Source organism: Mobula birostris, chromosome 14 (genome assembly GCF_030028105.1).
Source record: "Mobula birostris isolate sMobBir1 chromosome 14, sMobBir1.hap1, whole genome shotgun sequence".
Taxonomy (NCBI): Eukaryota; Metazoa; Chordata; class Chondrichthyes; order Myliobatiformes; family Myliobatidae; genus Mobula; species Mobula birostris.
The window spans coordinates 97,485,263-97,609,709 of record NC_092383.1 but is presented as its reverse complement, the minus strand read 5'-3'; the positions used below and the strand labels follow the sequence as shown (position 1 = coordinate 97,609,709).

At 45.1% G+C, this 124,447-nt stretch overlaps 1 protein-coding gene, 1 long non-coding RNA gene and 1 pseudogene across 2 annotated transcripts; 2 read left to right on the top strand and 1 right to left on the bottom strand.

Moving 5' to 3' along the window:
• Positions 1 to 9,002: 9,002 nt before the first annotated feature.
• On the bottom strand, positions 9,003 to 55,565 carry LOC140210142 (T-lymphocyte surface antigen Ly-9-like). Its single transcript, XM_072279020.1, has 6 exons — positions 55,177 to 55,565; positions 32,612 to 32,932; positions 25,245 to 25,547; positions 20,393 to 20,695; positions 11,049 to 11,201; positions 9,003 to 9,199 (listed from the first exon to the last, which is right to left on the bottom strand). Exons 1-6 carry the CDS (start codon positions 55,220 to 55,222, stop codon positions 9,189 to 9,191), a joined length of 1,137 nt encoding a protein of 378 aa, XP_072135121.1. The 5' UTR covers positions 55,223 to 55,565; the 3' UTR covers positions 9,003 to 9,188.
• A 1,538-nt stretch (positions 55,566 to 57,103) lies between these two features.
• On the top strand, positions 57,104 to 63,688 carry LOC140210140 (AP-1 complex subunit beta-1-like; annotated as a pseudogene).
• A 22,433-nt stretch (positions 63,689 to 86,121) lies between these two features.
• LOC140209578 (uncharacterized) lies at positions 86,122 to 108,295 on the top strand. The gene is made up of 3 exons (XR_011889023.1): positions 86,122 to 86,750; positions 100,340 to 100,473; positions 107,964 to 108,295. It is a non-coding gene; the product is annotated as an uncharacterized lncRNA (long non-coding RNA).
• Positions 108,296 to 124,447: the final 16,152 nt, after the last annotated feature.

The following is a 124,447-nucleotide window of genomic DNA, read 5'->3' as shown; positions in this document are numbered from 1 at the left end:
ATGCAGTCTTCTTTTATTGTCATTTAGTAATTCATGCATTAAGAAATGATACAATATTCCTCCGGTGTGATATCGCAGAAACACAGGACAGACCAAGACTGAAAAACTAAGAAAAACCACATAATTATAACATACAGTTACAACAGTGCAAGAGTACCATAACTTAATGAAGAAGAGGCCATGGCACAGTAAAAAAGTTCAAAGTCTCTTGAATGTCCCAAATCTCATGCAGACGGGAGAAGGAAGAAAACTCTCCCGACCACAGTCCAACTCTGAGTCGTCCGAAAACTGCGAGCTCTGATCAGCCCTCCGACACTGAGTACCGAGAACCATCTCTGCCAAACGGTTCGACCTCAGCCTCGGCCGCCAGCAGCAGGCAAAGCCGGGGATTTTGGGGCCTTCCCTCTGGAGATTCTCGATCACACAGTAGCAGCGGCAGCAAACCGGGCATTTCAGAAATTTCTCCAGATGTTCCTCTGCTTCTCACGTCTGCCTCCATCAAATCAGAATTGTGCACGGCATCCTACTTACAGATACGATATCATTTCACCGGAGAGCTGCGTGCGCTGCGTTGTGCTGACATCTTCTCCTCCCATACTCTTGAGGAGAGGAGAAGCTGGTTCGAGGTAGCTCACAGCGGCCACTCCAGTGGTGATGTCTGTTATTTTTCAAGTAGGGTGCCGTGCACAATCTTGATTTGATGGAGACGGACATGAGAGCATGGAGGAACATCTGGTGAAACTTCTGAAATGCCTGCTTCGCTATTGCTGCTACTATGTGGTCCGAGATCTCCGGAGGGGAAGGCCTTGAGTCCTCGGCTTTGCTTGTTGCTCGGCGGCCGCGGCAGGGTCAAAGCGATCAGCAGAGGATGGTGCTCGGTGCTCGGTGTTGAAGGGCTGGTTGGAGGCTCGAAGTTTTCGGACGGACTCAGAGTCCGCTGCGATCGGGTGCTTCCAATGGTGCTGCATCTGCAAGTTTGCGGCGCTTGGAGGTTCATGGCAGGGAGAGTTTCTCCCTTCTGCCGTCTGCGTGCGATAATGAGGCTATCGGGAGTTTGAGACTTTTTTTTATCATGCCCATGGTCTGCTCTTATCAAATTATGGTATTGCTTTGCACTGTTGTAACTGTATGTTTCATTATGTGGTTTTGTCAGTTTTAGTCTTGGTTTGTCCTGTATTTCTTGTGACATCATTCTGGAGGAACATTGTATCACTTTTTTATGCATGCATTTCTAAATGACAATAAACGAGGACTGAGTGTCCTCATAATCGAAAAAAAAATTGAAAGAGGAAAGCATCAGGTTGGATAAGTCACCGGGACTGGATGGGATGTACCCTAGGCTACTGTGGGAAGTGAGGGAGGAGATTGCTGAGCCTCTGGCAAATATCTTCGCATCATCAATGAGGACAGGACAGGTTCTGGAAGATTGGAGGTTTGCGGATGTTGTTCCCTTATTCAAGAAAGGGAGTAGAGGTAGCCCAGGAAATTATAAGCAAGTGAGTCTAACTTCAGTGGTTGGTAAGTTGATGGAAAAGATACTGAGAGGCAGGATTTATGAACATTTAGAGAGGCATATTATGATTAGGAATAGTCAGCATGGCTTTGTCAAAGGCAGGTCGTCCCTTACGAGCCTGATTGAATTTTTTGAGGATGTGACTAACCACATTGATGAAGGTATAGCCGTAGATGTAGTGTATATGGATTTCAACAAGGCGTTTGATAAGGTACCCTATGCAAGGCTTATTGAGAAAGTAAGGAGGCATGGGATACAAGGGGACATTGCTTTGTGGATCCAGAACTGGCTTGACCACAGAAGGCAAAGAGTGGTTGTAGATGTGTCATACCTGCATGGAGGCCGATGACCAGTGGTGTGCCTCAAGGATCTGTTCTGGGACGCCTATTCTTGTTGATTTTTATAAGTGACCTGGATGAGGAAGTGAAGGGATGGGTTAGTAAATTTGCTAATGACACAAATGTTGGGGGTGTTGTGGAGGGCTGTCAGAGGTTACAACGGGACATTGATAGGATGCAAAACTGGGCTGAGAAGTGGCAGATGGAGTTCAACCCAGATGTGTGAGGTGGTTCATTTTGGTAGGTCAAATATGATGACAGAATATAGCATTAATGGTAAGACTCCTGGCAGTGTGGAGCATCAGAGGGCTTTTGCGGTCCGAGTCCATAGGACACTCAAAGCTGATGTGCAGGTTGACTCTGTGGTTAAGAAGTCATATGGTGCATTGGCCTTCATCAATTGTGGGATTGAGTTTAAAAGCTGAGAGGTAATGTTGCAGCTATATAAGACCCTGGTCTACCCCACTTGGAGTACTGTGCTCAATTCTGGTCGCCTCACTACAGGAAGGACCTGGAAACCAAAGAAAAGGTGCAGAGGAGACTTACAAGGATGTTGACTGTATTCGGGAGCATGCCTTATCAGAATAGGTTGAGTGAACTCGGCCTCTTCTCCTTCGAGCGATAGAGTATGAGAGGTGACCTGATAGAGATAATGAGATGCGTTGATCGTGTGAATAGTCAGAGGCTTTTCCCCAGGGCTGAAATGGCTAGCGTGAGAGGGCATAGTTTTAAGGTGCTTGGAAGGAGGTGCAGAGGAGATGTCAGGGGTAAGTTTTTTATGCAGAGAGTGGTGAGTGCGTGGAATGGGCTGCTGGCAATGGTGGTGGAGGCAGAAACGAAAGGGTCTTTTCAGAGATTCCTGGATGAATACATGGGAGCTTAGAAAAATAGAGGGATATGGGTTAAGCCTAGGTAGTTCTAAGGTAGGGACATGTTCGGCATAGCTTTGTGTTTGAAGGGCTTATATTGTGCTGTATGCTTTCTATGTTTCTATTAAACAGTTAGCTTCTGTGACTGTATGATTCTTTCGAAAAAAGAAATGCGTCAACCCACCATGAAAAAGCACTCAGAATGACCAATACGTATGTATATCCTTCACGCGTAGGTAATTCTGCAGTATTCATCTGTAAATGCACGAACAATCCATTGGAGGGTGGTGTATGAGATCCTCCCACCTTCACTGGTTTTTCTAGATTTTGTAAAGTACATTTCAAACATTTAAAACCTGATTTACTGTTTGTGATAAACCAGGGACATATCATGTTTGATTGACACAATCCATCAAACTCCTCTTCAACCTGGGGGAAAGACTTCCAGCCGAGTCATGGCTCTCTGATATACGCACATTATGTCCCTCGGGAGTGCAGGTAATTGTAGCTCTCATTTTACATAATAAATCTCGTCCATGTAGGTTTATGTCAGTTTCTGAATAGCTTTTTCTAAATGGTATCTGGGCCAAGCAGTTCTTATATCATGCCCCGTAATTTCCTTTCCATCCAAGATCGTCATACTTCACTTGGTTCCTTATCTGCTTGTCTTTCTGCAGGTTTCCATATACCGTACTCAAGGTCCACCACCACAATGTTGCACCAACACTATTAGCAAAGCACTCGGTAAAATTTTGTTCCAGACAATAGAATACCATTTTGTTACTACAAGTATATTTCCATAGTGCAATATTTATAAGCATACCTCTTTTGAATTACTCTCACTGCAACCTGCAGCATGCAATTTACCTTTAAGCAATGTAATTTTAGATTGGATTTAATGAACTACAGATTTCACAACCTTCTAAAGGACTTGGAGACTTAACTCTCAAGCTGGCAGGTGTGGAACCATTAAGTGGGTGAAGGTTAATTTCAGTGGCTGGAAGCTAGGCAGGTGGGTGGCACTCCAAGCCAGGCTGAAACACAAAGGAATGAGACCCCCATAAAATGCTGGAAGAACTCGGCAGGCCAGGCTGCATCTATGGAAAAGAGTACAGTCAACATTTCGAGCTGAAACCCTTCAGCAAGATTGTGTGAAGGGTCTCAGCCCAAAACGTCGACAACTCTTTTCCACAGGTGCTGCCTGGCCTGCTGAGTTCCTCCAGCATTTTGTGTGTGTGTTACTTGCATTTCCAGTATCTGCAGATTTTCTCTTCTTTGGGAATGAGACTCCCTTGACCCAGCATCTTGTTAGTAAATCTCTAGTTGCTGGAGAACAAAATTGAGTAGCTGAGGGCTGTATTCTGTATTGGAGGTAAATGTGAGATTGTGGTGTTCTATGCTCACAACCCTGATAGGAAACATCCACTTCACATCCACTCTATCCACACCTTTCAATATTTGATTAATTTCAATGAGATCCCCCTGCATTCTTCTAAACTGCAGCCAGTACAAGCACACACTCATCATATATTAACCCTTTCAACCTTCAGATCATTCTCGTGCACTGTCACTGGGCTGTTGCCACAATCTATGGACCCACTTTTAAGACTCTTCATCTCATGTTCTCAATATTTATTGCTTATTTATTTATTTTTCCTTTGGTATTTGTATAATTTGATGTCCTTTGCACATTGGTATTTGTCCTTCCTGTTGGGTGCTATCTTTTATTGATTCTATCGTGTTTTTTGGATTTATTGTGAACACCCACAAGAAAATCAATCTCAGGTTTGTATATGGTGACAGCTATGTACTTTGATAACAAATTTACTTTAAACTTTGGAAGAGAATCCAATGATCCAAGTATCTGAATTCCTCCTGCTGCACCATCTCTTTAGCCACATTGTCCTCCTAGTTCTGGCCTCACCAGCATGTGGCAAGAGTCCTTTAACGTAGCACTTCACTCCCTGAATGCACTTTACAGGAGTTCATCACCCTTCCTGCCTCTGTGACTGGTACTGATGTGGACCCTGACTTCTGGCTCCTCACCTTTCCTGTTAAGAATGCAACGGACTCAGTGATGTCTCTGACCCTGGCACCTGGAAGGCAACATAACATCTGTTAGACATGTTTTCATCCACAGAATCTCTTCTGTCCCTTTAACCAGTGAATCCTCTATCACCACTGTTCACCTCTTCTCCCACCTTCTCTCCGGAGCCACAGAAGTAGACGTTGCCAGAGACCAGACTGCTGTGGCTTTCCTCTATAACAGAGTCCAATAGTATCCAGAACAGTATGCGTTTCATTGACAGGAACACCCACAATGATTATTCATGCAGTCATAGAAAAGTACAGCACAGAACACCCCTTTGGCCCAAGTCGTCCATGCAAAAAGCAGTTAAACCGCCTATTCCCACTGACCTATCCCACAACCCAACTTAGTTAGACTCCACTTGGAGGACTGTGTCTTATCCCTGGTCACCTCACTACAGGAAAAGTGTGGATATTTATAGAGAGTGCGGAGGAGATTTACAAGGATGTTGACTGGATTGGAGAGCATGCCTTATGAGAATAGTTTCAGCGAACTTGGCCTTTTCTCCTTGTAGCGACGGAGGAGAGGTGACCTGATAGATGATGAGAGGCAATGATTGCCGGGATATCCAGAGGCTTTTTCCCAGGGCCGAAATGCCTAACAAAAAGGAGCATAGCTTTAAGTTGCATGGAAGTAGGTGCAAGGGGGATGTCAGAAGTAACCACATAGAGAGTGGTGGGTGCGTGGAATGCACTGCCAGTGATGGTGGTTGAGGTGGATAGAATAGGGTCTTTTGAGAAACTCTTAGATAGGTACCCTGAGTTGAGAAAAATAGAGGGTTATTCAGCAAGGAAATTCTAGGCAGTTTCTAGTGTAGGTTACATGATCAGCACAACATTGTGGGCAGAAAGTCATATGATGTGCTATCGATGTCTATGTTTGATGGGACCATAGTCCTCCATATGTCTACCTATGTGTCAATTCAAACTTCACAGTAACAGTGAAATCAAGCTCATATGCACCACTTGTGCTTCCACACTCTCACAACCCTCTGAGTGAAAAGGTTTCCCCTCATGTTCCTGTTAAACCTTTCACCTTTAACCTATGACCTCCGGTTGTAGTCCCACCCAATCTCACTATAGGGAGCCTGCTTACATTTACTCTATCCATACTCCTCATCATTTTGTATACCTGTATCAAATCTCCTCTCAATCTTCTACATACCAGTGAATAAAGTCCTAACCTATTCAATCTTTCCTTATAATTCAGATCATCCACACCTGGCAACATCCTTGTAATATTTTTCTGTACTCTTTCAACCTCAGTTACATCTTTCCTGTAGGTAGGCCTCACCAATGTCTTCTTCAACTTCAACATAACATTCGATCACTGGTCCTCAATATTTTTCCCTTTCACTCTCCTGACGGTCACCCAGTTACGTGCATCTGGCAACATAGGTAAGACTGCCTCCCTGTAATGCTTAATCAAGCAACTTCTCTGTCTCCCGAATGATCCGCAGCTCATCCAGTTCCAGCTCCATTTCCCTAACGTAGTCTGTAAGAAGCTGCACCCAAGTGCACTTCTTGCAAATGTGATCATTAGGGACACTGGAGCTTAGCCTGACTTCCCACATTGTACAGGAGGGGCAAGCCACTTCCTTGGGTTCCATTCTCACTGATCTGCCTGTGCAATAATAAAGAAAGAGATCTCCATAGAAACCGTGAGCTGCCTCTATCTCGGTATCAAAGTCTTTTTTCGGTGGGTTGTCGTTTGGGATGAGGGTGTTGTCATTTTCAACTAACTAAACAACGTTCTGGATGAGGACAACACTCTAGAGAGGTTTCAGAGCAAACCACTGGGTGGAGACAGCCCTCACCAAAATTGTCTGTGACCTTCGGCTCAGCACTGATGCTGACAGGGTCTTAGTTCTTATTCTCCTCAATCTACTTTCAGTGCTGCCTTCAACCCAATTGATCATAACATTCTCTGAGATCACCTTGAGAACTGGGTTCACCTCACTGGTGTTGCCCTTAATGTATCTCAGAAAGAAAATTAATTGTCTGTCTTTGAGACCATTTCTCTAAGAGATACGATGTAGCTTTTGGTGCTCAGGGAAGCCGCCTTGGTCCCCTACTCTTCTCCTTGTACATCCTCCCCTCAGGCGACATCATCAGAGAGCGTAAACTTGATTTCCACAATTGTCTCTCTCAGTCGAGCCTGACGATAACACCCTATCTTTGACTTCTGATACAGCTTCAATAAACAAAAGTATGAGCAATAATTTCCTGAAACTAAATGAAGATAAAACTGAAATATTTCTGGTTGGTCCCAGAGCCAAAAGAGATAAACTTCTTCATAAACTTGGGAACTTGGCTCCCCTTGTAAAATCAGAAGTAACAAATCTGGGAGTCTTCCTTGATTCAGATTTGCAGATTCAATCCCGCATAAAGAAAATGACCAGAGCAGCATTTCTACACTTGGAAACATTGCAAAGGAACATCCATTTCTGTATCGTAATGATGCTGGAAAACTAATTCACACCCTTACATTAAATAGACTAGATTACAGCAATACAATTTTTACTGGCCATCCAATGCTATCTATTGATAAACTTCAACTTATTTAGAACACCACTGCTAGACTTTCAACTAAAACCAGGGTGAGAGAGCATATCACTCCCATCCTAATTATTTTGCATTGGCTCTTGTATCTTTTAGAATTGATTTTAAAATTGTTTTTAAAGCTCTCAATGGTCTGGGACCAGAGGATGCCAGAATTGCTTTTGTTTTATAATTCTGCTTGAGCTCTCAGGTCTTCTTCAGCTGGTGTCTTGAATTTCAATGAAAACTGGTAGGTCATCTTTTTTAAAGTACATTGCCTATCTGTGGAACTCAGTACCTACAATGAAAAGGGATGCAGACTCGCTGACACTTTCAAACCTATTTATTCAACCTCACTTTTAACTAACATCTTCTTGTCTTTTATTTTTATGTTTGCACTTGTAAAACACTTTGAACTACATTGTCTGCACAAAGAGTGCTGTATAAATAAAAGTTATTGTGGGGTTGAAGTGTTGCTTGGATGAGGAATATTGTTGTCTGTGTGCAGATTTTTTTTCGCCAGAGGTGTTCATGTCATTGTGATTGGATGTTGATTGATCTTGAGTGTGGTTTTTTTCAGTGAGATTGTCATTTCGGGGTCGAGATATTTTTTATATATTGGTTTATATTTACAGTAGGGTTACTGATTGAAGTGCAGTATTGTTTGGGGATCAGGAGTTGTTGGGAGCCAGGGGTTGTTTGAGAGTGGGACTGGGGTGTCTTTATTGTGCAATGAGGGTCAATGGAGGTCAGAAGTGGGGATGTTCACTGGTGACTGCACAATGTTCAGTTCCATTCACACGTCAGCAGGTGAAGCAGCCCGTCTGCATGCAGTAAGCCCCGGACAACAGTCAGACACAGGCTGAGAAGTGACAGGTAACATTCACACTACACATGTACCAGGCAGTGACCATCTCCAACAAGAGAGAGTCTGACCACCTCCCTCTGACATCCCCATTGTCCAGTTCCCACCATGAACACACTGGGGTCAGCACTGAAACTGACCAGAAACTCACGGGACCAGTCACATCAACATCATGGGGTCACCACTGATCAGAAACTCACGGGACCAGTCACATCAACACACCGGGGTCACCGCTGAACAGAACCTCAACTGGACCAGTCACATCAACACCATGTCTACAGCAGCAGGTCAGAGACTGGGGATCCTGTGGGAGTGACTCATCTCTTCACACCCCAACACCTTTCCCCCATCAACAAGTCAGGAGTGTGATGGAACACTCTCCACTTACCTGGGTGAGGTCAGCTCCAGCAACACTCTAAGGACTGAATCATCCTCCCTATCTTTGTAACCCTCTCTGGCCCCTGGGCCCCTACCCCACTCTGTAATCCCTTACAGCTTCATGAATGTCCAACAACAGAATAATATTTTAGGTTACAATAGGTACATTTAATGTCAGAGAAATGTATAAAATATACATCCTGAAATTCTTTTTCTTTGCAAACATCCACGAAAAGATTGCCCCAAAGAATGAATGACAGTTAAATGTTAGAACTCCAACACCCCCTGCATCTCCCCCCATGCATAAGCAGCAGCAAGGCAATGATCACATTGGCACCCCCCACCGAGCACTCAAGCGTGCAGCAAAGCATCAATAAAGACACAGACAAGCAGTACCCCAAAGACTGGTTTTAGAATGGTTCTTTAATGTTATTGTATATTTACATATTTCGAGCAGAGAGTGAAAATCTGAAGCAACAGTTGGAAACGATGGAAGCCCTGGGAAGGTGAGGCAGTATCTAGCACACACTGTTCCGATGGAGTGGGTGTCTATGAGCTGTGTTCTCCACCAGATCGACTGTTCAAAGGCCGTGTCACTATCGGATCTCTGAGACAGAGAGCAGAGGTGAGGAGGCCCCATCAGTGCCTTTCCTGATTGATATACATTCCTCCAATCCACTGCCTCAGCCCCTCCACTCCTCCTCCCTGCTCCCCCAGACCCTCCCCTCTTCCTCCCTACTCCCCAGACCCTCCCCTCCTCCTCCCTGCTCCCCAGACCCTCCCCTCCTCCTCCCTACTCCCCAGACCCTCCCCTCCTCCTCCCTGCTCCCCAGACCCTCCCCTCCTCCTCCCTGCTCCCCCAGACCCTCCCCTCCTCCTTCCTACTCCCCAGACACTCCCCTCCTCCTTCCTACTCCCCAGACACTCCCCTCCTCCTCCCCCACACTCCCCTCCTCCTCCCTACTCCCCCAGACCATCCCCTCCTCCTCCCTACTCCCCAGACACTACCCTCCTCCTCCCCCACACTCCCCTCATCCTCCCTACTCCCAGAACCTCCCCTCCTCCACCTTCCTCTCACAGAACCTCCCCTCCTCCTCCCTACTCCCCCAGACCCTCCCCTCCTCCTCCCTGCTCTCCCAGACCCTCCCCTCCTCCTTCCTATTCACACAGACCGTCCCCTCCACCTCCCTACTCCCCCAGACCCTTCCCTCCTCCTCTACTCCCCAGACACTCCCCTCCTCCTCCCTCAGACACTCCCTTCCTCCTCCCTACTCCTAGACACTCCCTTCCTCCTCCCTACTCCCCCACTCTCCTTCTCCTCCCTACTCCTCAGATCCTTCCCTCCTCCTCCCTACTCCCTAGACCCTCCCCTCCTCCTCCTCAGACCCTCCCCTACTCCCCCAGACCCTCCCCTCCTTCTCCATACTCTCCCAGACCCTCTTCCTCCTCTCTATTCCCCCAGACCCTTTCCTCCTCCTCACTACTCTCCCAGACCCTCCCCTCCTCCTCCCTACTCCCCCAGAAACTCCCCTCCTCCTCCCTACTCCCCAGACCCTCCCCTCCACTTCCCTTCTCCCCAGACCCCCCCTCCTCCTCCCCAGACTCTCCCCTGCTCCTCCCTACTCCCCAGACCTTCCCCTCCTCCTCCCTACTCCCCAGACCTTCCCCTCCTCCTCCCTACTCCCCAGACCATCCCCTCCTCTTCCCCAGACCCTCCCCTCCTCTTCCCTACTCCCCCAGACCCTCCCCTCCTCCTCACTACTCTCCCAGACCCTCCCCTCCTCCTCCCTGCTCCCCCAGAAACTCCCCTCCTCATCCCTGCTCCTAGACCCTCCCCTCCTCCTCCCTATTCCCCAGACCCTCCCCTCCTCCTCCCCTCTCCCCAGACCCACCCCTCCTCCTCCCCCCCAGATTCTCCCCTGCTCCTCCCTACTCACCCAGAATGGCCTCTCCTCCTCCCTACTCACCCAGACCCTCCCCTCCTCCTCCCTACTGCCCCAGACACTCCCCTCCTCCTCCCTACTCTCCCAGACCCTCCCCTCCTCCTCCCTACTCCCCCAGACCCTCTCCTCCTCCTCCTCCCATTCCCAAAGCCCCTCCCCACTCCCCAGACACCCCTCCTCCTCCCTACTCCCCAGACCCTCCCCTCCTCCTCCCTACTCCCCAGACCCTCCTCTCCTCCTCCTTTTCCCCCCATTCCCAAAGCCCCTCCCTCTCCTCCGCCCCATCATCACATGTATCCTTCTTGATGCCTTTCCCATCGGGGTGGACTTGCATGAGTGACAATGATGCCAGAGTTTACAGAGCAAAGATGACCCCGGATTATATACAGTACGGCACACGCAATGATCAAACTGAGTATCACAATGGGAATTATACAACCAGTGTGTGACGATCTGTAATCTGGCACTGGTCGTGTGTGGGTGGGGGGGGGGGGGGGGGGGGGAGACACCTACCGTCAGATGTTCCGGATTTCTTTCCCATACATTTGTCCCAGTGTGAGTGAAGATACTCCCTCTTTCTATATATACAGCAACACACAAGTAACAGAATGAGTATCACAACGAGGGGAATGATCCAAGCACCGTGTGACGATCTGTCAGCAGGATCTGGGGAGGAGAAAAGATTCTGTAATTAATCCTATCCTCATACTCCCAGTGACAAGGAATTGATGGATCCACTCCCTCTCACCACAGGCCAGATAAAACTCCCCATCATAAAGGGGGAGGGGGATGGAGAGAAAGGATTACAGAATTAATCCCATTCCCACACTTCCAGTTCCAATCATCCTCACATCACTCCCCTTAAATCACAGCCAACAATGTCACCAGCTGTATCTCCACTGATGTTAAACAAGTTCCTTCACACTGTCACTTGGTAACCACACTCCCACAGTGCCCTGTATCGCTGACTGTTATCTCAATTGATGTTAATCCAACTCCCTCACACCTTCCCACAGAAACCCCTCTCCCCATCACCCTGTATCCCTGACTCTATCCCCAATTAAAGTTCAAAGTACAAAGTACAGTTTATCAAAATGTGCATACATTATAGAACCTCCAGATTCATCTCCTGACAGGCAGCCACGAGACAAAGAAACACAAAAACAAACACACCAATATGAAAAAAGACCGTAGAATACTCAATGTGCAATAGAAACAATCCATCATGTAAACAGTAACTGCAAGCCAGTCGTGTTTTTGAACTGAGGTCTGCAAGAGAGTCCCATACTTTAGTGTAGAGCCATGTAAACATTGTGGAGCAGCGATCTTAATCAGCCCGAACCTCACCTCGGTCCCCGTCACCCAGACCTTTCTGACACCCTGACGTTTCCAATCTGGCTCGGAGCGTAACTCTCCATCCCAACATCGGGTTCTGCCGCTTTGAGCAGCGATCTGAGGCAGCCCAAGCCTTGCCTCCGGCCTCAACAACCTGACCTTTTCTATCTGGCCCAGTGGTTAAATCTCCATCCGAACAACAGGCTCGTCTCTTGGATACGCTGGACTTCACCACTTCAATTCTCCATCCAAAGATCATGCTTAGTTGTGTCTGGTGCCTGACCCCATGGCATTGATTCGGTCTGTAAATCTCCATCCGTAGATTGTGCTCAGTCACGTCTGGTGCTTGGACCACGCAGTTTCGATTCCGCCTGTGCCTGATCTTTCTTGATTTCCCACGCTGTCGGCAACGGGTCCGCCGCCTCGCCTTGCCTCACCTCCCCCACCTCGCCTCGGCTCTGCCACCTCGCCTCGCCTCGGTTCCGCCACATCGAATTGCCTCGCCTCCGCCACATCGAATTGCCTCGCCTCCGCCACATTGAATTGCCTCACCTCCCCCACCTCGCCTCGGTTCTGCCACCTCGCCTCGGTTCTGCCACCTCGCCTTGCCTCGGTTCCGCCACATCGAATTGCCTCACCTCCCCCACCTCGCCTCGGCTCTGCCACCTCGCCTCGCCTCGGCTCCGCCACCTCGCCTCGCCTCGGCTCCGCCACCTCGCCTCGCCTCGGCTCCGCCACATCGCCTCGCCTCGGCTCCGCCACCTCGCCTCGCCTCGGTTCCGCCACCTCGCCTCGCCTCGGTTCCGCCACCTCGCCTCGGTTCTGCCACATCGCCTCGCCTCGGTTCTGCCACCTCGCCTCGCCTCGGTTCTGCCACCTCGCCTCGCCTCGGTTCTGCCACCTCGCCTCGCCTCGGTTCTGCCACATCGAATTGCCTCGGTTCTGCCACATCGCCTTGCCTCGGTTCTGCCACATCGCCTTGCCTCGGTTCTGCCACATCGCCTTGCCTCGGTTCTGCCACATCGAATTGCCTCGGTTCTGCCACATCGAATTGCCTCGGTTCTGCCACATCGAATTGCCTCGGTTCCGCCACATCGAATTGCCTCGGTTCTGCCACATCGCCTTGCCTCGGTTCTGCCACATCGAATTGCCTCCAACCCCGAAGGAAAATTACAGACTATTGTGATGATTGTTTGCCAGAAGTTTGGTTAACAAATATTTAGTTGATGTCCTTGTTTCATTAACTGCCAGCCAGAGATCACAGAGGTTCAGCAGCACCCTCTTAACGAGAAGAAGTTACGAGTAAAACACAGATCCTTGTTCATTCTGCACTGTCCCACACACTCCTGAGATCGGACACAGAGAGGAGCTGTCTTGTTGAGCTGGGAGTATGGGAGGAGAAGTCAAAAAGAACAGCTGAAGGCAACACTGGAAAATGGGTGAGAGGAAATTTTGAGGGTTAATGAAAATGTATGACCACTGAATGTTCTGGTAGAAGGGAACAGAAAATGTTGAAAAGATAAAAGGGAGTGTGGAAAACCACAAGTATTATTAAAGCATAACAGCAAGATGCTGAGCTAATTGCTAACCACCCTCCTCCAGCTGCAGGGCTTGTTGTGAAAAGGTACTTCCATTCAGTCTCACAAATGCTTGGATTACATCTACTTACATTATCAGGAAACCTTGACTTGAAGTCTGTAGCTGTCTGAAAAGGAAGAATTATGAATTATATACACGTTTCCCCCGCCATCCGAAGGTAGAGCGTTCCTATGAAACGGTTCATAAGCCGAAATGTCGTGAAATGAAGAAGCAATTACCATTTATTCATATGGGAAAATTTTGTGAGTGTTCGCAGACCCAAAAATAACCTACCAAATCATGCCAAATAACACATAAAACCTAAAATATCAGTAACATATAGTAAAAGCAGGAATGATATGATAAATACACAGCCTATATAAAGTAGAAATACTTCTCTACAACGATTGCCTGCACAGATCTCCATAGCGAAAATCTCACGCAAGCGCTGTTGGCATAAATGCGCTCTCCAGTAACCTTTAAACTATGAAGCTGCCAAATCTACCAAATAACACGTAAAAATACGCAGCCTATATAAAGTAGAAATAATGTATGTACAGTGTAGTATCACTTACCGGAATTGGGAAAACAGCGCTGAGCACACTGATGATGGTGTGTTAGACTGAGTTGTCGCAGGCTGGGTGTTACAGTGGCCCCCACCCCAATACATTGCCGCGAAGAATGCAGCAGTAGGCTGGAGGCACACAGCACATCTTTAAGAAAAAAGCCGAAATAAACATGCTAATTAATTAGGTGCTGCCCGGCACGTAAGTGTCGGCGCAGATCAGAGGCGACAATTACGTGCTAGGCGGCACCTAATTAATTAGCATGTTTATTTCGGCTTTTTTCTTAAAGATGTGCTGTATGCCTCCTGGCTACCGCTGCGTTCTTCGCAAATCGGTACAGTATCTGTCCGGGACCCAGGTGTTGGGGTGGTGGAACATCTCATCTCATCTCATTGTCAATCAAGGCAGGCAGCTCACCTTCTCCTATGGCTGCCCACCTCAATGTTCGTCGTCTGCTGTGGCTGATGTGGAAGGCTTGCTTGACTGCTCAGCCTCGCGCATTTTTCTATCATACAGTTGTTTGTAAGCACTCAAACCATCCTGCAAATATCCCCTAAACCTGCGTACCCTTTCAAAATTAAAGTCGTACTTTATCATTGCAGCGAAAATCTCACGCAGTTGCTTCACTTTCTGCCTTCGGTTGCATTCGGTTTCGATTGTTATCCTTTCCTCTTCCAATTGCATCAGCTCTTCATCTATCAGTTCTTGGTCATGGGATGCCAAAACCTCTTCAACATCATCTTCGTCAACTTCCACAAGCTTTGTCCTTGCTTCATCCACCACGATCGAAATGCTTAATTATGTCTAGTTTTACGCTGTGTAACACCCTTACTCTTTCAGGCTTTTCCGACACCTTTGAAATCATCTTGCTAACGGCTGCTCAATGCAACGTGTTAAAGCAATGCCGTTCCGAATCCGAGGGAGAGCGGCTGCTCGGCGCGCGCGCTGCCTTTTATCGCGCACTGATTTTTTCACGCGCTGCCTTTCCTCATAACAGTGAAAACACCTTCTGAAAGCGAAAACAGGGTATTAATGTAGGTTTTTCGTCACAGTGAGGTTTCGTAAAGTGAACATTCGAAAAGCGGAGGACACCTGTAGTCTTACTGTTTGAGAGACGATTCTCACATGGCCACGGAAATAAGGAACAGTTGAATATCTGGGTCCAACTGTTCTTTTGAATTCCCCGATAATATCAATATTTCAGTCCGAATGTTACTTGATATGCCCAGACAATATCGGTGACGAGATGGGATCCCTTTAAAAGGGATATGGTGAACCTATGATGGAGAAATTGGCCCCTTGGAAGGGAAATAGGCTGCCCACGAGTTTGCCCTGGAAGACGGGCTTCAAGACCAGGGACCTGGGATGGTGTCAGACAAGGCTGCACATGAGATTGCCCTGAAATAAGGGATTCAAGACTGGGGACCAGGACTGTGTTAGACAACGTTGTCCCTTACCGGTGGTGACCAGTGTTCCTGAGTTCGAGTAAGAACAGGACAGAAACTGGGAGAAGGGACAGGGAACACTGAAATTTTAAATTGCATTAGAATAAAACTGATCTTTTTTGGACCCAGATGTTCATCGTCATAATCAGTTGATTATACAAGCCAATAGCTGGGGCGTGGGAATATATTAACACCCGTTAAGTAAGGTTTAAGACTTGAAAAGATGGGTAACCGTCCTGGTAGGTTAGCTGCCCTTTCTAAAGGTAAACCGTCGAGAACAGTGCCTCAGAAGTGATGCCTGAGTGGTCCTAAAATGAAAATACCAGTAAATGACACCACAATGAAGAAAATCGAAAAGTACAAGAAGACAAAGAAATTGCTGGGTGACTGCTGGTTCCCCCTGGGATCACCCGCAGATAAGGTTTTTTTGGAAACAGTGGACAGCAGGGACTCGGTTACATTTTCTAGTGATTTGTACGGTTGGAATAAAGGGGATTGGCCTTATGGAGGTTCTTTTTACCAGAAAAAGATAAAATATTGGAAGGAGACGACTGATTCAGCTAGCGCAGATCCTACATGGTACCTCGATTATGTGATGTGGTGTCTTAATAAATGGGAACAAGTGGCCAAACAGCACCAACAACCTAAGACAAAACGTAAGAAAGAAACTACTTCTAACAAAAAACCCAGGACACCGATGGCCGCGGCTCCAGGACCCGCCAACAGTCTGCACCCACAGTTACCGGCTGCTTCTGCTTCTCCCCCTCCTCCGTGTGATCCACCTCAGGACCTCTCAGGTCATTGAAGTAGCCGCAACCACCCACCTATTCTGCGTTGCCTATTGTTTGCACATCGAGGGTCCGGAACAGAATGGTTCCCCGAATTAACACCTTTTCGAAGGCAACAGACAACAAAATCAAAGGGAATAAGAGCTGAGGCAACAGGTAGCTCTACTAGGAAGATATCGGTCCATTTCCCCGAACAATGGTGAGAGAAACCCCAATTCTAAAGCCCTGGACCTCAGCTGAGGTACGGAATATGGTTTGTGCTGACTCTGACCCGCTAACAAAACCAGTGGCGTTCCATAATTGGCTCACACGGTCTTGCCAAATTTTCCAGCCCCCGGCAATCCATTGATATCTGTCTCTGAAGCTGATGTCAGAACATCTTTGCTGTACCTGGTAGGGCACCCAAAATCTGTGTCAACCAACAGGTGGGAGTGTCAAGGACATCTTCAATCTCTCACTGCTGTAACCAGAGGTTCCCAACCGCTTCAAAAAGGCCTCATTCATACTGGTGCCCAAAAATAAAAGAATGAGCCGCCTCAACGACCATCACTCACTTTCACTCACATCTACTCTGGTGAATAGCTTGGAACGGTTAATGACGACTAGAATTGACTCCTGCCTCAGCAAAGACCTGGTCCTGCTGCAATTTGCCCACAGATGTATAGCAGATGCTATGTCACTGGCTCTCCAGTCAGGATCGGACCACCTGGACATCAGCGATACCCATGTCAGGTTGTCTATTGATTACAGCCCCATCATCCCCTCAGAACTAACCAACAAACTCCAAACCCTGGACCTCTGCAACCAGATCCTGGAGTTCTTCATCAGGAGATCACAGTGAGTGCGGAAAAAAATGATCATCTCCTCTTTGTTCACAAGCAACACTGGTGCACCTCAAAATTGTGTGCTTAGCCCATTGTTCTACTTTCTCTAACCCTAACTGTAAACCTAACCCATGATTGTATGGTTGGTAACAACTCAACTGCAATCTAAAATTTCACCAATGATACAAATCTCAGACAGTGATGAGGTGGTGTACAGGAGTGGAGTGAGATAGATCAGCTGGTTGAATGGTGTTGTAACAACAACTTTGCAGTCAACGTCAGTAAGACCACAGAATTGATTGTGGATTTCAAGAAGGGAAATTCAAGGGAAGACACCCCAGTCGTCATTGAGGGATCAACAATATAAAGGAGTGAGGAGTTTCAATTTCCTGAGCATCAACATCTTTGAAGATCTATCCTGGGCCCAACTGTAAATTTCAAAGAGGGCATGTAAGTGGCTCAATTTCATTGGGAGTTTGACAAAATTTGGTATGTCACCAAAAACTCAAGCAGGTTTCTACAGATGAACTGTGGAGGGCATGATCAGTTGTATCATTGTCTGAGATGAAGTGTAAAAACATGCCGAAGAATCTGCTGCGCATTGGAAACTCGGCCAGTTCCATCATGTGCACGAGCCTCCCAAGCAATAACGACATCAAAAGAACCTGCCTCAAAAAGGCAGCGTCCTTCATTCAGGATCCCAGCCACCCAGCACATGCCCTCATCTCATTACTACCAACAAAGAGGTGGTACCGGAGCCTGAAGACACATACTCAATGTCTTAGGAACAGCTTTCCCCCCACCTTCAAATTTCTAAACAAATCATGAACTCTGAATTTTGCGGATGTGACCAAACACATTGATGAAGGTAGAGCAGTAGGTGTAGTGTATATGGATTTCAGCAAGGCATTTGATAAGGTACCCTATGCCAGGCTTACTGAGAAAGTAAGGAGGCATGGGATCCAAGGGGACCTTGCTTTGTGGATCCAGAATTGGCTTGCCCACAGAAGGCAAAGAGTGGTTGTAGATGGGTCATACTCTGCATGGAGGTCTGTGACCAGTGGTGTGCTTCAGGGATCTGTTCTGGGACCCCTTCTCTTTGTGATTTTTATAAATGACTTGGATGTGGAGTGGAGGGATGGGTTAGTAAATTTGCTGATGTCACAAAGGTTGGGGGTGTTGTGGATAGTGTGGATGGCTGTCAGAGGTTACAGCGGGACATCGATAGGATGCAAAACTGGGCTGAGAAATGGCAGATGGAGTTCAAACCAGAAAAGTGTGAGGTGGCTCATTTTGCTAGGTCAAATATGATGACAGAATACAGTATTAGTGGTAAGACTCTTGGCAGTGTGGAGGATCAGAGGAATCTTGGGGTCCGAGTACATAGGACACTCAAAGCAGCTGCGCAGGTTGACTCTGTGGTTAAGAAAGCATATGGTGTATTGGCCTTCATCAACCATACGATTGAGCTTAAGAGCCAAGAGGTAATGTTACAGCTTTATAGGACCATGGTCAGATCCCACTTGAAGTGCTGTGCTCAGTTCTGGTCACCTCCCTACAGGATGTAGAAACTATAGAAAGGGTGCAGAGGAGATTTACAAGGATGCTGCCTGGATTGGGGAGATTGCCTTATGAGAATAGGTTGAGTGAACTCGGCCTTTTCTCCTTGGAGTGACGGAAGATGAGAGGTGACCTGATAGAGGTGTACAAGATGATGAGAGGCATTGATCGTGTGGATAGTCAAGAAGCTTTTTCCCAGGGCTGAAATGACTAACACAAGAGGACACATTTTTAAGGTGCTTGGAAGTAGGTACAGAGAAGTCAGGGGTAAGTTTTTTTTAATACAGAGAGTGGTGAGTATGTGGAATGGGCTGCCGGCAATGGTGGTGGAGGCGGATAATGATAGGGTCTTTTCAGAGACTCCTGGATAGGTACATGGAGCTTAGAAAAATAGAGGGCTATGCTTCTAAAGTAAGTACATATTCGGCACAGCATTGGGGGCTGAAGGGCGTGTATTGAGCTGTAGGTTTTCTATGTTAACTCATAGAGTCAGTCGCCTTTCCAATCACCTCTCAAACACACCCATTACTGTCAGTCCCCTTTCTAAACCTCCCACACAAACCCATTATCGTCAGTCCCCCTTCCAATCACCTCTCAGACACACCAATTACCATCAGTTCCCTCTCACACACTCCCATTACTGTCAGTCTCTTTGCAATAACCTCTCACACATGTCCATTAACGTCAGTCCCCGTTCCGAGTATTTCTTTTAAGCCCGAGTTCTACTCTCTATATCCCTGGTTTATTACAGACTGGGAGCTCTGTACACAGATCTTGTCTTCATATCCCTGTGAGACCACGCTGGGAGCACTGTGCACTGATCTGGTCTCCATATCTCTGGACTGGACCTCACTGGGAAAACGACACAGTTCTGGCCCATGTAACACTGACAGCACCAAATACGTTTTGATGAAGGATGCAGAGGGACCTACTGGGAGCCGCCCAAGGAATTCTAAAAATGGTGAGGTGCCGACCTGGTGAAGCTGTAACCAGGATAAAGTGTAAGTTCAACAGCAAAGCCGGAGGAAACTGAGCTGAGGGATCCCACACCCCACAGATCAGATCAAAGCTCCACAGTCCCCTTACATCTGGTCATGGACAACAGCTGATGGGAGGTGGAGTCTCTATAAACATCCCCTCCCTCACTGACGGTGCGACCCAGCGTGTGAGTGCCAGAGATAAGGCTGATCATTCACATCCATGTTCAGACAGAAGTGCTGAGTGGACAATCTCCCTCAGCTTCCTCCTGAGATCCCCCATCACAAAATCCAGTCTCCAGACAATTCAGTTCATTCCCTGTGACATCAGATTACTGGATACAGCAACAACTATGGGACCAGACTACACCCAGGTGTGGTACTGAAGACCTGTGCTACAGAACTAGGTGGATCTCTGTCCCAGGATCAAACCCCTCTGTGGATCAGGGTGATGCAAACATGATTCATTTGAGAGGTGTCCATTCTTTAGAGTTCCACCGACAATGGCAATTATCTTATCGTCTGGGGGAACTTCAGCTCCACCACTGGGGTACACAGTGGCCGCTGTGTGTACCTGTCAATGTCACTGCAGATACTCAGACAGGCTACTCCAACCAACCCTCCCAAACTCTCCACCTCTACCCCCAAGAATGAATATCTTAGACATGGACAATCAGGCAGTGGGGTTCAGTAAAGAGTGGAATGGCCAGGATCTCCCGTCACCCATTAATTAGGGTGTTTCAGGAACTGGTAAAACCCAGGCCCCTCGCCGTGTCTCACTCACCGTTCACTTCCAGTCGCACTCTCGCCTTAAGTTCAGCTCCAGAACCCACAGCAATTTCCACCTCATAATCACCGGCATCCTCTCTCTGTAGATCACGGATTTCCAGACTGAAGTCCCCGGGATGAAGAGTTATCCGTTGCTTGTACTCCTCAGTACCGAAGTAGGAAATGGTGCCATTTGTGTATTCTGCTATTCTGGTTCCGTTTGATCTCCACACCACCTGATAAACATCCCGCCAAGGTGTGATCCCAGCACGTAAGGAGACTGTCTGTCCCGAAGCTCCTTTCACAGTCCCCATCCAGTCTGAGGAGACAAGAGGAGGCAGTCAGCAGGTGAGCTTAGAGACTGGAGCAGGAATCAGAGTGAGGTGGGTTCTGAATGAGGGCACAGTTTCAAAATAAGGGACTACCATTTCAGAGAGAGATGATCCCCTTGCCAAAGGTCTGGAATCAATGCAATTTTCTCCCAAAAAGAGCTGTGGAGGCTGAGTCCCTGTGTTCAGGACTGAGACAGAGTTTTGATGTGGAAAGGAGTTGGGGAAGGCGTGGGAACAGGCAGGAAAGCAGAGCTAAGATCAAGATCAGCCCAACCCTGATCTCAGTGAGCAGGAAGCAGGGTTGTGAGCCTTTAAGGCCTCTAACTGTTCTTTGGATAGAAATGTAGACGGGAAGGTTAGCATGTTTATAGATGAGATAAAGATTGGTGGTGTTGTGCATTGTAGAGAGAAGTGCCAATAGGTGCAATTGGATATGGCTCAGATGCAGACAATAGCAGGGAAATGTGGCTGCATATTGATAGGGTGGTAAAATAAGGTACTGGCTTAGTTGAGGCAATGAGTTCATAAATTAGGAAGTTATACTGTATCCTTAAAATCCCTAGTTTGGAGATCTGAAGTATTGCTTTCTGTTCCAGTCATTTCATTATATGAAGAATGTGAAGGCTTTGGATAGGGAGCAGACATTTCTTTTTGGGAGAAAATTGCATTGATTCCAGACCTTTGGCGAGGGGATCATCTCTGTCTGAAATGGTGGTCCCTTATTTTGAAACTGTGCCCTCATTCAGAACCCACCTCACTCTGATTCCTGCTCCAGTCTCTAAGCTCACCTGCTGACTGCCTCCTCTTGTCTCCTCAGACTGGATGGGGACTGTGAAAGGAGCTTCGGGACAGACAGTCTCCTAACGTGCTGGGATCATACCTTGGCGGTGAGTGCCTAGATTAAAAAGCACGTGCTATAAGGAATTTCTGGACAAACTTGGAATGTTTCCTCTGAGTGTCAGAGGTTAAAGATAGACCTGACATAAGTTTATAAATTTTGAAGGACACAGATAAAGTAGTTAGCCTGTATTTTTCTCCAGGGTCAAAAATGTTGGACAAACTTAGGTTATTTCCTCTGGAGTGGCAGAAGCTAAGGGAAGATCTGATAGAGGTTTATCAGATTATGCGAGGCATAGATAGAGTAGACAGACAGGGTTGGAATGTTTAATAGCAGAGTACATGCATTTAAGATGACAGGGGTTAAGTTGGAAGGAGATGTGAAGCAAGTATTTTTACACAGAGGGTGGGTGGTGGGTGCCTGGAACGTGCTGCCCGTGATGGTGGTGGTGGAGGCGTTTAGATAGGCACACAAACATGCTGGAACTGGAAGCGTATGGGCAATGTGTAAGCAGAAGGGATTAGTTTAGTTGGGCATTTGATTACTAATTTAGTTAGTTAGGCATAACATTATGGGACAAAGGGCCTGTCCCTGCGCTGTACCGTTTGATGTTCTAAAATGTCTTAGACGACAAGGCAACAAGGTAACTGAAGGCCAGGAGCAACTGGTTGAGGCTGGTGGGCATGATGAATGAACAAGGGCTGTGGATGAGAGCTTGGTTTAAAATAGGCTGCAAGTGAAGAATTGGGAACCAGTGTCAGGTGATTCCTGTTAGCTGGGTGGAGACAGGAAGGTGATGCCTGCTGCCTCTCACACACGCCCATTACCGTCAGTTCCCTTCCCAAACCTCTCACACACACCCATTACCATCAGTCCCCTTTCCAATCACCTCTCACACACACCCATTACCGTCAGTCCCCTTTTTAATCACCTCTCACACCCCCAAATTCTGGTCTCCATATCCCTGGATTGGACCTCACTGGGAGCACCATGCACAGTTCTGGTCTCCACAACAATAAGAGCACCAAGCACGTTTTCATAAGGGGTGCAGACGAAGCTATTGGGACCAGAACCACCTTAGGAACATCCAGTCTGGCTGAGATCCCACCAGGCAAAGAGACCATATGTCCCTAAACTCCTTTCGCAGTCTCCACCCAGTCTGTGGAGACAAGAGGAGGCAGTCAGCAGGTAAGCTCAGTGACTGGAGGAATCAAGAGTGAGGTGGGTTCTGGGGAGGTGTTCATCTTTGTGTGGGGTGTAGAACAAGGCACAGTTTCAGAATAAAGCACCATTTCAGACAGAGATGAGGAATGATGTCTCCTCTCCAAGGGTCAGGAATCTCCCCATTTTTTTCCCCCAGAGAGCAGTGGAGTCACTGTATTCAAGGCTGAGAGAGATCTGATCTGGAGGAGTCGCTTAAGGCATGGGAACAAGCTGGAAAGTGGAGCCGAGTTCAAGGTCAAACCAGCCCTGATCTCAGTGAATGGATTTTAGGATTCAGGAGCCGAAGGACAGAAATGTAGATGGGAGGGTTAGCACATTTGTAGATGAGATAAAGATTGGTGGTGTTGTGGATGGTGCAGGGGAGCGCCAATATGTGCAACTGGACATGGATCAGATGCAGACATGGGTGGGGAAGCGTGGCTGCATGTTGATCAGGGGGGTAAAGAAGGGACTTTACATGCTTGTCCTCATCAGTCGAGGCACTGAGTTCAACAGTCAGGAACTTATGCTACATCTTTTAAATTCTGGTTTGGCCACATCTAAGGTATTGCATTCACTTCCAGCCACCCAATTAAAGGTAGGATGGGGAGGCTTTGGAGAGGGTACAGATATTTACCATGATACTGCTTAGATTATAGGGCAGGTGCTGGAAGAAAAACAATTGGACAGATTTGGGTTGTTTCCTCTGAGTGTCTGAGGTTGAGGATAGACCTGATACAAGTTTATAACATTTTTAAGAACACAGATAAAGTAGAAGCTACACACATAAAAGTTGCTGGTGAACGCAGCAGGCCAGGCAGCATCTCTAGGAAGAGGTGCAGTCGACGTTTCAGGCCGAGATCCTTCGTCAGGACTAACTGAAGGAAGAGTGAGTAAGGGATTTGAAAGTTGGAGGGGGAGGGGGAGATCCAAAATCAACTTTCAAATCCCTTACTCACTCTTCCTTCAGTTAGTCCTGACGAAGGATCTCGGCCTGAAACGTCGACTGCACCTCTTCCTAGAGATGCTGCCTGGCCTGCTGCGTTCACCAGCAACTTTGATGTGTGTTGCTTGAATTTCCAGCGTCTGCAGAATTCCTGTTGTTTGCGTTTAAAGTAGAAGCTAATCACTTCCAACTGGTACTGTAAAGCCAGGATTTTTCCGCCCAAGGGTTGTACTATAGCGTAGTGGTTAGCACAACGCTTTACAGTACCAGTGAACCAGGTTGAATTCCCGCTGCCCATAAGGAGTTTGTACATTCTCCCCGTGTCCACGTGGGATTCCTCTGCGTGCTCTGGTTTTCCCCCACAGTCCAAACACGTACCGATTGGATGGTTAATCAGTCATTATAAATTGTCCTGTGATTAGGCTGGGTTACAATCAGGGGATTGCTGGGCAGTGTGGTTCAAATCCCGGAAGGGACTATTCCCTGGTGTATCTCAAAAAAATTTTAAAAAATCAAATAAAAAGTGTCTAATACCGGAGATGGTGCACTTACAGTGACAGGGGTAAATTCAAAGGAGATGTGCAGGGCAAGTTTTTCTTCACACAGAGAGTGGGGGTGGGAGCCTGAAATGGGCTGTCTGGAGTGGTGGTAGAGGCAAAGGCCAGAGAGACTTTTGAGAGGCTGTCACATACACACATGAATGTCTAGAGAATAAAGGCATATGGAACACGAACAGTCAGAAGGGATTAGCTTAACTGGGTTCCATTAGCAATGAGTTTGGCAGCACATCATGAGCTGAGGAGCTGTTCCTGTGATGTTCCATTCCCCACGTTCTGACATTCTCCCCCCTCCAATGGGACCCGTTAAACCTGGGGTGGAGGAGATTTCTCAGACAAACGTTGCTGAGTGAGATTACTGTGAATGTGATATTACTGTTTGAGTGAGTCAGGAACCATATTGCTGTGTGTGTGTGCTGTTGTGTCCGTGTACTGTGTCATTCACTGGGACATTATATTCAGTGTAATGAATACACAGGGTCTCACTCAGCACAGCACAGCATGAAGGCTGAGGAATAAACACCTTGCTGAGCTCAGACCTCAGTCTGGAGAAGTCACAAGCAGTGCCCTCGGAAAATGGGATCCCTGAACATGAAAGACCAGGACTTTGACCTGGGGATACAGAGGGATCTGTTGAACTGACCCACAGATATAGACTGTTTGGCCCAACCACCAGCCCCCCTCACACCATCCGCCCATCTCCCAATCCCCCACACCATCTGTTCATCCCCTCCAGCCTTGGAGCCACAAGGATCCCCATTGAAAGTTCAATGCTTCATAGTTTCTAGTCCAGCCTCTGGGGATGTGGTGAGTGTGTCCTCCAGACTCACACTGACTCAATCCCACTACACTGGAACCGTGAGCCCAGCTCTGGACACGGACAGTCAGTGGGGTTTAGAAAACAGGGGAACACATAGGATCTGCCTTCACCCATTAATTGGAAGTGTTAGAGGAATCAAAGAAACCTGGGCCCTCTGCAACGCTTCACTCACCCTTTACCTCCAGTCGCATTTCCGCCTGAATCTGTCCTCCTCTACTTGGTGTAACAGTCACCTCATAATCACCAGTATCCTCTCTCTTAAGATCACGGATTTTCAGACTGAAGTTCCCGGGATGAAGAGTTATCCGTCGCTTGTACTCCTCAGGACCGAAGTAAGAAATGACTCCATTTGCATATTCTGCTATTGTGGTTCCGTCTCTTCTCCACACCACCTGAGAAACGTCCAGCCCGCCTGTGATCCCAGCAGGTAAGGAGACCCACTGTCCCCAAAGTCCTTTCACGGTCTCCATCCATTCTGAGGAGACAAGAGGAGGCAGTCAGCTGGTGAGTTCAGTGACTGGAGCAGGAATCGGGGTGAGGTGGGTGTTGGGAGGATGTTTCCCCCTCCTGTATGATCTAAAACAAGGGCACAGTTTCAGAATAAGGGACCATAATTTCAGACAGATATGAGGAAGGATTTCTCCTCTCTAAGGTTCAGGAATCGATGGAATTTTCTTCCCCAGAGAGTTGTGGAGGCTGAGTCACTGTATTCAAGGTTCAGTCAGAGTTTTGATCTGGAGAGGATTTGGGGAGAGGGTGGAAACAGGCAGGAAAGTAGAGCTGAGATCAGGGTCAGACCAACCCCGATTTTAGTGAGTGGGGAATAGGCTCTAGGTCGGCCAAAGGCCTCCAACAGACTGTCGGTGTTGTGGATGGTGCAGGGGAGTGCCAATAGATGCAATTGGACATGGATCAGATGCAGACGTGGGTGGGGATACGTGGCTGCATGTTGATTGGGGGGTAAAGAAGGGATTTTAGAATCCTTTCCTTGTCTTGAAATCTTCAGAATTTTATTAAAATTGCTAGTGGATATTGGTCATCTTGTGGTTTTGGTCTTAGAGCTCTATGTGCCCGCTCAATTTCAATTGATTGGTCCTCCTCTTTCATTTGCAAAGGATTCCACAGGCAGCTGCCCAAGCTGCCAAGAATAGAAAAGGGCCATTGATGGTTCAAGGGAATAAAATTTTTTTCTACCCTGACATAAGTTATGAACTTTTGAAGAGAAGGAAGAAATTTAATCCAGTGAAAAAAATCCTATGGGATCATGGTTATCAATTTATATTGCGTTATCCTGCAACCTTGAAGATTTTTTTGGCTGGTGGAGAAAAAAGATTTTTACCGGATGATTACCAGAAAGCGGAGCAGTTTGTGCAAGATTCTCTGAATATTCACCAGATACAAGAACAAAACCAGGGGAGCGAGATGGATTGAAGAAGAAGACTGGGTCAAAGAATGGACTTGTTGGATTTTTGAAGGCGGATGAATATATAAATATATTACGAATTATATGAGGGAGGGGAAGTAAGGTTAAAATTTGAGGTATACTAGTTGGGAATAGTAACATTAATTTTTTTTAATCTATATATAATTTTTTTGTTACGGGGGAGCTGGAAGAAGCACTGACCAATTGCTACGTTAATCATGTGTGCAAGCGTGGCTTTAGCCACAACCCGCAAAATGGAGTGGGGTAGTGTTGTGTATCCTTTCATTCACAACATTAGTGGGGGGGGTATTCTGTTTTTTTCTTTTTTTATATCTCATCTATCTTTTTTTTTTCTTTTTGCCTGGATTATTGGGAGGGAAACACATAGCAACTTGGTGAAGTTCTAAGAGATTCCCCAAGGAACTATGAGAGTTGAGAAGCTAAGTAATGTTTTAGATTGGAGTAACTTTGTTAAAAATAATGACTAATTTATTGAATTTTTTGAGCTTTAATCTTAATGGGCTTAATGGACCAGTGAAAAGAAAAAGAATCTTAACACATATTAAGAAAATGAAGATAGATTTAGCCTTTTTACAGGAAATGCATTTAACAGAAACAGAACATCAAAAATTAAAGAGAGATTGGGTGGGTAGTGTTGTTGCAGCTTCATTTAATTCAAAAGCGAGGAGAGTAGCAATTTTGATCAATAAAATGTTACCAATTAGAATACAAAATGTAATAACCGATTCTGCAGGGAGATATGTGATTATATATTGTCAACTTTTCTCTGAATCATGGACTTTTATGAATATTTATGCACCAAATGAAAATGATGCAAAATTCATACAAGAAGCTTTTTTGAATTTGGCTGATGCACATGAAAAAATATTAATAGGAGGAGATTTTAATTTTTGCTTAGACCCAGTCTGAGATAGATCAACTAAGGCTGTTACAAAATCGAAAGTAGTAAATCCAACTCTATCATTGATGAAAGATTTAAATTTGATTGATATATGGAGAAGAATCAATCCTAAAGAAAGAGACTATTCGTTCTATTCTCATAGACATAAAACATATTCAAGGATAGATTTTTTCCTATTATCAATGCATATTCAACACAGAGTGAAAAATATGGAATATAAAGCAAGAATATTGTCAGATCATTCTCCTTTATTAATGACAATAATAATGACTGGTAAGGAAGAAGTGGCTTATAGATGGAGATTTAATTCAACATTATTAAAATGTCAAGATTTTTGTGATTTTATGAAAAAGCAGATCCAATTTTTTTTGGATACAAATTTTCATTCAGTGGATGATAAATTTATATTATGGGATGCGATGAAAGCATATTTGAGGGGCCAGATAATAAGTTACACATCTAAAATCAAGAAAGAATATATGGCAGAACTAGATCAATTAGAAAAAGAGATTACAAAATTAGAAAAAGAATCTCAAAGATATATGTTGGAAGAAAAACGAAGGCAACTTGTCAATAAGAAGTTACAATATAATACGCTTCAGACATATAGAATGGAAAAAGCAATCATAAGAACTAAGCAAAGGTATTATGAGTTAGGTGAGAGAGCACATAAAATTCTTGCTTGGCAGTTGAAAACGGAACAAGCTTCCAAAACAATAAATGCAATTAGAACAAGTGCAAATAAAATAACTTATAAACCTTTTGAAATAAATGAAACCTTTAAAAGTTTCTATTCTGAATTATATCAATCAGAATCACAAAATGATGTTAATGAGATAGAAAGGTTTTTATCACAAGTAACTCTTCCAAAATTGAATTCGGAAGAACAGAAGGGATTAGATACGCCTTTTACATTAAAAGAGGTTGAAGAAGCTTTAGGATCACCCCAAAGTAATAAATCTCCAGGAGAAGATGGTTTTCCACCTGAATTTTATAAAAAGTTTAAAGATTTATTATTTCCTCCCTTTATCGAGCTAATACGTCAAGCAGAAAAAATACATAAACTCCCAGAATCTTTTTCAACAGCGATTGTAATAGTACTGCCAAAAAAAGACAGAGATCCAATGAAACCAACATCATACAGGCCTATTTCTTTATTGAATACGGATTATAAAATAATAGCAAAAATTCTATCGAATAGATTATCTAAATATTTACCAAAATTAATACATATGGATCAAACAGGATTTATTAAAAATAGACAATTGGCAGATAATGTAACTCGGTTACTCAGTATAATTCATTTGGCACAAAAAAGGGAGGAGAAGAATATAGTAGTAGCCTTGGATGCAGAAAAAGCATTTGATAGATTGGAATGGGATTTTTTTATTTAAAGTATTAGAAAAATATGGGTTAGGAACATCTTTTATAAATTGGATTAAAACTTTAAATACTAACCCTAATGCTAAAGTAGTGACAAACTCTCAAATTTCAACACCATTCCAGTTAAAAAGGTCAACTAGACAAGGTTGTCCATTATCACCTGCTTTATTTATACTGGTGATAGAGCCATTAGCAGAACTAATCAGAATTGATCCAGATATTATGGGTTTTAGAGTTAATCAGGAAGAATATAAAATTAATCTTTTTGCTGATGGTGTTTTGATTTACTTAACAAACCCACAACATTCGCTACATAAATTATCTTTTAGATTGGAGGAATATGGGAAGGTATCAGGTTATAAAATAAATTGGGATAAAAGTGAAATTTTACCTCTTACTAAAGGAGACTATAGCCAATGTTGATCAGCAACACAATTTAGATGGCCAGTAAATGGTATAAAGTATTTAGGTATAAGACTTGATAATGATGTAAAGAATTTATATAAATTTAATTATGTACCACTATTGAAAAAAATTCAAGAAGATCTTCACAAATGGATGATACTACCAATAACATTAGCAGGCAGAGTCGATGTTGTAAAAATGAATATATTTCCCAGATTACAATATTTGTTTCAAACATTACCAATACAATTGCCACAGAATTTTTTTTCCAAGAGTTAAATAAATGTGTGAGAAAATTTCTTTGGAAAGGTAAGATGTCAAGAATATCATTGGAAAAATTGACATGTAAATTTGAGTTAGGAGGGTTACAACTTCCAAACTTTAAGAATTATTATAAAGCAAATCAACTTAGATTCATTGCATCTTTCTTCGATGATCAAAAACCAGCATGGATTAAAATAGAATTAGACAAGATAGGAGAAAATAGACCTGAAGATTTTATATATAAATGGGAATCTAAATGGATATGGGAAAAGAAAGAATCTCCTATATTAATACATTTGATTGATCTATGGAATAAGGTAAATGTTGATAATGAAATACAGAAATCTTTATTAGCAAGGAGACCTTTGTTTCAAAACAGGCTTATTCCTTTTACAATGGACAATCAACTTTTATATAATTGGTACCAAAAAGGGATTAGATTTATAGGAGACTGTTATGAACGAGGTATATTGATGTCATTTGAACAACTAAAGGATAAATATAAAATATCAAATAACACTTTCTTTTGTTACCTTCAATTAAGGGCTTATTTAAAAGGCAAGCTGGGTCAAACAATGTTTTTGCCAAAGCCTAATGAAATTGAAATTTTAATTCAAAAAGGGAAAATTAAAAAATTTATTTCTTGTATGTATAATTTGATTCAAAAACAGACAATTAAACAAGGAATCCATAAGTCAAAACAAAAATGGGAAACAGATCTGAATATCAATATTGATGAAACAAATTGGTCAAGACTGTGCCTTGACAGTATGACAAATACAATAAATGTTCGACTTAGATTAGTACAATATAACTTTTTACACCAATAATATTACACCACAAAAAATAAATAGATTAAATTCAAATCTATCCGATAAATGCTTTCAGTGTAATCAAGGAATTGGTACTTTTTTACATTCTACTTGGTCTTGTTTTAAAATTCAACCCTTTTGGATAAATTTAAGAGTCTTATTGGAACAAATTACTGGAACTCAACTTCCACATAACCCTGTATTATTTCTACTAGGTGATATTGAAGGGATAAAGCCAAAACTTAAATTGAATAAGTATCAGAAAAAATTTATAAAAATTGCATTGGCAGTAGCTAAGAAGACTATAGCTGTGACTTGGAAATTTGATTCGTATTTAAGTATGAATCGTTGGAACAATTAAATGGCTAGTTCTATTCCACTCGAAAAAATTACTTATAATTTAAGAGATAAATATGAAACATTTTTGAATATCTGGCGCCCTTATTTACAAAAGGTAGGATGGCATATTTAATTGCTCCGATAAAGATCTTGGTCCCTTGGGGAAACTAACGAATAAGTATACTAAATTTATTTTAAATCCCATGGAGCATGTGGAAACCTCCCAATACCCAGGCGGTTCTTTTTTTCTCTTTCTTTTCTTTTTAGGTAGGACTACATACGGGGGGGAGGGGGGAAGGGTTAAGGGGAGGAGGTAGGGTAGATATTATCTTTCCATGTATTCATTTTGAAAATTTAATAAAAATTATATTAAAAAAAAGAAGGGATTTTACATGCTTGTCCTCATCAGTCGAGGCACTGAGTTCAAAAGGCAAGAAGTTATGCTACATCTTTGAAAATTCTAATTAGGCCACATCTGGAGTATTGCATTCATTTCCAGCCACCCCATTAAAGGAAGAATGTGAAGGCTTTGGAGAGGGAACAGACATTTACCATCTCGGTGCCCGGATTACAGGGCATGTGCTGGAAGAAAAGTTTGGACATATTTGGGTTGTTTCCTCTGAGTGCCGGAGGTTGAGGATTGACCTGATACAAGTTTATAACATTTTTAAGGACACAGATGATAGACAGACAGGATTTTTTCCCAGGGGTGGCATGATAGCTTAGTGGTTAGCACAACGCTTTACAATACCAGTGAACCAGGTTGAATTCCCACTGCCCGTAAGGAGTTTGTACATTCTCCCCATGTCCACGTGGGATTCCTCTGCGTTCTCTGGTTTCCTCCCACAGTCCAATAATGTACCGATTGGATGGTTAATTGGTCATTATAAATTGCCCTGTGATTAGGCTGGGTTACAATTGGGGGAATCGCTGGGCTGCGAGTCTCAAAGTCCCGGAAGGGCCTATTGCCCGCAGTATCTCGATAAAATTTTTAAAAATCATTTAAAAAGTGGCTAATGCCAGAGATTGTGCATTTACAGTGACAGGGGTGAATTCAAAGGAGATGTGCAGGGCAAGTTTTTCTTTACACAGAGAGTGGTGGGAGCCTGAAATGGGCTGCCGGGAGTTGTGATAGAGGCAAAGGCCAAAGAGATTTTTGAGAGGCTGTACATACACACATGAATGTGTAGAGAATAAAGGCATATGGAGCACGAACAGTCAGAAGGGATTAGCTTAACTGGATTCCATTAGCAATGAGTTTGGCAGCACATCATGAGGCTGAGGAGCTGTTCCTGTGATGTTCTATTCCCCATGTTCTGACATTCTCCTCCCTCCAATGGAACCCGTTAAACCTGGGGTGGAGGAGATTTCTCAGACAGACGTTGCTGAGTGAGATAATTGTGAATGTTATATTACTGTTAGGGTGAGTCAGGAACCATACTGGTGTGTGTGAGTGTGCTGTTGTGTCCGTGTACTGTGTCACTCACTGGGACACTACATTCAGTGTAATGAATACACAGGCTCTCACTCAGCACAGCACGAAGGCTGAGGAATAAACACCTTGCTGAGCTCAGACCTCAGGCTAGGGAATTAACAAGCAGTATCCTGGGAAAATGGGATCCCTGAACATGACAGACCAGGCCTTTGACAGGATACAGTGGGATCCAATCATCCGTCCCTCCCACCAGATCGGCCTTTCTCCTGTTCCCCCTTCTCAATCTGCTCATCCCCTCCAGCATCGGAGTCACAAGGCTCCCCATTGACAGTTCGATGCTTCAGTCTCTGGTCCAGTCTCCGCAGATGTGGTGAGTGTGTCCTCCAGCCTCACACTGACTCAGCCACACTACACTGGGACCATGAGCCCAGCTCTGGATGCAGACAGACAGTAGGATTCAGAAAACAGGGGAGCACACAGGATCACCCCTCGCCCATTAACTAGGGACATTTCAGGAACTGATGAAACCCAGGCCCCTCCACGGCATCTCACTCACCGCACGCCTTCAGTCGCATTTTGTTCTGAGTCTGTGCTCCTGAACTTGCTGTAACAGTCACCTCATAATCACCAATGTCCTCTATCTGTAGATCACGGATTTCCAGACTGAAGTTCCCGGGATGAAAAGTTATCCGTCGCTTGTACTCCTCAGGACCGTAATAGTCACTGATCTTGTTTGAATATGTCACTATCTTCTTTCTGGGTGTTAACAGTCTCCACACAACCTCAGCAACGTCCGGTCCGACTGGGAGTCCAGGAGGTAAGAAGACCGACTGTCCCCAAGTTCCATTCACAGTGGTAGGGGAAGCCCCAGTCCCAGCTGAGGAGACAAGAGGAGACAGTCAGCAGGTGAACTCAGTGACTTTAGGATGAATCAGAGCCCAGAGGACCACAGATACAGGAGCAGGCCCTTCATCTGGCTTCTGACCCTGAGTGTCCCAGCACATAGTTCCTGCATCACACAGTGAGCCCATGGGGGAACAGAGTGAAGACTCTCCGCACCCGCCCCTGAGGAAGGGAATTGCAGCCTGCAGCCAGATATCAATGGTCATGACAGCAGAGCACAGACATGGCAAATGGGATCCAGTCTGGAGAAAAGGTGGTTATGGTGTTTGGAGAGAGTGAACACAATGAGGGAATGCAGGAACCACCATCTACACTGTCCCTTCACCCACTCCCAGTGCACAGGTCATGTACAGAATGAAGCTCGTCCACCCTGTCCTTCTGCAGAGGTCGACCGTGGCACCAGTCCTCTTGGCTGACCCTGACCACTGGTTCTTCACAGTGACATTGTTGGATTCGTGTCTAAATTTGTTTTTTTTTAATTGCGCTTTTCCTTGAACTTTCAGCTTTATGTTCGAATAATCACCTCTTTTTTAACTTTTAGAAACTTGCAGTATGTTTGGTATTAGCTTTCTGTAGCTTTTTGTCTACAGAGCTGAATCGTGATTCAGGCAGTACTCTGCTGTTTCTCTGTCAGCCAGTATCTGCTCACAGGTTTCTGATGGAAAACCCATCCCACCGGCTTTGCAGTATAAAAGAGGAGTTTGTGGTCACGTTCCTTTGCAACACACACAAAATGTGAGAGGAACTCAGCAAGTCAGACAGCATCTACAGAAATGAATAAAAAGTCAGTATTTTGAGCTCTCTTCGTCTCAGAAGGAAGGAGAAACATATCTGAATAAAAAGAATAAAAAGGTGGGGGAGGGGATGGAGAAATAGCTTGAAGATGATAGATGAAGACAGTGGGTGGGGAAAGGAAAAGGGCTGGTGAAGGAGTCTGATAGGAGAGCACAGAGGACAATGGGAGAAATGGAATAAGGAGGGGTATTTCTGTTCTGAAGGGACATCATTGTGTTTTGAGGCTGTGTCCTCTGGTCAAAGAGTCTCCCTGCTATATGGAAACATTCTCTCCATGTCCATTTATATGGGTCTTTCAATATTCAATAGGTTTTCAATGAGATTCCACCAACTCCCCCCCCCCCCCCACCACACACATCATTCTCAAAATGTACAGGCCCAAAGCCATCGAACATTAACCCTTTCATCTTCTTTGACCCTTAGCTCCAGGTAGAGCAGAGGCCATTGATGACCCACACCCACCATCTCCATCATCCTTCTTTCTGAAGCAGTTTCTCGAGGATGGACCAACAGTGTCCACATCATCTAATCTTGGCCTCAACTTCTCTCCTCTACATGTTAATATCATCAAGCGTCCAAAGAAAGGTGAGGTATGAGAAAATGAAAACTACAGAGGTATATCCTTAATATCTGTGGTCAGAAAGGTACTAAACAGAATTATTCTGCAACACCTTCAACAAACTGTTGACACAATATTAAGGGACCAGCAAGCAGGCTTTAGGAAAAATCACTCCTACACAGACCAGACAGCTACCTTAAGAATAATGATAGAACAGCCAATCGAATGGAATACTTCTCTTGACATCAACTTTGACAAAACCTTCAATACTTAACATGGAAACTGATGAAACACTATGGAATACTGCAGAAATTTGTCAATATCTTTAGGAACTCCTACAACATGTCATGCAAAGTCATACATGTGGGAAAACTGGCAGAAAGCTTCAATGTCAACACTGGGGTGAAGCTGGAATGTTTGGGTCCTTTCCTGTTCCTGTTGGCAATAAGCAGGATTATGAAACAGACAACAGGTGAAAAATAAAATGGAATCCAGTGCACTATGTGGCAACTTGATGACTGAGTTTGCAGATAACATCACCCTACTGTCTTACTCTAACCAACAGATATAAGAGAGATCAGCACTCTTGACCACTAATTCCACCATGCTGGGTCTAAGACCAAACGTAGATAAAATGGAAGAGATGAGGATAAACTGCACCAGCAATAGACCTATAGTGATGAGAGATACAACCCTGGAAGAACTTTCATTCCTGAGATAATTCTCACGAACTTCCTCTGGACCCTCTCCAATGCCAGCACATCTTTTATTTGATCAGGGGACCAAAACCCCTCACAGTACAGCAAGTGTGGTCTGACCAGTGACTTCTAAAGCCTCAGCTTTACATTCTTGATTTTATATTCTGGTTCTCACAAAATGATTGCAAACATTGCATTTGTCATCCTTACCAGCAAATCAACCTGAAAATTAAACAACTGATTTTATCTTCTCCCTCACAAACTACAGGGTATGTACTATCAGATCGGAATCAGAATTGGGTTTAATATCACCAGAATATGTCGTGAAATTAGTTAACTCTGAGGCAGCAGGACATTGCGATACATGTTAATAGAGAGAAAAAAACTGAAATATATACACACACACTATATATATATATTTTTATATATATATACCACAAGGATTAAGCTAAATAAGTAGTGCAAAAAAACAAATAGTCAGGTAGTGTTCATGGATTCAATGTCTATTCAGAAATCTGACTGCTGAGGGGAAGTAGCTGTTCCTGAATGGTTGAAGGTGTGCCTTTAGGCTTCTGTACCTCCTTCCTCATGGTAACAATGAGAACAGGGCATGTCCTGGGTAATGGGGACATTTCAAAATGGACACCAACTTTTTGAGGCATTGCTCATTAAGATCTTCTGGATGCTATATACCGTATAACATCCTAGGATGTTACCAGGGCCGGAGTGCTCGAGTTATAATGAAAGACAAAACAACCTGTCTTTTTTTTTACCCTGCTGGAGGAGAGGAGTCTGAAGGTTGACATTATAGATATACTGTACGTGTATTTGAACGCACACAAGATCAATTAGTTTACAGTGCAGATCAAAGCTGGTGGGTACAATGTCATGAACATCACAGTAACATGACTGAGAGAGGATCAGAGGTGGGAGCAGAACATCTCAGGATATGCATCTCATTGAAAAGCCAGGCATATAGGTGGCGGGGGGGGGGGGGGGGGTGGACCTGTTAGTTGAAATTGAATTTAAAGCAATCGTAAGAAACAATATAGGATTGGAGGATGTAGAATCCTTGTGGTTAGAGTTGAGGAACTACAAAGGTAAAAACCGACGGAAGTTGTGCACAAGCCTCTGAGTAGTAGTCTGGATGTGGTGTATAATACACCAGGACATAAGGCAACATTACAGTGATCACGGGAGACAGAGGAAACCAAATTCCGCCATGACATTAATGTCCTAATTCTACTTTGAAATGGTATGGAAAAATCTTGAGGAACACAGGATGAATAATCACATACTTTTCCCCAGGGTAGGGGAGTAAAAATCTAGAGGGCAGAGGTTTAAGGTGAAAGGAGGATTATTCAGAGGCAGGTTTTTCAAACCATGAGTGACGGATACATGGAATGAACTGTCAGAGAAAGCGGAAAAGGTGGGTACAGTTACAACATTTAAAAACCATTTGGACAGGTACACGGATAGCAAGGGTTCAGAGGGATTTGGGCCAAATACAATGAACTCAGGGAGGAAGCAGAATTACAATGGACATGTTGGGCTGTTTCCATGCAGTAAAGCTCCACGACTCATATCGCCAGTGTTTGGCCCGTGAGAAAGCACTCATAGCAGTCCATCCAGCACCCACACTGAGTGGTGACTTCTATCTCCTGGCAATTTGCTGGTTGGGCTGCCTCAGCTGGATTCAGGAAGACCCCCAGATAAAGGAGATGGCTGAAAAGGCCTCCGGGCACTTGTGCATTCAACCTCTATCAAAGGAGTCTCAGATCACATGGAGTCTGTCGTCAGTATAAGCAGAAAGGACCACCTCCACAATCGGCCTATGTAAGCGAGTGAAGGAGTTTCATTCTGGGTCTCCCTGTGCTATCTTTATTAGCAAAAATAATAATTACTTATCTAAGGAGCACTTTCACACAGACAACATTGTTCAAAGTGCTCTACAATGGGATAAACTGTGAACATGAATATAACATAAAATTAAAATTAAAAATAACTAAGTAAATTAACCATGAAGATAAAAAACAATAGACAATAGGTGCAGAAGTAGACCATTTGGCCTTCTGAGCCTGCACCGCTATTCTGAGATCATGGCTGATCATCTACTATCAATACCTGGTTCCTGCCTTGTCCCCATAACCCTTGATTCCCCTAGCCATAAGATACCTATCTAGCTCCTTCTTGAAAGCATCCAGAGAATTGGCCTCCACTGCCTTCTGAGGCAGCGCGTTCCACACCTCCACAACTCTCTGGGAGAAGTAGTTCCTCCTCAGCTCTGTCCTAAATGACCTATCCCTTATTCTTAAACCATGCCCTCTGGTACTGGACTCTCCCAGCATCTGGATCATATTTCCTGCCTCTATCTTGTCCAATCCCTTCATAATCTTATATATCTCAATCAGATCCCCCCTCAATCTCCTTAATTCCAGCGTGTACAAGAAGATGTTAGTTGAAAGCAAGGTTCAATAACTAGGTTTTGAGCTGGCATTTAAAAGTGTCAACTGAGTCTGCATCCCTTATTGTTTTTAGGTATTAAATTCTACAGTTTCCGAGCGCAGTTCAAAATATAGGAGATAAAGTAGGTTTACGAAGTTTAATGCATTAAGTTCAAAGTAAATTTGTTATCAAAGTACATATATGTCACCATATACTATCTTGCAGGCATACTCAACAAATCCATAATAGAATCTATGAAAGGCAGCACCAACTTGGACATTCAACCAAGTCACCAAGCCATGCAAATACAAAAATAAATTAATAATAACAATAATAATAAACAATAAATATCAAGAATGTGCAATGAAAAATCCTTGAAAGTGAGTCCATTGATTGTGGGAGTGAAGCAGGGGTGAGTGAAGCAGGGCAGACATTCTTCTTGGACAGAACCCTAGACTGCCGACTTCCAAGACCTTGAATTCACGCCAGGAGCAAACCAATGAGGAGATACCTCAAATGACTAGCCTCCCTTCACACTCTGTGCCCAAATATCTGGAATTGAGGCTGAACTGTGACTGGACCTTGAGGAGCAGCCCCAGTAAATAAACAAATGGGGCTGTAGCCTCTCGCTCTCCACATCGGTACGAAGCATGGACACTTGAAAGTTGCAAAGACAACCCACAGCTGATGAGTCACAACATCAACTGCAGAGTTCTACAGAGGACCAGCGGAAAACATTCTGCCTGGTTACATCATCCTCTGGTATAGAAGGTCAATTGTGCAGGATCAAAAGAATCTGCAGAGGACTGTAGACACAACAGCTCCATTATGGACACAACCTTCCCCATCATTGAGAACAGACAGTGGGAACCATCATTAAGGACCCTCACCATCTGGAACACGATCCCTTTGTGTTACTACCTGAACACACCCAATCTTTGTTTCAGGAACAGTTTCTTCCTTTCCACCATCAGATTTCTGCAGCATTCATGAACCCAGTAACAATACCTTACTATTCCTCTTTGGCACAGTTTACTATTTGTAATTTAGCGTAGTTGGCAGGAGGCCACGCGTGCGCAGCCCTCCGGTGAAAATGATATCGTACCCGTTAAATAGGGGCCGTGGACAATTCTGATTTGATGGAGACAGACGTGAAAGCACAGAGGAACATCTGGAGAAATTTCTGAAACGCCCGTTTGCTGCTGTCGTTACTGCGCGATCGTGAAACTTCCAGAGGGAAGGCCTCAAAATCCCCGGCTTTGCCTGCTGTTGGTGACCGAGATTGAGGTCGAATTGCTCGGATAGAGATGGTGCTCGGTACTCGGTGTCAGACAACTGATCAGAGGCTCGAAGTTTTTGGGCGACTCAGAGTTGGACTGTGGTCGGGCATGGCAGGGAGAGTTTTTCTTCCTTCTCCCATCTGCGTGAGATGTGGGACATTTGAGAGACTTTGAACTTTACTGTGCTCATGGACTGTTCTTCATCAAGTTATGGTATTGTTGCACTGTTGTAACTATATGCTACAATTACGTGGTTTTGTTAAGTTTTTTCAGTCTTGGTCTGTACTGTGTTTTGTGATATCACACCAGAGGAAATATTGTATCATTGCTTAATGCATGCATTACTAAATGACAATAAAAGAGGACTGCATGTCTTCATAATCTAAAAAAATTGTTGTATCATGGCAGCAGTACACGCCTTGCACAATACCGCTACCACTAAACAATAGATTTCACAACATTTGTCAATGATAATAAACCTAATTGGTGGCGGATGGTTGTATGAGCAGCTGCTGTATATCACAAGTCGTACTTTTGTGACCACTGACTCCAGGCATACAATCTCTGATGAGTATTGACAATAGCTGGGTTCACCCAACTTGTGAAGACACTGCACAGCAGACAGCAATGACAAACCGCTTCAGTAGAAAAATTTACCGAGAAAAATCATGTTCTTTGACCATGAGCGCCATGCCCATGATATGAGACAGCACATAATGAATGAACCATAGCTGTAGAAAAGCACGAAACAGAAACAGGTTCTTCACCTGCCTAGCCTGTGCCAAAACATTTAAACTGCTTACTCCCATCAGCCTGCACTAGGACCCTAGCCCTCAATACCCCCACCATCCATGTAGCTATCTCTTAAATGTTGAAAATGAGCTTGTATTCGCCACTTGTGCTAGCAGCCCGTTCCACTCTCTAAAACCCTCTGAATGAAGAAGTTTCCCCTCATGTTCCTCTTAAACTTTTCAATTTTTACCCTGAACCCATGACTTCTGGTTGTAGTCCCTCCCAAACTCAGTGGAAAAAGACTGCTTACATTTACCCTCTCTACACCCTTCATAATTTTGTATACCTTTATCAAGTCCCTTCTTAATCTTCTACATTCCAAGGAGTAAAGCCTTAACCTATGCAATCTTTCCTTATAACTCAGGTCCTCCAGTACGAGCAACATCCTTGTAAATTTTCTCTGTAGTCTTTCAACCTTATTTACATCTTTGCTGTAGGAGGGTGACCAAAGCTACACACAATACTCCACTTAACCTCACCAATGTCTTTTACAACTTCAGCATAACATCTCATCTCCTGCACTCAATCCTTTGATTTATGAAGGCCAATGTGCCAGAAGATTTCTTTACAACCCTATCTAACTGTGCCGCCACTCTCAATGAATTATGGACCTGTATTCCCAGATCCCTTTGTTCTACCACACTCCTCAGTGCCCTACCATTCACTGTGTAGACCTACTCTGGTTGGTCCTCCGAAAGTGCAATGCAATAACACCATAAGGCATAGGAGTAGAATTTAGGCATTTGGCCTAACAAAATCTTCTCTGGCATTTCGTCATGGCTGATCCAATTTTCCTCTCAGCCCCAATCTCCTGCCTTCTCCCCATATCCCTTCACGGCCTGACTAATCAAGTATCTATCAACCTCTGTCTCAAATATACATAAGACTTGGCCTCCACAGCTGCCCGTGGCAAAGAATTCTACAGATTCACTACTCTCCGGCTAAAGAAATTCCTCCTCATCTCCGACAACAATCTGGCCCTTAACACCCAGAAGACCAAGGAGATAATTGTGTACTTCAGGCATGCCAGGAGTCACACTCACATCCCCATCTACATCAACGGTGTGTATCAAGCTTCAAATTCCTTGGTGTCCACATTTCCGAGGATCTCACCTGGTCCCTGAACTCCTCAATCCTGATCAAAAAGGCGCAACAGCGCCTTTATTTCCTGCTGAGCATGAAGAAAGCTCACCTCTTTCCCAGGATACTGACAGACTTTTACCGCTGTACCATTGAGAGCATACTCACCAAATGCATCTCAGTGTGGTATGGCAATTGTCCCATATCCGACCGCAAAGCACTCCAGCGTGTGGTGAAAACTGCGCAGTGGATTATCACCACCCAACTGCCCACCGTTGAGAACATGTACCATAAATGCTGCCTGCGCAGGGCGAAAAACATTATCAGGGATGCATCTCATCCTAACCATGGACTTTTTACTCTCCTCCCATCTGGTAGGCGCTACAGGAGCCTCCGCTCCCGTACCAGCAGGCACAGGAAGAGCTTCTTTCCTGAGGCTGTGACACTGCTGAACCTCTCATCACAGTGCTAAGCAGTATTGCATCCATATTGTACTGTCTCAGTACTTTTATATTTGTGTGCTGTAGCACTTCTTTTATTCGCAGTTATTTTGTAAACAACACTATTCTTTGCATTTCTGGTCAGATGCTAAATGCATTTCAATGCATATCTGTACTCGGCACAATGACAATAAAGTTGAATCTAATCTAATCTAATTATAAAAGGATGCCTCTCTATTCTGTGGCTGAATCCTCTGGTCTTGGACTCTCCCATCATAGGAAACATTCTCTCCATGTTCACTCTATCAAGGCCTTTCACCATTTGATAGGTTTCAATGAGGTCACCCCTCATTCTTCTAAATTCCAGTGAATACAGGCCCAGAGCCACCAAATGCTCTTCATATGACAAACAGTCCAATACCAGAATCATTTTCATAAACCACTTGTAAACCCTCTCCAGTATCAGCACATCCTTTCTAAGATAAAGGGCCCAGAACTGCTCCCAATACTCCAGGTGAGGCCTCACCAGTGCTTTAATGAAGTCTCAACATTACATCCTTGCTTGTATATTCTAGTCCCCTTGAAATGAATGCTAACATCACATTTGCCTTCCTCACCACAGTCCAAACCTGCAAATTAATGCACAAGGATTTCCAAGTCCCTTTGCACCTCACTATTCTGTATTTTCTCTCCATTTAGAAAAGTCATCCCTTTCATTTCTTCTACCAAAGTACATGACCATACACTTCCCGACACTATTCTATCTGCCATTTCTTAGCCCATTCTCCTAATCTTAGTCCTTCTGCAGCCACTCTACTTCATTACAGCTACCCGCACCTCCACCTATTTTCATATCGTCTGCAAACTTTGCAAAAAAAGCCATCACTTCCATCATCCAAATCACTGACATATAATCAAAAAAGAATCTGTCCCAACCCCATGGAACACTAGTCACTGACAGCTAAAAAGAAAAGGTTCCCCTTATTCTTACTCCTTGCCTACTGTCAATCAGCCACTGCATGGTAGAATCTTTTCTGTATTACCATGGGCTCATAGCTTGTTAAGCAGCCTCATATGTGGCACCTTGTCAAAGGCTTTCTGAAAATCCAAGTATACAACATTCTCCTTTATCTATCCTGCTTGTTACTTCTTCAAAGAATTCCAACAGGTCTGTCAGGCAAGATTTTCCCCTGAGGAAACAATGCTATGGCCTACCTTATCATGTGCCCATAATTTCACTTCCTCTGCCTCTCTCCCTTCTTGAAGAGTGGAGTTACATTTGCAATTTTTCAGTCCTCTGGAACCATTCCAGAATCCAGTGATTCTTGAAAGCTCAGAATTAATGCCTCCACAATTCTTCAGTCACCACTTTCAGATCACTGGAGTGTACACCATCTGGTTCAGTTGACTTATCTACAGTTTCCCAAGAACCTTCTCTCTAGTAATAGTAACTTTACCCAATTCATGATCTCTGACACCTGGAACTTCCACCATACTGCTAGTGTCTTTCACAGTGAAAACAGATGCAAAATACTTATTCAGTTTGTCCATTATTTCCTTGTCCACCATTACTACCTCTCCAGCAGTTTACCAGCAGTCCGATATCCACTCTCACTTCTCTTTCACACTTTATGAATCTGAAGAAACTTTTGGTATCCTCTCTAATATTATTACCTAGCTTATTTTTCTATTTCATCTTTACCTTCTTAATGACATTTTTAGTTGTCTTCTGTTGGGTTTTTAAAAGCTTCCCAATCCTCCAACTTCCTACTAATCTTTGCTCTATTATATGCCTTCTCTTTGGCTTTTATGTTGGCTTTGACTTCCCTTGTTAACCACAATTGTATCATCTTGCCTTTAGAATACTTATTCCTCTTTGGGATGTATACGTCCTGTGTCTTCTGAGTTGCTCCAGAAATTCCAGCTATTGCCGCTCTGCCAGTGTTCTTTTCCAATCAATTCTGGACAACTCCTCTCTCATGCCTCTGTAAATCAATTTACTCCACTGTAAAACTGATATATCTGACTTTAGTTTCTCCTTCTCAAGGTTCAGGGTGAATTCAATCACTTGCTCCAAAGGGCTCTTTTACCTTAAACTCTCCTTTCAATTCCAGTTCATTACACAACACCTCACACTTATCTGCATTAAATTCCATCTGCCATTTTTCAGCCCAGTTTTCCAGCTGGTCCAAATCCCACTGCAAACCACGATAGCCTTCCTCGCTGTCCATACACATCCAATCTTGATGTCATCCATAAATTTGCTGATCCAGTTTAGATACAACACTGAGTCATGTCTTCTGCAGAAATTCTCTGATGACTCAGCAATAGTTGGGTGTATAAAGGAAGGATGGGAGGATGAATAGAAGGCCCTGATGGAGGACTTTGTCAAACGGTGCAAACTGAATCATCTGCAGCTCAACATCAGTAAAACAAAGGACATGGCGATGGACTTTAGGAAGAGTAAGCCTCCATTCTTCCCTGTTACTATTGATGGTGAGGACTTACAAGTACCTGGGGGTGCCCCTGGATGACAGACCTGAGTGTAGCACCAACACAGAGGCTATGTACAAGAAGGGCCAGAGTCGCCTCTACTTCCTGAGCAGGCCTCTCCATCACATGTTCTACCAGTCTGTGGTCACTAGTACAATCTTCAATGCAGTGATGTGCTGGGGCAATGGCATCAACAGGAGTGATGCCAACAGGCACAATAAACTGATTAGAAATACTGGCTCTGTTATTGGAATCTAACTGGACACCCTACAGGCTGGAATATAACAAAGGACCCTATGGAAAATCCTGGAAATTCTAGACAATATTTTTCACCCTCTGCATGCTGCCTTGGCTGAACAGAGTAATAGACTAAGACAACTGTGCAGCTCCAAAGAATGTTATATGAAGTCATTCTTACCCTTGGCCATTAGGCCCAATAATGAATCAATCTACAGCAGGGGAAGTGATGATTCCCCTCCTGTTAATCTGTTGAGGTAACTTATTTTTTATTCTTTCTTACTTCTCTTCTAATATTTGTATATCTGTGCACTTGTAATGCTACTGCAATTTCCTTTGGGTTCGATAAAGTATCTATCTAACCACTTTATCGTTCAGATTGTTGATACAGGTGACAAACAACAAAGGGCCTAGCACCGATCCCTGTGGCACTCCACAAGTTACAAGTCTCCAGTCAGAGAGGCAACCATCTACTACCACACTCTGGCTTCTCCCACAAAGCCAATGTCTTAAACAATTTACTACCTCAGCTTGAATGCCAAACGACTGAACCAACTTCTTGACCAGCCTCCATTGTGAGACCTTGTCAAATGAGTAACCCTGAATTTGATTCTGATCGCTCTGATCAACAGACTCCACCCTAGGTCCCTGCACAGAGAACTTCACTGGGAATCTCCCCTCCTGCCAGATGGCACAACAGATCACTGGGGCACATATCATTGGCAGACAAGGATAAGGAAGCGTAGAGTGCAGGAGCAGGCCATATAAGAACTGCTTCCACACACCACAGAATGGTGAAGAGGGTACCTCCAAGGAACGGCTCACATTGTGTGGGATCGGTTCCTCTTTCAATATTTTTATTAATATTATATAAATTGCATGAATACAAATACAAAATTCATAAGGATACAAGTAATACAAATTACATTACATTTAAATCACAGTATCCCATATTCCAAGTCAATCATGTAAAAAAAAAATTGAATTATAGAAACATAGAAAATAGGTGCAGGAGTAGGCCATTCGGCCCTTCGAGCCTGCACCGCCATTCAGTATGATCATGGCTGATCATCCAACTCAGAACCCTGAACCAGCCTTCCCTCCATACCCCCTGATCCTTTTAACCACAAGGGCCATATCTAACTTCCTCTTAAATATGGCCAATGAACTGGCCTCAACTGTTTCCTGTGGCAGAGAATTCCACAGATTCACCACTCTCTGTGTGAAGAAGTTTTTCCTAATCTCGGTCCTAAAAGGCTTCCCCTTTATCCTCAAACTGTGACCCCTCGTTCTGGACTTCCCCAACATCGGGAACAATCTTCCTGCATCTAGCTTATCCAATCCCTTTAGGATTTTATACGTTTCAATCAGATCTCCCCTCAATCTTCTAAATTCCAACGAGTATAAGCCTAGTTCATCCAGTCTTTCATCATATGAAAGTCCTGCCATCCCAGGAATCAATCTGGTGAACCTTCTTTGTACTCCCTCTATGGTAAGGATGTCTTTCCTCAGATTAGGGGACCAAAACTGCACACAATACTCCAGGTGTGGTCTCACCAAGGCCTTGTACAACTGCAGTAGTACCTCCCTGCTCTTGTACTCAAATCCTCTTGCTATAAATGCCAGCATACCATTCGCCTTTTTCACTGCCTGCTGTACCTGCATGCCCACTTTCAATGACTGGTGTATAATGACACCCAGGTCTCGTTGCCCCTCCCCTTTTCCTAATCGGCCACCATTCAGATAATAATCTGTTTTCCTGTTTTTGCCACCAAAGTGGATAACTTCACATTAAATGAAATAGAATAGAATAATTGTATTTTATTAAAAAAAAAGTCTACCTCGTCTACCAAAATGAGCTGGTTGGTAAAAAAAAAAAGAGAAGAAAAAAAAAAATACCTTACCATATAACAATAATAATGGCTCATATCCATACTTTAATAACAGTTCAAAGATCATGAAAATAACTCAGAAAGGGTCCCCATAACATTAGAAAATCATGTTTAGAATCAGAAATCAAACAAAGAATCTTCTCTAGATCAAGGCATAACATAATGTCAGATAGCCATTGAACATGAGTGGGCGGGGTGGCCTCCTTCCACTTGAGCAAGATCACCCTCCTGGCCATAACAGACATAAAGGCCAATACCCGCAAATTAGATTGCTTCAGTTTTGTAACCCTCAACAATACCAAACATGGCAGTCACAAGGGATCGGGCTTAAAACTAACATTGAAAAGTACAGAAAAAGTTTGAAATACATCTTTCCAAATTTTTTCAAGGCTCATACATGTCTAAAACATATGAATTAGTGTGGCCACTCCATTAGTACATCTATCACAGTAGGGAGAAATATCCACATAGAAACGAGAGACACATGAACTTTATGTACCACTTTGAATTGTAATAAAGAATGAGGAGCACATAATGAGAAGAATTAATCAATTTTAAAATAATCTTCCAGCTCTCTTCAGATATGAAAATCTGTAAATCCTTATCCTAGTCTCCTTTAATTTTACCTACAGGCCTTTTTCAATCCCAACAGCAAACCGCAAGTGTAAGATATTGAACCGTTGTCAAAGGGTTTCAGATTAAAAATAGTATCTATTATATTCTTATCTGGACTTGTAGGAAATGTATGTAATTGAGATCTTAAAAAATCACTAATCTGTAAGTATCGAAAAAAGTGGGTATTGGAAAGGTTTAAATTTCGTTGAAAGTTGCACAAAAGAAGAGAGATTCCCTCCGTCAAACAAATCCTGAAATCAATTAATACCCAATCTATCCCATTCTTTAAAAGATAGGTCAATTAAAGATGGTTTAAAAAAGCAATCAGAAAAGATGGAACTCGAGAGGGAGAATCTCAATAAACCAAAATGTTTTCTAAACTGTAAGAAAATCCTCAAAGTATGTTTGACCACCACATTGTCAGTTGGTTTATTTAAAGATAAAGGAAGCGAGGATCTAAGTAAAGAAATAATGGAAAATTTCATAACAGAGTTGACTTCCAAAGAAACTCATATAGGGCAATTCTCATCGTTAATGTAATATATCCAGAACATAATATTTCGCATATTAACTGCCAATAATATAAGCTAAAGTTGGGTAAGGCAAAGCCTCCATTCTGTTTGGTTTTTTGAAGGTGAGCTTTGTTTATTTGAGGTTTTTTATTCTTCCATATATAGGAAGAAAGAATTGAATCCAAAGAGTCAAAAAAAGATTTAGGAATACAAACAGGCACAGCTTGAAAAAGGTATATAAATTTAGGTAAGATATTCATTTTACTAGAATTAATTCAGCCAATTAGTGATAATGAGAAAGGCAACCAATTAGAAAATGTTTTTTTAACGTAATTCATTAAAGTCAAAAAATTTCCTTAAATAAATCTTCATAATTCTTAGTAATTGTTACTCCTAAATACGTAAATTGTTTTCTTAAAATTTTAAAAGGAAGGTTGATATCAGTTGGTATTAAATTGTTTAAAGGAAACAGTTCACTCATGTAAATTTAATTTATATCCTGAGAACTGACTAAAATTAGTCAGTAAATGGAACACAAATGGTAAAGAGGTTGTAACATTAGATATAAAAAGCAATAAATCATCAGCATAGAGCGACACTTTATGAATAGTACCTCTCCTTAAAATACCTGTAATTTCTTTAGACTCTGGAAAAGCAATTGCGAAGGGTTCTAATACCAAAAAGCAGAGGGCTCAAAGGACAACCTTGTCTAGTTCCACGCTGGAGTTTGAAGGGTTTAGAATTTTGAAGATTAGTAAGAACCCAAGCGGAGGAAAATAAATAAAGTAGTTTAATCCAATGAATAAAATTAAGTCCAAAATTAAATTTTTCTAAGGATGTGAAAAGATAATTCCATTCAACTCTGTCAAAGGTCTTTTCCGCATCCAAAGGTATCACACATCGATATTTCCTTAGATGGAGAATACATAACATTTAACAAACACCGTAAATTGAAATGGGAATATCGATTTTTAATAAAACCTGCCTGATCATCCGAAACTATAGAAGATATAATATTTTCAAGTCTGTGAGCCAACACTTCAGATAAAATTTTAGTATCAAAATTGAGTAAAGAAATAGGTCTATACGAAGAGCATTCAGTAGGATTCTTATTCTTTTTGAGAATAAGCCAAACGGAAGCTTCGTAAAAAGACTTCGGTAATCTTCCTACCTTGAAGGAATCTGTAAGGGTAGAACATAAGTGTGGTATAAGCAAGGAGGAAAAAGCCTTATAAAACTCTCCGGAGAATCCATCGGGTCCTGGGGATTTCCCAGAATGCAATTCTCGAATAGCCTGAGCAATTTTCTCCTGGGAAATGGGTTGATCCATTGGCTACGATCATCTATCGAAAAACTGCGAATATTTAATTGATCTAAAAAATTATTCATTGCAGTACTATCATTAACAGAGTCAGAACTATACAATTAGTAATAAAATTCCCTAAAAGCATCATTAATTTCAAAGTGATCAGTTGTCATATCCCCATTGGTTTTTTCGTATTTCTTTAATTTGCTGCTTGGCTATAAATGGCTTCAATTGATTAGCCAGTAGCTTGCCACTTTTATCTCCATGAATATAAAATTGACTTCTATCTTTTAAAAGCTGGCTTTCAACTGGATACGTTAAAAAAAGATCATATTTAGTTTTGGTTTCAATACATCTCTGATATGTTTCAGCATCAGGGTGAGAAGATGGTGGCGTGACAACAGCGCGCGCGGCCACTTCGGTGATGAATATCTTTTATCTGTCAAGTAGGGGACCGTGCACAATTCTGATTTGATAGAGACAGACGTGAGAGCACAGCGGAACATCTGGAGAACTTCTGAAATGCCCGCTTCGCTGCCGCTGCTATTGTGCGGTAACCGGAATCTCCGGAGCTGAAGGCCCCGAAATCCCCGGCTTTGCGTGTTTCAGCAGCCGGGGAGAGGTCGAAGGCGCTTGGCAGAGGATGGCGCTCCGGAGGCTGCTCGGAAGCTCGGAGTTTTCGGACAGATGGACTCAGCGTAGGCTGGGGTCAGCTGCTTCCAAGGTATCGGCAAGTTGACAGCGCCTGGAGGTTTATGGCAGGGAGTTTCTCCCTTTTGCCGCCTGCTATTGGGGACTCGGGAGTCAATCGACTCGGGGACTTTGAGACTTTTTTTACTGTGCCCATGGTCTGTTCTTTATCAAATTATGGTATTGCTTTGCACTGCTGTAACTATATGTTATAATTATGTGGTTCTGTCAGTGTTAGTCTTTGGTCTGTCCTGTTTCTGTCCTGTTTTCTGTGATATCACTCCGGAGAAACATTGTATCATTTCTTAATGCCTGTATGCATTTCTAAGTGACAACAAAAGAGGACTGAGTGCTCTCATAACCTAATCTAATACCGAAGCATATTTATGATCCAGTTATTTTAACTGATTAGCTAGTTCAGTTCTCTCTTCGTTAGCTTTCTTAATGATGTTTGCAGTATAAGAAATAATTTGACCCTGGATGTATGCTTTAAAAGTATCCCATATAATGAGACTTGATATCTCTTCCAATATAAGGACCGGTTTATTATTGACAATATTCTTGTAGACCAGCCGATCCCGGGGCGGGGGGATGTAGGGTTGCCAACAGACAAGAGTAGCAGTCAAATATGTTGTGTTTACCAAGACTACCATGACCATAAGCCTTGCATGGGCACCTGTGCACATGTGTGACTTGCGCATGCATGTACGTGCCTATTTTTTTCTACAAATTGTTTTTGGCGATTCTGTTCGGTGGGGGGGGTGTTAATCACGGCTAGAATATAGGTGATAAATGGCTAATACACTCAAATTCGTTTCTAAAATGGTTTATCTAACGAATTTAATATTAAACATACAGCGCATATTTTCCTTGCATGAATATAGTGATAAGTCAATTATCAGGGGAGGACAGGGGAGTTTGAAGTAAGTGTTGAACGAAGTTCCAGTAAAAGTGGTAGAGGCAGGTTCGATTATTATCATTTAAGAAAAATTGGATAGGTAAATGGACAGGAAAGGAATGGACGGTTATGGGCTGAGTGCAGGTCGGTGGGACTAGGTGAGACCAGCGTTCGGCACAGACTAGCAGGGCAGAGATGGCCTATTTCTGTGCTGTAATTGTTATATGGTTATATAAGTCACTTATAAGTCAATAGCATCATAACATTTTAAGTAACGTTTGGATATTAAACACACAGCACATATTTTCCCCATATGAACATATAAAATCATTGCAACACACCATATCGCTGAATCAGTGGGAGCCCTGGGCTTGTTTTCTTGCAACAAGACGGTCCTATCGAGGGGTGATGGGAGACATCGATACACGAAAGGGGTTCCTTCTGTCCAGTCTATTCTGCAATTTAGTTTTCGTTGCATTCATTGCAGAGATATGTTGGAAATTGAAGCAACATTTTCAGTGCTTTCGTGGCTATCTCAGGATATTTAGCCTTGACTTTGATTCAGGATGCCGGCAGAGGTGTTATGTCAAACATACTTTTCAGCCCGCCGTCATTTGCAAGCTCGAGGAGTTGATCTCCTTCCAGCGCTGACTTGGTGATGCGCGGGTAATGACCTCGAGTGCGTTCAAGTTCAACAGTGGGCGTGACAGGGAATGAGGAAAGGTGCAGCTCACTCCTATCGTTTCATATCGCCAAATCATATCGTTGCCTCGCGGCCCGGAGCACATGCTTTGTGGCTTGGTGGTTGGGGACTGCTGATCTATATATTTCTTCAGAAGGCTTTACTGGACACACTCAACTAATTCCATCCCATTCAATACCCTGGTACTGTGGCAGTCGCAGTCTCCATCAGGGACCTGTAACAATCCTATTATTCCTACAGCTATCTGTAACTTCTCTAATTCCCACTGATTACTGGGACCTACAGCACAGTACATCCCTCAAAGTGATCATCCCTTATAAGCTGTACATGTATAGCCTCACTGGATGACCCTCCAGAAATAGACTCTCCAAGTATTAGCATGATCAAAACTGGTGGGTACGAGCTTGTGGACACTATGGAGATGTGGCTGAAAGAGGGTCAGAGCTGGGGTCTAAACATCTAATGATATACATCCCATCAAAAAGGTAGGTGGCAAGGCAGAGGGGAGGAGTGGCACTGTCGGTAAAAAAGATGAAATTAAACCCATAGCACTGAGTGATGATAGGATCAGAAGATGTAGAATCTTTGTGGGTAGAGTTGAGAAACTTCAAAGGTTACAAGACCCTGAAGGGACTTAAGTACAGGGCGTATAATAGCAATCAGCATGAGGGTACAAAAGGCATGTGAGAAACACTGCCCTTCTCATGTGCTTTTTCTCCCAGAAGATAGAAAAGGAACATGAGAAAGGCAATGTTACAATGATCGTGGAAGACTTCCACAAGAGTAGACTGGGTAAAATCAGGCTGGCAGAAGACTCCAGGAAAACAAATTTCTGGCTTTCCACAGCGACATAAGGTAGATTGCACAAGGGAAAAGGTATGTCTAGGTCAGGATATTGCGTAAAGAGGTAGACTATCAGGGAGCTAAAGGAGATAGAACCCTTAGTAGGCAGTGATCACAATCTGATAGACTTCACCATGCAGCTTCAGGGAAACTGAAATCTAATGTAATGGTATTAGTTATCGAGTCATTCAGCACAGATGGGGGCACTTTGATCCAACTGGTTCAAGCCAACCAAAATGCCTCATCCCAACTGTCATGTTTGGCCCTTAACCTTTTAAACCTTTCTAATCCATGTACCTGTCCAACTAACTTTTAAAAGTTGCTATTTTATCTGCCTCAATCACTTTCTCTGGCAGCTGATTCCACATCAATACTTCGCATCGTGTATATAAATTGCCCCTTGAGTGTCTCTTCAATCACTCCCCTCACCATTTAAACTTATGCCTCGAGTTCTTGATTCTCCTGAAGTGAGAAAAAAAGACAATGTATTCACCCTATCAATGCCCCTCATGATTTCATACACCTCTATGAAATCTCTCTGTCTCCTATGCACTAAGTAAAGTTCTAACCTGTCCAACATCTCCTTGTGATGAACAAGGATAACCACAGATGCATGAGAAAGTAGTGGCCAGAGTTGACTGGAAGGGGTCCCAGTACGGAAGAGAGTGCAGCAGCAATGGCAAGGGTTTCTGGGAGAAAGCAGAATTTCATCCCAAGGAAGAAGGACACCAAGGGGAGGATGAGGAAATGGTCGCTGACAAGGGAGTGTCACCGGCAGAATAAAAACAAAAGAGAAGGCATACAATATGACAAAGATTTCTGGGAAGCCAGAGGTTTGGGAAAAGGGTAAAAACCTAACTGAGGACAACCTAAGTAGCTGTAAGATGAAATACCACAGTAGACAATAAAATAAGATTCCAAAAGGTTATTTTTTGGGGGGGTATATAAAGGTTAAGAAAGAGGCAAGAGAGGACACTGGATTACACCCTATCCTAGTCATATGCGGGGGATATGTTTCTCGCAGTCAACGCATAATGTGAAATCGCATAATATGAATAATTATTTAAATGGAGAAAATAGGGATGCGTTCCAGAGGGCTTCCTAAATATGTTTTATGTGAAATTTATTCACATTTTCATACCAACACGACACAAAAGCAGTACCACAAGACAACATTTGTATTATATTTCATCAATTTAAGGTAATATTCAATGTAATAAATCATAGAAAGTTAACATCCTAGGGTGTACAGTACTCACCAAAGGTGGCAGTTGAGTTCGCTCTGGGAGATGAGTGGTTGTTGTGGTGTCAGGCAGCTTTACATGGATAAGGTGGATGGTTGTGGTCATCAGGATCATATCAAGCACAGCAACGTGTGAAGGAAGACTCACAGAACTCTTAGAACTGCCGGCAGCAGGAAATGACACCGATTTGAAGAAAGTGGTGAGGGTTGTATGCTTGGCAGCATTTCATTTTTCAGCATAAATTTGCTTGTAGGGAAGAAGGGTTGACGGCAGGCACCTCCAGTCTCCCAGATAAACGCATCTGCACCAGGTGTACCAACTGCAGGTCTTGAACGTATTAAGGAATTGGAACTGCAGCTCAATGACCTTCGACTCATCCAGGAGAATGAGGAGGTGATGAACAGGAGTGACAGGGAGGTAGTCACCTCTAGGTTGCAAGAGACAGGTAACAGGGCGACTGTCAGCAGAAGAAGCCAAAGTGAACACAGTGCAGAGGACACCTGTGGCCGTTCTGCTCAATATTAAGTATCTAACTTTAGATACTCTTAAGGAGAATGGACGACTAGGCAGAAACCACTGGGTGTCGGTGTCTAGCACTGAATCTGGTGCTTTGGTTCAGAAGAGCAGAGAGGTGAAAAGGACTGCCTTTTGCTGATTGGTCACCTCTCAACTCAGAGAAACTGTCACAAAACTCTGCCTTTGAAATCTCGATCGCCGCCCTGATTACAAAGTAGCTCTTTTCACGCACCCTTGGTGTGGATTGTCTAACTCAGAGAGATTTGGCTTGAAGCTCTGCTTTTTAAATCTCGAACGCAGACCTGACTGAAAGGTAGCTCTTTTTCTGCAATGCCTCTTGCTGACTGGTTGCTCCTGAAATCAGAGAAACTGCTGCGAAACTCTGCATTTGAAATTTCAGTTGTCACCCTGAGTAGCTCCTTTTCATGCACCCCTGGTGCATTTCTGCAATTGCTTCAGACAGATGGTGGTAAATCTGTGGAGGTCTTTGGTGTTATTTAAGTAAGAGATCTTGATTGGCAAGGGGTTACGAATTGCAGTGTGAAGTCAGGAGAAACGTAACTGAATGACAAAGCAAACTCGACAGATCAAATGGCCTAATTCTGCTCCTGAAGCTTATGTATTTTTGTGATGTTCTCCCTAATCGATATTACATCTCTTGTTCCTCTCTTACCTCTACCATGATCATACCCGTAGCATCTGTACCCTGGAACACTGAGCTGCCAGTCAGCCAGGTAACCGTAATATCACAATCCTGTGCAGTGTGCACCATCTGCAAAATCTACTGTAGTCACTCACCCAAGCTACTGTGACAGGACCTTGCAAACCTGTCACCTCTCCCACCAGGAAGGATACAGGAGAACACCCTCCACATCCCACAGCCTCCCTGGCCAAACCATCTCCTTCTCCCTGCTGTGTGGAGTTCTCCCCCTCACTGCAGTCTACAGAAACAATTCTTGCACCACCTACAGGGCTGCTTCACCCTGTCCCCTCATTTGACTCCTCATCCAGTAAAGACGCCTACCTCCCTTTGCAACTCGATCTTTAACCTCCTGACTAGCAGACCACAATCAGTAAGGAAAGTATCTATCTATCGAAAGCCAGTGACATCCACAGCACAATTATTCTCTGAATGTTTGCACCATCTGCAACACTTCTCTCCAACCCTACAGTTAGATGTAAATTATTTCTGTCATCATTAGATTACTCATGGAGGAAGAGAGAGTGAAAGGGAAAAGAGGAGGATAGAGATTGAGTTTATGGAGAGAAACACAGAGCTCTCTGAACACTTCAGAGAGGGGTGAGTCTGATAATCCAAGGCTTCTCAGCAAAAGTGAGGTGGTGGGGAGGGGATGCTTTGCGTCTGCTTCTAGTAGTGGTCTGGCAGACCCAGAGAATGAGGCGGGGTGGGGGGGGGGGAAGGGGAGGATGCTTTGAGTCTCATAGTCATACTTTATTGATCCTGGGGGAAATTGGTTTTTGTTACAGTTGCACCATAAATAATAAATAGCAATAGAACCATAAATAGTTAAATAGTAATAAGTAAATCATGCCAGTAAATTATGAAATAAGTCCAGGACCAGCCTATTGGCTCAGGGTGTCTGACCCACCAAGGAAGGAGTTGTAAAGTTTGATGGCCACAGGCAGGAATGACTTCCTATGACGCTCTGTGTTGCATCTCGGTGGGCTGAGTCTCTGGCTGAATGTACTCCTGTGCCCACCCAGTACATTATATAGTGGATGGGAAACATTGACCAAGATGGCATGCAACTTGGACAGCATCCTCTTTTCAGACACCACCGTCAGAGAGTCCAGTTCCATCCCCACAACATCACTGGCCTTATGAATGAGTCTGTTTGTCGTAGTGGTCTAGCAGACCCAGAGAATGCCACGACGGGCAGAAAGGTCTTCCGCCTGCAGTGAACACCCGACGCACTGACTGCTCCACAAGCAGAGCCCATCACCGAAACTAAACCTCGGAAATGGTGGCGAGAAAATGAGCCTGAGATTGTCGGAGCTCGGGCTGCGGTTGGGGCTGAGGAAGGAAAGGTGAAGGGAGGCCGAGGTCAATCACTCCTCTTTCGGATCACACACAGCGCGTTGAAAGGCTCACCGCGGTCACTCCCTCCCTCACCGCTGTACAACCTGCTCTCTAACCACTACAGTACCGGTGACCTTACCCACACAGGCGACCCAGACGGCCACAGAGAGCAGGGACGAGACCATCCTGGGGAGAGAGAGCGCCGCACCTGCCGGCCTTCGGGCGATCCAGATTCTCGGAGGCTGTCGAGAGAAAACGACGGGAAGGGTTTCCGGTTATGGGTTACAGCCGGCGAGCGCTTTCGGAAAGGCAGGAATTTAGTGAGCCCGCAGCCCGGCCTTATTGTTCACCCGGTCTCTTCCCTCATGCTGGAGTGTGGCTTGGCACTTGTTGACGGAGAGAGCGTGGGGAAGGTTCGGGAATTGCGCCCGGTAATGGCGGACAAGATGATGGGGCGGGGTTGAGGAAAAGAGAGTGGGGAAGGTTCTGGAATTGCTGTGGGGGGGGTCGCGCGGGTCCGGTAATGGCGGACAAGGTGATTGGGGGGGGTGTTGACGGCAAGAGAGTGGGGAAGGTTCGGGAATTGCTGTGGGGGGGGGGTCGCGCGGGTCCGGTAATGGCGGACAAGATGATGGGGGGGGGTGTTGAGGAAAAGAGAGTGGGGAAGGTTCGGGAATTGCGCCCGGTAATGGCGGACAAGGTGATGGTGGGGGGGGTGTTGACGGCAAGAGAGTGGGGAAGGTTCGGGAATTGCGCCCGGTAATGGCGGACAACGGGGGGGTGTTGAGGAAAAGAGAGTGGGGAAGGTTCTGGAGTTGCTGGGGGGGGGATCGCGCGGGTCCGGTAATGGCGGACAACGGGGGGGTGTTGACGGCAAGAGAGTGGGGAAGGTTCGGGAATTGCGCCCGGTAATGGCGGACAACGGGGGGGGGGTGTTGAGGAAAAGAGAGTGGGGAAGGTTCTGGAGTTGCTGGGGGGGGGGGATCGCGCGGGTCCGGTAATGGCGGACAACGGGGGGGTGTTGAGGAAAAGAGAGTGGGGAAGGTTCGGGAATTGCGCCCGGTAATGGCGGACAACGAGGGGGGGGGGTGTTGAGGAAAAGAGAGTGGGGAAGGTTCTGGAATTGCTGTGGGGGGGGGGGTCGCGCGGGTCCGGTAATGGCGGACAAGGTGATGGGGGGGTGTTGAGGAAAAGAGCGTGGGGAAGGTTCGGGAATTGCGCCCGGTAATGGCGGACAACGGGGGGGGGGGGGTGTTGAGGAAAAGAGAGTGGGGAAGGTTCTGGAGTTGCTGGGGGGGGGTAGCGCGGGTCCGGTAATGGCGGACAAGATGATGGGGGGTGTTGAGGAAAAGAGAGTGGGGAAGGTTCTGGAGTTGCTGGGGGGGGGGGTCGCGCGGGTCCGGTAATGGCGGACAAGATGATGGGGGGGTGTTGAGGAAAAGAGCGTGGGGAAGGTTCGGGAATTGCGCCCGGTAATGGCGGACAACGGGGGGGGGGGGGGGGTGTTGAGGAAAAGAGAGTGGGGAAGGTTCTGGAGTTGCTGGGGGGGGGGTAGCGCGGGTCCGGTAATGGCGGACAAGATGATGGGGGGTGTTGAGGAAAAGAGAGTGGGGAAGGTTCTGGAGTTGCTGGGGGGGGGTCGCGCGGGTCCGGTAATGGCGGACAAGATGATGGGGGGGTGTTGAGGAAAAGAGCGTGGGGAAGGTTCGGGAATTGCGCCCGGTAATGGCGGACAACGGGGGGGGGGTTGAGGAAAAGAGAGTGGGGAAGGTTCGGGAATTGCGCCCGGTAATGGCGGACAACGGGGGGGTGTTGAGGAAAAGAGAGTGGGGAAGGTTCGGGAATTGCGCCCGGTAATGGCGGACAACGGGGGGGGGGGGTTGAGGAAAAGAGAGTGGGGAAGGTTTGGGAATTGCGCCCGGTAATGGCGGACAACGGGGGGGTGTTGAGGAAAAGAGAGTGGGGAAGGTTCGGGAGTTGCTGGGGGGGGTAGCGCGGGTCCGGTAATGGCGGACAAGGCGATTGGGGGGAGGGAGATAGTGGGGAAGGAGCGGGATAGGGATTTGGGATCGGGGTAGGCAGCTGGGGAGAAATAAAAGTAAATGAGATAGTGAGGGGACGGATGGATGAAAACCGAGACAAAGGGAATAAAAGAATAAGAAATGACAGTGGAGAGAGCTCTGAAAGTGAGGAAGATGAAGAAGTTCAGAGAGAAGGTAAACACGAGGAATTCTGCAGATGCTGGAAATTCAAGCAACACACATCAAAGTTGCTGGAGAACGCAGCAGGCCAGGCAGCATCTCTAGGGAGAGGTACAGTCGACGTTTCGGGACGAGACCCTTCGTCAGGACTAACTGAGTTAGCTCTAGCTAGTCCTTAATGACTAGCAACATCCTTAAGGATGTTGGGGAAGTAAGATGTGATTCTTGGACTGTTGTAAATAATGGGTTAAAAAACTTAAGTGCCTCCCTACGTGTCTTAGTGAACAAATTCTGTTGCTTTCGCTGAAGAATATGCCCGCAGTTTGTTTAGATTAATAGCTTGCTTGATTAATAGCCTGTAGCTGCCTTTTCAAGTGACATGTTCATGCCACCAGGTTGGAGGCTACCCAGACGGAATATAAGGTGTTGTTCCTCCAACCTGAGTGTGGCTTCATCTTTACAGTAGAGGAGGCCATGGATAGACATATCAGAATGGGAATGGGATGTGGAATTAAAATGTGTGGCCACTGAGAGATACTGCTTTCTCTGGCCGACAGAGCGTAGGTGTTCAGCAAAATGACCTCCCAGCCTGTGTCGGGTCACACCAATATTTAGAAAGCCGCATCGGGAGCACCGGACACAGTATATGACCCCAGCCGACTCACAGGTGAGGTATCACCTCACCTGGAAGGACTGTCTGGAGCCCTGAATGGCAGTGAGGGAGAAGGTGTAAGGGCATGTCTAGCACTTGTTCCAGTTACAAGGATAAGTGCCAGGAGGGAGACCAGTGGGGAGGGATGGGGGGGAATGAATGGACCAGGGAGTTGTGAGGGGAGCGATCCCTGCAGAAAGCATGGGGAGGGGAGGGAAAGATGTGCTTAGTGGTGGGATCCCGTTGGAGGTGGCAGAAGTTATGGAGAATTATATGTTGGACCCGGAGGCTGGTGGGGTTGTAGTTGAGGACAAGGGGAACCCTATTCCTAGTGGGGTGGCGGGAGGATGGAGTGATAGCAGATGTGTGTGAAATGGGGGAGATGCGTTTGAGAACAGAGTTGATGGTGGAGGAAAGGAAGCCCCTTTCTTTCAAAAAGGAGGACATCTCCTTCGTCCTGGAATGAAAAGCCTCATCCTGAGAGCAGATGCGGCGTAGACGGAGGAATTGCGAGAAGGGGATGGCATTTTTGCAAGAGACAGGGTGAGAAGAGGAGTAGTTCAGATAGCTGAGAGAGTCAGTAGGCTTATAGTAGACATCAGTAGATAAGCTGTCTCCAGAGATGCACACAGAAGGATGTAGAAAGGGGAGGGAGGTGTCAGAAATGGACCAGGTAAACTTGAGGGCAGGGTGAAAGTTGGAGGCAAAGTTAATGAAGTCAACAAGCTCAGCATGCATGCAGGAAGCAGCACCAATATAGTCGTCGATGTAGCAAAGGAAAAGTGTCCCCCAGATACCAGAATCGGTTTTGGGTTCCAGACCTAACCAGTTCCCCTCTACCACCACTCTGCTCCGTCTAGCGGAATTTGTCCTTACTCTTAATAATTTCTCCTTTGGCTCCTCCCACTTCCTCCAAACTAAAGGTGTAGCCATGGGCACCCGTATGGGTCCCAGCTATGCCTGACTTTTTGTTGGCTTTGTGGAACAATCTATGTTACAAACCTATTCTGGTATCTGTCCCCCACTTTTCCTTTGCTACATCAACGACTACATTGGCGTTGCTTCCTGCACGCATGCTGAGCTCGTTGACTTCATTAACCTTGCCTCCAACTTTCACCCTGCCCTCAAGTTTACCTGGTCCATTTCCGACACCTCCCTCCCCTTTCTAGATCTTTTTGTCTCTATGTCTGGAGACAGCTTATCTACTGATGTCTACTATAAGCCTACTGACTCTCACAGCTATCTGGACTATTCCTCTTCCCACCCTGTCTCTTGCAAAAATGCCATCCCCTTCTCGCAATTCTTCCATCTCTGCCGCATCTGCTCTCAAAATGAGGCTTTTCATTCCAGGACGAAGGAGATGTCCTCCTTTTTTAAAGAAAGGGGCTTCCGTTCCTCCACCATCAACTCTGCTCTCAAACGCATCTCCCCCATTTCACGCACATCTGCTCTCACTCCATCCACCCGCCACCCCACTAGGAATAGGGTTCCCCTGGCCCTCACCTACCACCCCACCAGCCTGCGGGTCCAACATATTATTCTCCGTAACTTCCGCCACCTCCAATGGGATCCCACCACTAAGCACATCTTTCCCTCTCCCACTCTCTGCTTTCTGCAGGGATTGCTCCCTTCGTGACTCCCTGGTCCATTCGTTCCCCCCCCCCATCCCTCCCCACTGATCTCTCTCCTAGCACTTATCCTTGTAAGCGGAACAAGTGCTGCATATGCCCTGACACTTCCTCCCTCACTACCATTCAGGGCCCCAGACAGTCCTTTAAGGTGAGGCGACACTTCACCTGTGAGTCGGCTAGGGTGATATACTGCGTCCGGTGCTCCCGATGCTGCCTTCTATATATTGGCGAGAGCTGACACAGACTGGGAGATCACTTCGCTGAACACCTACGCTCTGTCGGCCAGAGAAAGCAGGATCTCCCAGTGGCCACACATTTTAATTCCACGTCCCATTCCCATTCTGATATGTCTGTCCACGGCCTCCTCTACTGTAAAGATTAAGCCACACTCAGGTTGGAAGAACAACACCTTATATTCTGTCTGGGTAGCCTCCAACCTGGTGGCATGAACATTGACTAATCAAACTTCCACTAATGCCCCACTTCCCCCTCATACCCCATCCGTCATTTATTTATTTATATACACCCATTCTTTTTCTCTCTCTTTTCTCCCTCTGACCCTCTCAGTATACCCCTTGCCCATCCTCAGGGCTTCCCCCCACTTTCTTTTTCCCTAGGCCTCCTGTCCCATGATCCTCTCATATCCCTTTTGCCAATCAACTGTCCAGCTCTTGACTCCATCCCTCCCCCTCTTGTCTTCTCCTATCATTTCGGATCTCACCCTCCCCCTCCCGCTTTCAAATCTCTTACTAGCTCTTCTGTAAGTTAGTCCTGACGAAGGGTCTCGGCCTGAAACGTCGACTGTACTTCTTCCCAGAGATGCTGCCTGACCTGCTTTTATGTGTGTTGCTGAGAAGGGGATGCCTTGTGTGTCTGGAACTACCCCCTTGCCTGGTGGACCTCTTTCTTGTTTACAACTTGATTTTATAGAATTACCTAGAGTGCATTGTTATAAGTATTGCTTAGTGATAGTAGATGTACTTGGCAGATGGATTGAAGCTGTTCCTACAACTAATAATGCCGCCTGGACTGTTGTGAAAATATTGCTAAAAGAAATAATTCCTCGCTATGGACTTCCGGAAATGATAAGCTCGGACAATAGACCGTATCTTGTTGCCAAAATAAATGAGGAAATTTGCAAGGAGTTAGCTATAAAACAACAGTTCCACTGCACCCATCATCCGAAAGCAGCCGGCATAGTGGAGTGAGCCAATGGTACCTTGAAAGATAAGTTGGCCAAACTTACACAAGAAACTGGATTTACCTGGTTGAAGGTTTTACCCTTAGCCCTATTCCATATGAGAATCATGCCATCAAGTAAGACGGGGTTATCACCTGCAGAAATTATCTACGGGAAGCCTATGAGAACCCCATGGGACCCCGACCTTGTTTGCTGCTCCTCCCTGAGAGCTTACTTGCAACATTGGATATGCATACCTTGGCGGAGGAGATGGGAAAATATTTATGCAAATTACTAAAACTTTCTAAAGCTTGCATTTACAGGTACGACAGGCCTATCGGGAAGACGAAACCCAGCCGAAAGGTGACTACCCCATGAGTGAGCCTGGAGATTTTGTCCTGGTCAAGAATTAGGATCCAGGGAAACTCGGACTTCGGTGGAGAGGACCACACTCGCCATGACTGATTCTAAATATCTCGCAACAACCAATAAAGGAGAAATCTTCGAAGTCAAAGCAGAATTCAATAGTGACAAGCAGGAGAAAAAGAAAGAAGCAGTGAAGAAAGTGAGTACGTCAATGACTGGTGGCAAAGATGTCAGTGCCCTCTTTCCTGATGTCATAAACTAAATGCAGACAGATGATTTGGAGTTGAAGAAGCTGGTGTACCTCTATCTAATGAACTATGCAAAGAGCCAACCAGATATGGCAATTGTGGCTGTCAACACTTTTGTTAAGGACTATGAAGATCCCAGTCCATTTATCAGAGTGTTAGCTGTGAGAACAATAGGCTGCATCCATGTGGATAAAATTACTGAGTATTTGTGTGAGCCCCTGCGGAAAATGTCTAAAGGATGAAGACCCTTATGTACGAAAAACCTGCTGCTGTCTGTGTAGCCAAGCTACATGACATCAATTCACAGCTGGTAGAAGATCAGGGATTTCTGGACATTCTAAAGGATCTGATACCTGACTCTAATCCAATGGTCATTGCGAATGCTGTGGCTGCTCTGTCGGAGATCGCAGAACCTCATCCAAACAGCAACTTGTTAGACTTCAATTTTCAGACAATCGACAAGCTTTTAACAGCCTTAAATGAATGTACTGAATAGGGCCAGATATTTATCCTTGATTGTTTGGCCACTTATAGCCCAAGGGATGACTGAGAAGCTCAAAGCATCTGTGAGCATGTGACGCCACATCTATCTCACGCCAACTCAGTTGTTGTCCTGTTGGCTGTAAAGGTTCTGATGAAATTCATGGAAATGCTTTCAAAGGACTTGGAATTACTATGGCACTTTGTTGAAGAAACTGGCTCCCCCACTGGTAACGCTATTGTCTGCAGAACCAGAACTCCAATATATTGCCCTCCAGAACATCAACCTCATTGTACAAAAAAGTTCTGAGATTTTTAAGCACAAAACAAAGGTTTTCTTTGTAAAGATATATGTGAAACTGGAAAAACTGGGTATTGTGATTTGATTGGCTTCTCAAGCCAACATTGCGCAGGTTTTGGCAGAATTGAAGGAGTATGCCACTGAAGTAGATGTTGACTTTGTATGAAAAGCTGTGCGTGCAATTGGATGATGTGCAATTAAAGATGAGCAATCAGCAGAATGCTGCATGAGTACGCTACTTGACTTCATTCAGACAAAAGCAAACTACGTCGTCCAAGAAGCTATTGTAGTAATAATGGACATTTTCCGTAAATACCCAAACAAGTATAAAAGTGTTATCGCAACACTTTGTGAATATCTGGATTCATTGGATGAACCAGAAACAAGAGTAGCGATGATATGGATAGTATGCCGAAAGAACTGACAATGCTGATGAGCTATGAGAGCGCTTCCTGGAAGGATTCCATGATGAGAGCATACAGGTTCAACTGCAACTTTTGACTACTATTGTAAAACTATTATAAAAAAAACGACTTGAGATACAAGAGCTGGTGCAGCAAGTTCTAAGCTTGGCGACACAGGACTCTGACAACCTTGACTTGAAAGACCGCGGCTATATATACTGGCGTCTACATTCCACAGATCCAGTGGCAGCAAAAGAAGTTGTATTGGCAGAAAAACCTCTAATTGCAGAAGAAACTGACCTTATTGAGCCAATGCTCCTGGATGAATTAATCTGCCATATTCGAACACTGGCCCCTGTGTACCATAAGCTACCCAGTGCATTTGTGGAGGGGCACTCTCGGAGGATACATTGAACAGACTGCAAACGTCACTGAAGGAACTGAGTAGAAGGACTCCCTTGGATTAAGGAAAATGGTATTAACTTTGATTGTTATCTGTACCCTACGGTGCTTGTGGCTATGTATTGTATCATGTTGTAGAAGTGACAATCTGTTCTGAAAGTTATCATGTGATGATAAAAAGGAGAGAATAATAAAGTTTAAGGATGTTGGGGAAGTAAGACATGATTCTTGGACTCTTGTAAATAATGGGTTAAAAAAACTTAAGTGCCACCCTATGTGTGTTAGTGAACAAACTCTGTTGCTTTCACTGAAGAATATGCCTACAGTTTGTTTAGATTAATTGCTTGCTTGATTAATAGCCTGTAGCTGCCTTTTTCAAGGTGACATGAGGGCTGGAATTACTCAGAGCTCACATAGGTCATACCTTATTGTTTTGCTCCACTGACTTAAGTCTTTTCTTTGGAGAGGGTCAATGATAAAGCCATCTGTCTGTAATTAAGTCAGGGGCCTAGCGACAGGAATGACTGATATGGGGTGGACAATGTATCTATTTGTAATTAAACTCGGATTTAGTGGACTCTTATCAAAGTAACTGGGTTTCGCTCTAACGGACTTGGTATATCATTGTAACTGAGTGTTCTTTGCTCATTCTATAAATTGTAGTATTTCTGTTTTTTAAATCAGAAGCTCATTGAGCTGCCAGAGGGACAGAGAGATAAACTCTGTCTCTTTCATGTCCAGCTTCAATTTTTTCACACCGGCTGAGCTTGAACAATAAACTGGTGAAGAGGTTAAAGTTAGTAACTGTGTGGTGTGATTATTGGTCCGGCAACCTTTTTAAGTTAACAATAATGGCAACCTTTTGGTAAGATGTGCGAATGAGGAACAACTTGAGAAAGCACTCAAGCGAAAAGAGATAAGCAAATGCAAAGTGGAAGACACAGGGAGGGTGGGAGCACAAAATGGCGGTGGTTGTAAAGGAGTGATCGTGGGGATAACAATGAGTATAAATATGGAGGAGTTAGAGGAATATTAAAGGAGGAAAAGTAATGAATGTTCAAAGACTGAAAACAACAAAGGAGGGAGTGAAAAAGAAAAGTGGAACAGTATTGATTGAATCTGAAGAAGAAAGAGTGCCGAGGAAGGTGTTCCTGGTTTTCATGAGTTACCCAGTAAGGGTGTATGTGCCAAAGCCATTGAGGTGCTATAATTGTCAAAGGTTTGGACACATAGCTAAAAACTGTAAAAGGCAGAGGAGATGTGCTAGATGTGGGGGTGATCATGAAAATGGAAAGTGCGGAATAGGAGTGCAACCAAAATGCTGCAATTGTAGAGATATTGTGACGTGTAGCGGGTGTGAGGTTATGAGATGGGAGAATAAAATTCAAGAAATAAGAGTGAAAAGAAAGATCACTTATGCAGAAGCTGTAAGAATGTCAAGAGAACAGAATAATGCTCCTAATGAACAGGGAGCAATAGGAACGCAAGAGATGCAACAAAGAACAAATGACAGGATTTATGTAGACAAAAATGCTCTATTAACATTCATTGCAGGAGTGATTAATAGTACGGCTGAGGTAAAGTCAAAAAGTGACAAAATCCAGCTGGTGGTCAAAGCAGCAGTGAACCACTTAGGGTTAGTAGTAGGACTGACATGGGAAGAAGTGAGGGAGAACCTCACTAATCAGTCAAGCCAGGAAGTGTCATAGGTTGGTTAATACTAATTATGGTGATTCTTTTGCAATGGAATGCAAGGAGCTTACTGGCCAATAGCCAGGAGTTCAAGCTCTTTATTAAAGAAATGGTTGTAAAACTGGATGCAGTGTGTATTCAGGAAACCTGGTTGAAACCAACTTTAGACTTTGTGGTATATGGGTATACAATGATAAGGAAAGATAGAAATCTAGGGGGATGAAGGGATTGTGCTATGCTAACCAAGCAAGGTATACCATATAGGGTACTGGAAAAAGGAGAAGATCAGGAATACATAGTGGCGGAAGTGTGAGAGAGAGGGGAGGAAGTGGTTATAATTACCTACTACAATCCATGTAAAAGGTTGGACTTGGACAGCCTATTAAGAATACAAGGACAAAACAGACATAAAGTAGTGTGGTGTGCAGATTTCAATGCTCACAGCACAATATGGGGGGATCGGATTACAGATTCAAAAGGAAAGGTAATTGAAGATTTGATGGAAGAGTGGGATTTGGTGTGTATGAATGATGGTAGAGAAACACGGATATACATAACAACAGGAATGGAGTCAGTATTAGATATACATCAGTGTCTAATACCTTGGCTGGAGTTAGTAACTGGGGTGTTTGGACTGCTTCAGCAGTAGGCAGTGATCACTACTCAGTTTTATGTTCAGTGGGTGAAAGAGTTGAAGTAAGACCAGGTGGTGGAATCCCAAAGTGGGTGTTTGGAAAAGCAGACTGGGGTAAGTTCCAGAAGTTGAGTGAAGAAGCATTGACAAGGATTGACATTTCTGGAAATATAGATGAATTAAACAGTCAGGTGACTTCAGCAATTATGGCCGCAGAAGGATCTATACCCATGAGTAAAAATAGGAAGAATAGAAAACTGGTACCGTGGTGGACAGAGGAATGTTGTCAGGCTGTAAAAAAAAAACAGAAATAGAGCATTCAGGCTAGTTAAAAGAACCCATCATATGCAGCATTTGATTCAATATAAGAAGGCACAGGCAGTGGTGAGAAGAACTATACGTCAAGCTAAAAGGGCAAGTTGGAGGAGTTTTTGCAACAAAATAGGAAGAACAACACCTGTGGGAGAGGTATGGAGAATGATTAAGAGAATGGGAGGAGATGGAAGGGAATGGGAATATCCAGCAATGATACCTGAGGAGGAAACCACAGTCTCCTGTAGGGATAGGGCTGAGATCATCCCAAGTTGTTCGTACAGATACACAGTTCAGAAAATTTGTCTGAAGAAGGGAGAAGGAGAAGGGAAAGAACAATGAGTCAACACCCAGGTGTGTTAAACAGGAGGGAAGAAACTGATGATATAATTGATGATCCATTTACGTTGGCAGAAATGGTGAGAGCACGAAAGAGATTGAAACCAACCTCCCCAGGGAAAGATCTGATATGCTACAAAATCTAGTAGAAGGAGTGCTCTTGAAGTTGCTGCATTTTTATAACAGAGTGTGGGAGGAGGGAAGATTACCAAGTGCATGGAAAGAAGCAGTAGTAATTCCAATAAGGAAACCTGGCGAGGATCCGTCAAAACCCACTAGCTATAGACCAATAGCATTAACATCAAATATATGTAAGATAATGGAAAGGATGATAGCAGAAGGTTATTGTATGAGCTTGAGAAGAGGGGAATGCTGGCAAGTTATCAGAGTGGTTTTAGGAAGGGAAGGAATTCCATGGACTCAGTGATAAGGTTAGAGACTGAAATAAGAAAGGTCCAGGCAAATAAAGAGTCAGTAGTTGCAGTGTTTTTTGACATAGAAAAAGCCTATGATATGATGTGGAAGGAATGATTGTTAATCAAACTGCACAAGATGGGGGTTGGTGGGAAGTTTTTAATTGGATTAAAGATTTTTGTTTGGTAGAAAAATTCAAGTTCGGATTGGATCAGAATTATCAAAACAGTACATAGTGGGAAATGGCACACAAGATAGTGTGATTAGCCCGTTACTTTTCATCATTATGATCAATGATGTCTTCACAAAGGTATCAGTGGATATAGGTAGGTCACTTTGCGGATGATGGGGCCTTGTGGAAAAGAGGCAGGAACATGGAGCATGTAATCAGGAAACTACAAGGAGCAATTGATGAATTGGTGGAGTGGGGTTATGATTGGGGATGTAGATTTTCTGTAGAAAAAACTCAAACTGTATTTTTTACCAGGAAACAAATTGAGGTAGGGAAGAAGTTAAGGATGTATGGGATTGAATTAGAAAGGGTTGAATCATTTCAATTTCTGGGAGTTATATTTGATTCACAATTAACATTGGCAGACCATATCAGGAAAGTTGAGGAGAAATGTAAAAAAGTAATAAATGTGATGAGATATTTGACTGGTAGGGAATGGGGAGCAAGTTGTTCAGCGTTGGAGAGAATGTATGTGGTTTTAGTAAGATCTGTGTTGGACTATGGAAATATAGTATAGGGATCAGCAGCTAGGTCTCTTATAAGGAAACTGGATGTGATTCAGGCTTTGAGATTGTGCAGTGGGGCTTTCAAAACATCACCAGTATCAGCCCTAGAGGTAGAAGTGGGAGTAATTCATTTGGAACTAAAAAGGATGCAATTGATGGGCTAATTTGCAGGGGCACAATGATTCTCTTGGATGATCTTAAAGGGAGACTCACTTACTGCAGGGAGATGCAGAACTGCTGTGTATTCTGTTTCACTGAGACCTGGCTCTCCCCTGGCACTCCTGACTGTTCCATCCGACCAGAGGGATTTTTCGACCCATCGCATGGACCGCACGGTGTCTTCAGGCAAAACGAGGGGAGCTAGTGTCTACCTACTGATCAACACTGCATGGTGCTTGGACACAGTGGCACTGACAATTTCCTCCAGCCCAGACCTGGAACACCTGTTGGTGAAGTGTCGTCCCTACTCTCTGCCACGGGAATTCACCTCCGTCATACTGACAGCAGTCTACGTTCCCCCCCAGGCAGGCGTGGAGTGCGCTCTGAATATACTGTATACCAACATCAGTGAACTTGAGACCAGGTATCCGGAGGCTTTACTCATTACAGCCAGGGACTTTAACCAGGCCAACCTCAGAAAGGCGCTGCCAAAGTTATACCAACATGTCTCCTGCCCCACTAGAGGCCCGAATATACTTGACCACTGCTACACAGCAGTCAAGGGTGCCTAAGGTTCCGTCCCACGACCTCACTTCGGAAAATCGGACCATCAGGCCGTACTCCTCCTCCCAGCTTACAAACAGAAACTGAAGCAGGAGGTCACGGTGTCAAAAGTAGTATCACATTGGATGGAGGAAATGGATGAGGTCCTCCATGACTGCTTTGAATCAGTGGACTGGTTAGTATTTAAGGACTCAATGAGTATGCCTCAGCTGTCACGGACTTTATTTGGAAATCCACGAAGGACTGTGTGTCTCACAAGACGATCCGGGTATGCCCTAACCAGAAACCTTGGATGAATTATGAGGTCAAGTCCCTTTTAAAGACTAGAGCTGCGGCTTTTAGGTCTGGGGATACCAGTCACGACACGGAATCCAGGCATGAACTCCAGAAAGCTATTAAGGGTGCCAAGAGGCAATATTGAGCCAAGTTGGAAGCCCAGGCTAACCAGGGGGATGCCAGTAGACTATGGCAGGGTCTAAATGAGATCACTGGGCGCAAAGAAAAGGCTGGAAATATCAATAACTGTGGCGCTTCTCTTCCTGACAAACTTAACATATTCTACGCAAGATTCCAACAGAAGAGGAGCATCCCACTCCCTCCAGATGAACCGGACCTGGTGGCATCAAGATTTATCGTCACCGAGGAGGACGTTAGAAGGGCCTTCCTGAAGATAAATCCAAGGAAGGCGACAGGCCCAGACGGCATCCCAGGATGGGTTCTCCAGGCCTGTGCAAGCGAGCTAGCTGGAGTGTTTGCTGACATCTTCAACTGCTCCTTGCTTCAGTCTAAGATCCCCTCGTGTTTTAAGAAGGCAACGATAATCCCAGTGCCAAAGAAGAGCAAGGTGGTATGCCTGAATGATTATCGACCTGTGGCTCTGACATCAATTGCTAGGAAGTGCTTCGAGAGATTGGTTATGGCACACATCAACCACAGCCTTCCTGTCAACGGCAGATGCCATCTCTCTGGCCCTATATTCCTCCTTAGAACACCTGGAGAATAAAGGCGCATGCGTAAGGCTCCTTTTCATTGACTATGGCCTTTACTACCATCATTCCAAATAATCTGATTCCTAAGCTCCGGAACCTGGGCCTTAGCACTCAGATCTGCAGCTGGATCTTCAACTTCCTCACAGACAGGACCCAAGCTGTAAAAATAGGGGACAAGCTCTCCCCTACAATCACTCTGAGCACCGGTGCCCCACAAGACTGTGTACTCAGCCCCCTGCTGTACTCACTGTACACCAATGATTGTGTCGCCAAGTTTCCATTGAACTCAATATATAAGTTTGCTGATGACACAACAATTGTAGGCCGTATCTCGGGTAATGATGAGTTTGAGTACAGAGAGGAAATTAAGAACCTGGTGGCATGGTGCGAAGACAATAACCTATCCCTCAACATCAGCAAGACAAAGGAATTGGTTGTTGACTTCAGAAGGAGTAGCAGACCGTGCGACTCAATTTACATTGGTGGTGCGCAAGTGGAACAGGTCAAAAGCTTTTAAGTTCCTCGGGGTCAATATCACAAATGACCTGACTTCGTCCAACCATGCAGAGTTCACTGCCAAGAAGGCCCGCCAGTGCCTTTACTTCCTGAGAAAACTAAAGAAATTTGGCCTGCCCCCTAAAACCCTCACTAACTTTTATAGATACACTGTAGAAAGCATTCTTCTAGGGTGCATCACAACCTGGTATGGAAGTTGTCCTGTCCAAGACCGAAAGAAACTGCAGAAGATCGTGAACACGGCACAGCACATCACACAAACCAATCTTCTGTCCTTGGATTCCCTTTACACCGCACGCTGTCGGAGCAGTGCTGCCAGGATAATCAAGGACACAACCCACCCAGCCAACACACCTTTCATCCCTCTTCCATCCGGGGGAAGGCTCTGGAGCTTGAAGACTCGTACGGCCAGATTTGGGAACAGCTTTCCAACTGTGATAAGACTGCTGAACGGATCTTGACCCGGATCTGGACTGTACCGTCGAAATATCTGGGCCTGCCTCTCGGTTTTTTTGCACTACCTTACTTTCCATTTTTCTATTTTCTGTTTATGATTTATAATTTAAATTTTTAATATTTACTAGTTTTTACTATTAATATTTTTAATATTTAATATTTGTAATCCAGGGAGCAGGAAGCACAGAATCAAATATCGCTGTGATGATTGTACGTTCTAGTATCAATTGTTTGGCGACAATGAAGTACAAAGTATAAAGTATTCTCACCCTACAAAACGAGTGTTGCAGGAGTGCTGGGAAACTGGGAGGTTTCAGAGGGACAACTTTAGATGGGTAGGGAATGATATTGCTAAAGAATGTGAAGTGTTTGATCTAAGGATAAGTCCTTCAGTAGTTTATCCGGTTGTAACTCCATGGAAGCTTGTATGGCCTGTCATAGACTGGCATTTGTTAGAGGTAAGAAGGAAAGGAAAATATAAAACTGATTTGGTAAGTGCATTTAACTGTCATGTGATGGAAAAGTATAGTGATTATACTCAGATTTATACGGATGGTGCTAAGGAACCTGAAACAGGAGTGACAGGGTTTGGAGTGGCTATACGAACAAAAGAAATTGGAATCAGAAGAACATCTAATAAATTAGGGGTGCATACAGGGGAGATGCTGGCAGTGTTGGTTGTGTTGTGATGGGTGGAGAAAGCTAGACAAGTCAAAGCATTGATATGCTCAGATTCATCCTCAGTTCTAACAAGTTTTAGGTCTTTTCACTTAAACAGTCGGCAAGATGTACTTTATGAAGTCCTTCAGTCAGTCACAAGAATTGCAAATCAGGGAGGTCAGATAAAATTTCTATGGGTTCCAGCACATGTAGGGGTGAAGGGAAATGAGAGGGTGGATGAATTGGCAAAGAGGGCGTTAAAGAAAGAAAATATCGAAATGCACATTAGTATCAGTAAAGCAGAGGTTAAGTGTGTAATCTGGGAAAAAAATCAACCAATTGTGACAAGAAAAATGGGACAGGGAGGGGAAAGGGAGGCACTTATATCAAATACAAAAGAGTGTTGCAGGTACTAGGGTAGGTAGTGGATGCAGAAGAGAGGAAACTGTGTGGACTCGGTTAAGGCTAGGGCACTGTGCATTAAACAAAACATTGAACATGATAGGGAAACACCAGGATTGTGTGAGGAATGTCAGGAAGAGGAGTCAGTAGAACATATAGTTCTGAGTTGCAAGAAGTATGGGATACAGAGACAGATGATGAGAGTTAATCTAAGGGAATTAGGAGTGCAGGAATTCCTTATCTTGGCCTTTTTTAGTGACAATGGTGGATGATTTGAAGCAGGAGGGCACTCTAGTTCTGGTCGCCTCACTATAGGAAGGATGTGGAAGCATTGGAAAGGGTACAGAGGAGATTTACCAGGATGCTGCCTGGTTTAGAGAGTATGCATTATGATCAGAGATTAATGGGGGCTAGGGCTTTACTCTTTGGAGAGAAGGAGGATGAGAGGAGACGTGATAAAGGTGTACAAGATAATAAGAGGAATAGATAGAGTGGATAGCCAGCGCCTCTTCCCCAGAGCACCACTGCTCAATACAAGAGGACATGGCTTTAAGGTAAGGGGTGGGAAGTTCAAGGGGGATATTAGAGGAAGGTTTTTTACTCAGAGAGTGGTTGGTGCGTGGAATGCACTGCCTGTGTCAGTGGTGGAGGCAGATACACTAGTGAAGTTTAAGAGACTACTAGACAGGTATATGGAGGAATTTAAGGTGGGGGCTTATATAGGAGGCAGGGTTTGATGGTCAGGACAACATTGTGGGCCAAAGGGCCTGTACTGTGCTGTACTATTCTATGTTCTATGTACACTGGGAGAGGGACAGATTAAAAATGTTGGTAAACACACCTACCAGATGTGCTGTACACATTCTGAATATTTGCCCTGGGATGCCGTCCGGTCCCGCAACCTTCTGACTAGCCACTCATTGGAAACATCTGCGTACCACAGCTTCAGAGATGACCAGTTTGTAGCGGTGACTCAGTTAGCGACATCAAACCGAGCGTAAAGGCGATTTCCTACACACCTAATGACACCTCACAGAGCTCATCCTGAGGCCGCTGGAGGCTGCTTGTGGTGGGGTGAGAGTGAGTTAGTGGAAGATTGAGCGGTGTGGGGGGCATGAAGGAACAACTACTACTTCTCCGTCTTGTTTTACGGCGGTTGGCACCCAGCTTAATGGTGCATTACCGCCACCTTCTGCTCCGGAGTGTGCAATAGACTTACATTCTAAATCCCTTCACCCAATCTCTCTCTCTCTCACACACACACACACAAACACACATACCCTAACCTACACTTTATCCTCCAATCTTTGGCCATCCTAGTACCCTATTCCTGCTTATCCATCATATCCTATAAAAAAAACCCCTGTACCCCTTAAGAAAGCTAAAAATACCCTGAGTGACCTCATATAGTGCTATTTGGAGCAGGACAATTGTATTAGTTTACTACTAAAAATGCTCCTCTGTTCAGCCAAGGTGGCATGCAGAGGGTGAGAAACATTGTCCAGAATGGCCAGGAATTTCCATAGCATCTTTTGTTCTACCACAGCCTTCAGTGTGTCCAGTTTGACTCCTATAACAGAGCCAGCCTTTCTAATCAGTTTATTGAGCTTGTTGGCATCACCCGCATTGACGTCATTGCCCCAGCATACCACTGCATAAAAGATTGTACTGGCAACAACAGACTGGTGGAACGTGAAAGAGAGGCCTGCATACTCAAAAGGACCTCAGTCTCCTCAGGAGGTAGAGGCAACTCTGGCCCTTCTGGTACACAGCATCTATGTTGGTGCTCCACTTAAGTCTGTCATCCAGGTGCACCCCCAGGTACTTGTAGGCCCTCACCATCAATAGTAACAGGGAGCATGCCGGCTTAGTCTTCCTAAAGTTGATCACCATCCCTTTGTCTGACTGATGTTGAGCTGCAGATTATCCACTTGCACCATTTGACGAAAGTCCTCCACTTCCCTGCCTTCCTCTATATACCCAACTATTGCTGAGTCATCAGAGAATTTCTGCAGTTGACATGACTCACTGTTGTATCTAAAGTCCAAGGTACACAGGGTAAACAGGAAGTGTGCCCCACTGCAGCTTATAGCTATGTCTGACAGCTCTGAAACCACACAAACTGTGATCTGCCAGTTGGATAGTTCATTATCCAGGATACAATGGAAGCGTCAACCTGCACTGAATGGAGATTTTCCCCCAGCAATAAGGGCAGAATGATATTGAAGGCACTTGAGAAATCAAAAAACATGATCCTCGTAGTTCTGCCAAAAGGGAGTAGGCTCTGTTCAGCAGGTAGGTGACAGCATTGTCAACTCCAGTGTGCTCCTGGTAGGCAAACTGCAGGGGATCGAGGGCTAATCTGACCAGGGGTCGGAGATGAGCCAGGCCCAGCCTCTCTTGGGTCTTCATGATGTGAGAAATGTGTAAAGTGATTCACTTTTGAAAGTCAAATTTGAAGGCAAAATATGGGTTAATGACAGGATTCATAACAGTGAGGGGGAACAGAGAGATCTCATGGCCCACATCCCTAGATTCCTCAAAGTTGCTGTATAAGATGATAAGTTGTTCATGAAGCACATGGCGTGTTGACCTGCATTAGTCAGGGGATTGTGCTCAAGTGCCGTGAGGTAATATTGTTCTGTAAGACTCTGGTTAGTCCTCAGTTGGAGTATTGTGCTCACTTCTGGTTGCCTCATTATAGGAAGAGTGTGGAAGCTAGAGAGAGTGCAGAGGAGATATACCGGGATTACAGAGCGTATGCTATGAGGACAGGATGATGAAGCGGAATTTTCTCTTTGAAGCAAAGGAGGATCGGAGGTGATTTGATAGAGGTGTACTGGGTGATAATAGTCACAGACTGAGTGTATAGCCAGAGACTTTTTCCCCAGCAAGGAAATGGAAAATACCAGAGGACATAATTTTAAGGTTGGAAAGGACCTAGTGCTTTCCCGGTGTATATCACAGATAAACTCTACTCGGGCTTCCTGCCGGTTACAGATATCGACAAACTCTGCCATTTTCATCCGGGTTGATGCCTGGGCATGCCTAGTCCATTGTATTTATACCCCCAGCGTCCATCCCTCCTGATTGGTTAATCCTCATCCAATCAGGTTTCCACTGTCCCACCTTATTTACAATCAAATTCCAGTTGTTACTTAGAGCGAGGAAGCCATAAAAATAAAACTAGAGGAAAAGAATTTTAACAAAGATGAAGGCCTCAGTGTAAGTAAGAACTAGAATTTGATTGTAAGTAAAGTGGGGCAGTGGAAAGATGATTGGATGAGAACTAAACATTCAGGAGGGGCGAATGATAGGGGTATAAATACCACTGGACTAGACATGCGCAGGCATCATCTCTGATGAAGATGGCAGTGTTTGTCACTGAAATGTTGGTTAAAATCAATACCTGTACCTGGATGGAAGCCTGAGAAGAGTTTACTAATTTAAAGTTGTTGGGAGGAAAGTATAAGGTGGATATCGTAGGTAAGTATTTTAGCACAGAGAGTGATGGGTGCACGTGGTGATGGCATAGGAACATTTACGAAGTTCTTACATAGAATCTTAGCAAAATGGAGGACTATGCAGGCCGTAGGCTGCTTCTGACACTGAGTTCTCAAAACATTGCTGTGGACCTGTTCCCTTGTACTTTCTCAAAACATAAACACAATAGTTTCTGAAGTTGTTGAAAATCCAGAGCAATGCACACACAACATGCTGGAGGAACTCAACAGGTCAGGCAACATCTATGGAGGGGAATAAACATTTGGCATTTCAGGCCAAGAACCTTCATCAGGACTGGAAGAAAAGTGGCAGAAGCTAGAAACTAGGTGTGGGGAGGGTAAGGAGTACAAGTTGGCAGGTGACAGGTGAGACCAGGGTGAGGGGGAAGGTGGGTGAGTGAGGAGGGGGATTATGCGAGAAGCAAGAGTTGATAGGTGGAAGAGGTAAAGGGTTAAAGAAGGAATCTTATAGAAAAGGAGAGTAAGACCATGGAAGAGAGGGATGGAGAGGCACCAGAGGGGAATGATAGACACTGAGAAGAGGAGTAGGAGGGGAGCTAAATGGCGAATGGAAAATGAGGAGGGGGGAGAGAAATTATTGTAAATTGAACAAATCGATGTTCATGTTGTAAAATTGGTGTCTACCCAGATGAATATGAGGTGTTGATCGAGTTTGGACTCATTGTGACTGTAGAGGAAGCCATGGACCAACATGTTGAAATGGGAATGAGGAGCAGAATCAAAATAGTTAGCCACCAGGAAATCTTCTCTGTTGCAGATAGAGTGAAGATGCTCAACAATCTACTCATGTCTCACTGATGCAGAGGAGGCCACACTGATAACAAGGGATTCAGTAGGTGACCCTGAGGGTCTTGCACTTGAAATGTTGCTTCACCTGGAAGGACATAGGCACATGAATGATTTGGGGCTCTGAATGGTGGTGAGGGAGGAAGGAGGCGAAAAGGTGGGTGCAGCACTTCTTCCTCTTGCAAGGATAAATGCTAGGAGGGAGATCAGTGGGGAGGCACAAGTGAGTCGGGGAGAGCAATCCCTGCAGAAAATGGAGGGTGGGGGGAGGAGGGTAAGATGTGAATGGGTTGGAGGAAAAGCTCACTGAGGTGTGGGCACCTGGGGACAAAGGTAAGTCCCTTGCTGAGGACAGACCAGTCCACCTTAGAGAGGGGAAGGTCAGATGAGATGGTGAAGGATGAGAGTGGTAGAGGGGGGAGGGGCAAAAGGGATTAGGGAAAGGACGGAAGGAGAGGGAGGGCAGAGGGAGCGAGTGAGGTGAGCGAAGTGGTGACAGTGGGAGGGGAGACGAGAAAAAAGTGGGAGGGGCAGTAGTGATCAGGGAACGGTGAGGAAAAAGGGAGGGGAAAGGGTTAGAGAGGGAATGAATGTGGAAGGGAGAGAGGAGAGAAGAAGAAGGAATGAGTTTGAGAGGATATTGAGGAGGAAGATTGGGGAGGACAGAGGTGAGGGGGGAGGGGTGAGTGGGGAGGGGTTATGGTGCCCAAAACTCTTCACAGTACTCTCTTCCCTACTACTGATGTGAGACTCGCCAGTCTATAGTTTCCAGGATTATCCCTGTCTCTCTTCTTGAATATCAGAACATCTGCTTGTATCCAGTACCCTGGAACCTTGCTTTTGGCACATGAGGGTTTAAAGAGCTTGGTAAAGCAGCAGTAATCTCCTCATTTACCTCTCTCCTTAGCCTGGGATAGATTTCATTTGGCCTTGAGGGCATCCACTTCGATAGTGCTGAGCTGGAGTGTCTGAGGTCGCAGCTGAATTGTTTGTTAGGTTTGTAGGGATTTTTATTAGGCTTGTAGGACAGAGCTGGGAGTTTGGAGTCAGGTTAGATTTTAGGGGCAGGGATGAGGGGCAGTGTCAGTAAATGAAGACTGACAGTTATCCTGGAGGTTGGTTCAGCAGGCACTGTGGAGATCACATCCCTGAGTAGGCGAATCTCAGGTCAGTGATCTGTACAGGTGTGAGTCATGAGGGCCAGTAACACACACCCATGATCACAGTGGTCGGGGGTCTGTGAGAGTCTGGAAGTTGAGTCGCAAAGTTTAAACACATGACCAGCTAGTCGAGTCGTGGGGTAGATACGCAGAGGTCGATTCTGCAGATGCTGGAAATCTTGAGCAACACACATAAAATACTGGAGGGATTCAGCAAGTCAGGCAGCATCTATGGAAAGGAATAAACAGTCAACATTTCATCAGGACTGGAAAGGAAGGGGACACATCAGAACAAGGTGGGGGAGGGAAGTAGTGCAAGCAGGCAGGTGATGGAGAAGGTGGGTGGGGGAGAGAGTTGATATGGGAAGCTGGGAGGTGATCAGTGGGAGAGGTAAAGATCTAAAGAAGGAGGAATCTAATCGCCCCACTGTCATAACAGCGATCAATACATTTCCCATTGTCATTACCTACCACCTCATGAGCCTGCAAGCGGAATAAGTACTACACTTGTCCCTTCACCTCCTCCCACACCACCATTCAGGACCCCAAACCATCCCTCTAGGGTGAGGCGATACTTGACCTATGAGTTTGTCAGGGTGATTTATTGTATCCAATGCTCTTGGTGCAGCCTCCCTTACATCAGCAAGTGGGGCAGAGGGGTGCATCTGTGCATGTGTGTCGGGGGGAGGGAGTATGAGATACCTGGAGAGAGAGAGACACCTGCATTGCATGTGTGTGTATAAGCTAGAAGATCAGGAAGCTGTAAAACCCAACAGAAGGTACCTAAAAAGATTGTGAGATGTCTTGTGTTCCCTGTATCCCTCCCATTTTTTCTGCTCTCCCTCCTCAAATGTGTCTTTCTCACCTCGTGTTTTGGAGCAGCTCATTTCCAAAATGTCCAGTTCACATCAAAAATTGGGCATCAGACTTATCCTGACATCAACTTTTCCCTGTTTGTCCCTCTCTCTGGTCTTCAACACTGCCTCAGAGACACAGTGTGCCCTTGAGTCAGTACATCTATCTCCCCCCTCCTTCTCTCAACCCTTCTCCTTCCTCCATTTCTATCCCTCCCCATCTCTCACATCCGCCTTCTCCTCACTTCTTTATCCTCCACTCCCCTTCCCCTGCTGTTTTACTCCCTCCTTTCCCATCCTCCCTTTCACTCTTTCATTCCCCTCCTCCATCTCTCCAATCTCCCACCACCTCTTCTCCCTTTCTGTCCCCTCACCTTTCCTCTCTCCACTCCCCTCATCCTCCTCCCCTACCCTGTACTCTCCAACCTGCTCCAATCCCCTCCCCTTCCTCCCCATTTCCTTGCCCCTTCTCTCTGCAGCCCCTTGCCTTCCCTACACTCCCCCTTTCCCTACTCCATTTCTCCCACCTCTTGCTCTCCCCTTCTCTATCCCTCCCTCCCATTTCAAAGACACTCGGATGGCTCCATGGACTGGAAAGGTTTGGATCTGGACCAAACTGGTTCAGCACCAACTGGATTATCTTATCATGGATCCCAGAAACTCCCAGTGAAGTAGAGCCACTGGCGAGTTTTCTTCCAGATGGCATCGATGTGTTGGCTCGGGACAGATTCTCTGAAATGTTGAAGCACACCCTTTCCACCACTCACTGAGGACTGTTGTGTGTTCTGTTGACTTTGCCTCACCAAATCCACAGTTGGTTCCTCGATCATGCTGACTGCAGACAGCGGGAATGAATGGAAAGGGTTGGGGTCCAGCAGGGAGAGTAGACAGTGGTAATGAGGGGTGTCCTGTTGAATGAAATGGGTCCCCTGCCACAGTGATGTGTAAAATGCTCCTCACAATCTCCCCCCTCCACTCTAAAGAGTTGATTGTCTCCCAGTAGCATGATAAGACACAGCCGCTGGGACAGTGTAGGCAGTTTCTGCCAGATCTCAGACCTGGTAGACACCATCAAAACTGGATCGGTCCTACGTGCGACTGTAAGTCCGAGGGCTGCAGTGGTGTAGAGTTTCACCTTGTGTCTGATCCCAGGAGTGCGATGGAAGCTTTGGTGTGTCCACAGGGGCCCTTGTGATATATTGGTTTGGAAGGTGAGATCCAATGGTGACCAAGTACAACATTGGCTCGGTAGTAGCAGGCACAAGGATGTTTTCCAAACTGGAGATTTGGTGAACAACGTTGCGCTGCAGGGATTGGTACGGGATCACTGTTGTTTGTCATCTATATGAACAATTTGGATGCCAATATTGTAAGACTTTCACTGAATGGCAGAGCACTGGGCCTTGTTGTACAACAGAGGAACCTAGGGGTAGAGGTATGTGGTTCCTTGAAAGTGGCAGGGTGCTGAGGAAGACATTTGGTATGCTCGCGTTTATCTGTTAGGGCACTGAGTACAGGAGTTGGGATGTGATGTTGCAGTTGTATGAGACGTTGATGAGGTCAAACGAGAAGTACTGTTCACAGTTTTGGTCGCCTCTTTATAGGAAAGATGTGGAAACTTTGGAGAGGGCACAGAAGAGATTTACTAGGATGCTACCTGGATTAGAAAGCATGACTTATGAGGAAAAATTAGCTGAACTTGGGCTTTTCTTTTTGAAGCAAATGAGGATGAGAGGAGAAGTGATAGAGGTGTACAAGATGATGAAAGACATAAATTGAGTGAACAGCCAAAGCCTTTTCTTCCAAATACAAGTGGATATACTTATAAGATGATTAGGGGAAAGTATAGCGGGGGTGTGAGAGGTAGTTTCTTTTTTACACTGAGAGTGATAGGTATGTGGAACATACTACTGGCGGTGCTAGCAGGGGCAGATTCACAGGGACATATATGAGACTCTAAGGCACGTGGATGAAAGGAAAATGGAGGGCTATGTAGGAGAGAAATGTTGGATTGATTATGGAGTATGCTGAAAAGTCAGCACAACATCTTGAGCCAAAGGGCCTGTACTGTGCTTACAAATCTATGTTCTATGCTTAATTAATATAATCTGCATATACAATTGCCATATCCCTCCATTTTCTGCACATTCATGTGTCTGTCTAACAGAGTCTCAAATTCCCCTCTCTAGTATCTGTCTCCACCACCATCCCTGGCAGCACATTCCGGGCACCCACCACACTGAGTAAATAAAAACCTGCCCTACACATCTCCCTGGAACTTACCCCCCTCACCTTAAGTGCATGCCCTCTAGTAACAGGCATTTCAAAGTTGATTGTACATTTGTTATCAAAGTATATATAGATTATATAGCTTTGAGATTCATCTGCTTACAGGTAGCCACAAAGCAAGAAACCTGAAAGAGTCCATTAAAAAAAGACCAACAAACACGCATTGCACAGAGAAAAAAAAACACATACATCCTACAAACAATGAAAGCAAGCAAAAACATTCAGAACAAAAGCGAGTCCATAGACATAAAGCCCAGAGCAGTTGGAGCACCCTGGAGGAAAAGAAACCGGCTGTCTCCTCTCTCTTTGCCTTTTGTGATCTTGTCAACTGCTATCAGATCTCCCTTCGGCCTCCACGACACCAGACAACAACCCAAAATTGTCCAACCACTCCTTATAATTCATGTTCTCTATTCCAGTCAGCATCCTAGGGAACTCCTTCTGCATCCTCTCCAAATCTCCCTCACCCTTCCTCCAATAGGGTGACCAGAACTGAATGCAATGCTTCATATACTCTTGAACTCATGCCTCAACTAATAAAGACAAGCAAGCCATACTCCTTCTTTACCACCCCGTTGGCCTGTGCAGCTGCTGTCAATGAGCTGTGGACCTAGAATCCAAGATCCCTCTGTAGCTCAAGACTGTTAGGGGTTCTGCCATTAACTGTGTCCCGTCACTTTACATCTGACCTCCCAAAGTGCAACACCTCACATTTTCCCAGATTAAACTGCATCTGCTATTTCGCCACCCATGACTGCAACTGATCGATATCCCTCTGTGTCCTTCGGCACAAGTAGATAGGGTGGTCAAGGCATTTGGCACACTGGCCTTCATCACTTAGGGCATTGAGTACAGATGTTGGGATGCTATGTTGCAATTGAGCAAGACATTAGTGAGACAATACTTGGAGTGTTCACTTTTAGTCACCTCACTGCAAGAAAGAGTCAGAGGAAATTTATGAGACTGTTTTTGGCACTTGAGGAACTCAATTATGGAGAGAGGTTGGGCAATTTAGAACTTTATTCCTTGGAGCGTTGGAGACTGAGGGATGACCTTGCACAGATGTATTAAACCATGAGGGGCACAGATGTATTAAACCTTGAGGGGCACAGATAGGGTGAATGTCCACAGTACTTTTCCCCAAGGTTAGGGAATCAAGAACCAGAGGGCACAGGTTTAAGGTGAGGGGAGAAAGGTTTAACAGGGACACGAGGGGCAACTATTTTTAACCAGAGGGCGGTCCATATATGGAGTGAGCTGCCGAGGGAAGTGGTTGAGGCAGGTACGTTAACAATATTTAAAAGAGAGTCGGATAGGGACATGGATAGGAAAGGTTGAGGATACAGGACTGACTCATGTGGGGATCTTGATCAGCAGAGACTGGTCGGTTTCCGTTTCTGAGCTGTGTTATTCTGTTGATTGAGATGTGGGGTCCCATGATATTTGAGGAGACCCCAATGGGAGGGACAGTCTCTGCGGGGAGAAGGTCAGAGTGAGTGTCCCTAAACTTCGGAGGGGAGTAGAAGAAGGACACAGGGTGATAGGTGGGTGGAAGGTGTGGAGGGAGGGAGATGTGGTGTCTCGCTCTGACAATCCATTCGCTCATGCACAAACCCCACCCCCAGGCTGGGGCTAGGAGGTAAGGGGCAGAGACCCAGCCCAGCCAGTGGTGAAACACCTTCCCTCCACAGAACCATGGAGTTCCTCACTGCATTTGCTGGCCTCTTCATCTTCCTGCCCAAACCATTGGCTCCAGTTTGATGATATCACTGAATATGTCAACCAAACCATCAACAGTGATTGGACCCAGAACACTGACATAATCGACTGATCCTTCCAAACCGACCAATGTGGTTGGCTCAGAGCTAAAGACATCATTAACCCATACTTCCAATCTGGAATTTGTGACTGGCTCCAGAACAATGTCATCACCAGCTGGGCCGAACAAGCCCTCAGCTTCGATTGGTCACAGACATCATTGACTAATCCTTTCAAACTGTGGTTAAAAGTTTCAAGCTGATGAAATTAGCTAAATACTACTCCAAGTCAGCCAACTCAATTCGCTTGGGACCGTGACATCATCCACCAGGTCATCCAAAGCAACTGACATAATTGGATCAAAGATGATGATGTCATCAGCCAATCTGTCCAAATTGGAGTTCCATGATTGGTTCCAAGACATCGATATGCCCACAGAAAAAGAATCTCAGGGTTGTATGTGGTGACATGTATGTACTCTGATAATAATTTTTACTTTGAATTTTGGTAGACCAATCCTTCCAGACCGGGTTCTGTCATTGGTTTAGTTGACAAAGCCCTTAACAGTGATTGGCTCCAGGACTCTGTAATGTGCAAGAGGTTCTTCAACAATGACAGTGACTCCCACGATTGCCTCTGGGGCTGTGGCAACAGCGGTGGTGATTTGCTCAAAAGCTTTGATATCGTTGTGTGGCCAACCAATGTCACCTCTGCAATGGGCTCCACCTACTGCCCTTTTAGCTCCTGGGCTGTCTTGCTGGTGATTAGCTCATCCCCGGTACCCCAACGACTGGCTCTTCTCCTCCCTGCACCCGTTACCTGTGGGCGGTCCTTTAGCAACTGCATCATCCATTGCCTCTGTTCCATAACCAAAATGACTGGCTCTTCACCAGCATCACCAGCCATTGTATCTTATCCATCACTAATATGGATTGTCTCCCAACCAATAACTCTCCCCCTGATTGACCCACAGACGGATTGCCACTTGGTGACCTTATTGAATGACACATCATTGGAGCCCAGCCCAACAGCTTTGTACAGCAACACCAATGGACTCATCCAATTATTCCAGTTCAACAGCCTTCATTAGCTCATTGAATTATACCAAAATGTCAGCTCTAATTGACTTGTCGACTGATGGCGTTTACAATTGGCTCCTGCAATGACTCAACAATGGCAACATTGATTGGTTCATTGAACGGTTCAACCAGGCTGGCACTGTTTGTCTCTTCTAATGACTCAGTACAACAGCACTGATTGGCTCTTGCACTGACTCAAGTATGATGCCACCAATTGGTTCATCCAGTAAATTAGTCCTACCACCACTGATTGGCTGGCTCAACAACTCAAATGAGGATATACTGATTGGCTTGTTGAATGATCTGGGGCTAACCATTCCAGGGGCAATTCCCAATGGCTCCTCTGGTTGCTTCTCCTACTTTGACCCTGATCCTACCGTCCCCTCCCTCAGCCATGTTGACCTTCATGCTCCAAAGTTACGCTACCTATAGTTACACAGTGAGGAACAGGCCATGCACCCCATTGAGTCTGTGCCGAGCTTCACCTTCCCATCATTACATTATACTTATACTTTATTGTCGCCAAACAATTGATACTAGAATGTACAATCATCACAGCGATATTTGATTCTGCGCTTCCCGTTCCCTGGATTACAAATATTAAATATTAAAAATAGTAACAATTAGTAAATATTAAAAATTTAAATTGTAAATCATAAATAGAAAATGGAAAAATGGAAAGTAAGGTAGTGCAAAAAAACCGAGAGACAGGTCCAGATATTTGGAGAGTACGGCCCAGATCCGGGTCAGGATCTGTTCAGCAGTCTTATCACAGTTGGAAAGAAGCTGTTCCCAAATCTGGCCGTATGAATCTTCAAGCTCCTGAGCCTTCCCCCGGAGGGAAGAGGGATGAAAAGTGTGTTGGCTGGGTGGGTTGTGTCCTTGATTATCCTGGCAGCACTGCTTTGACAGCGTGCGGTGTAAAGTGAGTCCAAGGATGGAAGTTTGGTTTGCGTGATGTGCTGCACCGTGTTCACGATCTTCTGCAGCTTCTTTTGGTCTTGGACAGGACAACTTCCATACCAGGTTGTGATGCATCCGAGAAGAATGCTTTCTACGGTGTACCTATAAAAATTAGTGAGGGCTTTAGGGGACAGGCCAAATTTCTTTAGTTTCCTCAGGAAGTAAAGGTGCTGGTGGGCCTTCTGGGCAGTGAACTCTGCTTGGTTGGACCAAGTCAGGTCATTTGTGATATTGACCCTGAGGAACTTAAAGCTTTTGACCTGTTCCACTTGTGCACCACCAATGTAAATTGAGTCGCACGGTCTGCTACTCCTTCTGAAGTCAACAACTAATTCCTTTGTCCTGCTGACATTGAGGGATAGGTTATTGTCTTCGCACCATGCCACCAGGTTCTTAATTTCCTCTCTGTACTCAAACTCATCACTACCTGAGATATAACCTACAATTGTTGTGTCATCAGCAAACTTATATATTGAGTTTGATGGAAACTTGGCTACACAATCATGGGTGTACAGTGAGTACAGCAGGGGGCTGAGTACACAGTCTTTTGGGGCACCGGTGCTCAGAGTGATTGTAGAGGAGAGCTTGTCCCCTATTTTTACAGCCTGGATCCTGTCTGTGAGGAAGTTGAAGATCCAGCAGCAGATCTGAGTGCTAAGGCCCAGGTTCCGGAGTTTAGGAATCAGTTTATTTGGAATGATGGTATTAAAGGCAGAGCTGTAGTCAACAAAAAGGAGCCTTATGTATGTGTCTTTATTCTCCAGGTGTTCTAAGGAGGAATGTAGGGCCAGAGAGATGGCATCTGCTGTTGACCTGTTGCTCCGATAGGCGAATTGCAAAGCGTCGAGGTTGACCAGTAGGCTGTGGTTGATGTGTGCCATAACCAATCTCTCGAAGCACTTCATAGCAATTGATGTCAGAGCCACAGGTCGATAGTCATTCAGGCATGCCGCCTTGCTCTTCTTCGGCACTGGGATTATCGTTGCCTTCTTAAAACACGAGGGGATCTTAGACTGAAGTAAGGAGCAGTTGAAGATGTCAGCAAACACTCCAGCTAGCTCGCTTGCACAGGCCCGGAGAACCCGTCCTGGGACGCCATCTGGGCCTGTCGCCTTCCTTGTATTTATCTTCAAGAAGGCCCTTCTAAAGTCCTCCTCGGTGATGATGAATCTCGATGCCACCAGGTCCAGTTCATCCGGAGGGAGCGGGACGCTCCTCTTCTGTTTGAATCTTACGTAGAATACGTTAAGTTCGTCAGGAAGAGAAGCGCCACAGTTATTGATATTCCCAGCCTTTTCTTTGCACCCAGTGACCTCATTTAGACCCTGCCATAGTCTACTGGCATCCCTCTGGTTAGCCTGGGCTTCCAACTTGGCTCGATATTGCCTCTTGGCGCCCTTAATGGCTTTCCTGAGTTCACGCCTGGATTCCGTGTCGCGACTGGTATCCCTGGACTTAAAAGTTGCAGCTCTAGCCTTTAAAAGGGACTTTACCTCTTAATTCATCCAAGGTTTCCGGTTGGGGAATACCCGGATCATCTTGCGAGACACACAGTCCTCTGTGCATTTCCTAATGAATTCCGTGACAGCTGAGGCATACTCATCGAGGTTAGCTGCCGAGTCCTTGAATACTAACCAGTCCACCGATTCAAAGCAGTCACGGAGGACCTCATCCATTTCCTCCGTCCAACACGACGCTACTTTTGACACTATGACCTCCCGCTTCAGTTTCTGTTTGTCAGCCGGAAGGACGAGTACGGCCTGATGGTCCGATTTTCCGAAGTGAGGTCGTGGGACGGAACGGTAGGCATCCTTGACTGCTGTGTAGCAGTGGTCAAGTATATTCGGGCCTCCAGTGGGGCAGGAGACATGTTGGTATAACTTTGACAGTGCCTTTCTGAGGTTGGCCTGGTTAAATTCCCTGGCTGTAATGAGTAAAGCCTCCAGATACCTGGTCTCAAGTTCACTGATGTTGGCATACAGTATGTTCCAAGCACACTCCACGTCTGCATGGGGGGGAATGTAGACTGCTGTCAGTATGACCGAGGTGAATTCCTGTGGCAAATAGTAGGGACGACACTTCACCGACAGGTGTTCCAGGTCCGGGCTGCAGGAGCTTGTCAGTGCCACTGTGTCCGAGCACCACGCAGTGTTGATCAGTAGGCAGACACCACCTCCCCTTGTCTTGCCCGAAGACGCCGTGCGGTCCATCCGATGGATCGAAAATCCCTCCGGTCGGATAGCACAGTTGGGGGTGGCAGGGGAGAGCCAGGTCTCAGTGAAACAGAATACACAGCAGTTCTGCATCTCCCTGCAGTAAGTGAGTCTCCCTTTGAGATCATCCACCTTGTTCTCTATGGCTTTCACATTAGCTAGTAGGATGGTGGGCATAGGGATCCTGAAGCCCCTCAGCTTCAATCTGACCAGCAGCCCAGCTCTTTTCCCACACTTCCTCGGTAAGTAGTGCATCTTTCCAGGTTTCCATCGATGCAGTGTGTTGTTGTCAGCTCTTTGAGGTTGGTGGACGCGTCCCGCGGGGATCGATCGGCAAGTCACATCGTTGGGCACTCCGGGTCGGGCCGAGTGACGTGGGTGGGGGGGGGGAGCTCCGCTGCCGGGGGCCCGGGCTGTCGATTGGGTCGGGCCCCGAAGCCGACACTTAATCCCGGAGGGCCGGGCTCCTGGCTGAAACAAGTCTGTAAACCGAGTCACGGTTGCGGAGGCCTCTGCTCCAGCCGAGCCTCGGGCTCAATTTCCGAGGTCGGCAGCGGAGGCCTCACTTCCGGCATCTGTGGATGGCCACCAACAGGGCTTTATGGTGGTCACTCCGGGGAAGCGTCTGGGGCACCTTGAGGTCTCCGCCGTCACTTCTGTGTGGTCCTCTGCTCCGGAGAGGTGCTGGTCGGAATGGGCCGTGTCTCCAAGCGCTCCGGCACGGTAGCAGACCGCGGGTCTCCGGGAACGTGGTGGGCCTCGCTGGTTGGGTCCTGGTGCGGTCCGGTGTTTAAGAAGCAATTCTGGTGCGGTGGTCTCCAGCTGGGTCAATAGCTTCGCCGGGGTGTTGTTGATCTTGATCTTGCTAGATTGGAGGTTTAGAAGGGTTTCTAGGGTATAAGATAGTGGAGAGGGCAGTTTGCTCGGGAGAGTACGCGCAAAGTCGCCAGTTACCGGCACCATCTTATTCCATTATCCACAAACACCTTGCTAAACTGTTGGAAATATAAGCAGACAGTTAATCTCCAAGCAAATCTTTGGGATGTGAGAGGAAATTGATGCTCCAGGGGAATCCACAGGGACAGTATCTGAGAACAGGAATGAAGCTCTGGAGAATAAAGATCCTGGAATGGAATATGATACATATGTCAATTGATGCCTGTGGCTGGTCTCCTCCCTGTCTGCTGGAGCAAGAGGAGGTTAACCACATCCTGCTCTCTTGGACCTCCACCACATCCTCTTTTGGACTGTTCCTGAACAAACTTCCTCCTTTCTGCAATCTCAGCTGTCGAGGTTGATCCAGTATTGAGATGAAAGACAATCTGTTCGTAACACTGTGGCTGCAAGGTACGTAACATGCCATTACTCCCACTGTCCCGTGCTGTGTACACCAATCCCTTCACCTTCTCCACTGTCCCGTGATGTGTACACCAATCCCTTCACCTTCTCCACTGTCCCGTGCTGTATATACCGACATCTTCACCATCCCCACTTTTCCAAGGGACTGACTCAGAGAGAAGAGCCGATCTCACTCAAAGTGGGGCAGGGAATTAGATATTCCAATTATAGTTCATTGTTCCTCTCCAAGCAATGTAAACTTCTGAGAAATTTACTAACTGGGTGTAAAATCTTCCTCAGTCAGCAGAGAATCTTTGATGGATACGAAGGTTTGGAACCGAAATCGTGTTAGCTCCTTGGGAAACACTGGGGTCACATGGACACAGAGATCTTTCTCTGTCAGCCTCAATTAAAATTTCCCAGGCACAACATCAGGGGGACTTTTAAATACGTACACGTTCAGACATGATCCCCTCCCACAACATTCTAGATCACAACAGGTTAACAGTACACGACTCCCAGGGAATGGCAACCGATGTAAATTGAAAAAAATAAACAATGGGTGGGATGAAGGAGGTCCCTGGCCCAGGGAGAGTGTTTCCACTGTTCCACCATCAGCTACACCTTCCCTTCCTCAGCCCTTCCTGTTTTCTGCAGTGATCACTCTTTCTGTGACTGTCTGGTCTGCTCGTCCTTCTCCAAACATTTGTTCAGTCCAGGTGCCCCAGCACACTCCCATATAAGAGGTGTAACACCTGCCCCTACACCCCACTACATCTGGCACATTCTGTCCAGGTGAAGTGGACATTCACTCCCACCTCACCCAGCCCCATCCACCACCCTCTACTGTCCTCCCTCTCCTTAATTTCCACTTACCACCCAGCAACATCTGTCTCAACATCTCACTGCTCACTCCATGCTCCACCTGCCCATCACCCCCCTCCCATCTCAGCTGGTCCACCAGCTCCTCCCTCATCTCTGCTGGCTATCTCCCCTCCCTCTACACTTGTAGCTTTTCTCCTAATTCAGTATCTGTAGTCTCTTGTGTCTCCATTGTCCTGCTGACTTCCACCTGCCTTTCCTCTCTCCTGATCTCCCTCTACACTTCCGTCGCTGCACACAACACTTGGCACAAAATCAGTGGACAATAAACCCAGCAGAGTGTCTTTGGGATGTGGAAAGAATCCAGAGTATCACAGGTTACAGGGAGTACTTGCAAAACAGTACCTGTATCAGGATCAAACACAGATCCCCAGAGGTCACTTGTGGTCTGACTGTGTGTTGACCAGAAATCTCAGGCAGCTAGCGGTGGAAACCATGGGAAATTTTCAAAATGGCTTTTATCATGTGTAGTGCAACTCATTGTCCGAAAACTTCAGTGAAAACCATGAGCTAAGCTGCCAACTGGTCATGAATTTACCCACCCTGATAGGTTCTGGGGCAAACAGGGGTATTACCAGAGAGGAAATGTTATGATGAGGTTGATGAAGTTGTATAAGGCATTGGTGAGGCCGAATCTGGAGTATTGTGTTCAGTTTTGGTCACCAAATTACAGGAAGGATATAAATAAGGTTGAAAGAGTGCAGAGAAGGTTTACAAGGATGTTGCTGGGACTTGAGAAACTCAGTTACAGAGAAAGGTTGAAAAGGTTAGGACTTTATTCCCTGGAGCATAGAAGAATGAGGGGAGATTTGATAGGGGTATATAAAATTATGATGGGTATAGATAGAGTGAATGCAAGCAGGCTTTTTCCACTGAGGTAAGGGGAGAAAAAAACCAGAGGACATGGGTTAAGGGTGAGGGGGGAGAAGTTTAAAGGGAACATTAGTGGGGGCTTCTTCACACAGAGAGTGGTGGGAGTATAGAATAAGCTGCCAGACGAGGTGATAAATGTGGGTTCTTTTTTAACATTTAAGAATAAATTGGATAGATACATGGATGGGAGGTGTATGGAGGGATATGGTCCGTGTGCAGGTCAGTGGGACTAGGCAGAAAATGGTTCGGCACAGCCAAGAAGGGCCAAAAGGCCTGTTTCTGTGCTGTAGTTTTTCTATGGTTTCTATGGAAATGGGGAGGGAGAGAAGGGAAGACACAGAGAGAGTGAGAAAGAGAGGAAAGTCCAAATGTGAGGTGGGCGTGTGTTGAAAAATAACAAAAGGGAGACAGAGAGCATATAAGGAAGGAACAGAGTGAGAAACAGAGAAGAGCAAGAGAGAGAGGCCATAAAAGAAAGAGAAGTGGAACGAGGCGCAAGAGAAAGAGAATGCGAGTGTGATGGAGGGAACACTGGAAGCAGAGGTTAGTGCGGGGAGATGAGCTGGCCGGTTTGGTGAGCACCTACGTTCTGTCCGCAATGGCCATCCCGAGATTCTCATTGCATATCATTTCAATTCCTCTTCCTATTCCGACACAGATCAGTCCATCCTTGGCCTTGTCAACTACTAAGGTGAGGCCAAATACCTTATATACTTCCCAGATAGTCTACAGCTTGATGTGATGAACATCATTCTCCAAAAAAACTTTTCTCAGGCTTCCAGCTGGGAACAGGTATCAATCTTAACCGACGTTTTGATGACAAACTCTGCCATCTTCATCAGGGATGATGCCTGGGCATGTCTAGTCCATGGTATTTATACCTGTTGTCCATTACTACTGATTGCTTAGTCTTTATCTAATCAGGTTTCCACTGTCCCACCTCGTTATACAATCAAATTCCAGTTCTTACTTGGAGCGAGACCTTAGTCTTTGTCAAAGTTCTTTTCCTTGCATTTTATTCCAATGGCTTCCTTCACCAGGTAGTCCCAAAAACTGCTGTGCCACACCTGTGCCCATTTTTGGGTGTCTTCTGTGTTCATTTCTCGGTGTTCACATAGAACAGTACAGCACAGTGCAGGCCCCTTAGCCCACAAAATTCAGCCGACCTTTTAACCTACTGTGTGATCAACTTAACATTTTCCTCCTGCATAGCCCTCCATTTTCTGTCATCCATGTGTCTCTGCAACAGTTCTTCAAATGTCCCCAATGCATCTGGCTCTGCCCCCACCACATGCACCCATCACTCTCTCTGATATCCACCCTGTACTTTCTTCCCAACACCTTAAAATGATGTTCCCTGGTTTTTGCCAATTCCACTTTTGATCTGACTCTTATCATCTAATACACCACTATCAAGTCACCTCCTTACTTCCTTTACTCCAAAGTGAAAATCCCAGCTTGGTGAACCTATCCTCATACCCTCTAATCCAGGCAGCATCCTGGTACATCTCCTCTGCACTCTCTCTCTAAAGCTTCCACACCCTTCCAGAAGTGAACATAACGCTCCTTTTGAATCTACATCAGAGTCTTATAGAGCTGCAACATTACCTTGCGGCACATGAGTTTAATGCTCCCCCCACCCCCCAGACAAATCTCACCTTATGCAGCAACTGAGGAATGTGGGGAGGTGGATCACAAGATCTCTCTGTTTCCTTTGCTGCTGAGAATCCTATTGTTAACTCGTAATCTGCCTTCAAATTTGACCTTCAAAATGAATCACTTCACACTTTTCTGGTTTGGACTCTATCTGCCACTTCTCAGCCTCGCTCCACATCCTGTTAATGTCTTGTTGTAACCTACAATGACCTTCTACACTATGCAGAACACTACCAATCTCCATGTCATCGGCAAACTTACTAACCCCCCTTTCCACTTCCTCATCCAAGTCATTTATTCAAATCTCTAAGAGTAAGGCTCCCAGAACTAATCACCAGCCTCCAGGCAGAATATGCTCAGTCTACAAACACACTCTGCCTTCTATGTGCAAGCCAATTTTGAATCCACACAGCCAAGTTTCCCTGGATCCCATACTTCCTGACTTTCTGAATAAGCCTGCCTCAGTGTACCTTATCAAACACCTTATTAAAATCTATATACACTAAATCCACTGCCCTATCTTCATCAATGTGGTTTGTCACATCTTCAAAGATCTCAATTAGGCTCGAGGCATGGACTGCCCATCACAAAGCCATGCTGACTATCCCTAACCAGACTCTGCTTCTCCAAATACTTCTATATTCCATTTCTAAGAATCTTCTCCAATTATCTGCCCACTACTGAAGTAAGACTTATTAAGTCTCACTGCTCTATAATTCCCAGGGTTACTCCCTTCCTTGAAAAAAGGAATAACACTTGCCACTCTCCAATTAACTGGTATTACTACTGTGGCCAGTGAGGATGCACAGATCACTGCCAAATGTGCAGCAATCTTTCACCGAGCTCTCATAATTAACCCGGGGTATATCCCATCCAGACCAAGGGACTTACTTATCCTAATATTTCCAGAAGTTCCACGTCCTCTTTTTTAATGTCAACATGTTCCAAAATATCAGTCTGTTCTATGCTGATATCATATTCGTCAAGGACTCTCTTACTGGTGAAACTGAAATTAAGAATGAAAGACCTCCTATGACAGCAGGCACATTACTGTTTTATCCATTGTCGATCCTATCTTCGCTTTAGCCATCGCTCTGTTCTTTTATACAGAAGTAGAACTTGGTGTTTTTCTTAATCCTACTCACCAAGCCTTCTCCTGCCCTTCCCTACTCCAGTTCTCCCAAGTGCATTCTTCAGCTTCTTCCTGGATACCTTGTAACTAACCAGAGCCCTGACTGATCATTGCTTCCTACATCTTAAGTCAGCTCTTTTCCTTCCTCTTGACTAGATGTTTCATATCTCTTGTCAGTCATGGTTCCTTCACCCTCAATGGCCCATATTCCTCTGTTTTTTTTCTGATTTATGTATTTGTATAATTATCTGTTGAACATCACAATTGTACCCACCTCCACAGCTTCTTCAAGCAGCTCATTCCATTTACCCACAAAAGTTGCTCTTGGAGTCCCTTTTAAATCCTCCCTCTTTAAACCTGTGCCCTGTAGTTTTAAAATACCAATCCCCAGAAAAAAATCTGAGACCATCCATGTTATCTACATCATTAATGCCTTTACATACCTAATTAAAGTCATCCCTCCACCTCCTATACTCCAGGGAAAAGAGATATAGCCTTTCTTTACAACTCAAGCCCTCCAGGCCTGAAAAAATCATTGTGAATCTTTTCCGCATACTTTCCACCTTAATGACATCCTTCCAATAGCTGGGCAATCATAACTGTGCACAATACTCCAAGAGTGGTCTTACCAATGCCTTGTGCAGTTAGAGTTATAGAAAACTACACAGAAACAGGCCCTTTGCCCCATCTAGTCTGTGCCTTCTCACAACGACCTGCACTGGGACCATAGCCCTCCATTACCCCTACCATCCACATACCTATCCAAAATTCTCTTAAGCATCAAAATTGAGCTCCCATGTACAACTTGCACTGGCACCTCATTCCACACACTCACCACCCTCTGAGGGAAGAGGTTTCCCCTCATATTCCCCTTAAACTTTTCACCTTTCATCCTTAACCTCTGGCTGTTGTCCCACCCAACCTCAGTGAAAAAAGCCTGCTTATATTTACCCTATTTACTGTATACCCCACATAATTTTGTAACCCTCTATCAAATCTCTTCTCAGTCTTCTACTTTCCAAGGAATAAACTAATCTATTCAATCTTTCCTTGTAACTTAGGTCCTCCAGATGCAGCAACAACCTTGTAAATGTTCTCTGCACTCAATACTTTGATTTATGAAGGCAAATGTGTCAAAAACTTTCTTTACGATCCTATCTACCTGTGACACCACTTTCCTTGAATTATGGACCTGCATTCCCAGATCCCTTGGTTTTTCTGTACTTCTCAGTGTCTCACTGTACAAGACCTACCTCAGTTGGTCCTGCTGAAGTGCAACACCTCGCACTTGCCTGCATTATGTTCCATCTGCCATTTTTCAGACCATTTTTCCATCTGGTCCAGATCCCACTGCCCATTATAGCCTTCCTCACTGTCCTCCACAACCCCAGTCTGGATGTCATGTGCAAATTTGTGGATCCAGTTTGCCACGTTATCACCTAGATCAGTGATACCGATGACAAACAACAAAGGACCCAGCACCAATCCCTGCGGCACACCACTTGTCACAGGCCTCCAGATGAGTGACCATATGCTACCACTCTCTGTCTTCTCTCACAAGGCTGATGTCTAATTCAATTTACTACTTCATCTTGACTGACTGAACCTACTTGACTAACCTCCTATGCGTGATCTTGTCAAATGTCTTGTTAATGTCCATGTAGCCCAATATTGACTGCCTTGCCTTCACCCACTTTCCTGGTAAGTGCCTTGGAAAAATCTATAAAAATGGTCAGACACGGCCTGTCACACATGAAGCCATGCTGACTGTCCTTTATCAGTCCATGTCTAACCACCAACTTATATATCTAGTCTCTTAGAATACCTTTCAATATCCTTCTCACTACAAGTTTTAGGCTCACCAGCCTATAATTTCCTATTTATGTTTAGAGCCTTTCTTAAAAAGTGGAACAACGTTAGCTATCCTCCAATCCTCCAGTTCAAGTCAGCTGTCGCTGTAGATGATTTAAACTTCTCTGCAAGGCACCAGCAATTTCTATACTTGCCTCCTGTCTCAGGGAAAACCCAGTCTGGCCCTGGGGATTTTTCCACCCTAATTTGCCTCAGGACAGCAAACACCTTCTCTGTAATCTATGTAGGGTCTTGCAGCTGCTCTGAGTCACTTCCATAGACTCTGTGTCTATCTCCTGAGTAAATATGGGTGCAAAAAATGTATTTAAGATCTCCCGCATGTCTTTTGGCTTCACACATGGTTTACCATTCTGATCTTCCAGAGGACCATTTTTTGCTCTTGCAAAACCCTTTATTCTTAGCATACAGTATCTGCAGAATCCCTCAGGATTCTCCGTCACCTTGTCTGCTAGAGCAGCTTCATGCCTTCTTTTAGCCCTCCTGATTTCTTTCTTAAGTTGCATTTCTTATACTCCATAAGCACCTCATTTGTTCCTACCAGCCTATACCTGCTACACACCTCTTTTTCCTTAACCAGGGCCTCAATATCTCTTGAAAACCAAGGTTCCCTACACTGTTACTTTTACCTTTTATTCTGACAGGTACATACGTATATTGTCTCATTACATCCCAACTCTAGTACTCAATTCTCTGACCAATGAAGCCAAGTATTACATACACTTTCTTCACCATCCTGTCTAGCTGTATCACTGCTTTTCGAGAGTTCTAGTGCCTCTGAGTCTCTCTGTTGTATATTTACCATGTAAGCCTGCCCTAGTTGCACTCACCAAAATGCAATATCTCACACTGTCCAAAATAAATTCCACCTGCCATCCCTTTGCTCATTTCCCCAGGTCATCTAGATTTCATTGTAATCTTAGATAAATTTCTTCCCTTTCCACTACACCTCCGGAACTCTTGCTCTTGGGCTTGGACTCTCGGACTCACACACACCAGGCCTCTGTCATCGGACTGCCAATCTCTGGGTATCGATCCCAGGAATCGCCAATCATGGGTTTTAGAATTAGACTGGCATGGACCTCCGGTGATGGGGCTGGGGGCTGTCATTGGACCTCATGACTGTTTACAGGCTTTTACGAAGAAAGAAATAGAAAATTTGGAAGAAGGATGAATGGATGAAAAAATATGAAGAAAGACAAAGGAAGGAAAAGGAGATGGGTCAAAGGAGGGGAAATGAAGGAAGACAAAATGAAAGGTAAAAAGAAAGATCAAAATAAAGGAAAGGTAGAATGATGAATAAATGGACAGACAGATAGATAGATAGATATGCTCTTGGGGTATTTGACCCGTGCCGCTCTGTCAATGCAGGAAGCATTTTAAGTCTTGTGACACAAGAGGTACAGCAGACGCTGGAGGAGCTCAGCAGGCGAGGCAGCTTCTATGGGTGCGAATATACAGTCGACGTTTCGGGCTGAGACCCTTCACCAGGATCGGGAAGGATGGGGGAAGAACTCAGAATAAGAAGGTGGGGAGGGGAGGAAGAAGTACAAGGTGGCAGGTGATAGTTGAAAACGGGAGGAAGGAGAGTTTGAAGTACAGAGCTGGGAAGTTGTTTGGTTGGAGATAAAGGGCCGGAGAAAGGGGAATCTGGTAGAAGAGGATAGAAGACCATGAAAGAAAGGAAAGGTGGTGGAGAACCAAAGGGAGGTGATGCGCACGTAAGTAGAGAATGCGTGAGAGAGAAACAAGATGGGGAATGGCGCAGGAGAAGGGGTGGGGTAATAACCAGAACTTCGAGAAATCGATGTTCATGCCATCAGGCTGGAGAATAGGCAAACGGAATATAAGGTGTTGCTTCTCCAACCTGAGTGTGGCCTCGTCATGGCAGTAGATGAACTATGGCCTGCAATGTCGGAATGGGAACGGGAAATAGAATTGAAATGGGTAGCCACCGAGAGATCCCGCTTTTTGTGGCAGGCGGAGGAAATGAACTTTGATGATGCGGTCTCCCAGTTTGCGTTGGGTCTAGCCGATATACAGGAAGCTACACCGGGAGCATGGGATACAGTCGATGAAGTTACGGAATTTATACGCTGAATGCGGAGACTTGTGGGGTGGCAGGTGAGGAGCCCTAACCCTGGTCTGGCGGCGGGATGACGGGATGAGGGCAGGTTTGCGTGAAATAGAAGAGATGCGGGTGACGGCAGTGCTGATAGCGAAGAAGGGAAGCCCCTTTCTTTGAAGAAGGAGGACATATCAGTTGCTCTGAAATAAAAAGTCTCACCGTGAGGGAAGATGCGCAAAGACGGAGGAACTGAGAAAAAATATGTTTTGCAAGTGACAGGGTGGGAAGAGGTATAGTCAAGATCACTGTGCGAGTCAGTGGTTTTATATGATTTCAGTAAACGGAGAAGCGGCACGAGTCTGCAGTATCGTAAGATCTGATTAGCTTCACATTGAATAGATTCGGCAAATATGGCTCACTAGACACCGCCTGTGGTCATTACCGTGTGACTAACTGGACCTTTTGACTTTGTGACGCTATTTGATGGAAAGCTGTGATTGTCATTGTCGGGTTTCCATCCATGGCTGCAAAAAGCAGACAACTCATATTTCCTTTGGGAATTTGCTGGGATAATGAAGTGAGGGCTTCGATCTCTGAAGGGGTGCATATGGTGCCTTTGTGGTAGGGCGGTAGATGAGGTCTACATGGATTTTAGCAAGGCATTTGACAAGGTCCCCCACAAGAGACTCATCCAGAAAGTCATGAGGCATGGGATCAGTGGAACCTTGGCTGTTTGGATAAAAAATTGGCTTAAAGGAAGAAAGAAAGTAATCTGTCTGGAGGTCGGTGACTCGTGGAGTGCCGCAAGGATCTGTCTTGGGACCCCTGCTCTTTGTGATTTTTATAAATGACCTGGATGAAGAGGCGGAAGGATGGGTGAGTACGTTTGCAGATGACACGAAGATTGGAGGAACTGTGGACGGAGCTGTAGGTTGTCGAAAGTTACAAGAGGATATAGAGAGGATGCAGAGTTGGGCAGAAAATTGGCAGATGGAGTTCAATCCGGATAAGTGTGTGGTGGTGCATTTTGGAAGGACAAACCAGAAGGCTGAGCACAGGGTTAATGGTCGGTTCGTAAAGAGTGTGAATGAACAGAGGGACCTTGGGGTTCAAATCCATACATCCCTCAAAGTCGCTGCAACAGGTTGATAGGATAGTTAAGGCCTATGGGATGCTAGGCTTCATTAATAGGGGGATTGAGTTCAGGAGTAGAGAGGACATGTTGCAACTCTACAAATCTCTGGCGAGACCACACTTGGAGTATTGTGTTCAGTTCTGGTCACCTCATTATAGGAAGGATGTGGAAGCTATGGAGAAGGTGCAGAGGAGATTTACCAGGATGTTGCCTGGATTGGAAAAAAAGTCTTATGAGGCAAGGTTAGCAGAGCTGGAACTTTTCTCTTTGGAGCGTAGGAGGATGAGAGGGGACTTAATAGAGGTCTACAAGATTATGAGAGGCATAGATAGGGTGGATAGCCAGTACCTGTTTCCCAGGGCACGAATCGCAAACACCAGAGGGCATATGTACAAAGTTAAGGGAAGGAGGTATAGGGGAGACACCAGGGGTAAGTTTTTTTACACAGAGGGTTGTGGGTGCCTGGAATGACTTGCCAGGGATGGTGGTGGAGGCTAAAACATTAGGGGTATTTAAGAGCTTCTTGGACAGGCACATGGATGAAAGAAAAATAGAGGGTTACGGGGTAGTGTGGGTTTAGTACGTTTATTTTAAGGAATATATGGGTCGGCACAACATCGAAGGCCGAAGGGCCTGTACTGTGCTGTAGTATTCTAGTGTCTAGTGCCTTCTAGTGTTTTTACGAGACACGTTCCTGCGGCAACAGCGGGTCGGCACACAGAAATAAGCAAATTAATTCAGATAGTAATGGACGGCATTGTTTGACAGAATTCAGTGAGTTGCTGATCAGTGAATTGCCAAGGCGAATGTTCATGAAATATATTCCACTGAACAGGAGTTTTGCATTTGAATTAGCAATCACACGAATAATTACCCACGAGGTATTCATATCGGCCGTGTGGGGGTGTGGCTTATTTGCCAATCGAAAGTCGCTTCCGCCATTTCGGCTGTTGTTTGGTGCGTTTGAGGTCTGTGCGGCTCTTTCCCATTGGTTGCCGTATGTGCCTCAGCTTTGGTGTACAGTTACAAACGCCAGAGTGTAAGGGTAGCCCGCGCAGGAGGCTTTCTTTTTCACCTTTGTCCTCAGGGCACACCTCACAGAACCATTGGGAAGGTTAACTCCGCGCACACTTTTAGCTTGAGGTTCTGTTCGTTGAACATTTAGTCTTGCGGTTTGTGTAACTTGGGGCAACTTAAGTGTTTGTTCAAATCTTTTCCTGTTTGTAAAATAAAACGATTGATATACTTATTCGTAGTCAGTGTTTAGAGGGCAGCCGCAGATTATTAGCATATTGTAAAATGACACACATCAAAGTTGCTGGTTAACGCAGCAGGCCAGGCAACATCTCTAGGAAGAGGTACAGTCGACGTTTCAGGCCGAGACCCTTCGTCAGGACTAACTGAAAGAAGAGCTAGTAAGAGATCTGAAAGGGGGAGGGGGAGATCCAAAATGATAGGAGAATACAGGAGGGGGAGGGATGGAGCCAAGAGCTGGACAGGTGATTGGCAAACGGGATATGAGACGATCATGGGACAGGAGGCCCAGGGAGAAAGACAAGGGGGGGGGGAACCAGAGGATGGGCAAGGGGTATAGTCAGAGGGACAGAGAGAGAAAAAGGAGAGTGAGAGAAAGAATGTGTGTATAAAAATAAATAACGGATGGGGTACGAGGGGGAGGTGGGGCATTAGTGGAAGTTTGAGAAGTCGAAGCCGCCAACCTGACGACATGAACATCGACTTCTCTAACTTCCGCTAATGCCCCACCTCCGCCTCGGACCCCATCCGTTATTTATTTTTATACACACATTCTTTCTCTCTCTCTCTCCTTTTTCTCCCTCTGTCCCTCTGACTATACCCCTTGCCCATCCTCTGGGTTCCCCCCTCCCCCTTTCTTTCACCCTAGGCCTCCTGTCCCATGATCCTCTCATATCCCCTTTGCCAATCACCTGTCCAGCTCTTCGCTCCATCCCTCCCCCTCCTGTCTTCTCCTATCATTTTGGATCTCCCCTTCCCCCTCCCACTTTCAAATCTCTTACTAACTCTTCCTTCAGTTAGGCCTGACGAAGGGTCTCGGCCTGAAACGTCGACTGTACCTCTTCCTAGAGATGCTGCCTGGCCTGCTGCGTTCACCAGCAACTTTGATGTGTGTTGCTCATGTTTTCTCAAATGTGATTCGGTGGGGTGCCGCCGAGGCACATGATTTTTGTGCGATGCCCACAAAGATAGGTCACCGCTTTAAGTCGAAGTGGAGGGTCATATTGGGGAGAAGGGGGTGCGCTTTCCAGTCTAAAGATACAAGGGACCCCGAAGAGAGAGTCTGAAGAGGATTGTTATTATCGCTCCAGTATCGGAACCTAAATAGGTTACGCCAATTACGCCAGAATTTGTTCATTAACTATTTCACATCGGACCCAGATACTTCGACTTAGGGGTTTTATTCCCAGCGATACATGAATACGGAGCCGTCTCCTTCCAGGAAGTAAATTATCTGAGAAGGATTTGCTGTTTCAGGGCTAAAACATATTTGACCCTTAAAACACATCTTGTAACGTTCTCCGAGATGAACCTCGGCTTTCTTCTTATATCCATCATCAAGTTGAATGAGTGTGCTACTTCGGGTCGCAAGCAATTTAAACAGGTTTGCACCGCTAAAGGTCCATTCTGTTCTAATTGTTTTCCTGCACTAGTTTCCCAAGCATCTTTAAATCTGGAAATTAAATCCGTTAGGGGCTCACTTTTTTTGTTGGCATCTCGTGACCTCCCCAAAATCACCTTGTTGTCAGGCCCCTTTTCGGATTGTATCTTTGGTCTGTTCTAACCACGTCTGCATTCTCAAGTTGCCTTCCATCTGCATTCGGGACCCAATCGCCATTTGTTCCATGGGGTACAGCGAATCGTTGTTTGAGGGTGGATCAGGCACTGTCATTAGTGACCCGCAGGAGTCGCTGCACATTTGCAGGTAGCGGATCAAAACTTCACAAGCTTCTACTGACCAATTGTGCAGCACGATAGCTTTCCTAATTGGGTTAGGGACGTCAGTAATCATACGCTTAACCTCTGCAGGGGTCCAGGACTTGAGGACCGGTATCTCGCCTACCATTATTCGGGGTTCCTGCGTAAACGTTGCATTATCAGGCAGCTTACTTTCCCCATGGCTATCGCTAGGTCCTGCTACCTGCTCCATAGACTCTACTCTCTTGACCTGTAACCGCATTTTCGCCCCTACGCCCTGTGCAACTTTCGCAGGTTGCGCTTGTTCCTGATCCATGGGAGCAGAAGGATGCCCTGTTCTCGAGGCACCGGACTGGGAAATCTATTCATATGAGGGAGGCTGGTTCCCGGAATGGGACTGTGACAACTGGACTTGTCGTTGCAGCCGCTGGACTCGATGACATGCAGCGGCCATGACAAACATTACATTCCTATTTCCATAAAAGGGGTTATCGGCAGGCGTCATCTCGGATTTTAGAATAGAGTCCTGCAGAGGGCGAAAGAGGGGGAGGGGAGGGGGCCATAGGGTTAGACTCCCAGGCCCCTCCTTATAAATAGCCTGAAAAAGTAATATCATGCCTGCTATCTCCAATTTCTAGCAGTACCTTGTCCGGCGGGGTGCCTGGAGACACTGGGGTCCACACGGAAGTTTCTTAGTCTATATTTCCTTCCCCTTCTCTCAGTATGTTTATTCATGGAGCCTTTGTCGCTGGATCGGCAGGCTTCGAGGTCCTGTATCTTCTCTTTGGTATAGCCCATGTGGTTTCGGCGCATTTGCTTTCACTGCTACCCATTTCTGACCTGTTAGTTTTAGGTCAACCTGTAATCAAATTTAATTAGTTTTCAATCACGATACAATCCCCTTACACTTTTCTGGCCGGAAATTATCTCAACTCTTCGAAGTCCCTGTTGCCCTTTAATTTGACTATTCATTGGACACCCTCTGCGAGTTTTGGACCCTGTCTTCCATCTACCATCTTGCCTCTCTCCAGGAGCTCAGGGATCCTCACCGGCTGGGAGGGCCTCGTCTGCACCGATCTTGCCCTATTGGTCTGGTCTTTCCCGGAGACTCACAGCGGCTCACTGTCGCCACAAACGCTTTCCAAGGGGAACTCAGATTGCCAGAGTAAGTTACTATCGCCAATTAAACAAATTTTTCGATCGGGCTTCGGTTGGATCCCGTATCTATAGGGATCCATTCCTGTTTCGCTAAATTGTTAGGGAAATTAACTTGCCAAGGAAATTCACTTAAAGTTAGTCACTAATAAATCGGACAAGGACTTCGATGTGACTGGGGAATATCTTTATTCACGAATTAAGGAAGATCGCTAACGGCGCGGTCGTCCAGTCTTCCAAAGAAGAATAACTATAGCCTTTTTATACATATACACAGAAAGTCAATAAAGTCAAAGTTTAAAAAAAAGTCAATCCTGTGCGGAATGAAGCTGAAAGTTGGTTGGGAGGAGAATGCATGACACAGAGGTTATATTTCTGGGAGGCTCGTTTCCGGGATTACATCGGGTTAACTGTAAACTTCTTTCTTCCTTGTGCTGCCTAAAACGTAGGGAACATACAGATAGCAGTAGTTATTCTACATGATTTCTTTCTATGATTTGATAGTTTTCATAATCCGCTTCACTGGACATTTCACCGCGTTGTTCAGCTCCTCTCGGAATTTGATTTGAGTCACGGCATAAATACCCGTATTTGTGCAAGTGCTAAGAAGCTGCAGCATTTGAGATGCGTGTTCTGTGATGTAGAGGGGATCGGTGACAGAATAATTCGCAATCCTGGCAATTCGTTTATACAAATAAAATACCACCAGTGTTACCCACAATAAGATGAAACTGCCGGTTATACTGAAGAGCAGAACGATGGACTTCCTTCGGTTCTCCATCTCTGGATCCTTGTCATTCTCTCCAGTGCTGCGGTCCCGGAGCCCCTTGCGGATTCTACTGGCCACTAATATTTGCCTGACCGTCAGAACATTGAGCAGCAGGATCAGAAGGAACGGAACACATGGAGTTAAAATGCGATGGAACATCTCAAATGCCGCCCATGCGAACGTAGTATAGAAACTCGGTTTAGTTACACAAACCCAGGGAACATTATTAATAATTTCCCCAGGCTCGTATGGGAAATACAAGGAACAGAGACGAAACATCCCAGCACGCCCACTGTCACTATAACCGCAACAGCCATTTTTTCAGTGCAGTATTTTCTCTTCAGCCTCTGGGAACAAATGGCTACAAATCGGTCAAACGTGAATGCGACCGTCAGCCAGACAGAGACTGTAGTGCTCGCGAAAATCAGCCACACGATGAGGCTGCACACTGGAGTAATGTGGAGGAATGAACGAGGAAAATAAATAAGACCAGTCCAGCTCAACAATGGGTCCGAGATCACGACCAGGAGATCGGCCACCGCCATTCCCACCAGGTACCGGGTGATACACTTGGAAAGACCGCACCTTCCTCGACAGAGGATCACAATCGCCACCAAGTTAACTATAGGAGAAAAGAAAAGGAAGCCGATAAATTACTGATCAGACCTCGACCCAATAAGCCGGCCTTTTGGGATCTGATACTATTTCCATTTTGTTCATATACCAAGGCCACGGTGTCGATGTGGAGAATATAGAGAGTTACGAACCAAATAAAGTGGTCCATATCTGTACTTCCGACCGTAAGTGTGAGGTGATAGGCGACCGCCAGCTTGGTGGCTGTCTCCTAAGCGGCAATAAGGGAACGATCAGCATTACCAGGGTCGATCTCCTTTCGTGCCGGATGAAATGATTAAAGCAGGATATCAGATGCGGCAGTGTTCAATAACCAAAAACCAACATCCCCGCCGTTCCCTGTCAGCGACGGAGCAACAGAAGGGTGTCTCATTCATTTTGCATCGCCGACAGACATTTCAGCTCACCGGCACAAGAGCCAGCAGCTAACACAGTGGTCAGAAATCTGGATCTGCATCAGGATAATCACAATAGGCACAGGGGATTCTACAAAGCCCGGAAATTCAGAGCAAAACACAGCGTTGGAAGAACTCAGAGGGCAGGCAGCATCGATGGAGGGGCATAAACAGTCGAACTTTCGGGCCGAGATCCTTTATCAGAACTGGAAAGTAAGCTGGAAAGATGCCAGAATAACAAGGTGGTAGATGGTATGTGAAGCTGGGAGAGGGGAAAGTGCGTGGGTGGAGGGGGTGAAGTGAGAAGCTGGGAGGTTATCGATAGACGAGTTAAACGAATCTGATAGGAAAGGGGTGTAGACCGTCAGAGAAGGGGAAAGATGAGGGGCACTGTAGGGAGTGATGGACAGGTGAGGAGAAGGGAAGGGATAATAGAGGACCCAGAATGAGGAATTGAAAAAAGAATAGAGGTATGTTTCACAACAGTAGCGATTTTTAAATATGATATAATATATATTTAAATTTGCCATACGAAAGGAGGCGGAAGAGTTTTTCTCTCTCTCCCCCAGCAGCCTTTTCGTTTTGTAGCTCTTTCCAAAATTCGAGACCCCACAATCACCACTTCGCCGCTGCTATGAGTGATCAATTATAAATTCTTGCCTTTCTTCCGGGTATTCCCTTACAGTACGTCGATTAACAAAGATTCATGATCAATGCAGGAGTTGTATAAACCAAGTCATTGCGAATGTATCGCGGTCACAGTGAAACCAAAGGAACCGAAACCCGGAACTTTCTACTATTGAAATAGGAGGCTGTTTAAGGGTTTAGCTAGAAACAGGCAACAAGAGGGACAATCAATCAATTTCAATGAACTAATAATGTCCGCCGGCGGCTTACCGGGAATTCCAACCGCTGAAATGACAGGATAGTAAATGTCTTCTATCCGCCAGATCACCGGATATCCTATTTCAGTGTGAGCATGTAACTCCTATTGTTGCGGATCCACAGCTCCAGCAGACGGTCTGAACTGATGAACTCCACCAGGTTCTCACTTATAGAGAGGATCAGTCTCCTGTGACACAGTTAAACCCGATCCTCGCTCTTTCAGTCACTTGAAAACACACATTAAATGAACACCACTGTCTCTGGTGTAGGTATCATTGGGGATTTAACACAATTATATCAGACTCGGTACAATTAGCGAGACTCTCTGGGCATAGGATCGAAAATTGCAATTGCGCGATATGTACGGTATACAGTAACTGAACAAGGAGCACTTCCAGTCATTGTATTCAGCAGGGTTAGGAGTAGGAGACGTTTTGCAAGTGTGGGGGGGGGGGGAGGGAGAGACAGTGAGAGAGAGAGAGGGAGAGAGAGGGATGGAGGGAGGGGGATGCGGAGAGAGTGGGGAGGGAGAGAGGGGGAGGGGGAGAGGAGAGGGGGAGAGGGAGAGAGAGAGAGAGAGTGAGAAAGGGAGAGAGAGATAACTTAATGGCACCCTGATTGTCATGGTAGAAGGCAGGTTGGTAATGGATCCCAAGAGAGTGTTGAATGTATAGGAGATGACTTTTAACAGCAGTTTGTCGTTGAGCCTTTTGGGAGATCAGCTATACTGGATTGGATGTTCTGTAATGACCCTGATGCAATTAGGGAGCTTAAAGTAATGGAACCCTGAAGAGGCAGAGATCAGAATATAATTGTTCAAGCTGACATTTGATAGGGAGAAAGGAAAGTCTGATGTAGCAGCATTTTAGTGGAGTAAAAGAAATTACAGGGGTATGAGAGAGGAGTTGGCCAAAGTAAATTGGAAAGAAATATGACAGGGATGGCAGCAGAGCAGCAATGGCTTGAGTTTCTGGGAAAAATGAGGAAGGTGCTGGACAGATGTACTCAGGACACAAAGAAATATTCAAATGGCAAAATAGTACAACCGTGGCTGACGAGGGCAGTCAAAGCTAAAGTAAAAGTAAAAGAGAAAGAATACAACAAAGTAAAAAATAGTGGGAATATAGAGGACTGGGAAGCATTAAAACCTATAGGAAGCAGCTAAAAGAATCATGAAGAAGGAAATAGTGAAATATAAAAGCAAGCTAGCAAACAACAGTGGTTGACAAAGGAAGTCAGAGATAGCATAGCATTAAAAAAGTATAACAGAGCTAAGGTGAGTGGGAAGACGGATGATTGGGAAATTTTTAAGGAGCAACAGAACTTAACTAAAAAGGCAATACGGGGAGAAAAAATGAGGTATGAACGCAAGCTGTTAGGGATATAAAGGAGGATAGCAAAAGTTTTTTTAGGTATGTGAAAAGAAGGAAGATAGTTAAGAACAATGTTGGGCCCTTGAAGAATGAATTGGGAGAAATTGTTATGGGAAACAGAGAAATGGCAGACGAATTTAATAAGTACTTTGGATCTGTCTTCACTAGGGAAGACACAAGCAATCTTCCAGATGTATGGATGGGCCAAGGATATAGGGTAACAGAGGAACTGAAACAGATTGACATTAGGAAGGAAACAGTGATGAGTAGACTAATGGGACTGAAGGCTAACAAATCCCCAGATCCAGATGGTCTGCATCCTAGGGTACTAAAGGAGGTGGCTCTGGAAATTGCGGATGCGTTGGTGATCATTTTCCAATGTTCCTTAGATTCAGGCTCAGTTCCTGAGGATTGGCGAATGGCTAATGTTATCCCACTTTTTAAGAAAGGAGGGAGGGAGAAAACAGAGAACTATCACCCTGTTAGCCTAACATCAGTAGTGGGGAAGAGTCCATTATTAAAGATGAAATAGCGGCATATCTTGATAGCAGTGATAGGATTGGGCCGAGCCAGCATGGATTTACCAAGGGCAAATCATGCTTGACTCATCTATTGGAGTTTTTTGAGGATGTAACCAGGAAGATCGACGTGGGAGATCCAGTGGATGTGGTGTACCTTGACTTTCAGAAGGCATTCGATAAGGTACCACATAGGAGATTGGTGGGGAAAATCAGAGCTCATGGCATTGGGGAAAGGATATTGACATGGATAGAAAACTGGTTGGCAGATAGAAAGCAAAGGGTAGCAGTGAATGGGTGTTTCTTGGAATAGCAGGTGGTGACTAGTGGGGTACCACAGGGCTCGGTATTGAGACCACAGCTGTTTACGGTTTACGTCAATGATTTAGAGGAAGGCATTGTGAATAACATCAGCAAGTTTGCTGATGATACTGAGCTGGGTGGCAGTGTGACGTGATGAGTATGTTAGGAGAATTCAAGGTGACTTGGATAGGCTGGGTGAGTGGGCAGAAACTTGGCAGATGGCGTTTAATGTGAATAAGTGTGAGGTTATTCACTTTGGGAGCAAGAACAGGAAGGCAGGTTATTATCTGAACGGTGTGGAGTTAGGTAAGGGAGAAATACATAGAGCTGTAGGAGTACTTGTTCATCAGTCTCTGAAGGTGAATGAGCAAGTGCAGCAGGCAGTGAAGAAGGCTAATGGAATGTTGGCCTTTATTACAAAGGGAATTGAGTACAAGAGCAAGGAAACTCTTTTGCATTTGTACAGGGCCCTGGTGAGACCACACCTGGAGTATTGTGTGCAGTTTTGGTCTCCAGGGTTAAGGAAGGACATCCTGGCTGTGGAGGAGGTGCAGCGTAGGTTCACTAGGTTAATTCCTGGAATGCCCGGACTGTCTTACGCAGAGAGGTTAGAGAGACTGGGCTTGTACAGGCTGGAATTAAGGAGATTGAGGGGGGATCTGATTGAGACATATAAGATTATTAAGGGATTGGACAAGATAGAGGCAGGAAATATGCTCCAGATGCTGGGAGAGTCCAGTACCAGCGGGCATGGTTTAAGAATAAGGGGTCGGTCATTTAGGACAGAGTTGAGGAGGAACTTCTTCTCCCAGAGAGTTGTGGAGGTGTGGAACGCACTGCCTCAGAAGGCAGTGGAGGCCAATTCCCTGGATGCTTTCAAGAAGGAGCTAGATAGGTATCTTATGGATCGGGGAATCAAGGGTTATGGGGACAAGGCAGGAACTGGGTATTGATAGTAGATGATCAGCCATGATCTCAGAATGGCGGTGCAGGCTCGAAGGGCCGAATGGTCTACCTCTACACCTATTGTCTATTGTCTATTGTCTATAACATGATCAAGATGAATAGAAAAACATTTTCAAGTATATAAAAATTAAAAGAGATGAGAGTGGATATACGGCCGCTGGAAAATGAGGCTGGAGAAATAACAACGGGGGCCAAGGAGATGGCACATGAAATAAATGAGTTTTTTTTTGCATCGATCTTCCCCGTGGAAGACACAGGTGTTGAAGGGTGTGAATTATTGAGGTTATTGAGTACTTGGTGACACACGACAAGATAGGACAACTAGCATGGTTTCCTGAAGGAAAAAGCTTACCTGACGAACCTGCTGAAATTCTTTGAGTTGATTAAAAGTAGGATAGATAAAGGAGATGCAGTCGATGTTGTATATTTGAATTTTCAGATAGCCTTTGACAGGGTATCGCACGTGAAGCTGCTTACTAAGTTAACAACCCATGGTATTAAAGAAATATTACTAGCATGGCTAGAGCATTGGCTGATTGGTCGGAAGCAATGAGTAGGAATAAAAGCATCCTTTTCTGATTGGCTGCCAGTGACTAACGGTGTTCCGCAGGTATCTGTGTTGATACCGCTTCTTTTTGTGCTGTATATTAATGATTTAGATCATGGAATAGGTGGCGTTGTTGCCAAATTTGCAGATGAATCCAAAGGTTGTTGGATGGTCAGGTGGTATTGAGGAAACAGGAAGGCTGCAGAAGGACTTAGATAGATTAGGACGACGGGCAAAAAAGTGGCAAATGAAATAAAATGTTGGAAAATGCATGGTCATGCACTTTGGTAGAAGAAATATTTGTGCAAACTATTTTCTAAGTGGGGAGAAAATCCAAAAATTTGAGATGCAAAGGGACTTGGGAGTCCTTGTGTAGAGCACCCTACGGGTTAAGTTGCAAGATGTGACAGAGGGGAGGCAGGCACATGCAATGTTAGCATTCAGCTCAAGAGGTCTAGAATACAAGAGCAGGGATCTGATTCAGGATTCTGCGATTCAGTAACAGCTTCTTCCCCTCTGCCATCAGATTCCTAAATGGACATTGAACCCTTGGACACTACCTCACTTTGTAAATATATATTATCTCTGTATTTTGCACGATTTTTAATCCATTCAAAATATGTATACTGTAATTTATTTATTTATCTTTTTTTCCTTTATATTATGTATTGTATTGAACTGCTGCTGCTAAGTTAACAAATTTCACAACATATGCCGGTGATAACAAACCTGATTCTGATGCTGAGCCTTTATAAGGCGCTGGTAAGGCCCCACCATTATTATAGGGAACAGTTTTGGGCTCCCTATCTCTGACAAGATGTGCTGGCTGAAAAGGATAATTCCGGGAATGATTGGATTATCAATTGAGGAACGTTTGATGGCTCTGGGCCTGTACTCGCTGGAATTTAGACGTGTAAGGGGTTTCTTCTTTTATGTTACTACAAAGGCTAACAAAATGGCTTCTTTGTTATGTTATAATTAAAATAGCTTTTCTGTAATAATAACTGCTGAGAAAGTTCTCTCTCTAGCGGCTTGTTTGGGTTATAAAGAGAATTGTATTCGTTTGCTAACCAATTGGGATAGATGTTATTCTTTCTTATGTGTCTGTAAGCTATTGTAGGCGGGCTTTGAGGGAGAAGGCGCGATGGGAACAGAGAGAGGAGACGCGATGCTGTGACCCTGGGCGGCGGGACCGACCCTGAGCGAGAGTCCGAGGCCCAGGGTCTTCGGTGAGGAGAGGAGAAGAAGACAGACTCGAGTGGAGCATCTGGTCGACCACCATGGTTGGTCCCAGGCGGCGGTTCGAGGGTGTCCGAGGGCATTGCATGGTGGAAAGAAGACTCCGTTAATTGAGCTCCAACTGGTTGTGCATGAAGTGGTTGAACTTCGATAAGTTTGGCGCCTTTTTTTTTCTTTTATATTTTATCTCTATTAATTACATAGTTCCAGTAAGATTTATAATGTGTAATCATTTAATTGCATATGGTGTTTTGTCTGTTATTTGGTGGGGTGGGGTACATCACACAGCATCCACACAAACTTGATTACCCAGTTTGGCGGGGCCGAAGGCTGCTCCCCCTAGACGAAAGCGAGCTGAGCCAGTCTGAGGCTTACCAGGGGCTACAGACGGAGGAGGGGGATCTAATTGAAACCTTTCGAAAGTTGAAGGGTCTAGGTAGAGTAGATGTGAAAAGGATGTTTCCAATGGTGAGGGAGTCTTGGACAAGAGGGCACAGCCTCAGTATAGAGGGGCGTCCATTTAAACCGAGATGAAGAGACATTTCTTTAGCCAGACGGTGGTGAATTTGTGAAATTTGCCGCCACAGGCGGCTGTGGAGGTCGGGTCGTTGGGTGTATTTAAGGCAGAGCCTGATAGGTTCTTGATTGGCCCCGGCATCAAAGGTTACAGGGAGAAGGCCGTGAAGTGCGGCTGAGGAGGGAAAAATAAAGGATCAACGTGATTGAATGACGGAGCAGTGTCGATGGGTGAAGTGATCTAACTCTGCTCCTATGTCTTATGGTCTTATCACTACCAATGCCTCTGTGATATCTTCCGCTACCCCTTTCAGAACCTTGGAGTGTACACCATCTGGTCCAGGTGACTTATCTACCTTCAGACCTTTCAGTTTCCCAAGAAACTTCACCCAAGTAATGGTAACTGCACGCAATTCATGGCCCGTGACAGCTAGATACTTCCTCAGTTCGTCCAGCACTTTGTGTCCTCCATTACTACCCCTTCAGCATCGTTTTTGACTGGTGCAATACCCACTTCCGCCTCTCTTTTACACTTTATGCGTCTGAAGAAACCTTTGGAATCCTCTTTAATATTGGTTAACTTACTTTCGATTTCCATCTTGACCTTGTTTATGACTTTTAAATGTCTTCTGTTGATTTTTAAAAATTACCCAATACTCTAACTTCCCACTAATATTTGGTCATTATATGCCCTCTCTTTGGCTTTTATGTTGGCATTGGCTTATCTTGTTAGCCACGGTTATGTCATCTTTCCTTTAGGATACTTCTTCTTCTTAGGAATGTATATATTCTGTGCCTTCTGAACTGCTTCCAGAAATTCCAATGATTGTTGTTCTGCTATCATCCCTGCCAGTGTTCTTTTGCAATTGATTCTGGCCAACGCCTGTCTCATGCCTCTGTAATTCCCCTTACTACATTGCAATACTGTTACATATCTTTAGGTTCTCTTTCTCAAATTTCAGGGTGAACTCGATCATATTATGATTACACTCTGACAAGGCTTCTTTTACCTTAAGCTGTCTAATCAATTCTGCTTTGTTGCACAATAACCAGTCCAGAATAGAGAATCTCCTGGTGGGCCCAACCATCTCGTAGGTACTCTAGAAATCCCCACTCCTGGAATCCAGCTCCAGCCTGATTTACCCAATATACCTGCATATTGAAGATCCCGCAAGACTATTGTACCGTTACCCCTTTGGCATGCATTTTTCTCTCCCTTTGTAATTTGTAGGCCACATCCTTACGACTGTTCGGGGATCTGTATAAAACTCTCATCAGGGTAGCTTCTCCTTCTCAAATTTCAGGGTGAATTCTGTTACATAGTCATCACTGTGTCCGAAGTGTTCGTTTGCCTTAAGCTACCGAGTTATATCTGCTTAACTACACAACACCCAATCTAGATTTGCCCGTATTTCTCCTGGACTCAGCTGCAAGCTTACTTTAAAAAGCCATATCGTAAGCATTCTACAAGTTATTTCTCTTGCAATTCAGTACCAACCTGTTTTGCCTGACCTTCTGAATATTCAAATCCCCATGGATATCATAACATTGCCCCTTTTCATGTCTTTTCTATCTCCCATTGTTATGTGCGCCCCACATCGTAGCTACTGTTCAGAGGTCTGCACATAACTCTTATCTTGGTCTTTTTATTCCTTTTTAAGTCTACTCACAAAGATTATCCATCTTCTGGTCCGATTTCACCTCTTTCTAATGCAGAGGTCCTCTGTAGTTCTAACTGCAAGCATGACTTGGAGGTGGATTTCCAAGTTTGCTGATGACGAGAGAACAGGCGGGAGGGCAAGTCCCATATCCACAGTGAACATCATCCTGCAGATACCAACTCAGCTCATTACTAAGATGAATGTTTTTATTACCCCTGTCATGAATGCCAAAGATTTTAGAATGATGGTGCGCTGATTGATCCCGACAGGATCCTAAGGTGCACAACAGCGTAGATGTTGATGGAGAGACAGAGAGTTAAACAGCATGGAACCAGGCCCTTCAGTCCATTGACTGCATGCCGACCATCAGTCGCCATTTTAAAACTAATTCTGGCCTCTTTCTGACATACCTACAGTGCCTATAAACAAGGCCGTTTTGACACACAGCTTAACGTAAGTGGAAAAGGTTTACAGCGGTATTCTCACCCAGAATATGGTTGGAATAATAATTGCACTGCTTAGTGGGTGGTCTGAACCGGACTCTCACTCGTTTAAGTAGTATGTAGATAGGGAGCTGAATCGCTAAGTCCAGTGAATCGTCTTGCTAAAGATCGGCATTCATTTATGTGTAAAAGCCAATGGGCCGAACGAACTATTTCTGCTTTGCATCAGACCAGATATACGGTTCCAATGTACCCAGCAACATTCAAGCTTGTATCGTCTACCATGCAAATTAAGTACTAGTCCTGCAATCACTCAAGTCAAGTATTATGCTCTCCGAAGGGGTCATTCCCTTAATAGAATCAGACTTAATATTATCGGCATATATCATGAAATTTGCTAACTTTGCGGCAACAGTACAATGCAATACATGATAAATACAGAAAAAAAAACTGAATTACAGTAACTACAGTATATTGATGTATATTAAACAGTATATTAAATAAGTAGTGCTAAAATATAAATAAAAAGTAGTGGGGTAGTGTTCATGGGTTCAATCTCGATCCACAATCGGATGACAGAGGAGAAGAAGCTATTACTGGATCACTGAGTTCTGTACCTTCTTCCTTCTGCTAACAATGAGAAAATGGCCCAAGTGGTGGAGCTCCTTAAAGATGGACGCTGCCATTTTGAGGCACCACACTTTCACTACGGAGGCTAGTACCCAAAATGTAGATGACAAATTTTACAACTATCTGCAGCTTACTAAGACCATAAGACTGTCACAACGGGGGTTGTTGGGAACGGACCCAAATGCAAGACATAGACACAGAAGTACAAGGAACAGGACTTGACTAGAGTAGGGACGTGACAGGATACAGACAAGGAGTAGGGACAAGAATGCAGACTAGGGCTTGGACCCCGAGCCAGAGACTGGGCAAGGACCCAGAACCTGGGTCTTGCGTCGGGCTCAGGCCCCAGAAATAGGCAAGCACATGACATGACTGCAGGACTGGAGTCTTGAGGCTTGAGCTTGGAGACAGACTTGGGGTCTTGAGGGTTGAGGCTGTGGTCTTGGCCTTGAGGTCTGCAGGCTGGGGTCTTGGTCTTGAGGCCTGCAGGCTGGGGTCTTGGGTCTTGGGTCTAGGGTACTTCGAGGCTTGCATATGGACTCCGAGCCAGAGACTGGGCAAGGACCCAGAACCTGGGACTTGGCTCGGACTCCAGAAGGAGGCAAGGACAAGGCGAGGCTACAGGACTGGACATGGCTTGGGTGTGGAACTACTGGGTAGGGCGAGACACAAGGACAGATAAAGGCACATGGACAGGACTCGGATAGGACTGGACTAGGCACGGACTGGACGAGGGCCTTCAGGAGCATGGAGCCTTGGACTAGAAGAGACAGGAGCACGGAACACAGAGCCAGGACCCCTCCTTGGCGGCAGAACGTAAGACCGGGCTTCACACACATAACATAGAGCCAGGACCCCTCCTTGGGAACAGGACGTAGGGGCGGGACTCAGACACAAAACACTGAACATGAAGAGACAGATCCCAAAACAAGGTGGCGGCAAACGGCTGGACCCACCTAGCGAAGGCGTGGACACAGAGACAGATCCCAACACTAGGTAGCGGCAAATGGCTGGACATACCTAGCGAAGGCGTGGACACAGAGAGACAATTCCACACAACTAAAGACAGTTCATTATCTTGACCTAACAAGGCTCCGGTGGTAAAACTTCAGCGATACAGGCGGGGTATCCAGGCTAGGTGAGCAGGCAGAGAGTCAGGTGAGATATCCAGGCAGAGAATCAGGTGAGGGGGGGAAAAGACAGGGAGGAGAATAGGACAGTATGGCCAGGAATCCCTGGTTTGCAGAGGTATTTAAGTCTCAGCCCTAAAACGAGAAACGTGCCCACATCAGAAACTGGGGAAAACCAGAAACCGTGGACAAGGGACCGTGGATCAGACCGTGAACCGGAACACGGACTTCACGGATCGGACTATGACAAAGACATAGGAACAATATTGGGCCTTTGGACCTGTCGAGTCAGCTCCGCCATTTAATCAAGGCTGATCCTTTTTGTCCCCTCCTCAGCCCCACTACCGGACCTTCTTCCCGTATCCTTTGATGCCGTGACCAATCAAGAAACTATCAATCTCTGCCTTAAATACCCTCAACGACCTGGCCTCCACAATAGCCCGTGGTAAGAAATTCAACAAATTCGTCACCCTCTAGCTAAGGAAAATTGTCCGCATTTCTGTGTTAATTGGACGCCCCTCTATCCCGAGGCTGTACCCTCTTGGCCTAGACTCCCTGGCCATGGGAAACATCATTTTCACATCTACTCTGTCTAGACCTTTCAACATTCCAAAGGTTACAATGAGATCCCCTTCATCCTTCTAAGTTCCAGCGAGTACAGGACCAGAGCCATCAAACACTCCTTATACGATAACACTTCATTCCCTTCTGAACCCTCTCCAATGCCAGTACATCTTTTTCGAGCCCAAAACTGTTTTACAGTACTCATGGTGAGACCTCAGCAGTGGCCTCCATAAGGCTTCTCTTACATTCTACACTTCTAGAAATGAATGCAAACGTTTCATTTGCCTTCCTCACCACCGACTCAACATGCAAGTTAAGATTTAGGATATTCTACACAGGGATTCCCAAGTCCCTTTGCATCTCGGACTTTTGGATTATTGGCACCGATGTCATTGGTATGAAAAGTGCTGAGGTCCTGAAGAGAGAATTTAGGGAGCTAGGTAGAAAGCTGAAAAGCAGGACCTTCAGGGTAGCAATCTCTAGATTGCCGCCTGTACCACGCGCTAGTGAGGGTAAGAATAGGATAATTTAACACATGAACGTGTGGCTGAGAAACCAGATCAGGAGTCTACGTTTCAGAGTCTTGGATGTTTCGGAATTCTTCTGGGGGAGGTATGGCCTATGCAAAATAGACAGTTTACACCTGACCCACGGGGGACCAATATCCTTGCAGGCAGGCTTTCATGAGCTGTTGAGCAGACTTTAAACTAATTTTCCAGGGGTATGAGAATCGGGGTGATAGGGCTAATGGTAGGGTGGTTTATTTACAAGCAGAGTCAGTGTACTGTTAAATCAGATAGTAGGGCAAAATTGCAGTTAGTGGGATGAATTGCAATGCATGGGGGGGGGGCACTGAGCCTGTTAAATTTGAATACAGGCAGTATCCTGAAGCGCATTTAGATATTGTCAAGCATGTCGATGTGCGAATCACTGAGTCGTGGCTGAAAGATGAATATAGTTGGGACCTTAACATCCAAGTATCGAAAGAAGAAGCAGGTAGGCAGAGGGGGTGGCGTGGCTCTTTTGGTAACAAAGGAAATCAAATCCTTGGAAAGAAGTGACATAGGATTACAAGATGTCGAATCCTTGTGGGCAGAGTGAAGATACTGCAAGGGTATAAAGAAGCTAATGGGAGTTATAGTCAGACCTCCGACCAGTAGCCAGGATGTGGGCTTCAAATTATAACGGGAGATAGAAAAGGCATTTCAAAGCGGTAACGGTACGATAGTCTTAGGGGATATCAAGTTGCAAGTATATTGGGAAAATCAGGTTTGCGCTGGATCCCAAGAAAAAATTTGTAGAAAGCTGACGAGATAGCTTTTTAGAGTAGCATATGGTTGAGTACACTGAGGGATCTAGTTATTCTGGATTGGGTGTTGTGATTGGGCCGTGGCCCTGGAAAGGCTGCTGGTATGTTGCCTACTTACGACACTTGGCGTCACTAACTCGCCACCTCCTGGTCCAGCGGCACCGGAGATCCATAAAAGAGATCGAGAAATCCTGCATCATTGCCTTTCCGGGATATAGGACTGCTAGTCTGTCTTGGAGCTGGTTAGTATTGCATTGGTTTCGGGGAAAAATAGCGAATGAAACCGGAAATGCCTTTGATCAAACCCAACAAACATTATCCAAGTTGTCGGGAGAACTGGTGGTTGTTCGTACAGTAGCATTGCAGGACAGCATGGCTTCGGATTTTATTATATTATAAAAAGGCACACTTTTGTTCCTGTACTTACATATTCGACAAATCAGAAAATATGACTAACTTGGCAAACTACATCTGAGAAGTTACCAAATAGATTAAGATAGTAAGGGATCAGTGTCACGGATATTACATTCCGAAAGGAGAATGGTGGCCATTCAGGATGCTGGAAGTTTGGGCAAATATTGTGTATTATTGTATAACTATTGGTCTTATAATAATGGCTGTTAATCTTTTATGATTTTTTATGTGAGATAACAGGGCGAAGGAGAGGATATTAAGGAAAGGAATGGGTAATCATTGAAGTGGACCAATGAAAAGGAATGTTGGGATCGGCTTTGAAACTACATCATTGCTTTATATATACATATTTCAATAACTATACTTGGTAAAATGTCGTGTTGTCATGAAATTGCAAAAGGGAGGCAATGTGGAAATGCATTTTACTTGGAATAACAAAAACGAATTTTGTCTGTAACAAAATGCAACATGTATTCTTCCAGTTTGCTTTGCTAATAGTGCTTGTGCAACATTATGCCAGTAGACCATGAATACATGACAAACTGCAGAACGACGAATGGATTCAGTTACTGGAAAAATTCCAAGTTCACTAAACAAACAGACTAATAGAATGCATCCTGTCCTTGAACTGGCGCGTGTGGATAACACTTGTGTGTAAAGGAGTTACTATGCTGCCTGTTTTTCACGAAGCTATCAGTGGATCTTGCGTGGTGCTAGCCTTTCATTGCTGCAAGTAAAATAAATGCTCTTGTGGTTGATCCACTTAATGCTAATTGTTGTTTGTTTATAAGACATAGCGAAAAGATGCTTGATAGAACCCAGAGGAGGCAGTGATCATAATATGACAGAATTCATCTTGCAGTTTGAGAGGGAGAAGATAATGTCATAGGTATCAGTATTATCGCGGAGTGAACTCAACCTAAAAATTAACCTTTAGGGAACAAGTCCTGCACAAGGACTTCCAAAGCCCCGTGCACCTCAGGTTTTTGCATTTTCTCTCCATTTCGAAAATAGTCAACTCTTTCAGTTTTTCTACCAAAATGCATGATTATACACTTCATAACGCTATTCTATCTACTACTTCTTTGCCCAGTCTACTAATCTGTCCATGTACTTCTATAATGTCTCTGCTTCCTCGCATTTATCTTCTTTTTCCTTCGTCTAATATTAATTTACCTTAGGAAAAAGTTAGTATACTTATTAGACGGTCATTAATCCATCATCTACTTTTGTGGTTATGAAAATGCTTAGGGGGATCACGATGACGATGATGCATATTATTATCTACAATTATCATTATCATCAACATCATTATTATCACAGATAACAAGAGGAAAACGTATAAATAACTTATAAATCGTGGAGAATCAGATCGAGAACCTTTAACGTCTGTTCATTTTCTAGATATACCAAGAGAATCAAAGGGCCGGTGTTCGGCATTCTGTGTAATAAGGTGGGCGTTGATGGCGGACCCAAATGCAAGTCACAGACAGTGAAGTACTAGGAACAGGACTAGGTGTGTGAAGAAAGCAAGGGAGGTGGGAAGAACCGACGCTGGACAAGACACAGGCCCTGAACGAGACTAGGATACAGGGCCTGAGCTAGGACTAGAATAGGAAAGCGGGATCTGGATGAGGGACTAGGAACTTGGAACCTGCACGAGGACTCCGAGCCAGAGACTGGACAGGAACCCGGAACCTGGGTCTTGACTCGGGCTCTGACTCAGGATCTAGGGGAGGAGAAGACGTGACAAAGCAACAGGACTGGACATGGCGGCAGGACGCGGGTCTCCTGGGCAGTGCGCGGGACCAGAACTGGATGAAGACACGAAGCTCAGCCTTGGTCTTGAGAGACAGGAACGGAGAGCACAGAGCCTTGTTCTTGGGAGACAGGAACGCAGAACACAGAACCTTGAACTTGAGAGACAGGAACATGGAACACAGAGCCGGGACCCCTCCTTGGGAACAGGACGTAGGGTGGGGACTCATACACAGAACACATAGCCGGGACCCGTCCTTGGGAACAGGATGTAGAGTCGGGACTCATACAGAGGATGCTGAACACGATGAGACGGTTCACAACACAAGGTAGCGGCAAACGGCCGGACCTACCTAGCGAAGGCGAGGACACAGAGACAGTTCCAACTCAAGGTAGCGGTAAACGACCGGACCTACCTAGCAAACGCGTGGACATAGAGACAGTTTCAACTCAAGGTAGCGGCAAACGGCCAGACCTACTTAGCGAAGGTGATGCCACAAAGAGGCAGTTCCGAACAATGAAAGATAGTTCCTTATCTAGACACAACAAGGCTCTAGTCTTGCTCCAACGGTAGAACTTGACGGCGAGAATAGGCGAGGACGCAGGCGAGGCTGCAGGCGAAAGGTAGCAGGCGAGGCTTCAGCCAAGGGCTACAGAAGGAATGGGAAAGGAAGGGAACAGACCAGCAACCCAAGCTGAACCCAGGAGCTATTTATGTAGCAGCCCAAAATGAGAATCGTGTGCCTTAATAGAGGCACCCCGACAGAGCAAGGGAAAACCGGAAAACCTGGAATGAGGATCGATGGACTGGACCGTGAACCGGCATGCGGACTTCACAGACCGGACCATGACATTCTGTTTGTTTAGAAAACATTAACATCTTCATTGCCTCGCTTTTCTCGAAAAGTTTCCGGTGATCATCCACCCCTCGACGTTTTCCACCTTCCTACAAAGAATTCTCGTGTACATTCACAAATATGAAGGTTATGGCATATTTATTAAAATAGTTTACAGATATATTTGCATTTCATCTGCATAGCCATCCATTTATAGTAAACAGATATTTCATGCCTTTCGCCATCTCTTCTCTGAATTTCCTTTGTGTCAGTACATAGATGCAGGTGTTTGTGCAGGTACTGAGAAGCCTCAGCATAGATCCAAATTGTTGCAAGATATATATTGGGGTGTTCAAATATTTATCCGTATAGAAATAATTTTGGACTTGCCAGTTCACAGAATGAACTCCATACGGCACCCACAATAATATGAAATTGGCCGATAGAGCGAAAAGCAAAATCATTGACTTCCTCCGGTTCTCCATCTCTGGGTCTTTCTGATTTTCATGGCTGTACCGCAGTACCCGGCGGACTCTATTTGCCGCTGTTATATGTCTAACGGTTATGAAGTTGAACAGCAAAATTAAGCAGATTGGTAACAGTGGCGTTATGATACTGTCCAGTAACTCGTAGCCTTTCCACATTGGTGACGTTAAGTATTCGGCGTTAGGGACACAACGCCAAGACACTTGATCAACGATGACGTAAGGGCCTACTGACAAGTGAAACGGAATGCACCTGGCGCAGCTGCCCGCAAACACCGCCGCGTTAACCACGCTTGCTGTCCTCTTGGTGCAATATTTCTCTCGCATCTTTTGCCAGCAAATAGCAATGCATCGATCAAAAGTGAACGCGACTGTCAGCCAAACGGAACAGTCCATGGATATAAATTTCATGATTAATGTCGCAGTGCATACCGGGGTTAGGAGCAAGAAATTAGCAAACATGTAAATGTTCTTGATTTGCTCCACTACAACAGCAATGAAAACCACCATTAGATCTGCAGCCGCCATAGCCACCAGGTTGCGAGTGACGCATTTGGAGAGACCACATTTCCACGGGATAGGATCACAATGGCCGCTAAATTAACTGCAACATGTGTGAAAAAAAAGTTATTTTCAAACACGATAAATCTCAATTTTTAATGCTGATCTGCATACGCTACGTTAATCCTGCTTCCTGATATCAGAAAAGGCCGCTCACTGTATCCGTTACTGTCACTTTTATTAATTGGATGCAGATGATCAATATGTAGATCAGCTGTACCCTGTATTCCATTGAATGGACTCAGTGCGGGTCAGGCAGGACACACCTGTATCGTGTCCTATTTTACTCGATATTACTTGCAGTATGAAAATGTGTTACAAGTGCTTCAGTGATTTCAAAACGTTTCAGAATCAAAAATTAAATTGGTAAAGTGGTAAATGTAACAGTGAAACATTGACGGAAAGCAACAAAACCAAAGAGAATGAAGAATAAGTATTCACCTCCCTATTCTCTTGGAGTTGTATTCTAGAGGAGATTTCCCAGCGTAAATCTCGGGAATCTCAGTATTGATAGACTCCGCCATTGCAGAGCAGGTGGAGGCCAGCAAGAGAATGAAGGATAAGATGTGGAAGAATTTGTTCAGTACATGGTCAATGTATTTCCTCGTCACCAAGATGCACAACATACAACGGAATGAGGTTCAGTGCACGGAGCTGAGAAATCAATTAGGTTAAAGAATAGCGACCCCGGACAACAATGTGAGAAAATGAATTACGGGTAGGATCTGGGCTCTCGTGGTTACGCCAGGGAGAGCTGACACATGCAGCGCTGCAAGTTTGTTTTCAGTGGCGTTTCGGACCTATTGGAATAGGATTTGAAACTGAGTAATATGTTCAATTGAACAAGATTTACATAATTATAGACATTAATTTAATTCAACTGGAAACGTCACACAGTGACAACTACGGAACATTTCGTCTTAGCATCTTAAAGACTTCTATAGACGATCGTGTGTAGTTTGTAAGGTGATGCAACATCCTGTGCATCAGCAAAAGTACGAAAGTCGCCATGAAGTGTGAAACTGTGAGAGTTCGTTCCCGCTCACTGAATGTTCCGAGTCGTGAAAACAAACTTATCAGAAATTCGCCGAGCATGCGCAGAAGCGGACAGTCACTGGATGCTAGCGCGGTGTTGCTGCTGAATTCGATTCCTGTATGATCCCACATGATTAATGTCCTTTGTTGGATTTAAAGTATTCAATTAAAAACTAAAGCGAAGTAAAAACAGTAAGAAAAATAACTCGTACAGTATCTGTAGATATATTACTGGAGTGAGAAGAAAGCAGTGATTAGGAACAGGCACGAAAATGGACGGTTCTGTAATAATACGTACATACTGTTCGCACAAGAGGAAAAAAAGCTGAACTTTGCACCCAAAGGAGAAAGCTACAATGGCGGCAAAATTCCTGGCGACAGTTTTACTGTTATTTCTCACTTGGTGAATGACAAATAATTGTGGTGTATGCAGCACAGCTTGTTAAAGCAAGTGATTTCTCACATCGGGTTGAGGCAGTAAATGAATTGAAAATGGAGATCACACAACAAAAGTGTGCAGAGAGACAAGAGACTGCAGATGCTGTAATCCGTACTAAACAGGTAGACCTATAGATAAATAGTGTCAGAGAGCCGGACAAACGGATAAAGACATAGAAAGACAGACAGGCAGATAGATAGACAAATACATAGAGGGAACACACGCAAACACATGCTGCGGGATATGTGCGCTTCAGACAGCACCCGTGGATACAAAGATTAGGGCTGAAGTTTCGGTTCGAGATCGAACGTCAGGACTGCAAGTTTCGAACTAAAATGTCGACAATCCTCTTGTTCCCTCGGACGTGCTTGACCCCTCGAGTTCCTCAAGGAACTCGTTTTCTGTAAATTACTTTTGAGTTGTGAATGCATATCAGAAGGTAATTTCTGTCACGAACTTGCAAGAAATACTACTCATCACTTGACATGCAATTAAAACAGGATTATAAGATTTAGGCCGGAAACTTTGCACGTTCCTTTAGTTTCTTTCTCATGGTCAAGATATAGGCAGGTAATTTCACAGAGACTAAATATTTGGTTACTGTACTTTTCCCTCTTACTATTAAACAACAGATGTAGAGACAATGTAATTCCGACTATATAATATTAGTAAGGTTTATATTGGATACCACGCATTGGACAGCGGTGGCCTGGAGTGATAAGTCTGCCAGCATCTTCCATGGAACCTATCCCGCATCTAAATTGGCGAAGTCTTACCCCATGTCATTACCTGCAAAGGAATTCCGGAACAACCGTTCATGGAGAGGAAACTGCGGCAGGGAATTTTCCTTTGTTTGTTGAAAAGGTGGGCGTTTCTCCATAGACACAGACTGAGTCACAATTCCTAACGATGATGTTTGAGGACTACACTAAGTTAAGTCGTAAGTATAAAATCACTACTACTTAAACATCACTACGAACGAAACCGATACACGTGATTAAGACTCCTCACGCCAACATGATCCTGAATGCAGCTGCAGTAGAAAGAAGGATCGTGAGATTACTAGGTAGATCTATACCTTACCGGGAAAGCCAACTGCCGCAAGTACGGGATAGTAAATGCTTGCTATGTAATAAATTGCTGGATATGCCATTGTCTCTGTACAGCAGAGATGAGCTAAATAAAACTTTTCAACCGCTCACGTGTTGGCAATTGTACCAACGAGTTTTTTATATAGCAGAGCGGAGACCTTCTTATCCAATTACATCAGTCACAGCCCACTGCGCAAATACATAGGAGTATTATTTATTCTCGTATAATTGCGTAATTCATTTCGCTCGTCGGGGGATGTTACAAACAATTGTTTTAGCTGCCATTCGGCAAGTAATATCTCAAATTCCCTTTCTCTGCCCGGGCCTCTGTACCTCGAAATCTCAATATGCTAGTGATCAATATTGTTCAGGACACAAAAAAAATCTCCTTCAGAGAATTATAATACTAGACGCAGCGCCCGGGTTAACAAATTTCAGCAAGTGTCCAAATTTCACGGTATTAGCCGAGAAAGCTTTGCGCCGCCCTATTTTTTAAAATTGTGTCATTGTGTCGGGCTGGAATATCAATCTTTCCCCGCTGTCTATGTAAATTCTGGCTGGCATATTTCCCTCTTTCGAGCAGATCTGCTAGCAAATCTTCAGCCAAGAGTTTATCTTTGTCTTTTCACACCCAGACTTGGTGAATGTTTCTAGCCGTTTACCTTCTTATGCCTTGCCAGTCTCTGACCTCCCCTGCTCCTAAAGTCACCCTTCACTTTCGCTATACAGTAATCAACATGATCCAAATCATTTGCCATATGTTGTACTCTCTCTCTCTCAGATTCACTGCAAATCTCTCGCACACTATAATCCAGTATCTTTCCTTTCGCTGTTTGAAATTACCCGTTAACCAGAATATCCGCATGCCATTCAATATATTACATTCCCGAAACCGTGTCGTGAGTTGTTTTTGTAACTAGCCTTGTTACTTTATTTGAAGATTTCGATCTTTACTTGGAGTGAAGGTTCAGCGGAGTTTCACTGATAGGGTGATGCCGGACAGGAGCAGGTGGAGCACACTGTGCTGGAGAAACGGATTGAGTGAGGTGTGTGTGTGTGTGTGTGTGTGTGTGTGTGTGTGTGTGTGTGTGTGTGTGTGTGTGTGTGAGAGAGAGAGAGAGAGACACAGCCACGGACTCTGCCACGTGATCTTCACGGCCGCCCAGCCGGATGGTAGAATTTGTTCGGCAACCGCGCTCGTGAGTATGCACGTTCAGGCTAATTAGTTGTTCCGTTATGCTGGTATTTAACTCCCCTCTTTTCGTCCTAGTCTTCTCCACATTGGACCAGAACCACATTCAACGTCTACGCTCCTACTTGCCCTCATCCTTTTCAGGGAAAGAGGACTAACGTTTCGACAGGCGCCCTATAGGAGCGGTTTTACAAACCTTTGTAGTATTTAGTAATTGCTCTTCGCCGCAGTGTTGGCGTTAACTTTCAGTCTTAAAGTTTTAGTTGTTACCTTCATATTCTTCTCTCCAGGTCCTCTGCTTTCTGGTGTCTACGGCCTCTCCTTTCTGGCTTCTTCTCTCCATCCGCAGTGTTGGCGGTAACTCTCAATTTGAGAGTACTAGTTAACCGCCATGTTGGCCTAGCGTTTAGTTTTTCTCTTTTCCTTTAAATTCTGCAACAGTTCTCATTTAAGCTAGTGAACTATTGACCCGCTTCAGTCGTCTATGGAATAAATTTCCACAGAATCACAACCGACTGGCCTAAAGGAATCCCTCCTCAGCTTTGTCCAAAAGGGGCGCCCCTCTATTCTGAGGTTGCGCCCTCTGGTCCCTGACTCCCTCAATATAAGAAACACATTCTCCACATGGACTCTGTCTAGGCCGCGTGGTATTGGATAGGGTTCAATGTGATCCCTCTCATTCCTCTAAACTACACAGAGTACATGCCCAGAACCAGAAGATGCTAATCATACATTAACCCTTGCATTCTTTGTACAGTATACGCATAATCATAGGAAAATAATACCACATAAGCAACAATCACGAGAAACACAAACTAAGCGTAATTTATGCAAAAAGTTTACAAAGACGCAATTAAACAAAAGAAAAAATACAAGGTGCTTTGCAGTACAAAGCGGTAAAAGTTATGAAGTTGCAAAACTATAGTGACTATTGATTTTCTGATTGGCTCAAAAATCTTTTGGTAGAACGGAAGCACTGTTCTTGAACATCATGTCGTCACCAACACCTGCTTGTGTCTACTCTTTCTGCCTGACTCCCGGATTGAACATGAAGTTCAACTTAGATTATGAGGACATTGAGTCCTCGTTTATTGTCATTCAGAAATGCATGCATTAAGAAATGATACAATGATACAGTATGATATCACAGAAACACAGGACAGACCAAGACTAAAACTGACAAAAACTGGCATATAGTTACAACAGTGCAAAACAATACCGTAATTTGATTAAGAGCAGACCATGGGCACGGTAAAAAAAAATTCTCAAAGTCCTGATAGCCCATCATCTCATGCAGACGGTAGAAGGGAGAAACTCTCCCTGCCATGAACCTCCAGCGCTGCCAGCTTGCCGATGCAGCACTTCTGGAAGCACCCGACCACAGCCAACTCTGAGTACGTCCAAAAACTTCGAGCCTCCAACCAGCCCTCCAACACCGAGCACAGAGCACCATCTCTGCCGAGCGCTTTGAACCGCCCCGGCTTCCGAGCAACAAGCAAAGCCGAGGACTCGGGGTCGTCCCCTCCGGAGATTCTGGATCACACAGTAGCAGCGGCAGCGAAACAGGCATTTCAGAAGTTTCACCAGATGTTCCTCGGTGCTGTCACGTCTGTCTCCATCAAATCAGGATTGTGCACGACACCCTACTTGACAGATAACAGATATACATCACCGGAGTGGCCGCTGCGAGCTGCGTCGCGCCGCCATCCTCTCCTCTTATCTTTTTATGTGTACTGATCTCGTGCACAAACAGTAAGATGAGAAACAGGAAGACGGACAGCTATAAGTGGCGGAAGATCTTCTCTGCGTAACTGTTCCCAAATCTCCCGCGCTGCCATGTGTTGAGATAACAAAATTGAAGGTCTTGTCATCGGAACCATTCCGACATCCAGACTGTTTGAGGTTCTTCTTTCTAACAACGACAAGGGTAAGTATATAATGCTGAAACAGGGCTGCCTATTCCGATATCATCGACTGTTCCCGAATCAGGAGGCACCACAGTTACTCTCCGAACACACCATTATGTGGGGTTTGTGCTGCTTCACTTTCCCTTTACCGGAGTCAGATCGACCTTGTCTCGTTGCATCGAGGATTAGAGATTAATCCGCCGAACAAACTGCAGACCGGAACCATAGTTTTCAATGAATAACTACTATAATTTTGTTACCCACGAGGTGAAGTCTCCACCTCCTCTTTTCCACTTCAGGTTGTTCTGAGGGGCGTTTGAAATATACTCCCTGGGCAGCAACCACACTCGAACCCAGGGCCACTCATATTCCCAGCCCCAAGACG

Bases quoted from the DNA above. Each gene is read 5' to 3' on its own strand.
- LOC140210142 (XM_072279020.1), bottom strand. From the start codon at position 55,222: ATGGTCTCGTCCCTGCTCTCTGTGGCCGTCTGGGTCGCCTGTGTGG. The intron at 25,548-32,611 runs GTGAGTGAGATG...TTGTCTCCTCAG, and splicing joins AATGCGACTGAAGGCGTGCG to AATGGATGGAGACCGTGAAA. The intron at 20,696-25,244 runs GTGAGTGAAGCG...TTGTCTCCTCAG, and splicing joins AATGCGACTGGAGGTAAAGG to ACTGGATGGGGACTGTGAAA.